The sequence below is a fragment of the Oncorhynchus mykiss genome, chromosome 2 (genome assembly GCF_013265735.2).
Source record: "Oncorhynchus mykiss isolate Arlee chromosome 2, USDA_OmykA_1.1, whole genome shotgun sequence".
NCBI classification, from domain to species: Eukaryota; Metazoa; Chordata; class Actinopteri; order Salmoniformes; family Salmonidae; genus Oncorhynchus; species Oncorhynchus mykiss.
Genome location: NC_048566.1, coordinates 69,981,037 through 70,125,215, shown reverse-complemented (window position 1 = coordinate 70,125,215; position 144,179 = coordinate 69,981,037). Strand labels below are relative to the sequence as shown.

The window sequence follows — 144,179 nt, the reverse complement described above, 5'->3', positions numbered from 1 at the left end:
TGAAAGATACCAAAAATGATTTAGTCCTACCAATGTAAGCTAAATATGATGTGGCTGTCCCTGTTAGCTACTGATTTCTGTGTGTGTGTGTGCAAGTAGAAAAAACATGTTGACTCACCCTACAGTACTTGTAGAGAATCGCCAATACCACCCTCCTCTTTCATGATGCTTAAATGTTCTATGACTCTGTCACACAGTACACGCTTTTAGTTTTTGTTGTCCTACCTGACAAAAATTCTTGCTTGCGAGCCTAACTTCCTTTCACGGGCAGTGATGCGCCAGGCAATTAGCCTCCTACATCTAGTTACATGTTGAACCTCCATACTCTCAGGCCAGGGGTACAATGTATGAACACATGGTTGGATTAGAATCACTGTTATAATCATTGGCCAATACAAAGAATTACGTTTTTAAAAGTCCTAATCCTTATCTCCATCCATGACTGATTTAGAGATGCAACAATTTTTTAAAAATTCTGTCAATGACGCTTAGCTTCAGATGTGATGTGATTGGTGTGAAACCACCAGGACCATTCACAGCTGTGCTCACTCAGTTCAGCTCAAAGTTGATTGGCTATTGTTTTATACTTTTTTGTCAAGGGAGGCCAAATGCTCGCCGTCTTCCTTTGCATTTGCACAGGGCGACAACAGTGTCCTACTCTTTTGGACCAGACTGCATCAGATAGATTGTCTAAACATACTGAGACAGGGGGTGCGCTGTTTCGTTTGTTCGGATGCTTTCTCCAGTGAGATACATTTAGCCTCTTGCGAATTGAAGGACATTTATGAAACACAGAAAGACAGAATACATAATGATTAACGACCCATGGTGTAATTCTTGGAACTCAAGTCATTTTGTTCACCCGACTTAGAATACCTCACAATTCAATACCGACCATATTATCTCCCAAGAGAATTCTCCTCCGTCATAGCCACGGCCGTTTACAACCCACCTCAAGCTGAAACCTCGACGGCCCTCAACGAACTTCACTGGACTTTATGCAAACTGGAAACCACATATCCTGAGACTGTATGTATTGTAGCTAGGGATTTTAACAAAGCAAATCTGAGGACTAGGCAGCCAGAATTCTATCAACATATTGACTGTCCTACTCGTGCTAATAAGACTCTCGACTATTTTTATTCAAACTTCCGGGATGCTTACAGGGCCCTCCCCCGCCCACCTTTTGGCAAATCTGACCACGACACCATCTTACTCCTCAACATCCTATAGGCAGAAACTAAAACAGGAAGTACCCGTGCTTCGTACAATTCAACGCTGGTCCACGTTTCAGGATTGTTTTGATCACGTGGACTGGGATATATTTTGGGTAGCGAGCAAAAATAGTCTAGACACATACACAAATACGGTGACTGAGGTCATAAGGAAGCGTTTAGGAGATGTAGTACCCACTGTGACTATTAAAACCTACCCTAACCAGAAACCATGGATAGATAGTATGATTCACATAAAACTGAAAGCGCGAACCACCACAATAAACAATGGCAAGGGGACTGGTAAAATGGCAGAACATAAACAGTAAGGCAATCAAACAAGCTAAACATCAGTATAGCGATAAAGTGGAGTCACAATTCAACGGCTCAGACACGGGACGTATGTGGAAGGGACTACAGACAATCATGGACTACAAAAGAAAACCAGCCACATCGCCAAGACCGACGTCTTGCTTGTGGGCTGTCCTTCTCCGTGACCGACGTGAGTTTACCCTCACGTGTTTACCCTAACAAAGCTGCTGGTCCAGATGGCATCCCTAGCCGCGTCCTCAGAGCATGCGCAGGCCACCTGGTTGGTGTGTTTATAGGCATATTCAATCTCTCCCTATCCCAGAAGGCAAAGGTAACTGAACTTCATGACGATCGCCCCATAGCACTCACCTCTTTCATCATGAAGTGACTTGAGAGACTAATCAAGGATCATATCACCTCTACCTTACCTGTCACCCTAGACCCACTTCCATTTGCTTCCCACCCCAATAGATCCACAGACGATGTAAATGCCATCACTCTGCACACTGCTCTATCCATCTGGACAAGGGGAATACCTATGTAAGAATGCTGTTTATTGACTCTAGCTCAGCATTCAACACCATAGTAGCCTCCAAGCTCATCATTAAGCTTGAGGCCCTGAGTCTGAACCCTGCCCTGTGAAACTGGGCCCCCAGGTGTTAAAGGTAGGAAACATCACCTCCACTCCGCAGATCCTCAACACTGGGGTCCCATAAGGGTGCGTGCTCAGCCCCCTCCTGTACTCCCTGTTCACCAATGACTGCGTGGCCAAGCACGCCTCCAACTCAATCATCAAGTTTGCAGACGACACAGCAGTAGTAGGCTTGAGTACCAACGATGACGAGACAGCATGCAGGGAGGAGGTGAGGGCTCTGGGAGTATGGTGCCTGGAAAACAACCTCTCACTCAATGTCAACAAAACAAAGGAGATGATCTTGGAATTCAGGAAACAGCAGAGGGTGCACCCCCCTAGCTACATCGACGGGACCGCAGTGGAGGAGGTGGAAATCTTCAAGTTCCTTAGCTTACACATCACTGCAAACTGAAATGGACCACTCACACAGACAGTGTGGTGAAGAAGGCGCAACAGAGCCTATTCAACCTCAGGAGGCTAAAGAAATGTGGCTTGTTACCTAAAACCCTCACAAATTTTTACAGATGCACAATAAAAAGCATCCTGTCGGGCTGTATCACCGCCTGGTACTGCAACTGCATCGCTCGCAAATGCAAGGCTCTCCAGAGGGTGGTGCGGTCTGCCCAACGCATTACCGGGGGCAAACTACCTGCCCTCCAGGAAACATGCAGCACCCGATGTCACAGGAAGGCCAAAAATATCATCAAGGACATCAACCACCCGAGCCGCTGCCTGTTCACCCCGCTATCATCCAGAAGGCAAGGTCAGTACAGGTGCATCCAAGCTGGGACCGAGAGGCTGAAAAACAGCTTCTATCTCAAGGCCATCAGACTGTTAAACAGCCATCACTAGCACGTTAGAGGCTGCTGCCAATAGGCATAGGCTAGGAATCACTGGTCACTTTAAGGAATGGAACACTAGTCACTTTAATAATGTTTACATATCTGGTATTACTCATCTGATATGTATATACTGTATTCTATACTATTCTATGGTATCTTAGTCACTTAATAATGTTTACATATCTTGCATTACTCATCTCATCTCACTTAGTCCGTTCCGCTCTGACATTGTTCGTCCAAATGTATATAGTCTTAATTCATTCCTACTTAGATTTGTGTGTATTGGATATATGTTGTGTAATTTGTTAGATATTACTTGTTAGATATTACTGCACTGTCTGAACTAGAAGCAGAAGCATTTTGCTACATCCACAATAACATCTGCTTATCACGTATATGTGACCAACAAAATTATATTTTGATTTGATTTCATACATTATCTGAGCACTGACACTCCAGCTTTATCCTCCACTCAATAAGATGTAGTACCATGACCTAGCGTAATCAGTACCACTCTGTGTGTGTCTCTGACGAAGGAACATGGGTTTGGTATGGCATGGCCTCTACTAAATTATGTAAATCCCTCAAAGCGTTACAGATTCGGATACTAAGGATTAGATTGTTCATTTTGTGCATAGCTAATGCAATAATTAATTAAGGAGATGTTTGTGATTGAACCTTCTCTGTTTCACCCCTGTATTTTGTACCATCTATCTCTTAATTCACAGTTCAACCTGTTCAGACTGGGACAATGACAACATCCTGACTAAAAGCTGACAGGGAAACCATCAATGTGATTCACCCGACCAAATCTGTAGAAGCACACTCATATGCAATAGTGTGGAGCTCTGCCCCCCTTCACCCCCTCCACTGGTCCCACAGTATCTCAGATGATAGAGAGAGCAGGAATGCAGGAGTGAAGAGAGACAATAATCCTGCAACCTCAGTGGATGTTGCCTAACGCCTGCCAGTGCTTTGATCTTCACACCGCTGCCAAGGGGGCCAAGCAATTTCCTGAGCTCTTCTCAGAGGAAGTTTCCTGTAAATGCATGCATGCAAGCCTACCTACCCACCTGAAGACAAATATTATATTTAATATGGTACAGGCTGCAGAGAAACAGATTATCCTCATGAAAAGCCTCCATCACCCAAGAGGAAAGGGTGCATGTCAGAGAAACTCTATATGTTTGCAGTTTCACCTTCATAGCCACACCCTTGAGAGAGTCATTGGATCTGTTTCCAGGACAACTTCCATCAGACTTTCCTCTGGTTGTTGCCTAAGTATGTGAGCTATGTGAGTCAGCCATGTCAGGCTGCTGAGCAGTAATGTTGATAAGATATATAATACTCCCACGCCTGTCTCCCTGTCCTTCTGGTGATTGCCATGGAAAAACATTCTCATCTAACAGGGATGTTATTCACTCTTTAGTGACTGAAATTAACTGGTATCCTGAAATGCAAAATTCTTCCAAAACAAAGTGATATGATATTAGTTTACGTGTGATGTCTGACATCTCTAATTTGAAGAAACTACAGTAAACTACTGGGCAAATGCTACAGAGAGTTTCGAGGAGCCTATCTATCAGAAGCACGAGCACTAACAAAAACCTAGAGCCCTGTGATAGGTGGGAAACTGGTAGATGGGACAGGTGATGACATTCAGGAGATGTTTCTTTGAGATGCCTCTATTCATATCCTGCTGCCAAACAGACAATGGAGGGCGGTTCTCAGTCTCATCGTTGTGATTCCTGTTGCTGTATTCAGCAACTGCCACTCACACACTGTTGTGGTTTCTACCTGTTCACTGCCACCTCTCTGGTTATTCACATTTTCACATCCTCCTCAAAGATAATATTTATAAATTAGATTATGAACTTACTTAATTGGCAAAGTTGTCTCCACACCTTTTCTCTGATAAGATCTTATGGGGAACAGTATCTGAATATGCTCTACCTTTCCTGTAACTTACCGGAGCATATTATTACCACCACCACTACCTGAGCAAAAGTGAGTTTAGAATACTTGTAACAATAGTGCTGAAGACTCGTCAGGGTTAAAGGATTTCAGAAAGACACCAATGTTAGTGTGGCACAGCAAGCAGCAAGTGATTCATGAGATAAAACTTTTTTTCATTGAATGAAAGTGTATGTTAGTACTGTAAATAGACATAGCCAAGCCATCTCCCAGTAAAAAGACGCACGGTGGATGATGCAGGTGGATCTTGTACAGGGCTCAGAGTTCTGAAGGAAGCAATGTGGAATGCTCTAGAACAGAGGTGTCAAACTCATTCCACGGAGGGCTGAGTGTCTGTGGGTTTTTGTTTTTCCTTTCAATTAACACCTGGCGTTCCTTACTAATTAGTGACCTTAGTTCATCAATCAAGAACAAGGCAGGAGTGAAAACTCATAGAAACTTGGCCTTCTGTGGAATGAGTTTGACACTTGCTCTAGAAGGGGGGGAGTAATGTTGTCAGACCAGCCTGTCCGCTCTGGGCCCTGCATTCCCTCAGCTCTCTGACTTCCACACCTCTCAGCAGGTTACCAGGCCGACCCGCTGACTCAGAGCAGCCTGGCTACCTACCTAGCATTCCTCTGGGCTTCACTCAAACGATTCCTGTATGGTATATCTATCTATCTGTCACACTCTCTATTTGGCTAGGTCAGGGTGTGATTTGGGTGGGCATTCTATGTTTTCTTTTTCTTTGTTTTTGGCCGAGTGTGGTTCCCAATCAGAGGCAGCTGTCTATCGTTGTCTCTGATTGGGGATCAGACTTAGGCAGCCCTTTTTCCCCACATTTAGGTTGTGGGATCTTGTCTTTGTTTGTTGAAATCTGAAGCGTTACGTTCGGTGTGCTGATTTTTTTTTTTGTGGTGGCGCAACATTTAATGAAGAAAATGTACGCCACCACGCTGCACCTTGGTCCGGTCATTCTACCACTAACGATGGACGTAACAATATCGCTGTATCGAGTGCAAGGCAAGTTGCTGTTGAGGTCCCACATGTCTTTTACTGGAGGATTCAGATGTTTCTGAGTCAAGCATCAAAATAAAGAGACTTAACTCTGTGAGTAATGTTTGACAGTGATAGGTGACTCTAATATACTTTGTAGGAGGCAAACTAGGGCATAGAGACAGTGGTGAGAGAGAACTACTTATGGATGGACTAAAATCAGTCAGGTTGCCCAAAGGAGAATACAGGCTTGTACACACTCCTTCTTGTAATGTTTTTTTTTTTGTCTGGTTGAAATGCCAAGCATGCCACAGCATACAGAAGCTTGTTCAGCAGTTTAGGTCCCTTGAAGATAAAAAGTAGGTAGCTTATCTGATCGCTTCTTTGTTTTTTACTCATCCATAAATCTGCAACTTTTCAATGTGATTCATCATGACTGTGAGGAGTCAAGATTCATTTACATAACTTAAATCTTCTCCCGGGATGACCCACTGTATGTTCCATTCTGTTACAGAACTTACAGATATTCTTCATTTGCACTGACCTATTTCCTTGACCATCGACTTTAAAAAGTGCCAAACATGAATGGTGAAAACAAGTCTTATTCTTGAAATTTGAGTGCTGTAACTGGAATGTGAAATGTCACCATGGTTACCTGACTGAAAGGGCTGTTTGTTCTCCAGTTCAATCAATCAAATGTATTTATAAAGCCCTTTTTTACATCAGCCAATGTCACAAAGTGCTATACAGAAACCCAGCCTGAAACCCCAAACCGCAAGCAATGCAGGTGATAAACTCCCAAGAAAGGCAGGAACCTAGGAAGAAACCTAGAGAGAAACCAGGCTCTGGGGGGTGGCCAGTCCTCTTCTGGCTATGCCGGGTGGAGATTATAACAGTACATGTTCATAGATGACCAGCAGGGCCAAATAATAATAATCACAGTGGTTGTAGAGGGTCAGCACCTCAGGTTAAATGTCAGTTGGCTTTTCATAGCCGAGCATTCAGTTCGACAGCAGGTGCGGTAGGGAGAGAGTCAAAAACAGCAGTTCTGGGACAAAGTAGCACATCCAGTGAACTAGTCAGGGTTCCATAGCTGTAGGCAGAAACGTTTGAAACTGGAGCAGCAGCAATACCAGGTGGACTGGGGACAGCAAGGAGTCATCAGGTCAGGTAGTCCTGAGACATGGTCCCAGGGATTCAGTTAGTGCTGAACACGGCTGCTAGAATCTTGAATAGAACCAAAAAATGTGATCATATTGCTATAGTGCTAGCCTCTACACTGTCTTCCTGTTAAGGCTAGGGCTGGTTTTACTGCTAACGTACAAAGCATTACATGGGCTTGCTTCTATCCATCTCTCCGATTTGGTTCAGCAGTACATAAATACACAGACCCTACAGTCACGATGCAGGCCTACTTATTGTTGACCCTCCGGCTAGACAGTGACCTCCGACACAATCTACGATGCGGTCGAGATGCTTGCTGGATTCATCGTGCTGGCATCTTCCTGGGGTCCTGCTGCTCCATAAGTGTACTTTCTGATTTGCTGAAGTACAAAAGGCTTGCCTCCCTCATCAGTGGCTCCACTTCTGTTGAACGATGTGCCAGAGACCCACTTGGGTCAATCAGGCAAGCTGCTGCAGGGGTTAGATCAAAGGCTGCCTGAGGATTCAGTTTGCATGCAAAGTACTCACGCAGTGACTTCAGGAGGACCTGTGCCAACTGTTTTGCAACAGTAGTTGACTGCAAGTCTGCCTCAAGAATGCACGGCACCACATCAGACAGCGACTGGCTGTCAGTTTGAAGTTGGTTGGTGTGGATCGCGAATGGCTCCAGCAACTTCACAAGCTGTTCTAGCTTGGCCCAGTTAGGTTTCAAGCTCACCCTCAGATTTCTTCCCTGTTAGCTAGTGATAGTGATGCACAAGATGAGCCTATTTGAAACACTGGCATCTACTGCCAGCATTTACCTGCCAGATTCAGAAGCTTGAAAACCCCATTTTATTTTTTCCCAAAGTTTAGAAGAATTAAACTAAAACTAATTTATTTGGTTCAGTATAGTTTTAGCTGTTCAACTGTTTTTATTTTTATTTCAGTTTACAAAATTGTTTTTCAAATTGTTTTTATTTTAGTTTCAGTTTTTGTTTACTATAATAACCTTGGCGCACACACGTGCACACACACACGCAAATTAGTTGGCTGTGAACTGATAGATTTGTGAAGACATTTTGTATTGCTTATGTTTTTGCTGTTGTTGCAGCTGTTTATATTAACACTATTTGAAGGGGTTAGTCAGTGATACATGTTTAATATTACATAACATGTCAAATGTGCCATGATTTTCCCTCTCTTTCTGTCAGGTAAAGGTACTTAATTCTTCTTACAGGTACTACTATAATCAAAGAAAAGGCATTGGATTGGTGTAAACATGGGCAAGAGGGTTTTCTTCCACCATATATCTTGCACCAGTCTGTCTAGGTGCTTATTCTTTAAATCCAAGTTACATAAGGATTGATTTATAATTTAAACCTAACCATGTCCTGGCCAGTTGTATGGAGTCCTCTATTGGACAAAAACCTGTATTAGCATGGGCAGCGCCATTGAGGACTTTTACCATTTTGATTTAGTCAACTGGGCGGGACTTCCAACTTCATTGGCTAATCCCTCCTGATGACCTGGTTGGCATGACATGATGACCCGGTTGGAGTCGTGACAGAAGGGATCAGCCAATGAATTTTACTTGTGAAAACTAACATTTACTATTTCAAGATGGAGATGGCCTTAATGGCGCTGCCCATCCTCTCACAGACACCATCATGACACATATACAGAGATGTTATGTCTAGCCAAGTCTATGGTCATGGCCCGTTACCTTATGTTTTACTGCCCCCCAGTGTCAAGGAGGGACTACCCCCCCCCCCCCCCCCCAAGGAAACTACAGGGATACAACACATAAATAGCTCCTAGCTTCCCATGCATAGGCTACTTTCTATCCCAAACACCGAAACTAAATAATATAAAAACGAAATTGAAATGTTTTTTACTGAGCTACAGTTCACATAAGGAAATCAGTCAATTCAAAAAATGTGTTAGGTCCTAATCTATGGATTTCACACGACTGGGCAGGAGCACAGCCATGGGTGGGCCTGGAAGGGCATAGGCCCACCCACTTGGGAGCAAGGCCCAGCCAATCAGAATGAGGTTTTTACCCACCAAAGGGCTTTATTACAGACAGAAACCGTCCTCGGTTTTATAAGCTGTTTGGGTGGCTGGTCTCAGACGATCCAGCAGGTGAAGAAGCCGGATGTGGAGGTCCTGGTTGGTCCTGGTCTGCTATTGTGAGGCCGGTTGGACTTACTGCCAAATTCTCTAAAATGACGTTGGAGGCGGCTTATGGTAGAGAAAGGAACATTCAATTATCTGGCAACATTCCTCCAGTCAACATGCAGGGTAGCCAGGGTAGCCTAGTGGTTAGAGCGTTGAACTAGTAACCGCAAGGTTGCAAGTTCAAATCACTGAGCTGACAAGGTACAAATCGGTCGTTCTGCCCCTGAACAGGCAGTTAAGCCACTACACCGTCATTGAAAATAAGAATTTGTTCAGTTGACTTGCCTAGTTAAATAAAGGTTAAAAAAATATTTTAAAAATAAAAAAATTGCAGGCTCCCTCAACTTCCGACATCTGTGGCATTGTGTTGTGTGACACAACTGCACATTTTAGTGGCCTTTTATTGTCCCCAGCACAAGGTGCACCTGTGTAATGATCATGCTGTTTAATCAGCTTCTTGATATGCCACCTGTCAAGTGGATGGATTATCTTGGCATAGGAGAAATGGTCAATAACAGGGATGTAAACAAATTTGTGCACACAATTTGAGATGGAACATTTCTGGGATCTTATGTTTCAGCTCATGAAACATGGGACCAACACATTTTGTTTTTCTATTTTTGTTCAGTATAAGATAAATATTGTATGTATTTCACAACTACTGTTTTCCTGGTAATTGTCAATCTTTCGTTTCCTACTGGTCTTGCCCTAAAGAGTCTGTTGTCCAAATGCTTGCTGAATAGTGAGTGTGCAGGGCATTATTTGTGAAATGGGATGACGCTGGTACTAAGGTGCAGCCCATGCAGATTAAACATTAACATAGGTGAAGATTAACTATGAACTCTAAATACTGTTCCCCCCCGCACATACATTACACATAATCATAAGGACAGTGTCAGTGTGGGATAAATTAATTCAATAGGCAGACAGCGACTATGGCGGCTAGGATAGGAGGCAGTGTTCTGGTGACAGGGTCTAACCGGGGAATCGGTCTAGAGCTAGTCCGTCAGCTGGCAGAGTCCACCAGTGCTCCAGCCCAGATCTTTGCCGCGTGTCGAGATCTATATGGAGCTCAGGTAGTCCACAGCCTCTAAGGCCAGTTTACAGAAAGTAGCAAAGTATCAGAGAGCTCCAGAGCCTAATGCATGGCACAGAGTATGTAGAGGTTGGCAACAATAGAAAACTGAGCATGGTTTCTGTTTTATGTAGCAAGATATTTGAGTTAAATATAATACGTAGATTCTCTCATTAAGTACTGTACATTTGTTGTGTATTTGAATTGGAAAGATTCATTAGCACGTGACTTTGTATATGCACTTAATTCTCTATGGAAATTGTTGGAGTGAATCAAGATCCTAGAATTTAGCCTGCCCTGACCCAACACATTTGCTCCTTCTTCAAGGCACTGAAGGAGCTGGCGCAGAGGCATCCCCAACTGCTCACTATTGTGAGATTGGGTAAGGGTTTCTGTTACTTTGGCTTTATGAAAACACAAAAACAAATGTTTACCTCTATTGCAATTTCAATGAACATGTTGTAAAATAAAATGTCCAATAGCCCAAATGTCCCATGTTGAGGCTTATATTTTGCATATTGTGACCTGCCATAAAAATACAGTGTCACGACTTCCACCGAAGTCGGTTCCTTTCCTTGTTCGGGCGGCGCTCGGCGGTCTTCTAGCCATCATCGATCCACTTTTCATTTTCCTTTTGTTTTGTCTTGTCTTCCAACACACCTGGTCTCATTTCCCTCATTACATGTTGTGTATTTAACCCTCTGTTCCCCCCATGTCTTTGTGCGGAATTGTTTATTGTAAGTGCATGTGCACATTTTCTCTGGTGCGCAACGGGTTTTGTACCTATTTGTTTGTTGTTCTGGTTCCGGTGGTTTTATGAAAAAAACTGCTCCGTTGATTACCCAGTTTTGCTCTCCTGCGCCTAACTTCCTGCGCCTAACGCCAGTTACGCACTCCCTTACACACAGAGATAACACAAGAGACAACTTGGTGCAAAAAATGTATTTCTTATAGGGTGACAACAAGAGCAGAGTGAGCTATACTTCCTTCCTAAACGTCTACATTTAAAAAATGTTGTGTTGACAGACGTTGCAGACCCAGTCAGTATATCCGAGGCCTCCAGGGTAGTCGGTGATAAACTGATTGACGGCAGCCTGAATCTGATCATTAACAACGCTGCCATTAATGGCTCTGCCGTGAACAACGGGAATAACCCCCCTGGCACACTGGCAGTGACGGGCAAGAAGGAGATGGTGGATTTGTTTGTCACCAACGCAGTGGGACCCATGCTCATCGCTAAGGTCGATACTGTACATGCACTATTACATGAAGTGCTTCAGAAGACTAGGCTTTTGTTTTACTGTTTCATTGTTTGCTTACTCCCTTCTCAGGAATGTTGTTAAGTTGTACTTTGAGTTCTCTGCTCTCTATAAATCTCTCAATGAATACATGCTACACATTTTTGGGGGGGGTCAATTCCTAAAGGGCAAAGGTGTATGAAAAAGTTACAAGATCCAGATCTTTGATGTATTGACACTGAGATTAAGAAAATGACTTCTTTATCTGTCCTTTCTTGCAGGAGTTCAGGTCATACCTGCAGAAGGCAGCTGACCAATCAGGTCCTGTGACAACAGGGATGTCCTGTAGCAGGGCAGCCATCATCAACATCTCCACTCTGCTGTCCTCGGTTGAGAAGTGTCGTGAGACTTTCTCCATGGCCCCTATGTATCCTTACAGAGCCAGCAAGGTATGCCACCATCAGTAGGCCTACTTCTAATTTGATCCTTAACACTCTTCTGGCTGGTAGTGGAACATGCTGAATAAGGAAGATGTGGATAAAGTGATTTATTTTGTCCTATTCTCCACTAGGCAGCACTGAACATGCTGACATGTTGCCTGGCAGAGGACTTCCAGAGGGATGGGATTCTGGTCATGGCCATTCACCCTGGCTGGGTGAAAACTGACATGGGAGGCCCAAATGTGAGTAGAATGAGGTAGGACTAGAGGTAGGACTAGAGTCATAGCAGAATGGCACAGATCTAAAACTGTTTGTCTGTGATGGGTTTCTGTTCGACAGGCACCGGTGACGACTGAGGACAGTGCCAAAGGCATTCTGCATGTGATGTCAACCCTCACAGAGAAGCACAATGGCAGCCTTATGGACTGGGAAGGGAATGGTATCCCATGGTGATGTTCCAGGCCAATGGTCCAGTCTCTGGGACCAATAGACTTAGACTTCTGAGTTCTGTGAAAAATCTCTTACTATGACTGAATATTTTTTTGTCTTCCTAAAGGCGAGTTTGTAATCTGTAATTTCATTTTTCATTCGGATTCAATTTCTTAACTCAATAAACTGACTGCAAGACTCTCATTGATCATTTGTAATCCTCTAAAAACAGTTTATCATTATTCGGGACACAAAACAAAATGTGCCAACAGCATTTATCATATTTGTTCATACAAAATCATTATCTGGCAACATTCCTCCAGTCAGCATTCAGGGTAGCCTAGTGGTTAGAGCGTTGGACTAGTAACCAGAAGGTTGCAAGTTCAAATCACTGAGCTGACAAGGTACAAATTGGTCGTTCTGCCCCTGAACAGGCAGTTAAGCCACTACGCCGTCATTGAAAATAAGAATTTGTTCACTTGACTTGCCTAGTTAAATAAAGGTTAAAAAAATATTTAAAAAATAAAAAAATTGCAGGCTCCCTCAACTTCTGACATCTGTGGCATTGTGTTGTGTGACACAACTGCACATTTTAGAGTGGCCTTTTATTGTCCCCAGCACAAGGTGCATCTGTGTAATGATCATGCTGTTTAATCAGCTTCTTGATATGCCACACCTGTCAAGTGGATGGATTATCTTGGCATAGGAGAAATGCTCAATAACAGGGATGTAAACAAATTTGTGCACACAATTTGAGATGGAACATTTTTGGGATCTTATGTTTCAGCTCATGAAACATGGGACCAACACATTTTGTGTTTCTATTTTTGTTCAGTATAAAATAAATATTGTATGTATTTCACAACTACCGTTTTCCTGGTAATTGTCAATCTTTCGTTTCCTACTGGTCTTGCCCTAAAGAATCTGTTGTCCAAATGCTTGCTGAATAGTGAGTGTGCAGGGCATTATTTGTGAAATGGGATGACGCTGGTACTAAGGTGCAGCCCATGCAGATTAAACATTAACATAGGTGAAGATTAACTATGAACTCTAAATACTGTTCCCCCCCGCACATACATTACACATAATCATAAGGACAGTGTCAGTGTGGGATAAATTAATTCAATAGGCAGACAGCGACTATGGCGGCTAGGATAGGAGGCAGTGTTCTGGTGACAGGGTCTAACCGGGGAATCGGTCTAGAGCTAGTTCGTCAGCTGGCAGAGTCCACCAGTGCTCCAGCCCAGATCTTTGCCGGGTGTCGAGATCTATATGGAGCTCAGGTAGTCCACAGTCCCAGAAACCAGGCCAGTTTACAGAAAGTAGCAAAGTATCAGAGAGCTCCAGAGCCTAATGCATGGCACAGAGTATGTAGAGGTTGGCAACAATAGAAAACTGAGCATGGTTTCTGTTTTATGTAGCAAGATATTTGAGTTAAATATAATACGTAGATTCTCTCATTAAGTACTGTACATTTGTTGTGTATTTGAATTGGAAAGATTCATTAGCACGTGACTTTGTATATGCACTTAATTCTCTATGGAAATTGTTGGAGTGAATCAAGATCCTAGAATTTAGCCTGCTCTGACCCAACACATTTGCTCCTTCTTCAAGGCACTGAAGGAGCTGGCGCAGAGGCATCCCCAACTGCTCACTATTGTGAGATTGGGTAAGGGTTTCTGCTACTTTGGCTTTATGAAAACACTAAAACAAATGTTTACCTCTATTGCAATTTCAATGAACATGTTGTAAAATAAAATGTCCAATAGCCCAAATGTCCCATGTTGAGGCTTATATTTTGCATATTGTGACCTGCCATAAAAATACACAGTGTCACGACTTCCACCGAAGTCGGTTCCTTTCCTTGTTCGGGCGGCGCTCGGCGGTCTTCTAGCCATCATCGATCCACTTTTCATTTTCCTTTTGTTTTGTCTTGTCTTCCAACACACCTGGTCTCATTTCCCTCATTACATGTTGTGTATTTAACCCTCTGTTCCCCCCATGTCTTTGTGCGGAATTGTTTATTGTAAGTGCATGTGCACATTTTCTCTGGTGCGCAACGGGTTTTGTACCTATTTGTTTGTTGTTTTGGTTCCGGTGGTTTTATGAAAAAAACTGCTCCGTTGATTACGCCTAACTTCCCTGCCGCCAGTTACGCACTCCCTTACACACAGAGATAACACAAGAGACAACTTGGTGCAAAAAAATGTATTTCTTATAGGGTGACAACAAGAGCAGAGTGAGCTATACTTCCTTCCTAAACGTCTACATTTAAAAAATGTTGTGTTGACAGACGTTGCAGACCCAGTCAGTATATCCGAGGCCTCCAGGGTAGTCGGTGATAAACTGATTGACGGCAGCCTGAATCTGATCATTAACAACGCTGCCATTAATGGCTCTGCCGTGAACAACGGGGATAACCCCTCTGGCACACTGGCAGTGACGGGCAAGAAGGAGATGGTGGATTTGTTTGTCACCAACGCAGTGGGACCCATGCTCATCGCTAAGGTCGATACTGTACATGCACTATTACATGAAGTGCTTCAGAAGACTAGGCTTTTGTTTTACTGTTTCATTGTTTACTTACTCCCTTCTCAGGAATGTTGTTAAGTTGTACTTTGAGTTCTCTGCTCTCTATAAATCTCTCAATGAATACATGCTACACATTTTTGGGGGGGATCAATTCCTAAAGGGCAAAGGTGTATGAAAAAGTTACAAGATCCAGATCTTTGATGTATTGACACTGAGATTAAGAAAATGACTTCTTTATCTGTCCTTTCTTGCAGGAGTTCAGGTCATACCTGCAGAAGGCAGCTGACCAATCAGGTCCTGTGACAACAGGGATGTCCTGTAGCAGGGCAGCCATCATCAACATCTCCACTCTGCTGTCCTCGGTTGAGAAGTGTCGTGAGACTTTCTCCATGGCCCCTATGTATCCTTACAGAGCCAGCAAGGTATGCCACCATCAGTAGGCCTACTTCTAATTTGATCCTTAACACTCTTCTGGCTGGTAGTGGAACATGCTGAATAAGGAAGATGTGGATAAAGTGATTTATTTTGTCCTATTCTCCACTAGGCAGCACTGAACATGCTGACATGTTGCCTGGCAGAGGACTTCCAGAGGGATGGGATTCTGGTCATGGCCATTCACCCTGGCTGGGTGAAAACTGACATGGGAGGCCCAAATGTGAGTAGAATGAGGTAGGACTAGAGGTAGGACTAGAGTCATAGCAGAATGGCACAGATCTAAAACTGTTTGTCTGTGATGGGTTTCTGTTCGACAGGCACCGGTGACGACTGAGGACAGTGCCAAAGGCATTCTGCATGTGATGTCAACCCTCACAGAGAAGCACAATGGCAGCCTTATGGACTGGGAAGGGAATGGTATCCCATGGTGATGTTCCAGGCCAATGGTCCAGTCTCTGGGACCAATAGACTTAGACTTCTGAGTTCTGTGAAAAATCTCTTAGTATGACTGAATATTTTTTTGTCTTCCTAAAGGCGAGTTTGTAATCTGTAATTTCATTTTTCATTCGGATTCAATTTCTTAACTCAATAAACTGACTGCAAGACTCTCATTGATCATTTGTAATCCTCTAAAAACAGTTTATCATTATTCGGGACACAAAACAAAATGTGCCAACAGCATTTATCATATTTGTTCATACAATAACTTGTCACTTTACTTTGTAGGACTTATCCAAAAGATGCACTCGTTATGACTATATAAGAACTGTTAAACTAATGGGCAAAATGATGAGCCATCCTAAAGTTGAGCATAATGGAAATAGATGTGTGTTTTCCTGCAACTGTCCCTGTGATGGGCATCACTCTATCACATTAGATCAGTGGCAGAATGAAACGAAAAACAGAGGAAAATATGGAAGGACTAACCGCTCAATTCAACATCGATTCCACGTTGATTCAACATAATGTCATTGAAATGACGTGGAAACAACGTTGATTCAACGAGTGTGTGCCCAGTGGGGATGGGTGAAAGACAGATGATGGAAACATAAAGAGGTGATGCAGATTGACATATTTGCATTATTTTTTTTAATGTTGATTTATCGACACCCCTACTCCTCGTACAACGCTGTGTACAACACTGGGTACTACTCCCATCACAGAACAGAGCAAACTGGCTCTAACCAGAATAGAAAGAGGAGTGGGAGACCCCAGTGCACAACTGAGCAAGAGGACAAGTACATTAGTGTCTAGTTTGAGAAACAGACGCCTCAGAAGAAACAAAAGTCCTCAACTGGCAGCTTCATTAAATAGTACCCGCAAAACACCAGTCTCAACGTCAACAGTGAAGAGGCAACTCCAGGATGCTGGCCTTCTAGGTAGAGTTCCTCTGTCCAGTGTCTGTGTTCTTTTGCCCATCTTAATATTACATTTTTATTGGCCAGTCTGAGATATGGCTTTTTCTTTGCCACTCTGCCTAGAAGGCCAGTATCCCGGAGTCGCCTCTTCACTGTTGACGTTAAGACTGGTGTTTTGCAGGTACTATTTAATGAAGCTGCCAGTTGAGGACTTGTGAGGCATCTGTTTCTCAAACTAGACACTCTAATGTACTTGTCCTCTTGCTCAGTTGTGCACCAGGGCCTCCCACTCCTCTTTCTATTCTGGTTAGAGACAGTTTGCTCTGTTCTGTGAAGGGAGTAGTATACATCGTTGTACGGGATCTTCAGTTTCTTTGCAATTTCTCGTATGGAATAGCCTTCATTTCTCAGAACAAGAATAGACGGACGAGTTTCAGAAGAAAGTACGTTTCTGGCCATTTTGAGCCTGTAATCGAACCCACAAATGCTGATGCTCCAGATACTCAACTAGTCTAAAGAAGGCCAGTGTTATTGCTTCTTTAATCAGCATAACAGTTTTCAGCTGTGCTAATATAATTGCAGAAGGGTTTTCTAATGATCACGTAGCCTTTTAAAATTATACATTTGGATTAGCTAACACAACATGCCATTGAACACAGGAGTGATGGTTGCTGATAATGGGCCTCTGTACACCTATGTAGATATTCCATAAAACAATCTGCCATTTCCAGCTACAATAATAATTTACAACATTAACAATGTCTACACTGTATCAATTTGATGTTATTTTAATGGACAAAAACAAGGACATTTCTAAGTGACCCCAAACTTTTAAATGGTAGTGTGTATATATATATATATAAAGTTTATAGATCTAACTTCATTAGATGATATATAGAACTTTTTCTAAATGACAAAATATTAGATCAGTGTGCCCCAAAATCATTTTGTTGGAGTGACAAAAAAAGTTTATATGAGACAAATGACATTTTTAGTTAGACAAGTGTCATCCAGGGAAAGTATTGAAAATAAATGTCTAACATTCTAGGAGGGGAGCATTTAACCCTGGGGGTGTTTAAACCCAAGCCCTACACTTTGTTATGGCTTTCCATTTTACTGTGTTAACTAGGTGGCAACTGAAAAATGTGACTGTTTTTCTGTCCCACGGTCCTGTTGTTTAATCATTAGCTCACTGGTTTTGGGTGGTTCTGAGCCAGCCTTGGATATTCCAGTTGGAGTCGGCCAGTGGAAGAAACTGGACTGACAGTGCCCCACCTCCCCCCGACTTTCGGTCGGTGTTGCACTCTCGTTGTCCAATTGTTTTTGGCCGAGTTTCTCTATATTAGGAGGGCTTTCATGGAAGAGAAAGGGTGACCGCCTGTCTTCCAACCTCCCACATGAACAAACTAACATTCAGAAAGGAATCTCTCACCCAGGGAATCTGTGCTATGTCTAAGGGAATCTGTATTGTATCCATGAAAACTGTATCTGAAGATAGTATTATGCACCATTACTTGTAGGGTCAGCTTCCCGCCTCTACCATGTTCAAAAAAATAAATAATCCTGGATCATTCCGTGGTTCAGCTGTGGAATGTTTGTTTTAGGTTACTTACAGCCATCAACCAATCAAGACCTTGAACTTTTTCTGTTTTGCAAGCCTATTGATTCCTTGATCAAATGATAACAGTGTGTGTATAATTTGCCTGAGACCAAGAAAGTCAACTATCGCTCCTGGATAGGAAGCTAGGTTAGTGCCCTCTAAACTCGTCACCAGTGGAGTAGTTGTCACGGCTGGATAGGTGTGTAGCGAGGAATCAGGCGCAGAGAAGTCCAGGGGAAATATGCACTTTAATGCGGCACCAAAATGAAATGCGCAAACCACTGACCAACCCAAAACAACGGGTAACAAGGTCCAACGACACAACGTGAATTTTTTTTTTTTTTTTTTTTAATTAAAAAAAAAATAATCCCGCACAACAAAGGGGCGGGTTCCACACGCTAAATAGGGAAGCAAATCAAGCACACACAAAATAGGAACAGGTGTAACAAATGAGACAAAACTAACCGAAAAGGAAAAGGGATCGGTGACGACGACCGCCGAGCACCACCCGAACAGGCGGGGGAGCCAACTTCGGCGGGATTCATGACAGTAGTACTATTTTTTTTAAATGCGGGAGCGCCAAAAAAATTCTCGATCAGCCTATTGAATATTATTATATAATATGGAGTTATTATATGGAAATATTATATAAATATTTTTACCAGTTGTATTCTCAACTTGAAAATGCTACCTCACACTCCGGCAGCACAACATCCCTGCTCGTCACTAAACTCAGGGCCCTGGGTGTGATAATCTTTCCGAACATTTTTCTATAGGAAGTTAAGCCCCGGAATTTTGGGAATGTTGCTTAAATTCATTAAAAAAAAATGCTTATAACAGTGAACCTTTTTTGTGGGATACACATAAGGCAATTCTAGGTCTTGTGGCAAATTTTGGTTAAACTATCTCCAATTCAATGGAATCACGTGTACAGCTGATTCTCAAGATCTTGCACACTAATGAGATGCTATTGAGCCCACACTACTACACTGTTTGAACCAATGACTACATGCTTTCTGGTAAGTTTTGATTACAATACAGGGTGGGGTGAATATATTTTTTGTGACATACATGATTTTTTGTTAACTAGTAAATACAAACCTACAGCAAAATGTGTCACACCCTGATCTGTTTCACCTGTCCTTGTGATTGTCTCCACCCCCTCCAGGTGTTGTTTATTTTCCCCAGTGTATTTATCCCTGTGTTTCCTGTCTCTCTGTGCCAGTTTGTCTTGTATGTTTCCAAATCAACCAGAGGTTTTCCTGTTCTCCTGCTTTTGACATTCTCCTTTTTCTAGTCCTCACAGTTTTGACCCTTGCCTGTTTCTGGACTTTGTACCTGCCTGCCTGACCATTCTGCCAGCCTTGACCACGAGCCTGTCTGCCGCTCTGTACCTCCTGGACTCTGATCTGGTTTTGCCCTTTTTGCCTGTCCATGACCATTGTCTTGCCTACCCCTTTGGATTAATAAACATTGTAAGACTCCAACCATCTGCCTCCTGTGTCTGCATTTGGTTCTCGCCTTGATAAAGTGGCTAACTCTTTTCTTTTTTTTTTTTTTTTTCAATTTAAAGTTTTATTAAGTTTTCTTGTTTTTCAATCAACCAACAGAACGCATTCCACATTCACAGATGTGACAGGCTTTAAAAAAATACAAAATAAAAAAATAATACTTTTGAAAAAATAAAAATACAATTAAAATGAATGATAAAGTCAAATAAAAGCATTTATTTTAATCTATACATTTTCCTTGGTACATACATACATACATACACACGTACGTACGTACGCACATATACATACACACACACACGTACTCAAACTAAATTAAAAAATAATAATAATAATAAAAAATAAAAAAACATAACACTTGCAGCAGCACTATCAAGGTTCTTATCAGCTATTTCAAGCATTCGCTGAGACGACGGTCCAATAGTTTGTTTTTAGGTTTTACAGTACCTTACACAACATGTATCTGCGCATTTCCCTAGTCACCCCGTTCACTCTGTCCAGTTTGAAATATAGTTGAATAGTGGAGACCAGAGTCTATCAAACTTGGGCTGTCTCTTGTGGAGGTCATAAGTGAGCTTTTCAAGAGGAAGAAAGTCAACAATCTGGTCAATCCACATTTTAAATGTAGGAGGGGTATTAGAGGCCCACAATAGAAGAATACATTTCTTAGCAAAGTATGTAATAGTCATAAGCAAATTTTCTCTGTCAGGATCAAGAACAAAGTCCTGCTGGGCATTAAGAAGATAGATACACGGGGTCATATCAAACTGTACATCTAGTATTTTCTGTGCAGCAGTATGTACAGATTGCCAGAATCTGGCAATCTCCCTACAGCTCCAAAATACATGCATATAGGTTCCACTTTCAGAGGTACATCTTTTACAGTTAGGAGACATATATGTTTTCATTCTATGGAGTCTCAAAGGAGTATAATAAAATTTGTACACAAATTTGTAATTAGATTCTTTCATTTTTACACTGGTAGAGGAGCAGTATACCCTGTCGCAAACCTCCGCCCATAACTCATTACTGATAGTCAGACCAAGGTCCTTTTCCCAGATTATTTTCAAAGGAGTAAAGGAGGAGCTTCCTTTCTCAGAAAGGAGTCTATAGATGTAAGATATTTTGCCTTTAATGGATTGTGCTGTGACAAGAAGGGTTTCAACTTCATTCAACTGAGTTCTAAACCTCCTCTTGGAGGTAAATGAGGAAATTACATGTCTAATTTGAAGATATTTAAAGAAATGGGATCTTGGCACATCGAATTCACTGCAGAGCTCTTGAAAGGATTTCAGTGTAGTGGTTTTCTGATGAAATAGGTCTGAAAAGGTCCTGATTCCTAGAGTATGCCAAAGATTAAAGTTGGCATCCCTCAGGGCTTTTGGCAAGTCTGGGTTGCCTACTATAGGCGAGTGAGAACATATTTGGGAGGAAATGCCCAGGTATTTCTTACAGTCCCTCCACGCTAGTAGGGTGCTGTAAATCGCAAAGGTTTTGGCTATGTTGCCCACTTCACTAAAGTTATTAATGAATATAATTGAGCTTAAGGGCAATGAACCACAGGATTGGGCTTCTATCTGAATCCACGTTGACTCTTGTCTGTTTGTGATCCATGTTAGCATGTTGCGGATTTGGGCAGACCAGTAGTACAGTTGAAGGGAGGGAAGGGCAAGACCACCTTTAGATTCAGGTTTTGATAAAGTGGAAAACTTGATCCTAGGTTTTTTATTGCCCCATATAAATTTGGTGATGCTTTGGTTAGTTGTTTTGAAGAAGGAAACTGGGAGATAGCATGGGAGCATCTGAAATAAGTAGTTTAGTCTAGGGAGGACGTTCATACGGATTACATTAATTCTTCCTACTAAGCTAATTGGGAGGGAGATCCAGGTTTGGAGATCGTTCTTGATTCGATCCAGGAGTGGAAGATAATTTTCCTTAAAAAGGCTATTCAGATCTGGTGTTATGAAGATCCCGAGGTATTGAAACCCGTGTGTTTTCCATTGGAAAGGACAAAGTGTCTTCATAGAGCTGGTGAGTGTAATATTGAGAGGGCAGACAGTGGATTTGTTAAAATTGATCTTATAACCTGAAAACTTGCCATACTGAGCAATTGTGTCTAAAATGAGAGGGAGGGATTTCTCAGGGTTGGATATGTAGATCAAGACATCATCCGCGTAAAGCGAAATCTTGTGCTGCAGGCCACCTGCAGAAACACCCATAATACTTGGATTGCTCCTTATCAGCTCTGCCAGAGGCTCCGCCCCCAACAAGTAGAGCAGCGGGGACAGCGAGCACCCTTGTCTTGTGCCCCGTTCCAGAGGGAATCTGTCAGAGTTCAGTCCATTAGTAGTCACCATGGCATTTGGATGAGAGTATAGTGATTTGATCCATTTAATAAAATGTGGGCCCATATTGAACTTTTCTTTTTTTTAAAATTTTTTAATTTTAATTTTTTTTTTTGAATTTGACCCCTTTTTCTCCCCAATTTTCGTAGTATCCAATTGTGTAGTAGCTACTATCTTGTCTCATCGCTACAACTCCCGTACGGGCTCGGGAGAGACGAAGGTTGAAAGTCATGCGTCCTCCGATACACAACCAACCAAGCCGCTGCTTCTTTAACACAGCGCACATCCAACCCGGAAGCCAGCCGCACCAATGCGCCGGAGGAAACACCGTGCACCTGGCCACCTTGGCTAGCGTACACTGCGCCCAGCCCGCCACAGGAGTCGCTGGTGCGCGATGAGACAAGGACACCCCTACCGACCAAGCCCTCCCTAACCCGGGCGACGCTAGGCCAATTGTGCGTCGCCCCACGGACCTCCCGGTCGCGGCCGGTTACGACAGAGCCTGGGCGCGAACCCAGGACTCTGATGGCACAGCTGGCGCTGCAGTACAGCGCCTTGGCATGAAGATAGGGCTGAGCTGGGGCCAAAAAGCTTTGTAGAACTCTCTGGGGAATCCATCTGGGACTGGGGACTTATTAGGTGGCATGGAGGTAATTGCCTCCAGGATCTCCTCAGGAGTGAAGGGGGAGTTGAGATCTTCCTGGTCGGTCTCTGATAGTTTAGGTAGCGAGATTCCCTCTAGGAAAGAGTGGAGTTCTGCCTCTGTGTGTTTTCTCTCAGAGGTATATAGTTTGCAGTAAAAATCATGAAAAGTTAAATTGATCTTTTTTGGGTCATATGTGACCTCGTCCTCTGCTGTTGCAATTAGATGACCTCTTATTGTGGCTTTAGCAGCGTCCCACATTGTGGCCGGAGAAACAGGAGAGTCATTATTGTCTTGTGTGTAGTTGTCTATCCATGTAGTTACCAATGTATGGAACTCGTCATTTGATAGCATGGAGGTGTTGAATTTCCAGCTCTTTGACCTCGGGATGTTTTTGCAGAGGTCAAAGCAGAGGTGGACAAAGGCGTGATCTGAAAGTGCTATGGGTCCGATTGTACATGTGGCTGAATTTATGAAACTCTTTGGGATAAAAATGTAATCTATACGGGAGTAGGTGTTATGGACATTAGAGTAGTATGTATAGTCCATAGATGAGCTATTATTCTCTCTCCAGATATCTATCAGTCCCATCTCTTTAGTAAGAGAGTTCAACATCTTTGCAGATCTAGGATTTGTGGTGGGGACTTGAGATGATTTGTCTAGGGTTGGGTTAAGGGTACAATTAAAATCTCCGGCCACCACGCCAAAGGAGACACAATGCTCATTGAACAGGGTTATAATTTTTGACATGAAGGCAGGAGTATCTGTGTTAGGGGCGTATATGTTTAATATAGTAATTGGTTGACCATATAGTGACCCAGTTATCAAAATAAATCTCCCCTCCGGATCAGATATGTTTTTGTCAATTATGAATGGAACATTTTTATGGATAAGTATGGCTGTGCCTCTACTGTTTGATTTGAAAGATGAGAAATACACCTGTCCCACCCAAGCTCTGCGGAGTTTGGCATGTTCAGCATCACAGAGGTGTGTCTCTTGTAATAGCGCAATGTCTGCTTTTTCCTTTTTTAGAGCACATAGTATCTTTTTTTGTTTTATTGCATGCCCTAGACCATGGCAGTTCCATGTCAATAGATTTAAGGTACTAGTCATCGTCATCGAGCAGTAATCGAACTTTAGTGCAAGTCATCGCTGGGTAAAAGTGGATAGTAATTACAACTGCGTTCACATAAAAGGAAAATAAATGGTGTACATAAAATAATAGTCTCTGAACACCCCAGCCGAGTTCCCAAACAACTCGACACATCCCGTTGGATCTATTACCCCCCCCGCTCAGTCTCAATTCTGTGTTCCGAATAAAACAAAAACCGGGAACAGTTAGCAACGCACAACGTCTCCTTCTCCCCACCAAAGAAATGCCTCATCCTCTCCACCCCGCATTGAGTAAATAACACAGTTGCCCTCGTCCAGACCCCAGTAAAAGAGGGGAGAAAAATAAAATCAATAGCCCAGCCTACATATGCCTCCCCTAAGGGACATAGGGAACCCCAGGTAATAATAGCAACAACAAAAAAACAGGGAAATAAAAGTAGGCTGAAACATTAGTAGGCCTAGGTTAGGCTATACAGCCCATCCCTCCCTCTCAGTTAAAGGACAATAAATATAAATTGGACGGCTATAATGACATTTAGGGGGTGGATCTCTGGATATCGGCTATATGTCGTCTTACCTCCTTTAGTAATGGCATTAATCGCATTTAGTCATTGGTCTGTTTCTCATTGGCCAGGATTGTCTTTCAAAAAACGTTTTGCCTCTTCGGGAGTTTTGAAGTGTCGCAAGGCTCCCTGGTGAAGAATCCTGAGCTCGTTTGGGTATTTGAATCCCCTGAAGATGCCTCGGTCAATGGAGTATTTCTTCACTTCGTCAAATTCTCGGCGCTTTCGGCGTATTCCAGCTGACAGGTCCTGGTGTAAAGCGAGTTTGGCGTTTCCCACTGTGATGGTGTTGTTTTTCGCCGCCTGTAGGACTCGTTCCTTGTCGGTGAATCTCAGGAAACGTATGGTGATTGGGCGCGGTGGTTGTCTGGCTGCTGGTGGGGGCCTCAGTGCTCGGTGAGCTCTCTCGAGTTCTATGGGCCTGTCGGTGGGCAGGTGGAGCCACCCGGGAAGTTTGTCTTGCAAGTAGCGGATCAGTGGCATGTTTCCCTCTTCTTTTTCGCCCAGATTGAATAGAACACAATTATTCCTTCGCCCCCTGTTTTCCAGGTCCTCTGTTTTCTCTTCCAGATGCTCGATTTTCTTTTTAGCATATGCTATTGTTTCCATGGCATCTGTCAATAAGTTTTCCATGGATAGGATTCGCCCCTCTGCCTCGTCCAGGCGCCCCGCGTTTATGGTTATCTTGTTGTTGATGTCAGGCAAAGCGTTTTCCAGGATTGTCACCTTGCCCCCTATCGCACTGAGCTGAGAATTAATGACATCTAATTTAGTGTTTAGTTCTGTACGTTGGGATCTCAACTCAGAAAGGATGTCTTCGACAGAGTGCGAGGTTGGCATTCGTTGTGCCTCGTGGGGGAGCGGGCTCTCTTGCTCCTGGCTAATGGCGCTAGTTTTTTCTGAAGCTAGCATCTTCTTGGAGGCTTTTTCCGTCGCTAATACTCGAGTCCGGGTAAAAATGTCGCCTTTTGTAGCCGCCATGACTTTTTCTTGCTAAAGCTAAATGAGTGTGAACTTGGAGTGGAGGTAAGATTAGGAATTGGAAACTACTTGTGCGGAGCTCTTAGTTCATGCGGCCATCTCGTTCAAGGGTCACGTGATCCATCGCTAACTCATTTCTAACTTGTTAACAATTTCTGCTAGTTAGTTTTTGCTACCAGGTGGGGTTTAGCTTGCTTGAGCCTGTTACTGAGAAGTGTTAATTCATGCATGTTCCCATGCATGTTTCATTTAAAACATTTATCTTTCGAAGGAGTTGTTTAATCTAACTATTTCTGAACATTAAATAGTATCTGGGGTTTTTTACAAATGTTTTTCTCATTTTTACAGGAAAATCTGATGTGTGGAGACATTTCACTTCAGCTAATGTAGAAGGAAAAGCTGTGTACATTTGCAAATACTGTGCCAAGTCATATGTGAATAATGCAACAAAGATACAGAATCAACTGGCCAAGTGCATAAAGTTCCCTCAACGCTCACAACACGCAACGTCTGACAAAAGTCCCTCTACTTCCATTCGAAGTGAAAATGATAAATCAGAAACCTTATCGATAGCAACAGCTCATGGTCCTCCTGGAATCAGAAGTTTTTGACTCAATTGAGGAACGTAGTCAGAGAAATGCTGATGAATCTCTTCCTCGAGCTGTGTATGCAACTGGTTCACCTCTGATGCTCACAGGCAATGTGTATTGGAAGAGATTTCTGAATGTTCTTTACCCAGCATACAACCCTTCAACCAGACATGCTTTATCTACTCATTTGCTGAATGCAGAGTTCAAGTGAAGATCAAGCAAATCATAGAGAAATCAGACAGTATTGCAATCATCTCTGATGGGTGGTTTGATGGGTGGAGGCAAGGAATAATTAACTACATCTCCACCCCTCAACCAGTATTCTACAAGAGCACAGACACAAGGGACAACAGACACACCAGTCTCTACATTGCAGATGAGCTGAAGGCAGTCATCAATGACCTTGGACCACAGAAGGTATTTGCCATGGTGACAGACAATGCTGCGAACATGAAGGCTGCTTGGTCTACAGTGGAGGAGTCCTACCCTCACATTACACCTATTGGCTGTGCTGCTCATGCATTGAATCTGCTCCTCAAGGACATCATGGCACTGAAAACAATGGATAAACTCTACAAGAGAGCCAAGGAAATGGTTAGGTATGTGAAGGGTCATCAAGTTATTGCAGCAATCTACCTCACCAAGCAAAGAGAAGAATAAGAGTACCACATTGAAGCTGCCCAGCAACACCCGCTGGGGTGGTGTTGTCATCATGTTTGACAGTCTCCTGGAGGGGAAGGAGTCTCTCCAAGAAATGGCCATATCACAGTCTGCCAACATGGACAGCCCCATCGAGAGGATCCTCCTGGATGATGTATTTTGGGAGAGAGTGGTAAGCAGCTTGAAACTCCTGAAACATATAGCAGTAGCCATTGCACGGATTGAGGGAGACAATTTCATCCTGTCTGATGTTCAGACTCTCCTTGCAGATGTAAGACAAGAAATCTGTGATGCCCTGCCCACTTCACTGTTGCTCCAAGCAGAGGAAACTGCAGTTCTGGTATACATCAAAAAGTGTGAAGACTTCTGCCTGAAGCCCATACACGCCGCAGTGTACATGTTGGACCCCAAGTATGCTGGCAAGAGCATCCTGTCTGGTGCAGAGATCAACAAGGCCTATGGTGTCATCATTATTGTCTCGCCACCTTGGACTGGCTGAGGGCAAGGTTCTTGGCAGTCTGGCGAAGTACACTTCCAAGCAAGGGCTTTGGGATGGAGATGCAATATGGCAGTCGTGCAAACAAACCTGGATGGGACTTTGTGGATCTGAGGTTCTTTTCCCTGTTGCCTCCATCATCCTCCAAATCCCATCAACAACAGCCGCCTCAGAGCGCTACTGGTCCTTGTTTTGGAACACACACGCCAAAGCACGCAGCAGGCTGACCAACACAAGGATTGAAAAACTTGTGGCCATCCGGGAATATTTGAGGCTTTTTGAGCCTGACAACGAGCCATCCTCAAGGTTGGAAAGTGACAGTGAAGATGAGGCCTCAGAGTCTGATGTTCAAGAGGTGGACAATGAGGAGGTCCAGGGAGAAGACATGGAAGCCTGAGAGGAAGACAACCAAAGCTTTAGTTTCTGGACTATTATTTTACAGATGTATATTGAAAACGTTTTTGGGATGGATCATTGTGGATCATTCAATATTCCCTATCTTTTGTTGTTCAGTGAAATCATCCAATGTGAAGAGTCAACAAATTTAATTGAAGTTACATTCGTAACTAAATTGTTTTTATTTCTATTGGAAGGATTAAATTATTTGTAATTGTCTATTTATGATAAGGTAAAATGTTTGTTTCTGTCTCCGTATGGTAAATATATCCAATGCAAACAACATCTACATTTAAATTAGTTAATTAATTTACATATTTCCGTTAATTCCCATATTCCCATGGAAAGTTTCCATCTCTAAATATCCTCCAAAATGTGCAACCCTACCTGCATCTTAGACACTTTTTTGCAAACATACACTCACACAAAAACATCCACACAAGCCCACACACACACGTAGTCTCTCGCACACACACATAGGACCATGTCAGGTGCTCAAAGCCTGGTTCCTCTCTAGGTTTCTTCCTAGGTTCCTGCCTTTCTAGGGAGTTTTTCCTAGCCATTGTGCTTCTACATCTGCATTGCTTGCTCTTTGGGTTTTGAAGCTGGGTTTCTGTGTAAGCACTTTGTGACATCTGCTGTAAAAAGGGCTTTATGAATACATTTGACTGACATACACCTCCGCTCACACACACAGACTCACACACACTCTCCGTCTTCGCTGCTGTCCCATGTATGTAGAGACATTGAACACTGGTCACTTCACATTCATATACTGTATAGTGCTTAGATATAGTCAACGGAGCTCACTCTAATATCTCTATTGTTGTGCACATCATTCAAGGTAAAGTACAAGTCAAAACATTTGGACACACCTACTCATTCCAGGGTTTTTATTTAGTTGTACTATTTTTTACATTGTAGAATCAAATCAAACTTTATTTGTCACATACGCCGAATGCAACAAGTGTGGGCCTTACCGTGAAATGCTTACTTACAAGCCCTTAACCAACAGTGCAGTTCAAGAAGAGTTAAGAAAATATTTACCAAATAAACTCAAGTAAAAAATGTAATAAAAATTAACGCAATAATATATCAATAACGAGGCTATATACAGGGGGTACCGGTACCAAGTCAGTGTACAAAACAAATGGAGGGGGTGTCAATGTAAATAGCCATTTGATTAATTGTTCAGCTGTCTTATAACTTGGGGTTAGACGCTGTTAAGGAGCCTTTTGGTCCTAGACTTGGTGCTCCGGTACCGCTTGCCGTGAGGTAGCAGAGAAAACAATCTATGACTAGGGTGACTGGAGTCTCTGACAATTTTTTGGGCTTTCCTCTGACACCGCCTATTATATAGTTCCTGGATGGCAGGAAGCTTGGCCCAGTGATGTACTGGGCCGTACGCATTACCCTCTATAGCTCCTTGCGGTCAGATGCCGAGCAGGTGCCATACCAGGTGGTGATGCAACTGGTCAGGATGCTCTCAATGGTGCAGCTATATAACTTTTTGAGGATCTGGGGACCCATGCCAAATCTTTTCAGTCTCCTGAGGGGGAAAGGTTTTGTTGTGCCCTCTTCACGACTGTCTTAGTGTGTTTGGATGATGATAATTTGTTGGTGATGTGGACACCAAGGAACTTGAAACTCTCGACCTGCTCTTCTACAGCCCCGTTTATGTTAATGGCCTGTTCGGCCCGCCTTTTCCTGTAGTCCACGATCAGCTCATTTGTCTTGTTCACATTGAGGGAGAGGTTGTCCTGGCACCACACTGCCAGTTCTCTGATCTCCTCCCTATAGGCTGTCTCATCGTCGTCCGTGATCAGGCCTACCACTGTTGTGTCGTCAGCAAACTTAATGATAGTGTTGGAGTCATGTTTGGCCACGCAGTCGTGGGTGAACAGGGAGTACAGGAAGGGACTAAGTACACACCACTGAGGGTCCCCAGTGTTGAGGATCAGCGTGGCAGATGTGTTGTTGCCTACCCTTACAGTTTTTCTCAATTGCTAAAACACTAAAACCCATTGGCTGAACAAAGTTCTCAGTTGCCTGGACTCATTTAGCTAATTGTGCAGTCTGTTGTCAATACCTTAAACCATTTCACATGGTAAAACACAATTTGCAGATCTCACTTAGACTTTTCAGCAAAACTCTAAACACATTCTCATTCTCAAAACACATTCTGCACTCTAATGCACATGTCATCCATACTGGTAAACACAAGTGACAACAATCAAATACAAATAGAGAAGACATGTCATTGATTGAACACAACCACTCAAAATTGATTTAGCCTGTTTCAAATGACGCGACACAACCAATACACGCCAGTTCAGAGAGCAAATAGGTTGTTGAAGGTGGGAAGGAGAAAGTCTGAGAATGGATAGAAGAAACAATGTGAGAGGACAAGTGCGTATGCGAGGTGGGTGACGAGGAGGAAGAGGAGGGCAAGAAAGAGGAAGAGGAGGACGAAGAGGAAGACAAAGTGGAAATATCTGATGAAATTCAAGCAACAGTAATAGACCATGTTCTTGTCCATGGACTGACAATGAGGGAAGCAGGACTTAGAGTGCAACCCAATTTGAGACGATTTTCTGTGTCCATCATAGTAAGGACATTCAGAGAAGAGAACAGGTACAGGATACTACTGTATTTTTGTAATTGCACATTTACTGTACTTCACTATATGCAGCTGTTTCAATAGACATTTGTAAAGTTAATCACTGTATGTATTGTACTGCATGAATATGTTTTGTAACTGCACAACTACTTTTTGTAGAATTGCAAGGCTGCCACATGCAGGTGGAAGGACAGCTATATTCACTCGGGAGCAAGAGGCCGTTATAGTTGGCATGGTCCTTCAAGATAATGCAATACGACTCAGAGAAATCCAGGAACGAGTGATACAAGACAACACACACTTCCAGGGAATCGAAAGTGTGAGCATTTCCACAATGGACCGTGTCCTCCATCGTAACAGGATGCGACTGAAACAAGTATACAGAGTACCTTTTGAGCACAACTCACCAAGGGTGAAAGAACTGCGAGCCCAGTATGTGCAAGTAAGTGTACATTCAGAAACATTTACTGTAATCCAGATTGTCTACAGTACTAACACATGCTATGTGAATTACATTACTCTTCAGTACATACAATGTACTCTACAGTATATGTACTGTCTCTGTACGACTTACAAAATCCTACATAGGGTATATTGTATTTCTACACAGACAATATTTGACTTGGAATCCTTGGACAGACCCCATGAGTTCATCTTTGTCGATGAAGCAGGTTTCAAGCTAACAAAGAGGAGAAGGAGAGGCCGAAACATGATTGGACAGCGGGCCATTGTTGAAGTCCCTGGTCAACGAGGTGGCAATGTCACAATCTGTGCTGCTATCAGCAACCATGGTGTTCTACATCACCATGTTACACTCGGGCCATATAACACCCAGCACCTTCTAAGATTTATTGTCAATCTAAGAGATATTTTATTTGAGCAGCGGGTTCAAGAGCAGCAGGGTCAAGAGCTAAATGAGAATCCCATTCCCACCTATGTGATAGTGTGGGACAATGTCAGTTTTCACCGAGCTGCTCAGGTAAGGGAATGGTTTAACATCAATTGGGCAGTTTATGAACTTGTACTTCCCTCCATACTCGCCTTTCCTGAATCTGATTGAGGAGTTTTTCTCCTCTTGGAGATGGAAAGTGTATGATAGACAACCCTACACCAGAGTAAATCTGCTGCAAGCCATGGATTTAGCCTGTGGTGATATAGGTGAGGAATCACACAAGAGGCTTCTTCCTTCGTTGCCTCAGGAGGGACAATATTGCTTGTGATGTCGACGAAGTGCTCTGGCCTGACCCAGCCCAAAGACAAGAAGAAGCACATTGATCACATGTTTACTCCTTTGATTTTTGTCCCTTTTAGTTTTGTATACTGTAGTACAGTACATTGTAGGATGTATACTGTACAATGGACAAATTGTATGGCCCTGAACATTGTGCTTTCCATTTATTAACAGTACTGACTGCTCAATAGATTTTGACTGGTTTCAGGTTCATATCAACAAAGAACAAGAATTACAGTATCACAGAGACAAAGGACAAGTTTGTGAGATGCAGGGTACAGTACTGTAAAAATAGGGGTACAAGGAGGAGGAAGAACAAAAAACAAAATTGTAAAGAGCAAAGCAGAGTAGTAATTTCTGATCAATTTTGAGCTACTATGATAGAACATGTTTTTGTTCATCAAAAGACAATGACGGAAAAATATGAATATTTCTCTAGATTAAAAATGTACTTCTCCCTGAGAATTGTATGTTTTGAACAATGTGTTTTCTATTTTTCGGTGTATTGTTAACTGACTGCTTGAGAGTATATATTTTTGATCACTTTGATTTTGTGTTTGATTTTGAACACAGGTAAAACTGTTTTACCTGTGTTCAGGTAAGGCGAATGTTTCATTTTGCGAGAGGAGTCAGAGGTTATGTAAATAGTTCTTGAAGATGAGGTTTGTGTTTAATGTTTTCAGGAAATGGAGCAAGGTTTCAGAAATTGTGTTTTAGCAATTGAGAAAAACTGTAATAATGAAGACATCAAAATGATGAAATAACACATATGGAATCATGTAATATCCCCTCCCAAAATTAATATATATTGTTTTTATGTTTTTTTAACTTGTCTTCACTATTATTCCACAATGTAGAAAATAGTGAAAATAAAGAAAAATCCTTGAATGAGTAGGTGTGTCCAAACTTTTGACTGGTACTGTATATCTTCATGTACATTCATCCCCTTCACACGCGCACAGACTGTTATTTGGATTATTATTATTTGGACTGTAATTTGGATTCATTCTGATAATTCCTGGATTTATTTTCCTTTTCTCTTGACTTTTTGTTTGACATTCTACTGCATTTTTAAGGAGCTGGCTACTCAAGCATTTCAATGCACCCGCTATAACATCTGTTTAAGTGTATGTGTCTAAGAGGTAATATGTATGGTTGGAGTGTGGATAGTTGGTGACCAGCGTTTGACACCAGTCAGTTACACACTGGTGGTTGATTGTTTTACTTAGCTGTGTCCTGTATGAATCGACCCCTGACGACATGCCAACCTCGTGATGGAGGAATGTTTATGACTCTATACCTCCCCCTCTGTAGTGTTTGCCCTGGGCCCCCCAAGGCTAAAGTGTTTTTGTTTTTCTTTATCAGTTTTTTTTTATATAGAGAGAAAAGTAATTAATTTAGAATCATTGCTTTCAAAGCGCACACAAACACTGAACTTACAGCATATGTTTTCATGGGTCTTAAATTGAAAAAAAAACAAAGACCTTCGTCAATCTGGTACAAAACTAACTTATTAGAGAACTAGTGGACCGGGACCCAGTGCACCAGTTTAACTATTAAGTACTCGGGTCAGCAGAGTACTTTTTGCTAACAGCGGAGTTGATTATGTTACAAATTATTCACCCATCTTGTTAAAAACACTGAGCCATTACAGTTTTGAACCTGCATTGATCTCTGTGTGGCCTCTGTCTCTCAGGCCCAACCCTTTTCTCACACAGTTACTCTGCCCTCTTTTAACCATTTCTAATCTTCAGTCAGTCTCACTAACATCTAGAAACAAACACAAGAAATAGTCTCAAGGAAAGTTGGTAGGAAAACCTACATTGTCTGCAACGTAAGAGATACATAGATGGTTATGAATGGGGAAAGGGAAAGTGTTTAATAGTACAGATGTGCTGGGTGCAGATGTACTGGGTCTGAAATGGAGACAGAGAGAAAGTTGTGTCAGGGATGCTTCTCTTCCTGATTGAGGTTGTCAAGTGGCAAGAATGAGGTACAGGGAATTGAATGTGTCTCATAATCAGAAAAATCAGAATGTGTGTGTGTGCGTGCTTGCGTACATGTGTGTGTGTGCACGAGTGTGTGTTTGTGTGACAGATTTCTGCTATTTAAGAAATGCAAATTCTTTATCTTGTGATCAAATCATACAATACTGAGTTAAGTGTTGAGTGCTACACATGAAGCCATAGCATCCATGTAGACTACAGGAAGACTATGAATCATGCATTCCAATGAGTTTCACCCCTTGTTGGGTAAGGTGCCTTACCAGGGTCATAAATACTACCGAGTGGACACTCACCACAGTAAAGGAGGGTGTGTGTTATATTAAATAGGTCCTTTGTAGTGGTTAGTCTTTACGAGTGGTCCTCTCAACTGTTTCCTGCTCAATTCATATTAAAAAGTTCCTGACTGCAAATTCATGACATGTACTGCATCACAAGCACTGCATATAGAAATCCTGTACAGAAATCTTAAATCTTAGAGGAGAACTGCACCTGCTGATTTGGCCTAATTTTTTGGCTTGCTCCTCAAAAAAATGCATGGCATGACAGAAGCCAAATGTGAGTTGGCTTGGGGGTGTGGTTTGATGTGGGTGTTTCTTGGTTGTGTCCTTGCCACCATCAAGACTCACCCATCTGTCAGAACATTGACCGCAGCTGTTTCCCCCCACTCAATCACCACAAACAAACCTCCTGCAGGTTGAGTTCAATAACTACAGGCAGATGTATGGTGAGATGCCGGAGGAAGCTTTGAATAGGTCAGTAGCCTACAGAGTAATATGAGAAGAATGCAATTGCGGAATTTATGTAGATATTCTAAACTAAGTGTTTTGATAACTTTCAAATGTAGTAAAATGTCCATGTAGAATTAACAACACTTTATGGGGCGGCAGGTAGCCTAGCGGTTAGAGCATTGGGCCAGTAACCGAAAGGTTGCTAGATCGAATCACAGAGCTGACGAGGTAAAAATCTGTCGTTCTGCCCCTGAACAAGGTACTGTTCCCAGGCCGTCATTGTAATGTTCTTAACTGACTTGCCTAGTTAAATAAAACAAACAAATAGATATAACACCATAGAAACACTGCCAATATAACAATGTGCTCCTTTCATTGTCATTCCCAGCCAATACAGATACTGTGCCTATCGGCATGTTGTCTGGTGGTAATGGGGCTACCTTGGAAAACATGTCAGGGTGGTCATACCTTCCTGTGCAGTGTCCTGTATACAACAGGAGTGTATGTACCTAATTCTGTCCTCCCCATCGAAAACCGTTGGTGAGCAGGCAAGAGGCGAGGCTGGAGGTGAGGTCTTTGCCAGATCCCTATTGATGGGCATAGCAGCGTTGCCCCTCATCAAAGATACTGGTTGGTCACACACACACACAGAGCATTGACTACATTAGCAGTAGTGGTTATGATCAACCTGATCACCTTTCTTTTCACTTCAGATATCATAACATGTGAAGTGAAATAGAATGGTGAACACAGTGATCAGGCTGGACATTATATGCATCTAATAAGTAGAAAATAAGCAACAAATAATTACAGTTTACTTAAATTATGTTTCATGTAATCAATTAACATTAAAAGAGAGAGCAATATTGCCATTACTGTGACAAGCAAAGTTCGTCAAAAATAGCTAGCAATGCTAATGTTAGCTTGCTAAAATACAGTGCCCCTCTCAATCTTTTGAAATCGTGTTTCCAAGCCAAATGTATTGAGGTAGGCTAACATTAGCCAGCTAGCTAGGTAGCTAGCTAGTTAGGGTAGGTAGCTAGCTAGTTAGGGTAGGTAGCTAGCTAGCGAACGTCAGCTATGATAGCAATGATAGTGATACCTATGGTTTCAAAGGGTTGGAAATGTTCCATGGAAAGTTAAGCCCCGGAACTTTGGGAATTTTGTTTAAATTCATCAAAAAAGTCAGCTTATTGGAAGAAATTTCTGAATGTCCTTCACCCAGCATACACCCCTCCAGCCAGACATGCTTTATCTACTCATTTGCTGGATGTAGAGTTCAACAGAGTTCAAGTGAAGATCAAGAAAATCATAGAGAAAGCAGACAGTATTGCAATCATCTCTGATGGGTGGTTTGATGGGTGGAGGCAAGGAATAATTAACCACATCATCTCCATCCCTCAATCAGTATTCGACAAGAGCACAGACACCAGGGACAACAGACACACCATTCCCTACATTGCAGATGAGCTGAAGGCAGTCATCAATGACCTTGGACCACAGAAGATATTTTCACAGGTGACAGACAATGCTGCGAACATGAAGGTTGCTTGGTCTACAGTGGAGGAGTCCTACCCTCACATCACACCCATTGGCTGTGCTGCTCATGCATTGAATCTGCTCCTCAAGGACATCATGGCACTGAAAACAATGGATACACTCTACAAGAGAGCCAAGGAAATGGTTAGGTATGTGAAGGGTCATCAAGTTATCGAAGCAATCTACCTCATCAAGCAAAGTGAGAAGAATAAGAGCACCACATTGAAGCTGCCCAGCAACACTCGTTGGGGTGGTGTTGTCATCATGTTTGACAGTCTCCTGGAGGGGAAAGAGTCTCTCCAAGAAATAGCCATATCACAGTCTGCCAATATGGACAGCCTCATCGAGAGGATCCAGCAGCTTGAAACTCCTGAAACATATAGCAGTAGCCATTGCACGGATTGAGGGAGACAATGCCATCCTGTCTGATGTTCAGGCTCTGCTTGCAGATGTAAGATAAGAAATCCGTACTGCCCTGCCCACTTCACTGTTGATCCATGCAGAGGAAACTGCAGTTCTGAAATACATCAAAAAGCATGAAGACTTCTGCCTGAAGCCCATACACACCACAGCGTACATGTTGCACCCCAAGTATGCTGACAAGAACATCCTGTCTGGTGCAGAGATCAACTAGGCCTATGGTGTCATCACTACTGTGTCTCGCCACCTTGGCCTGGATGAGGGCAAGGTTCTTGGCAGTCTGGCAAAGTACACCTCCAAGCAAGAGCTTTGGGATGGAGATGCAATATGGCAGTCGTTCCAACATATCTCATCAGCCACCTGGTGGAAGGGACTTTGTGGATCTGAGGCTCTTTCCCCTATTGCCTCCATCATCCTGCAAATCCCACCAACATCAGCCGCCTCAGAGCGCTAATGGTCCTTGTTTGGGAACACACACCCCAAAGCACGCAACAGCCTGACCAATAGAAAGGTTGAAGAACTGGTGGCCATCTGGGCAAATGTGGTTTTCTTTGAGCCTGACAATGAGCCATCCTCAACAAGGTTGGAAAGTGACAGTGAAAAAAAAATATACATAAACAGATACATAACCAGCAGTCTATGGTATGCCTAACTAGTTATACTCACCACCACTGGGGACCAACGAACTCCAACCACCAATTTTGCATGATAGGGTCATTGGCTTTGCATCCTGCTGCATGGTCAATCCGTATAGGGCGCTTCAGTCTCAAACGGCCGTGATCCTTTGAACGTGGTGGAGGCGATGAAACAATTTCATGAAGGGATGCGAAGTGGGTGGAAGCAAAAAGGGGCATAATTGAGATAATTGTTATCCAAACCGAACCTACATTTACTCATTGTGACTGAGGTTCCAAACTCCCTTTTAGATGAGACTGACTTCATGACCAATATTATATATTTTTTACACTGTAGTCAATTTTGACACTAGTATAAGTGTTCCTGACTCATTGATGCCACATAGGCTGTTTTCAAAGGGATTAGTTGTTTTTTAGAAATATTAAATTGAAAATGTTAACCTATTGACTTGACTGTGAGAATTAGAAGCTGTTGTATTCTGATCTGTTAGTACTTATCTCACCCCTCGTTTAGGATGGGGCTTTGGGTTACAGCATGACCTCACAATCACAGGAAAATAATGGTCACATGTTACTGTACACATGTGAACAAATGTTGCCCTTTAAATCCATAGAATTTACATCTTAATATTTTTTTAGAGAGCTAAATATAACCATGTTACTGATGCTCCGGAAAAAAACTGGCATTTTGGGGTGAATTTGCGTACACGTTTTGTATTTGATAATCTAGAAATACATGTATGATGTTAATAAAGTGCATGTTCTGAGTGTGGGCTGTGATGACAGTATAGTCACAGGAAAAGACTGACCAGTGTTTCCGCTCATCGAACTGCTTTTGAATGTCAGTGTGGGTCTGGCTGACTAGTGCTTCCTGATGAAAGGGCAATTGTGCCAAAGAGGGAGGTATAGCACACACACACTTTACACTTCCTTTATGTTTGTCTTACTACATAGCCTTGAGAGTAAGATATTTAATACTCTTATCATAAACATTGTATGATTTTTCATTTGAGTGTTTGATTGACATGTGTGATGTGTGAGTCTCTGTGTGGGAAGTTCAGATATCCATTCAGAGCTGGTGTCCCAGACACCGCCCCAACTCCCCCCACTTCTTACCCAAGCAATGCTTGGTTAAGTTGGATCCTTTAACAGATTGAGCTCAAATAAATACTATACAATTCTATCCTTGGACAACATTTCTAGTTTGGGAGGCCTTTCTTTCTATCCCTAAAGCACTCTGAGTCTACCCAGAGAGAGACTCGGGCAGAAGTGGAGCCCATTTTAACATCTCTTTATTAATTTACAAGGCAGATGCCCATGTCCAGGCTCAGTTGATCTGACGGATGTACAGTATTTTGCTCAGTAACAGGGTGTAGTAGGCTAGTTTACTATACAAACCAATCAGTGCAAATTATAACAGCTGCCTCACTCAGATCACCAAAATATATGAACATTGAAAAAGAATATTAAAAACTAACATATGTTGATATATTATCAACATGTTTTCAGTACCTCTTTTATAACAGGGTTGCATAAGATTAACTCCACTAACCTCACTAAAAGTGGATCATGTCAGAGTTCGTTCTTGTGTGTCCATCCACAATTAACATAGATGTATATGTAACTAGTGATTGACGATGTTGTGGAAATAGGTTAGTTAATAACCTATGGGAATCTGGTTTAGTTGCCTGTGTGTCTCTGTTACCCTCAGTTTCATTCTTGTGTTATTTTATCTCCACTGTTTCTGTCAACAGAAAGGTTGCTCTACTCTGGGAATGAGAAGGGAGGGAGAGGGGCAGAGGACAGCCACACGTCCTCCTCTCCTCAGAGAATAGTAGATATTATTCCTACCGATCCAGTTTCAAGGCTGCAGTTAACTGTGGTAACTTTTGATGTTCTTTTATAAGCAAACTCAATTGGACATTCACTGTCAGAACAGAGTGTATGAAGCTCATTGACATGACATAATCATATGAATGTAGATCAATGATAAAAGGTCAGCAAAGTTTCAAGTTTCATGGCTTACATATGTTCTGTGCTCAAAGAGAGACCCCCAGTGTCCTGTAAATCCAGTGAAGCCACACTATCAACGTCACGGCATCCTCCACATGGTGTCACTCTCTATCCAAAGGAGGGCAGTGTTTAACAAGAGTTTCAGTTAATCTGTTTTGGTGAGAATGATTGACACATTCATTTTCAGGAAACAATCAAAATTATGTTGACATGTTTTTTCTCTTTAAATATAAAAATGTGATAAAGTAACATGTCTAGATACTTTATGGTTAATCATGTATACCCCTTCAAACAATTATCAATTCATCAGTAGCCTAGCCTAAATCACATCACAACAAATATTTAAGCACATTAATTTGAATGTATGAGCTCCAGCTGTGGTTAATATTTGTTAGTTGCCTCTACTCCTCTCTGTCCTCTTTCCTCCGTCCTCCTCTAGTCCTACATCAGAGAGTATGGATTGTAATTATCAGGTCTCATCATCAGAGCTTTGTGTGGGCGCCACTCCAGCCCTCTCAGTAGGTCAAAGATCACTCACATTGTTTATATGTTTGAGGTGAGAGAGGAAAGAGGTGAGAGGGTTGTTATGTTTGTACCTAAAACAAATACACGAGTTAGATTAAGAAACAAATTAACAGCAACAAATTTGACACAAACAGATGGTTGGATGAAGCTTAGCCATACAGCGCCTTGCAAAATTATTCAGGCCCCTTGGATTTCTTCACGTTTTATTGTTTTACAAAGAGGGATTCAAATGTATTTAATTTTCATTTTTTGTTAGCAGTATACACAAAATAGTTTGCAATGTCAAACGGGAAGAACATTTGTATTTTTAAAGATGAAAAAAAATCTAAGAACTAAAATATAGTCTTTGCTTAAGAAGTAATCTCATTTGTTAAGGCAAGCCTAAATCAGTTCAGGAGTAAAATTTGGCTCATCAAATCACATAACAAGTTACATGGACTCACTCTGTGTGAAATAATGGGGGTTGACATGATTTTTAAATGACTAACCCTTCCTCTGTCCACATACACACAACATATGTAAGGCCCCCAAGTCAAGTACTGAATTTCAAGCACAGATTAATCTACAAAGACCAGGGAGCTTTTCAGAAGCCTCATTAAAAAGGGCAGTGATTGGTAGATGGGTAACAATAACAAATCAGACTTTGAATATTTCCTTAAGCATAGTCTAATTAATTATGATGTGCATTCTGTATTAAACCACCCAGTCACCTCAAAGTTACAGTCATCCTGAACTGAGCTGGAGGACAAGAACGAAACTGCTCAGGGATGTTACCATGAGGCCATTGGCAATTTTAAAACAGCTACAGAATTCAATGGCTATGATGGAAGAGAACTGAGGATGGATCAACAACATTGTAGTGGCTCCAAAATAATGACCTAAATGACAGTGTGAAATGAAAAACACAAATTTACAAAATACAAATATTCCAAAACATGCAACAAGGCACTAAAGTAATACTGGCCTAAACGCAAAGCCCTATGTTTGGGGCAAATCCAACACCACACATCACTGAATAACTACCTCCTTATTCTCAAGTATGGTGGTGGCTGCATCATGTTATGGGTATACTTGACATCAGTTAACGCTGGGGAGTTTTTCAGGATAAAAATAAATGTTAAAGGGCTAAGCACAGGCAAAATCCTAGAGCAAAACCTGCTTCAGTCTGTTTTACATTTGAAGGGCTCCCGAGTGGCGCAGCGGTCTAAGGCATTGCATCTCAGTGCTAGAGGTGTCACTACAGACCCTGGTTCAATTCCAGGCTGTATCACAACTGGCCGTGATTGGGAGTCCCATAGGGCGGAGCACAATTGGCTAAGCGTTGTTAGGGTAGGCTGTCATTGTAAATAAGAATTTGTTCTTAACCGACTTGCCTGGTTAAGTAAATAAATACACTGGGAGAAGACAATAGCCTAAAATACAAGGCCAAATCTACACTGGAGTTGCTTACCAAGAAGACAGTGAATGTTATTAAGTGGCCAAGTTAAAGTTTGACTTAAACCTGCTTGAAATAATATGGCAAGACATCTTGGCAGAGCTTGAAGTATTTTGAAAAGAATAATAGGAAAATATTGCACAATCCAGGTGTGGAAAGAAGTTAGAAACTTATCCAAGAAGATTCACAGCTGTAATTGTGTGTTTCTAACATGTAGGGAGCTGAATAATTATGCAGCAACTCTATTTTACGTAATTTCTATTAATACACAAAAATACATAAAAACATTTCTTCTGCTTTGACATTAGAATATTTTGTGTAGATTGTTGACAAAAAATGTCAATTAAATCCATTTTAATCCCACTTTGTAACACAATTTTTTTTAAAGAAATCCAATGGGTCTGAATACTTTTGTAAGGCACTGTATATACAGTATAACCTACAGCTACAGTGTGCATAAATGTTGTCCCTGAAAAGTGTCCCACTCCAAACCCTGCCTAGTATATCTAAGAAATGTGGGAGTGGTAAGGCTGTTCAGTCAGAAATAGAAATTCAGGAATTGCACTGTATCTATAACTTGCTTGGACTGTTCCTTTCTTTAAATGGCTGCTGTTGTCTGGTTCAACATGAGCAGGAAGTGTAGCGCTCCAAGTCAGCTCCAGGAAACGAGAAAAAACACCAAAAGCCCCTTTGTGTTGCCTTCCTTATTTACAATTGTTTACTGGCCACAACTACATTATCAGCATATATTTCTGACCCTGTCACAGGGTCATGTGCTGCGTAGGGATTCCAAACACAAAAAATACATAGAAATAACAGATTCTCTGTGCAAATTTACTAGCCAGGCAGGCATTGGATGAGTTTTTCAAGGGAGGGAGGTAGAATTTAATTTGCTGCTTTTTATACGAGTGCAAGAAGGTGTCTTTGTCTCCACTGAATGGTTTGTGTTTTGATTAAATCTTCAGCTGAAGTAAAAGAAACACTGAGCAATGATCTCATCGCTGGTGCTGTTTTCTGGAATGGAAACCAGGAGCATGTTTAGCTTTTCTCTGTCTACTTCTCTCTTCTTTCTCAATTTCTCGTCAGTGTAACGGACACTCAGCACTCTTTAGTGGCTTGAATGGGATCTTTAATGGGAACTCCAGTGAGAGGCCCTTAGCTAATATTTAATTACCTCAGGGCTCTGGAGCGGCTCCATACTTTTCTTCTCAGGCCCATTATGCGCTTAGCTGAGATGAGTGAGGAGGTCAGACCGGACTGGACTGGACCCAGGCCCAGCACAACTGACCAGGCCCACAAACGTGGAACACTGACAAAACCTCACTCAGAAAGGCAAGGTCCACACAGGAGTACATCATTATCATTTTACCCTAAAATACATAGGAGGTAAACATCCACAAGGACATAGAGACATACATTAATGGATTGATGTGACCATATGCTCAGAGAGTGAATATGTGCACCTCCCCCTCCATCAAGGCCAGCTTAGATGAGATGCCATCTCTTCCACTTCCTCCCACAGAGCTGTGGAGATGGGGGGGTAGTGGTAATCAGAAGATCAGGCCTGAGCCGACATGGTCCCACCCAGCTCTAATGGGTTCAGAAGAGGGTCGGAATTTGGGGAGGGGAGAGAGATTATCCAGGGCCGAGGGGCAGGCAGGGCGTTTCTTTCCCTCAGGCTCCCATCTAGCATTGTCCGGAAGTGTAAAGGGCGACTAGTGTCATCATGAGGAGGTTCTCCAGAACACGACTAGCTACTGTCAGCCAGCCGCCCTGGAGCAACTGTCAAATCAGGGACAAAGCCCCAACCCCCATGTCTCCCCCTGCTGTATCTCAATGTAAAGTGACAGATTTTTACAATGTTACAAAACATTCAGTCATTTGTAACAAAGTGGTTGTCCGTTATTTAACAGGCCCAGATACTGTATATAGGTTGAGCAGTTGGCCTCAGGAGGATCAAGAGGGAAAAGAAAAGGGAGGGTTGATGTTCTGGGTTGGCAGAGGAACCCATTCCGTCCTCTCTACCAATCATACTCCTTTCCTTTTGCTAAAGTGTTTCTCAAATTCAGTGTAGTAAAAATACATTTGGAGTTTTCAAGTCTTTGATAATGCACGTTTTAGATGCCTACTGGCGAGAAGTGATCTCCTAGGAACTGGAGCCTGCAGCTCCTGCAGTTTAGTGAGGGCTTTCTGAGGTAAAATATCTAAAGAGAGGCCCTTCGAAAGAGAAAATCAAACTACACTATAAAAAAACATGTAAACACTGTCTCTCAGTGTTTCTTTAAATGTTTTTGCATTCCTGCATTCCACCCCCCTGTTCTACAAAGTGTCATACAGAGCCTTTGATTTGATGTTCTTATAAGTTGATAAATGTCTTCAGGCTCTACAGCTCAGGAACAGCTAATTCTCTCCATATGTGTGTTTGTCTGTGTTTGTGTGCTGCATTAAGAGTTGTTAAACCCATTGGCTCATATACTCCTAAATGATTATCATGAAAAAACTGCTTATTGGATCAACTTCTTTTAATAAGGTTGTTTATTAACCTACGTAAAAAACTGAGTTAAATTGCCTATTAATCATATTACTGTAGTCATTCACAATTGAGAGAGAGCCTACATCAGCATAAAATAGATGAAAAGCCCATAATCTGTAACCACAGCAGCCATTTATCACAAACACCGGCTTCTCTGACATTATCACTTAAGGTGATAGCTGGAAATATTCTTCAAATAATCTAAGGAACTATTGTCATTCTCAATTGATTCTAAAAACCGACTTTGTTTACTTGCTGTTTGAGGTGAAGAAAAATGACTTTGAGAAGCTCCACAGCTCATTAGTGGTGGTGAATGAAGACAATAAGAAATACTATCCCCAAATGGACACATTCATAGGCCTATATTTGCACGCAGGCCAGGTAGATTAGTCCTACTTATTCGTGCTTAATCGGGTGCACGTCCTTACTCCACATTGACAGGAGCATTTTAAACAAAAGTTTTTGTTTGACATGTTTTGTGTCATCAGGAAAAACCTCTATTAACCTTTGATACAGTCTGGAAATGACGTTTGTCGACTGCCTTAAAATAGTTTCAATCTTTGAAGCTTCTTGCTTGTCCAGTGTTTTCTGCACAGAGAGAATAAAGTGTTGTATCTGCAAATGTTCACCTCAGCGCCCTCACAGACTGGACTTCCCTGGTTGCCTGACCCTGCTGAGACCCCTGTCACTATCTGCTCCTGCTCAGATCAGGCATAATAATAATTCAGATGACCATTATTCCCAGATCCCAAACAGTAGCCCACCCATCAACTCAAGATGGAACTTTGTATCCATTCACTGATTGTTACAATATACTCAAAATTCACCTGAGCTTCGTAGACTGGTCTTCCCTGGCTGTCTGACCATGCTGGGATAATTGTCACTATCTGATCCTGCTAAGACATGATGAGCATGGTATTGTGTACTGACTGTGCACCATGACAGTGTAGCCTGAAGAGCTGTTTATACCATGTCAATGTGAAAAGTAGGGAATTAGCTAGGGAAACTGACAGATCAACAACGTTACTTTGCTATACTGACTAATAAAAACTCACATTGAGCTGTCAAAGAAAACGCTGGCCGCTGGTTTCATCGTTTGATTCAGGTCTAGTGGGATTGAGGAAAAACGATTAGCTAAAGTTAGTGAGATAGCAAACGTTAGCCAACTTTTGGCTTGCTCTAATGGTACATCAACTAATGAAAACTTGCCAAGTTAATTTACTTCTGTTGAAATGGGACAAAAAGGCTACTAAAAATGTCCTACACACAACAGGTGTTAGAAACAGCTACAGTTGAAGTCGGAAGTTTACATACACCTTAGCCAAATACATTTAAACTCTGTTTTTCACAATTCCTGACATTTAATCGTAGTAAAAATTCAATTTTAGATCAGTTAGGATAACCACTTTATTTTAAGAATGTGAAATGCCAGAATAATAGTAGAGAGTGATTTATTTCGGCTTTTATTTCTTACATCACATTCCCACTGGGTCAGAAATGTACATACACTCTATTAGTATTTGGTAGCATTGACTTTCAATTGTTTAACTTGGGTTAAACATTTTGGGTAGCCTTCCACAAGCTTCCCACAATAAGTTGGGTGAATTTCGACCCATTCCTCCTGACAGAGCTGGTGTAACTGAGTTAGGTTTGTAGGCCTCCTTGCTCGCACACACTTTTTCAGTTCTGCTAACACATTTTCTATGGGATTGAGGTCAGGGCTTTGTGATGGCTACAACAATACCTTGACTTTGTTGTCCTTAAGCCATTTTGCCACAACTTTGGAAGTATGCTTGGGGTCATTGTCCATTTGGAAGACCCATTTGCGACCAAGCTTTAACTGACTGATGTCTTGGGATGTTGCTTTAGCATATCCACATAATTTTCTTTCCTCATGATGCCATCTATTTTGTGAAGTGCACCAGTCCTTCCTGCAGCATGGCGGTTTTGGAGCAGTGGCTTCTTCCTTGCTGAGTGGCCTTCAGGTTATGTCGATATTGGACTCGTTTTACTGTGGATATAGATACTTTTGTACCTGTTTCCTCCAGCATCTTCACAATGTCCTTGCTGTTGTTCTGGGATTGATTTGCACTTTTCGCACCAAAGTGCGTTCATCTCTAGGGGACAGAACGTGTCTCCTTCCTGAGCTGTGTGACGGCTGCGTGGTCCCATGGTGTTTATACTTGCGTGCTATTGTTTGTACAGATGAACGTGGTACCTTCAGGCATTTGGAAATTGCTCCCAAGGATGAACCAGACTTGTGGAGGTCTACAATTTATTTTCCTGAGGTCTTGGCTGATTTCTTTTGATTTCCCATGATGTCAAGCAAACAGGCACTGAGTTTGAAGGTAGGCCTTGAAATACATCCACAGGTACACCACCAATTGACTCAAATTATGTCAATTAGCCTATCAGAAGGTTTGAAAGCCATGAAACAATTTCTGGAATTTTCCAAGCTGTTGGAACTCCCTCTCCCGGATCCAGGAGAATTGTCATCAACTGACACTAATTAGCATAACGCAACGGACAAAAAATATTACTAGAAAATATTCATATTCATGAAATCACAAGTGAAATATGTTGAAACACAGCTTAGCCTTTTGTTAATCACCCTGTCATCTCAGATTTTGAAATCACGCTTTACAGCCAAAGCAAGACAAGCATTTGTGTAAGTTTATCGATAGCCTAGCATAGCATTATGCCTAGCTAACAGCAGGCAGCTTGGTCACGAAAATCTGAAAAGCAATCAAATTAAATTGTTTACCTTTGATGAGCTTTGGATGTTTTCACTCAGGAGACTCCCAGTTAGACAGCAAATGTTCATTTTGTCCCATAAAGCTTATTTTTTATAGCCGAAATACCTCCGTTTGTACTTCACGTTTGATTGAGAAATCCACCGGAAACTGCGGTCACGACAACGCCGAAAAATATTCAAAATTAGATCCATAATATCGACAGAAACATGGCAAACGTTTTTTATAAACAATCCTCAAGGTGTTTTTCAAATATCTATTTGATAATATATCAACCGGGACAGGTGGCTTCTTAGTAGGAAAGAGAGAAACAATGGTCACATTTGTTTATTACGCACAAATCACTCTTAGAGCCTCCAGCTGACCACTGACGCAATGTTGTCGTTCAGGCTCATTTTTCAAAATAAAAGCCTGAAACTATGTATTGTGACACTAGACATATTATGGAAGCCATAGAAAAAGGAATCTGGTTGATATCCCATTCACTGCTCAATAGGGACGCATAGGAACGCAGAGCTTTCTAAATAAGAGTCCCTTCTTGATTGGATTTTTCTCAAGCTTTCGCCTGCAATATCAGTTCTGTTATACTCACAGACAATATTTTTACAGTTTTGGAAATTTTAGAGTGTTTTCTATCCTAAGCTGTCAATTATATGCATATTCTAGCATCTTGTCCTGACAAAATAGCCTGTTTACTTTGGGAACGTTGTTTTTCAACTTAGTGTATGTTAACTTCTGACCAACTGGAATTGTGATACAGTGAAATAGGTGAAATAATCTGTTTGTAAACAATTGTTGGAAAACTGACTTGTGTCATGCACCAACTTGAATGTCCTAACCAACTTGCCAAAACTATAGTTTGTTAACAAGAAATTTGTGGAGTGGTTGAAAAACGAGTTTTAATGACTTCAACCTAAGTGTATGTAAACTTCCGACTTCAACTGTACCTGACAGATAGCTAGAGACTAACATTAGAGCCGAACTGGCTGTGGTAGCTACTAGCTAGCTAGCTAGTTCATTATCTTCAGACATAACTTCAGCCGAGAGGTAATATAACATTACTGTAGCTAATGTTATATGTCAATTACACTACTTGCTCAGCACTGGGAATAAATACTTTTTTTCTGTTATGTCAAACAGCAGTTCAAATCAAATCAAATCAAATGTATTTATATAGCCCTTCGTACATCAGCTGATATCTCAAAGTGCTGTACAGAAACCCAGCCTAAAACCCCAAACAGCAAGCAATGCAGGTGTAGAAGCACGGTGGCTAGGAAAAACTCCCTAGAAAGGCCAAAACCTAGGAAGAAACCTAGAGAGGAACCAGGCTATGTGGGGTGGCCAGTCCTCTTCTGGCTGTGCCGGGTGGAGATTATAACAGAACATGGCCAAGATGTTCAAATGTTCATAAATGACCAGCATGGTCGAATAATAATAAGGCAGAACAGTTGAAACTGGAGCAGCAGCACGGTCAGGTGGACTGGGGACAGCAAGGAGTCATCATGTCAGGTATTCCTGGGGCATGGTCCTAGGGCTCAGGTCCTCCGAGAGAGAGAAAGAAAGAGAGAATTAGAGAGAGCATATGTGGGGTGGCCAGTCCTCTTCTGGCTGTGCCGGGTGGGGATTATAACAGAACATGGCCAAGATGTTCAAATGTTCATAAATGACCAGCATGGTCGAATAATAATAAGGCAGAACAGTTGAAACTGGAGCAGCAGCACGGCCAGGTGGACTGGGGACAGGAAGGAGTTATCATGTCAGGTAGTCCTGGGGCATGGTCCTAGGGCTCAGGTCCTCCGAGAGAGAGAAAGAAAGAGAGAAGGAGAGAATTAGAGAACGCACACTTAGATTCACACAGGACACCGAATAGGACAGGAGAAGTACTCCAGATATAACAAACTGCCCCTAGCCCCCCGACACAAACTACTGCAGCATAAATACTGGAGGCTGAGACATGTACTTGCCTTCAGAAAGTATTCATACCCCTTGACTTATTTCATATTTTGTTTTGTTACAGTTACAGCCTGAATTCCAAATGGATTAAATATATTTTTTTCATTCAGCCACAATAGCATTAGTTAGGTCAGGCACTGATGTTGGGCCATTAGCCCTGGCTCTCAGCATTCCAATTCATCCCAAAGGTTTTCAATTGGGTTGAGGTCAGGGCTCTGTGCAGGCCAGTCAAGTTCAGTCAAACATTTCTGTATGGACCTCGCTTTGTGCACAGGGGCATTGTCATGCTGAAACAGGACCTTCCCCAAACTGTTGCCCCAAAGTTGGAAGCAAAGAATTGTCTAGAATGTCATTGTATGCTGTAGCTTTAAGATTTCCCTTCACTGGAACTAAGGGGCCAAGCCCGAACCATGGACTAAAAACAGCCCAAGGCCATTATTCCTCCTCCACCAAACTTTACAGTTTGCACGATGCATTGGGGTAGGAAGCCTTCTCCTGGGATCCGCCAAACACAGATTTGTCCATCGGACTGCCAGATGGTGAAGCTGGACTCATCACTCCAGAGTTTCCATTGCTCCAGAGTCCAAAGGCGATGAGCTTTACACCACTCCAGCCAACACTAGGCATTGCACATGTTGATCTTAGCCTTGTCTCAGCCATGGAGACACATTTCATGAAGCTCCCGATGTACAGTTATTGTGCTGATGATGCTTCCAGAAGCAGTTTGGAACTCGGTAGTGAGTGTTGCAGAGGACAGATTATTTTTACGTGCTACGCGCTTCAGCACTCAGCGGTCCCGTTCTGTGAGTTTATGTGGTCTACCACTTCGCTGCTGAGACGTTTTTGCTCCTGGACGTTTCCAGCTCGAGCAGGGCAGAGGTTTTACAAATGGACTTGTTGGAAAGGTGGCATCCTACGACGGTGCCATGTTGAAAGTCAATGAAATTACATGGCTGTGTGCTCGATTTTATGCACCTGTCAGCAACGGGTGTTGCTGAAATAGCCAAATCCACTAATTGTATATATAGTGTATCATATGCCCCAGTCCATAGGAAGGATCACCTTAGTGAAGTAATCATGTGGATGTCACATAGGCCTACTCTCTCTCCCTGCTAACTTCAACTCAGAGAACTGTGCAGTGTCATCACTATAATTAAACCTGTTTTTGTGACAATAATTGTGAGAAATAAACTAACAAGAAAATGTGGGCAATACATCTACCCACCTTACATCATGCCTCCTGTGGCATCTGTTTCTGCAACGTTAGTTTGAGCATAGGACTACACATTCCCTGTCAATAACGTTACAATAACTGTTTGTACTTCCAAGTACAGCTTGCATGCCAAAGCCCATTTGGGTATTGAGGAGGGGGTGAATGGGAGACATTTCTATTCCAACTCTCAAGACGTGAGAGGCGCACACAGCTGAAAATCCCCCTTCTCCCTCCACCCACCCGTCCCCCGTTGCTCTTTGAAGCCCAAACAGCACATTGCTCCCTGCTGCCATAGCAGCTCCTAGTTGAGTGTGTGTCGGTCTGTGTGTTTGCACCCGCGGATAAACTCTCGAAGAGTGCTCAACAGGAGTTAGTAGGCTACAAAGCTGTGGCGCATGGTATCGTTGCCTGTTTTCGCCACTTCTCCAAAAAGTCCTTAAGAAGTCACGGCCCCGGGTGGGGTGGAAGTCTTCTTCATCCTCATTGGTTTGTCCACACCCCTCCAGAGATAAGGAAGCAAGCCTTCCGCTTCTCTCGCAGCAGAGGGAGAAAGTGACACTCGTGAAACTGGAGGGCAAATGACAAAGGAGCTGCATTGCGTGAACAAGTCTCTTGGATATTCATTGTGTCATTTGCCTATTTCTGAACTAATTTCCTTTTTTATTGAATTGACATTTTCATTTGAAATTCGGATTCAAAGATTTGGAGCGACTTCGGCTGATAGACCTACCCTGGCGGCAGACATGTATGTTGATTTTGTGTTTACCTTGTGGTTTGTCCTAAGTAGCATATGGCATTTAGGTGTGAATTTAAGAAGTGTGTGTATATTTATTTTCACGATATTTGATATAGTATTCTGCATAGCCCGGCTACTGCAATACAGTAAGTCACGTGAAGCACAATTTTGCAACCATTCAATCACACAACGGACTGCATGTAGACTAGAGACTATAGATAGGCCTGGCTATTTAATCAGATGTTTCCTTTTAAAATAAATTGTGGTCTACTTTGTGTTGGTGGATTCCTCCAGCAGATTGTCATGGGTGACGAGGCAGTGACCCATGATGAGTGCAGGGTAGACGGAGAGGGCTCATTGTTGGTCAGCGTTATGATGACAAAGAGCGTATTGTCTGTAAACTGGGGTTTGTTTGATATTTGAAATGAATGCGATAGAGATGCTTGGTAGCCACGGGTATTTAGTAACACAAGCCGCGGGAAAGAATCCGTATTTTTATGAAACAGAGGGCGACACACTATATAGCCTGTCAGTGCACCATATGATAATCTGTTTATAGAATCCAATATATTGTAAGTGTTAGTGTATCAGCTGTCTGTCAGAATCACTTGACGCTACACTAACATTTTGTTTCGTGAATCATGTCCTTATCTCCATTGCTGTTGCTTGCCGATTTCCCTTAGCTAATCTCCTACAATCTAATCCATCTGTTGATTTTTTTTTTTCTATGTCGATGCAAGGGAATGTCTCCATCTGCAAATGATGAAACCTTGTTTACATTGGCCGCAGATTTTAAGTTTTAATAGCCAGAATAAGCATCTGGATAAAATGGACAAGCACATCCCATATTTGGAGTGAAGCCATTGCTAGATAATGTCCTGCATGTAAGCCGAAACAGTTACAACTTTCCAGAAACCGTCTTAAATTCCGTGTAATAGAAGCCTAACACGAATTATCATGATGTCATTGATGCTGCTGACTAACTACACGTAACTGCCAAAATACAGGAAACCCCAACATAAAGCGTCTTAAAAGGGCAATGCACGTTGGCATAGATTATACATGTCTGGAATTCCATCATTTGGTGTTTTGTTGGTGGTCGAAAACGCAGTCTCAGGCGTCGCTCCAGAATATCCCAGATGTGTTAAATTGGGTTGAGATCTGGTGACTGAGACACACACCCTATGCTCCTTTGAGACTCCTCTTTCAAAGTCACTGAGATCTCTTCTAGCCATGATAGCCACAATATTGGGCAACTGGGCATTTTTATACATGACCCTAAGCATGAGGATGTTAATTGCTTAATTATCTCAGGAATCGCACCTGCTTTCAATATACTTTGTCCCTCATTTAATATATTTTGGCAGTTACCTGTATGTTAATAGATTTGAGAGAGTTATATTCCTATTGTTACAGTTATGGCCTATGAACAAAATGTCCTTTCTCGATATGATCTTGTTGGCTATGACAATGTTTTATCCAATGGCCAGCTCAGCCCCGTGCCTCTTCTGGAAGTAGTAGCCCCAGTCTGAACAGAATGTGGGAAACTCTGCCTTCTGGGTAGTACCAAGCCAGGGCCACACAATCTGCCCTTTGTGCAAGGGCTTGACTGCCGTCAGGGGGCTTAATTTAGCCAATGATTCGATCAACAAAAACAATTATGATAAAAGGGATATAGACAGGGAAGTAGGATAGGAGTCTTTTTCTCTCAGTGGGCTGTACACACACAAGAGGCTGGCCAGGCTGTCATGGCAGTGAAAAATCCCTCTGCCTTCTGAAATAGGTTTGTTGTTAACGTGATAGCGTGAAGTGGTTTTGTAGAGACTGGTCATGGGAGGAATGAGTGGTGTTATGTTTGGGATATGAGGATGGCAGTGTAACCCATGTGTAAGACCAACACTGACCTACACGTGTCCCTCTGTGCCCACAGTAGAGCTGGATGATATGGTCAAAAATCCATAGCGTGATAAATTTACCCTTTTTTTTTCTTTTCTTTTTTTTTTGCAATAATTATACATTTATTTTTTGGGGAGGTGTTCAGTTACTCTCCGTTAGTGCCCTTTTTACACCATGTACAGGAATTGCCACAATATATTAGCCTAAGTTATTTGGCTACCAGGTGATCCAGAATATGATTAATAAGATGATGAAACACTTCTACAGAAAGAGACCTGTATTTTAAACATGCATTTATTTCTTCAGATTTAAATGCAATAGTATTTCATCCAAGTTCAAGTATAATGGTGTTTGGTAATTGCAGCATATTATTTGCTCCAAATGCAATCAAAATGTAGGCATAACTTTTTGCTAAATTTATATTTAACTTTATTACAATTACACACCAATGGTGAGGTGAAGTCGATGTCCAAGACACTGCAACCTCATCCACCTGTTTAGGTTGGTGGCTTTAAAGATCTTTGCCCCACTGTCCATTGTGATGCACACCTGCTTCTCCTCTGGCGGATTCCAGGCTGCTAACGAGTCCCACAGCCCCTGGGATATTATCTCTGCAGTGTGGTCCTCTGGAAAGTGGGCGGTCTGCAAGCACCTGCTGCGCAGCTTCCAGTCGGCATCGATGTAGTACAGTGTCAATGACATATAGGGCTCCACTTGTTCTCGCGAAATGGTACACCTGTTTTGGCATGACATTTCCTGTACATGGCATTTTGTAATTCTTGTCCAGAGTGTAAACCATCTACTTGAATCTACTTTGTTGAATTTGGGGCCATGTCTTTTGGGATGTGGTACATTATGGCATCTTATTTCATTCCCTCAGTACGTGTTTTGCATAGGGAGTTGTGTTTGCAAAATATTCCATAATGGGTTGTTGCCTGGGCTTTGCTCTTGTTATGATGCTTGTTAGCCTCTGCCCAATTTGTTTTGTTTTCATGCTGTATTAATAACATGGCTGTGTTTCAAATGGTGGAATAAGTTGCTTGTGACCCGTGTTGTTGCTATAGTATTTTGTGTCATTTCAATAAGCCCAAACAACTGATCCTTTTGCGGTAATTATTTCTGGGACTGCATTTTCTTCGTCTCTGTTCATATCTCCCCCTAACGAACGAGGCTACTCACAACATCACTTGGGAGAATTGCCAACAACAGGTGTGGGAAGCATGGGATAGAACACGGCTCTGATTGGCTGCTGTAGTCTTGGTTCAAATGAAACGTCACAGATGGACGTGTTAAGCTCCAGGAGTGCAATGCTTTTTTTCTATGCCATTTTGAGGTAATGGCAGCAGATGAATGGCATGACAATGGGCCTCAGGATCTCAAATCCAATTGTATTAGTCACGTGCCGAGTACAACAGGTGTAGACCTTACAGTGAAATGCTTACGTACGAGCACCAAACCAACAATGCAGTTTCAAATTATTTTTTTTGTAAGAATAACAAGTAAAATAACAAGTAATTAAAGAGCTGCAGTAAAATAACAATAGTGAGACTATACACGGTGGTACCAGTACAGAGTCTGTGCGGGGGCACCGGTTAGTTGAGGTAGTATGTACATGTAGGTAGAGTTATTAAAGTGACTATGCATAGATGATATCAACCGAGAGTAGTAGCGGTGTGGGGGGTGCAATGCAAATAGTCTGGGTAGCCATTTGATTAGATGTTCAGGAGTCTTATGGTTGAGGGGTAGAAGCTGTTTAGAAACTTCTTTGACCTAGAATTGGCGTTCCGGTACCGCTTGCCGTGTGGTAGCAGAGAGAACAGGGTGGCTGGAGTCTGACAATTTTAAGGCCTTCCTCTGACACCGCCTGGTATAGAGGTCCTGGATGGCAGGAAGCTTGGCCCCAGTGATGTACTGGGCCGTTCGCACTACCCTCTGTAGTGCCTTGCGGTCAGAGGCCGAGCAGTTGCCATACCAGGCAGTGATATAACCTTCTTGCGGATCTGAGGACCCATGCCAAATCTTTTCAGTCTCTTGAGGGGGAATAGGTTTTGTCGTGCCCACTTCACGACTGTCTTGGTGTGCTTGGAACATGTTAGATTGTTGGACACTAAGGAACTTGAAGCTCTCAACCTGCTCCTTTACTGCCCCATTGATGAGAATGGGCGTGTGCTCGGTCCTCTTTTTCCTGTAGTCCACAATCATCTCCTTTAGTCTTCATCACGTTGAGGTTGTTGTCCTGGCACCACACGGCCAGGTCTCTGACCTCCCTATAGGCTGTCTTGTCGGTGATCAGACCTAACACTGTTGTGTCATCGGCAAACTTAAAGATGGCGTTGGTGTCGTGCTTGGCCGCGCAGTCATGAGTGAACAGGGAGTACAAGAGGGGTCTGAGCACACACCCCTGAGGGGCCCCTTGGGTTGAGGATCAGCATGGCAGATATGTTTTTACCTACCCTTACCACCTGGGGGTGGCCTGTCAGGAAGTCCAGGATCCACTTGCAGAGAGAGGTGTTTAGTCCCAGGGTCCTTAACTTATTGATGAGCTTTGAGGATACTATGGTGTTGAACGCTGAGCTGTAGTCAATTAATAGCATTCTCACATAGGTGTTCCTTTTGTCCAGGTGTGAAAGGGCAGTGTGGAGTAGATCTGTGGATCTGTTGGGGCGGTATCCAAATTGGAGCAGGTCTAGGGTTTCTGTGATAATGGTGATATGAGCCATGACCATCCTTTCAAAGCACTTCATGGCTACAGACGTGAGTGCTACGGGTCGGTAGTCATTTTGGCAGGTTACCTTAGTGTTCTTGGGCACAGGGACAATGGTGGTCTGCTTAAAACATGTTGGTATTACAGACTCAGACAGGGAGAAGTTGAAAATGTCAGTGAAGACTTGCCAGTTGGTCAGCGCATCCTCACAGTACACGTCCTTGTAATCCGTCTGGCCCTGCGGCCTTGTGAATGTTGACCTGTTTAAAGGTCTTACTCACATCGGCTGTGGAGAGTATGATCACAGTTTTCCGGAACAGCTGGTGCTCTCATGTGTTCCGGGATTCCTCAGATGGCATTGAGGAATACACCACATCAGTCATTGGCTTCATCAATAAGTGCATCAATGACGTCGTCCCCACAGTGACCGTACATACATACCAGAAGCCATGGATTACAGGCAACATCCGCACTGAGCTAAAGGCTTGAGCTGCCACTTTCAAGAGCGGGACTCTAATCCGGAAGCTTTTAAGAAATCAGTTTCTTGATATGCCACATCTGTCAGGTGGCTGGATCATCTCGGCAAAGGAGAAATGCTCACTAACAGGAATGTATACAACTTTGTACACAACATTTGAGAGAAATATGCTTTTTGTGCACATGTAACATTTCTGAGATTTTTTATTTTATTTCAGCTCATAAAACATGAGACCATACTACATGTTGCGTTTTATATTTTTGTTCAGTGTATGCACTCCAGACCATGTGTTTTGTTTGATTTATTCACAATACATCTCAAACTACAAACTGTCTTCAGCAATACTGTTGTATACACTGGTTATACCCAAACATTAGGAACATATTCCATACCCCGCTTCCTTTTGCCCTCAGAATGGACTCAATTTGTCTGGGCATTTACTCTACAAGTTGTAGAAGGTGTTCCACAGGGATACCAGTGCTTCCCACAGTTGTTTTACGTTAGCTGGATGTGCTTTTGGTGGTGGAACATTCTTGATCTACACGGGAAACTGTTGAGTGTAAAAAAAAAACATAAAAAAAAAACGGCAGTGTTGCAATGCTTTACACAAACCGGTGTGCCTAGCACCTACTACCAAACCCTGTTCAAAGGCACTTAAATGTTGTCATGCCCATTCACCCTCTGAATGGCACACATACACAATCAATGTCTCAACTGTCTTGGGATTAAAAATCCTTCTTTAACCTGTCTCCTCCCCTTAATCTACACCGATTTGAAGTGGATTTAACAAGGGACATCAATAAGGATCATAGCTTTCACCTGGATTCACCTGGTCAGGTGTTCATAATGTTTTCTATACTCGGGGTACACATTTCTTTTGATACTAGGGTCAAGGAGAAACAGAACTGAGATGAATCTTTGATTTTATGATGATTCAATTTTATGCACCTGGTTTCAGACCAGAGCACTTTTTAGGGTTCTTGAATGACCATCCGCGTACATAAAATACACGGCCTGACTGTCAACCTAGTAGGGTACAATTGGCCTCTCCCAGCATGCCCTCTGCTCCTCAACACCAGGGCCCTCGGCAGTTGATGACTTCCTCTGGGTGGCTGTGTTCGGAAGTTGGAATGCCAATTAAATGTCCCCTTTCTCTCTCTCTCACATGCACATCACACATGCACCCAAACTCACCCGCAGGGTAATTGCTTGTGTACACAGTCATATCTACCACTTAAAAAAATAATTATGGATGCAATTAGTGTTTGGCTCTTGTTGAGTGTTGTTGGTTCACTGTCAATCATTACTTGACAATACTAATCTCTTTATCATTTCATTGGCACAAACCCTCAAGAGACTCTGCTACATTGGGAGAACAATGAATGCTCTAATCAGAACAACTTAGAAGCCACAGAGTGCAGGGTAGACCAGCCCAGTCTACTTCAGAACACTGTGCTACGAGGCAGCCGAACTCACAGAGAAAAGAAGAGACCACAGTGTAGTTGTCAAGCTCCTTGAGCTTTTTCAAGCTGCAGGATTTACAGTTATGTGGTGGTGATTAGAGGTTGACCGATTCTGATTTTTCAACGCCGATACCGATTATTGGAGGACCAAAAAAATCCGCTACAGATTAATCGGCCTATTTATTTTATTTATTTATATTTTTAAAACTTGTAATTTTTTTTAATTTTAATTTATTTATTTGATTATTTTTGAATTATTTTTATTGTAATAATGACAATTACAGCAATACTGAATGAACACTTATTTTAACTTAATATAATACATCAATAAAATCAATTTAGCGTCAAATAAATAATGAAACATGTTCAATTTGGTTTAAATAATGCAAAAACAAAGTGTTGGAGAAGAAAGTAAAAGTGCAATATGTGCCATGTAAGAAAGCTAATGTTTAAGTTCCTTGCTCAGAACATGAGAACATATGAAAGCTGGAGGTTCCTTTTAACATGAGTCTTCAATATTCCCAGGTAAGAAGTTGTAGTTATTATAGGACTATTTCTCTCTATACGATTTGTATTTCATATACTTTTGACTACCTCTTTGAAAGTGATGCAGAAAGTTACAATTGGTGGAATCATGCCATATTTAGACTAGATAGTGTTCGAAAAGGTTGGAATGTGAAGCAATGAAATGGGGCATCAGTCTACTCGGTGACACCCACAGAACACATGTGAAGTGTTTAGGCAAATATTAGCGTTGTAGCTCTTATTGTGGGACTGTGACTGTGAATTTTTATTTATTTTTTATTTCACCTTTATTTAACCAGGTAGGCCAGTTGAGAACAAGTTCTCATTTGCAACTGCAACCTGGCCAAGATGAAGCAAATCAGTGCGACAAAAACATCAGCGTTACACATGGGATAAACAAACGTACAGTCAATAACACAATAGAAAAATCTGTTTACATTGTGTGCAAATGAAGTAAGGAGGTAAGGCATTAAATAGTCCATAGTGGCGAAATAATTACAGTTTAGCAATTAACACTGGAGTGATAGATGTGCAGATGATGATGTGCATGTAGAGATACTGGTGTGCAAAAGAGCAGAAAAACAAATCTGGGGATGAGGTAGGTAGTTGGTTGGATGGGCTGTGTACTGTACAGTTGCAGCGATCAGTAAGCAGCTCTGATAGCTGATGCTTAAAGTTAGTGAGATATAAGTCTCCAACGTCAGTGATTTAAAAAAAAAATGTTGTAGTTCATTCCAGTCATTGGCAGCAGAGAACTGGAAGGACAGGCGGCCAAAGTAGGTGTTGGCTTTGGGGATGACCAGTGAAATATACCTGCTGGAGTGCGTGCTACAGGTGGGTGTTTCTATGGTGACCAGTGAGCTGAGATAAGGCGGAGCTTTACCTGGCAAAGACTTAGATGACCTGGAGCCAGTGGGTTTGGCGACGAATATGAAGCGAGGACCAGCCAACGAGAGCATACCGGTTGCAGTGGTGGGTAGTATATAGGGCTTTGGTGACAAAACGGATGGCACTGTGATAGACTGCATCCAATTTGCTCAGTAGAGTGTTGGAGGCTATTTTTTAAATGAGCTCGCCGAAGTCATTGATCGGTAGGATAGTCAGTTTTACGAGGGTATGTTTTGTCAGCATGAGTGAAGGAGGCTTTGTTGTGAAATATTTAATTTTGGATTGGAGATGCTTAATGAGTCTGGAAGGAGAGTTTCCAGTCTAGCCAGACACCTAGGTATTTATAGTTGTCCACATATTCTAAGTCAGAACCGTCCAGAGTAGTGGATGCTAGTCGGGCGGGCGGGTGCGGGCATCGATCGGTTGAAGAGCATGCTTTTCGTTTTACTAGCATTTAAGAGCAGTTGGAGGCCACGGAAGGAGTGTTGTATGGAAAATAACATCCCTAGTTAGCCTATTGTGTGTATTGAAATTCATATTGCACTGTACAGCTTTACCTAACACCCTCACTACACTGCTCGCGTTGTGTGCTTTGCAAAGTAAATTTAGAAATCTATATTATTCAATTATTGTACCCACACTGCTCGCTCGCGTCAACGTTGCCAAGCGCTAAAATAGAAGTAATTTCTATTTGTGACGCAGATTGCACTGCAAGTCCTGCCTCTCCCATCTCCTCAGCAGATACCCACATGCCATCTCCTCATTGGTTATACCCACGTGGGGGATTGAAAGATGAACTGTGTTTTGGTCGTCGTGGTAATACTGAAAGTTTAGATGCCAATCACCATATACAGTGGGGAGAACCAGTATTTGATACACTGTTGATTTTGCAGGTTTTCCTACTTACAAAGCATGTAGAGGTCTGTAATTTGTATCATAGGTACACTTCAACTGTGAGAGACGGAATCTAAAACAAATCCAGAAAATCACATTGTATGATTTTTAAGTAATTCATTTGCATTTTATTGGTCAAGAATTTGCAAATTCATAAAAAAATCCTACAATGTGATTTTCTGGGGTTTTTTTTCTTCTCATTTTGTCTGTCATAGTTGATGTGTACCTATGATGATACATTTACAGGCCTCATCTTTTTAAGTGGGAGAACTTGCACAATTGGTGGCTGACTAAATATTTTTTTGCCCCACTGTACCTTAAAAGTAAAGAGCCTCAGGATCTCGTCACGAGATGGATAAAATGCAATTGTGTTCGTTGTCTGTAGCTTATGCCTGCACATACCATAACCCCACCACCACCATGGGGCACTCTGTTCACAACGTTGATATTAGCAAACCACTCACCCACACAAAGCCATACACGTGGTCTACAGTTGTGAGGCCGGGTTGGATGTGCTGGCAAATTCTCTAAATTTATGTTGGGAGGTGGCTTGTGGTAGAGTGCTGAACATTAAATTCTCTGGCAACAGCTCTGGTGGGCATTCTTGCAGTCAGCATGCCAATTGCACGCTCCCACAACTTGGGACATCTGTGGCATTGTGTTGTGTGACAAACTTGCACATTTTAGTGGCTTTTTATTTTCCCTAACACAAGGGGCACCTGTGTAATGATTGTGCTGTTTAATCAGCTTCTTGATATGCCACACCTGGATTATCTTGGCAAAGGAGAAATGCTCACGAACAGGGATGTAAACAAATTTCTCCTCAATTTTAGAAGTAAGCTTTTTGTGCGTATGGAGAATTGCTGGGATCTTTAATTTCAGCTCATGACACATGGGACCAACACTTTACATGTTGCGTTCATATTTTTAATCCGTGTATATTAGAGCAATATCTAAAACAACACACTGCATATATGATGCGATTCAGCTGGACGCAAGTGGTAGAAATGCAAAACGTTTCCATTTTATTTTTCAGGTAAACGTTGCTCTCAAGATATTTGGGACTACAAAAAAATAAATTGATCCAGAATGAATTATGATTTCAGTGAAGTTCTATATACTGAGTCCATTTAGGAAGTAAAACACAGTAAATGAGTTATTTTGAGTAGTTGGAACTGACTCGGAATCACAGCTCCTTAAAGCACGCACCGTGGGGGCCAATGACAGGCTACGTAATATGGCTTAACCACAAGGTATCTCGTTGATGAGTATCATTAGGTGTGTAGTGATTGGTGTGTGATTCAGCAGTCGCTATTTCTGCAGTGTCTTTCTCCAGTGTTTTTAATTACTGTGTGGTTACGACATGCTATTATAGAGCAGCAGTACTGAGTTGGTGACTCACTCTCTGACCGGGCACAGCTATTATGCAGGCATAAACCACAAGCAAAATATCGAAGGAAAATAATATATACATTACATTACATACATACTGACAGATGCATGAAATGCTTTGTACACCCATGGTTTTGCTGCCCATATAAAGGCTACACGTGTTCCTGTAAAAATGCTAATGCAAAAACAAGTACAACAGAACAAGCGTAAGCTTATAAACTCAGTACACTTGCAGCTGTCTGTTCTTTGATGCCTATGTGTTAGTGATAAGCACATTTGGGGTTTCAGGTATAATCAAATATAGAGGGTTTAGACTTCAGAAATGAAAAGGACATGCCAGAGATTCCCAAAGATGAAATGGTACCCACACAGGTACCTCTGGCAATGCAGTCCTTGCCAATCACAGACATGCCTGTTGTTACCACAGCCTCCTTTTTTTTTGTCACTCTCTCTTTACCTATTTCTGATTCAGAGGGGTTGGGTTAAATGCCTAAAACACAATTCTGTTGAATGCATTCAGTTGTGCATCTGACTACGTATCCAATTTCCCTTTCCCTCTCTATTCCTCTAACGGACTCCCTCTGTCTTCCCTGTACCTGTGTGGATGCTCTTGGCTTTGACTGGGCTGTTAGGGCAAAACAGAAACCTGCCTGCATGTCTTGGCAAGTTCTCTGTGTCGCAGCAGGCACGGTTGTGTAATCAGTTTAGTCTCTGTGCAGCGAATGGCCTGGCTGTTGAATGGAGAGAGATGTTCGTAAAGTCAGCTTTGCGTCTGACTCTGAAATTGTAAGTCAGGCAGCGCCTCACTGACTGAAATACCCACTTGCTGCCGTAATGTTTCTCCGCTGTGTTTCTACCACAGGGACAACAGTGTCTTGTGATCCTGTTGCAATATTGTGAACCTTGTGTCAGTGATCCATTGCAAATGGCGTGTGTTTCTTCCTGAGGGCTTTTTGTACCTTTTCTGTTTCTTCCTCTCTCATAGCAATTAGGTTGATAATGGTCGCACTTCTGGGCGAAACTACTTGATGTATAACTTGCTTATGACATGGCTCAAGTGATTTTTTTTTTCTGGGGAGGAAGACTTAACTGAAAATTTAATGTGTAAAAATACAAACAGTGTCACTGCAATAAGTTCACCATTTGTAGTGAAATCTGTTTTGGTGGTCTGCAAGGTCGCTGTCCTTTACAGGTCCTGTGAACTGCACTTGAGTGTTGTTTAGATCTAAGGCTTGTGACTCTTGTTCAAAATCTTGTGCGTGGGTGGGCTCACACTGACACAACCTCATGTTTTGTTTATTATTTTTTTAAATGTAACCTTTATTTAACTAGGCAAGTCAGTTAAGAACAAACTATTATTTACAATGACGGCCTGCCCCGGCCAAACCCAGACGACGCTGGGCCAATTGTGCGCAGCCCTATGGGACTCACAATCAAATCAAACTGTATTCATCACATGCGCCGAATACAAGTGTAGACTTTACCATGAAATGTTTACTTACAAGCCCTTAACCAACAATTCGGTGTATATATACACTGCTCAAAAAAATAAAGGGAACACTAAAATAACACATCCTAGATCTGAATGAATGAAATATTCTTATTAAATACTTTTTTCTTTACATAGTTGAATGTGCTGACAACAAAATCATACAAAAATTATCAATGGAAATCAAATTTATCAACCCCCATGGAGGTCTGGATTTGGAGTCTCACTCAAAATTTAAAGTGGAAAACCACACTACAGGCTGATCCAACTTTGATGTAATGTCCTTAAAACAAGTCAAAATGAGGCTCAGTAGTGTGTGTGTGTGTGTGTGGCCTCCACGTGCCTGTATGACCTCCCTACAACGCCTGGGCATGCTCCTGATGAGGTGGCGGATGGTCTCCTGAGGGATCTCCTCCCAGACCTGGACTAATGTCCCAGATGTGCTCAATTGGATTCAGGTCTGGGGAATGGGCGGGCCAGTCCATAGCATCAATGCCTTCCTCTTGCAGGAACTGCTGACACACTCCAGCCACATGAGGTCTAGCATTGTCTTGCGGAGGTAGCGGTCCTGCTGCTGGGTTGTTGCCCTCCTACGGCCTCCAAGTCTCCTGATGTACTGGCCTGTCTCCTGGTAGCACCTCCACACTCTGGACACTACGCTGACAGACACAGCAAACCTTCTTGCCACAGCTCGCATTGATGTGCCATCCTGGATGAACTGCACTACCTGAGCCACTTGTGTGGGTTGTAGACTCCGTCTCATGCTACCACTAGAGTGAAAGCACCGCCAGCATTCAAAAGTGACCAAAACATCAGCCAGGAAGCATAGGAACTGAGAAGTGGTCTGTGGTCACCTCCTGCAGAACCACTCCTTTATTGGGGTGTCTTGCTAATTGCCTATAATTTCCACCTGTTGTCTATTCCATTTGCACAACAGCATGTGACATTTATTGTCAATCAGTGTTGCTTTCTAAGTGGACAGTTTGATTTCACAGAAGTGTGATTGGCTTGGAGTTACATAAAGTGTTCCCTTTATTTTTTTGAGCAGTGTAGTTCAGAAAATATTTACTAAATAAACTAATTTAAAAAGTAACACAATAATAATCGCAGGAGGTACCGGTACCGAGCCAGTCTGCAGGGGTACAGGTAATTTGGCCTAGAGGTCGACCATTTATGATTTTTTTTCAACTCCGATACCGATTTATTGGAGGACCAAAAAAGCCGATACCGATTAATCGGACCATTTTGTGTGTGTGTGTGTGTGTGTGTGTGTGTGTTAATGACAATTACAACAATACTGAATTAACACTTATTTTAACTTAATATAATGTATCAATAAAATCAATTTAGCCTCAAATAAATAATGAAACATGTTCAATTTGGTTTTAAATAATGCAAAAACAAAGTGTTGGAGAAGAAAGTAAAAGTGCAATATGTGCCATGTAAGAAAGCTAACGTTTAAGTTCCTTGCTTAGAACATGAGAACAAGCTGGAGGTTCCTTTTAACGAGTCTTCAATATTCCCAGGTAAGAAGTTTTAGGTTATAGTTAGTTATTATAGGACTATTTCCCTCTATACCATTTGTATTTCATTAACCTTTGACTATTGGATGTTCTTATAGGCACTTTAGTATTGCCAGTGTAAGAGTATAACTTCCGTCCCTCTCCTCGCTCCTCACTGGGCTCGAACCAGGAACACAATGACAACAGCCACCCTCGAAGCAGCGTTACCCATGCAGAGCAAGGGGAACAACCACTCCAAGTCTCAGAGCGAGTGACGTTTGAAACTCTATTAGCGCGCACCCCGCTAACTAGCTAGCCATTTCACATCGGTTACACCAGCCTCATCTCGGGAGTTGATAGGCTTGAAGTCATAAACAGCGCAATGCTTGACGCACAACGAATAGCTGCTGGCAAAATGCACAAAAGTGCTGTTTGAATGAATGCTTACTAGCCTGCTGCTGCCTACCACCGCTCAGTCAGATACTTGTATGCTTGTATGCTCAGTCAGATTATATGCAATGCAGGACACGCTAGATAAATTAGTAATATCATCAACCATGTGTAGTTAACTAGTGATTATGATTGATTGTTTTTTATAAGATAAATTTAATGCTAGCTAGCAACTTACCTTGGCTTACTGCATTCGCGTAACAGGCAGTCTCCTCGTGGAGTGCAACGAGAGGCAGATGGTTATAGCATTGGACTAGTTAACTGTAAGGTTGCAAGATTGGGTCCCCCGAGCTGACAAGGTGAAAAGGTGTAGTTCTGCCCCTGAACGAGGCAGTTAACCCACCGTTCCTAGGCCGTAATTGAAAATAAGAATGTGTTCTTAACTGACTTGCCTAGTGGTGTAAAGAGGTGTAAAAAAATAAATATTGGCCAAATCGGTGTCCAAAAATGGAATGGGTGAAGTGACCGCATAGATGATTAACAGCAGCAGTGTACAAAACAAATGGCCATTTGATTAATTGTTCAGCAGTCTTATGTCTTGGGGGTAGAAAGTGTTAAGGAGCCTTTTGGTACTAGACTTGACGTTTCGGTACCGCTTGCTGTCCAGTGGCCATTTGATTAATTGTTCAGCAGTCTTATGTCTTGGGGGTAGAAAGTGTTAAGGAGCCTTTTGGTACTAGACTTGACGTTTCGGTACCGCTTGCCGTGCAGTAGCAGAGAGAACAGTCACTTGGGTGACTGGAGTCGCTTGACGATTTTATGGGCTTTCCTCTGACACCGCCTAGTATATAGGTCCTAGATGGCAGGAAGCTTGGCCCCACTTGACGTTTCGGTACCGCTTGCCGTGCAGTAGCAGAGAGAACAGTCACTTGGGTGACTGGAGTCGCTTGACGATTTTATGGGCTTTCCTCTGACACCGCCTAGTATATAGGTCCTGGATGGCAGGAAGCTTGGCCCCATCACATCACTATATACTAGGCGGTGTCAGAGGAAAGCCCATAAAACCGTACGCACTACCCTCTCACGGCCGGATGTGACACAGCCTGGATTCGAACCAGGGACTCCTCTTGCACTGAGATGCGATGCCTTAGACCGCTGCGCCATTCGAGAGCCCAATGTGACACACTGAATGACTCGGGACAAGAAATCACTGCTGTCATGTGGTAAAGACACTGGGGAAACATTGAGCATGTACTTGGAAGCCAGAAGAAAGACGGACGTCATCGCTACAATGTGCCTAGACCACAGAGCTACAAAACCATAACACACATGGATATGGTTACTATCTGTACTGAATGTATACAATGGAGGACTATCCCAGTGCTTGGTTATCAGCTGTAGTAACCCTGTTGTTCTCTGGCAGTACAGACAGCACTGTGGACAAGGCCCTCTGCAGGAGACGAGACTCCCCGTCAGATGTTTATCAGATTTTGCTCAATGGCTGTTGATGTCCTGGTTCAAAACAGGAAGTTAACATTTCTGTTAGACGTTATCTTTTCAGAGCTCCTGTCATGGCCGTAAGACCCAAATTAAATCAACCTATTTATGGAGTAGTTAAGGAAGTTCGGAAATTAGACTAGTTCATTTCTCGCTCACATTTGCTTGTAGAGATCTTATGTCATGGTAATTTGAGCCTCACTTCAACATGTTCACTAAATGTTTAAAGTATGAAGGCATATAGAAGTCTGTAATATGACCACCCATAAGGCTATCCAGGGTTTGACCAGATCATTGATTTAGTTAATTAATTCCCTAAAACATGAACAGCTATGTCTTTCTTTTTTACAGTTTTTTTCCCCCATTTCTTTTTTTTTAAAAAACCTTTTATTTAATTAGGCAAGTCAGTTAAGAACCAATTCTTATTTACAATGACGGCCTACTGCGGCCAAACCCGGACAACACTGGGCCAATTGAGCACCGCCCTATGGGACTCCCAATTATGCTCTGATGTATTGTGTTTTCCTTAACCTCTATCCCAATTATTGCGCTACACACACTGTTTTGGAGTAATAAGGTCAGTATTTCAGGTCACTTGTCGGGGTCAAAAAATTAAGGGATATTATGCTGCGTTCATAACCCAGTGGGAAAGTGGTAATTACTAGTTGTGAAGTCGTAAATACCAGTTGGATGCATTCACGTGCTTTGAACTCACTGACTGGCAAATGGCCAAGAAGCTGCGTCAACAATAAACTAAAAGTACAGCTATCATGTTTGTAAACAAATTATAGTGTACAAAAACCATAATTGCTTTTTATAAATGTTTTGTTGCATTAAATTCCCGAAAATGCTGTTATCAAGGTAATTTCCTTAGTAGGTGATGCCAGAGGGCTGTGTGTGAAAGAAGTCGGAGCTCAGGGATGATAAAGTTTCCCAGGGGAAATTACTAGTTGGAGGGGTGTTCAATTGAATTTTTCTCAGTCATATGTGGTAAATACCATCTTCCCACTTGGTTATGAACTCCGCATTAGGCTACAGCATTCTGCATTGTTGTTGGAACTTCACTGTCATCACAGTCATAAGGCAAATTTCCTCCAACTCTGCTGCCATGTTTTAGCTATATAATTTTAGATTCAAAATGTTGCTGCTGAAAGTGTGAATTTACTGGTGCAGAAATGCCATCACCCTCCACCAGAACCTTCTGGCCTAAACCTTTACTAAAGTAATGCGTAGTGATGTACAGGCTTATTTGCATGGATCAAAGCCTAAGGCATGACAACCCTATATGATCAAATATTGTAACAAAGTGTTTAGTTAGTAACAGTATACATGTCTCTGTCCTGGGATTTGCAGATAGGCAGTGATTTAAAAAAAAAAAATAAAAAAATCAATTTTGAAATTTCCAACATGTCAACATTTAAAATAGTAAAGAGTTGAAGAAGAGAACGTAAATGGGTATGAAATGAGAGAATGCTGTGTTGATGTACTTAGTAATTGGCCAATGAGTTTCTCTTGGTTCTGTGTCTCCAAGCTGCACGTAGAGTAGCAGGACTGTAGTGCTACAGCATCTAGTGACACATAAGCCTCTTAGTGGCCAGCTGGGGATTAAACAGGAAGTCTTGGGTTCAGGGGGGTCCAGGTCCCTTGCTGTGCTGCTCTACCACGGTCACTAGATGATGGAACTAACCACAGGGTTAAACTTTACATTCTACAGTCCCACTGGTCCCGTACAGTTCAATCCCCCTTTCATGGACATTTCTGTCGATATGTGAGGCCAGTAATTTCAGCTATCAGCCTAATTTAGAAGTGATGAAGACCTGTGGCGAGTGCCGTCAGATGTTAAAGCAACTAACAGGACCTGGAATTTAGTTGAGTGAGCTTATACAAATAAGACACTTATGTCTTTGGATTTGGGTGGATTTTGTTGTTGGGCCATGAAATGCTTACACAGTGATCCCAACTTAGCTCAGCAGTAACAGTGGGGAAGATGCCCTAATATGGAGTGATTTTAGTGGCAACATTAATTTATATTTGAATTCCATTTTGAATTTGGATTGAATTTGGATTTTCTAATGCAAAAATGGAATAATTGAATTCATAAATAGAACTTGTATTCATGATTTGAAACAGAATTGAATTGCATTCAGTTTGAAAATGTAATTCCAATTTAAGTGAAAAATTTGAAATTCAATATTTATATATTCAGTTTCCATATGACGGATATTTCATTCATTGTCTAGTCTATCAAAGTTTCATATATTCAACTTCTCAGATGCATTCAGATTTTGTTTTCAAATTCAGTTCTCTAAATTCAGATTCAAAACCAGAGACGACATCCTGGTACTTTGCCAGCCAGGAAAGGTAGAAGCGAACAGAATCAAACGCTCTCTGTGGTAAATGGAAGCCTCTAGTGGTTTCTGAACCTAATGTGGCATGTTGAATTGATCCTTCCTATGAATTTAGCTCTAGCGTTTGAACCGGTTTTGCCTATAAGCTACTATGACCCCATTCCTGAAAGCTAAGACTCTCTGGAACATGGATGTGCCTTCTGTTCCCCTCTGATTACAGGCCACGCATGACACGTTAGCAGAGTGTCACAAATTGCAAATTGGCCCCCATAAGAATATAGTTGAATAACCCCATCATAGCCCTTCTAAGGATAGCCTTTCCACTTCCTATTTAATCTTGCTCTTGTGACTGACTGGGTTCGATCCAGGTCTCCTGCAAGTCACAATACTGTGTTAGCCCACTTAGCTAAGGCCTACAATTGTGATTTGATTATAGGATAAGTTCATGTAAAGGACAACATGCTACTTGCTTAAAGGAAAACTCCACTCAAACTATCTTTTTGTTACTTTTTTTATATTAGTCCACTGTTGAAACCGTTCCAAAATGTTTTGCATGTCATCAATCAAGTTATCAAGATCTGATTTTCAAAAGGCAAAATGTCACATGCATTTTGCATCGTCATGATGATGTGGCAAGTGACACAGTCACAAACGAGTCCTGTGAAGCTGAGTTTAAATGTCTTTGGCTAAGGTGTATGTAAACTTCAGACTTCAACTGTATGTATACACCTCGGAAGTTTACATACACCTTAGCCAAATACATTTGAACAAAGTGTTTCACAATTCCTGATATTTAATTCCCTGTTTTAGGTCAGTTAGGATCACCACTTTATTTTAAGAATGTGAAATGTCAGAATAATAGTTGAGAAAATGATTTATTTCAGCTTTTCTTTCATCACATTCCCAGTGGGAATGTCTCCCTCAATCTGTGCAATGGCTACTGCTATAGGTTTCAGGCTACTTACTACTCTCTTCCAAAATACATCATCCAGGAGGATCCTCTTAATGGGGCTGTCCATATCGGCAGACTATGATATGGCCATTTCTTGGAGAGACTCCTTCCCCTCCAGGAGACTGTCAAAGATGACGACAACACCACCCCAACAGGTGTTGCTGGGCAGCTTCAATGTGGTGCTCTTATTCTTCTCTTTGCTTGGTGAGGTAGATTGCTGCTGTAACTTGATGACCCTTCACATACCTAACCATTTCCTTGGCTCTCTTGTAGAGTGTATCTATTGTTTTCAGTGCCAGGATGTCCTTGAGGAGCAGATTCAATGCATGAGCAGCACAGCCAATGGGTGTAATGTGGGGGTAGGACTCCTCCACTGTAGACCAAGCAACCTTCATGTTCGCAGCATTGTCTGTTACCGGTGCAAATACCTTCTGTGGTCCAAGGTCATAAATGACTGCCTTCAGCTCATTTGCAATGTAGAGACCGGTGTGGCTGTTGTCCCTTGTGTCTGTGCTCTTGTAGAATACTGGTTGAGGGGTGGAGATGTAGTTAATTATTCCTTGCCCACAAACATTCGACCACCATCAGAGGATTGCAATGTTCTGCTTTCTCTGATTTGCTTGACCTTCACTTGAACTCTGCATCCAGCAAATGAGTAGATAAAGCATGTCTGGTTGAAGGGTTGTATGCTGGGTAAAGAACATTCAGAAATCTCTTCCAATACACATTGCCTGTGAGCATCAGAGGTGAACCATTTGCATACACAGCTCGAGCAAGACATTCATCAGCATTTGTCGGACTACATTCCTCCACTGAGTAAAAAAATAAACTTCTGATTCCAGGAGGACGATGAGCTGTTGCTATCAATAAGATGTCGGAGTCATCATTTTCACCTTGAATAGAAGTAGAGGGACTTTTGTTGCTTGTTGGCACAGTATTTGCAAATGTACACAGCTTTTCCTTCTACTTGAGCTGCAGTGTAATGTCTCCACACATCAGATAGTGCCCGTGGCATTTTACTGTAAAGATTAGGAAAACATTTAGTAAAAATAAATACATACAAATCCATTTACAGATAAATAGTTAAGCAGTTAGATTAAACAATTCCTTTGTAAGATAGATGTTTAAACATGTATGGAAACAGGTGAATTAACACTCCAGTTAGCAGGCTCAAGCAAGCTAAAACTCATCTGATAGCAAAACCTAACTAGCAAAAATAGTTAACAAGTTAGAAATTATTTAAACTCACTTTGCTGTAGGCTACAATTTACTAGTTAACAAACATTTTTTTGTTATAAAATATATTCACCCCACCTGGTATTGTAATCAAATTTTACCAGAAAGCATGTTAGTCCTTGGCTCAGACAGTTTAGTAGTGTGGGCTCAATAGCATCTCATTAGTGTGCAAGATCTTGAGAATCAACTGTACTGCACATGTGATGGAAGAATGCACTGTGCATGCAGAGGGTTGCAATTCCATTGAATTGAGAATAGTTTAACCAAAATATGCCACAAGACCTAGAATTGCCTCATGTGTTCCCCACAAAAAAAAGGTTCACTGTTAGCTTATAACTTTAAAAAAATGAATTTAAACAAATTTACCGAAATTAACTTCCCATGGAAAATTTCCGGAAATGTCTCAGTTTGACCCTTTGCAACCCTAAGTTAATTTTTCCTTTAACGCAGTCCAGGTCAAGACCTCTAGTGGGGTCGCCGAATCGGTGCAAATGCTACAGCCAAATTCATGGGAAGAAAGGAAATTCATTATGCCACGTTGTCTTCAGAAATCTCCAGAAGCTTTGGATTACCGAAGAACATCTCTTTCTACTCTATCTCTCATACTACCCCTATACATACAGTGCCTTGCGAAAGTATTCGGCCCCCTTGAACTTTGCGACCTTTTGCCACATTTCAGGCTTCAAACATAAATATATAAAACTGTATTTTTTTGTGAAGAATCAACAACAAGTGGGACACAATCATGAAGTGGAACGACATTTATTGGATATTTCAAACTTTTTTAACAAATCAAAAACTGAAAAATTGGGCGTGCAAAATTATTCAGCCCCCTTAAGTTAATACTTTGTAGCGCCACCTTTTGCTGCGATTACAGCTGTAAGTCGCTTGGGGTATGTCTCTCTCAGTTTTGCACATCGAGAGACTGACATTTCTTCCCATTCCTCCTTGCAAAACAGCTCGAGCTCAGTTAGGTTGGATGGAGAGCATTTGTGAACAGCAGTTTTCAGTTCTTTCCACAGATTCTCGATTGGATTCAGATCTGGACTTTGACTTGGCCATTCTAACACCTGGATATGTTTATTTTTGAACCATTCCATTGTAGATTTTGCTTTATGTTTTAGATCATTGTCTTGTTGGAAGAAAAATCTCCGTCCCAGTCTCAGGTCTTTTGCAGACTCCATCAGGTTTTCTTCCAGAATGGTCCTGTATTTGGCTCCATCCATCTTCCCATCAATTTTAACCATCTTCCCTGTCCCTGCTGAAGAAAAGCAGGCCCAAACCATGATGCTGCCACCACCATGTTTGACAGTGGGGATGGTGTGTTCAGGGTGATGAGCTGTGTTGCTTTTACGCCAAACATAACGTTTTGCATTGTTGCCAAAAAGTTCAATTTTGGTTTCATCTGACCAGAGCAACTTCTTCCACATGTTTGGTGGGTCTCCCAGGTGGCTTGTTGCAAACTTTAAACAACACTTTTTATGGATATCTTTAAGAAATGGCTTTCTTCTTGCCACTCTTCCATAAAGGCCAGATTTGTGCAATATACGACTGATTGTTGTCCTATGGACAGAGTCTCCCACCTCAGCTGTAGATCTCTGCAGTTCATCCAGAGTGATCATGGGCCTCTTGGCTGCATCTCTGATCAGTCTTCTCCTTGTATGAGCTGAAAGTTTAGAGGGACGGCCAGGTCTTGGTAGATTTGCAGTGGTCTGATACTCCTTCCATTTCAATATTATCGCTTGCACAGTGCTCCTTGGGATGTTTAAAGCTTGGGAAATATTTTTGTATCCAAATCCGGCTTTAAACTTCCTCACAACAGTATCTCGGACCTGCCTGGTGTGTTCCTTGTTCTTCATGATGCTCTCTGCGCTTTTAACGGACCTCTGAGACTATCACAGTGCAGGTGCATTTATACGGAGACTTGATTACACACAGGTGGATTGTATTTATCATCATTAGTCATTTAGGTCAACATTGGATCATTCAGAGATCCTCACTGAACTTCTGGAGAGAGTTTGCTGCACTGAAAGTAAAGGGGCTGAATAATTTTGCACGCCCAATTTTTCAGTTTTTGATTTGTTAAAAAAGTTTGAAATATCCAATAAATGTCGTTCCACTTCATGATTGTGTTCCACTTGTTGTTAATTCTTCACAAAAAAATACAGTTTTATATCTTTATGTTTGAAGCCTGAAATGTGGCAAAAGGTCGCAAAGTTCAAGGGGGCCGAATACTTTCGCAAGGCACTGTATACACATTAAAATACAAAAACACAGTCATGGGAAGCACAAATAAAACGTCACATCACCCAGAAAAATGTACATCCCTCCACAAATAAGTCCCCAATCATGACTTTAAATTGCCCAGATGGTACCAGACCATCCAGATTAAATATAATTCAATATCCTAATACAAATTCAAAGTTATGGAATTCAAATACAATTTCTGTTAGCACTGCAATCACTCCATAAGCTCTGCACATGAAATGATTACAATTGCAAAGCACGGTAACCCTTTGCCACTCAGTAACTTTTAAAAGGGTCTAAATTAGAGCAGTATTTGTTGGCCCCACTCTCCTGCTCAGTCTTGGTGCAGGCATCGGGGAAACAAGGGCCTGTTGGCAGATCGTTAATCAGTGACTTTAATGGCCTCATTAAGAGAGGAGATCAGTTGAATGGCTGGATCCTAAATCTCAAAGCGAGAGATACTGTATCTTCAACAAAATATTACATTTGTTTGTGTATTTAGCTACATACCATAAATGCATAGGATGACTTGTGTTCAAGCCACGGTTGGAGAAATGGAATTTGCAACTCCTCAGCCAGCAGCCCTACAATAGCTGGTGTGTATATATATAAATGGATGAACCCATCAATGATGTCACACCATTCATTTCTATGTGAAGACTCAATGGCACATTTGAGTCAAGGAAGTAGATTTTTAGCAACTAAGATGACGTCATGGTGGAGATTGTCAAGATATAACATGCACAGTTTGAGCTAGTCCAGGAAGTGACATTGCAGGCTAGCTCAGTGCTGCTCCCTCTCATTGACGGTCTTAAGTTGAAGCCCAAACGGGGTAATGCAGGCTGCCGGTAGCAGGCTGCCGGTAGCAACTACAGTGCATTCAGAAAGTATTCAGAACCCTTAACTATTTCCACATTTTGTTATCACATTTACTTAACTACTCAGTACTTTGTTGAAGCACCTTTGGCAGCGATTACATCCTTGAGTCTTCTTGGGTATGATGCTTCATACTTGGCACACCTGTATTTGGGGAGTTTCTCCCATTCTTCTCTGCAGATCCTCTCAAGCTCTGTCAGGTTGGATGGGGAGCGTCGCTGCACAGCTATTTTCAAATCTCTCCAGAGACGTTCAACCGGGGTTCAAGTCCGGGCTCTGGCTGGGCCACTCAAAGACATTCAGAGACTTGTCCTGAAGCCACTCCTACATTGTCTTGGCTGTGTGTGTAGGGTCGTAGTACTGTCAGAAGGTGAACCTTCACATCAGACTGAGAACCTACTCCAGAGCTCAGAGGACTTCATCAAGGATCTCTCTGTACTTTGCACCATTCATCTGTCACTCGATCCTGACTAGTCTCCCAGACCCTGCTGCTGAAAACATTCACACAGCATGATGCTGCCACCACCATGCTTCACCGTAGGGATGGTGCCAGGTTTCCTGCAGATGTGAAGCTTGGCATTTAGGCCAAAGAGTTCATCATCTTTGTTTCATCAGACCAAAGAATCTTCATGTGCCTTTTGTCAAACTCCAAGCTGGCTGTCATGTGCCTTTTACGGAGGAGGGGCCCACGTCTGGACACTCTACCATAAAGGTCTGATTGGTGGAGTGCTGCAGAGATGGTTCTCTTTCTGGAAGGTTCTGCCATCTCCACAGAGGAACTCTGGAGCTCTTTCAGATGGACCATCATATTCTTGGTCACCTCCCTGACACAAGGCCCTTCTCCCCCGATTGCACAGGCGGCCAGCGGCCACTGTCAACTGTGAGACCTTAATGATTAATGGAAACAGGATGAACTGGAGCTCAATTTCGAGTCTCATAGCAACGCCTCTGAATACTATAAACAAGGTATTTCTGTTTTTTATTTTTAATACATTTGCAAACATTTTATTAACCTGTTTTTGCTTTGTCATTATAGGGTAGTGTGTGTAGATGAGGACTTGTTTTATTTAATCTATTTTAGAATATGGCTGTGACGTAACAAAATGTGGAAAAATGGAAGGGGTCTGAATTCATTGTCCGGCTGCACTGAAATATAAAATATCCTTAACTTCTGTGTGTGTGTGTGTGTGTGTGTGTGTGTGTGTGTGTGTGTGTGTGTGTGATTTAAAAAAAAAATATATCTATATATAAATTGGTTCAAGAGCATACATCTGGTGTAATATAAGCAAGTGTTGGTACCATGATTGTCTTAGAAAAAAACTAATATTTACACAAAGATTGTACATGAAGATTGCCGTTTTCCCATTGACTATAATGGAGACCCTTCTTTGTGAAAACAGCAGCCTGCAGTACCCCGGTCGGCCTTGAACTTCATGGTTCAATGAGAGGGGGAAGTCATTCTCCACTGAGCCCTACATACTTGCTAGCTTACTGCTGAAGAAAAGCTGGGTTGGGCCTGGTCAGGGTATGGTCATCTTGGATGACTATTGCACTTTCAGTGTTTACCTCAGTTGACTCTGGGTAAGTAGAAAAAGCACTTCATTGCCAAAATCTTGCGCTGTCCCTTTAAGATCAGAGTGACAAGTGATGCAAATGAGAGCCACGAGTGCACAGCCACTGCTTGCTCCTCATCTCTCTACAGTGCAGTGGCACGCATCGTTTCTATTTGGTGTCAACATAATTACAGTTTTGTGCATTTAGGAGTAGAATATGTGGACTGGATCGGGACACAGAATGACAGACAGTAGAATGTCCTCTGGGCTGTGCAGGGCAACTCCACATATGAAGTCTTATACATGTAGATTTAGCTGTGTCTATCAAATTCCTTGCCACCTGCTCAAACAGCACAGTTTTAATAGGTAAACCTCATTTTGGACTTAAAAATCAGAGGGTGAGTGGAAAACAAACACACCTGCTGTATTTGAGACAAAGGGCTAGTGGCACGTTAATAATGGAAAGAATGTGTTCTCTGCACTGTGGGGTGGTTTTGGGGAATAGAGTGCTTGGTGTTGAGTGAGGCTATGGGGAAGTGGGGGCGGGTCTACCTTGGCTTGAACGGCACCAAGGTGCAACAGCAGGGAAGTACTGATTTTTGCCGTAATGATTAATTGTAGACCAAATAAATCCAGACGGTTAGGTAAATCCCCTTCAGATATGCTCCCAGATCCAGGTGTCAGGGCTTTTTGTGATTACCTTGTGTAGCTATCGCTATCTCTTCCTGCTTTGTGATAGGCAATGATACAGTAGCAGGCGGTGTCACTCCAATCATCTGCCATTATGGCTGTCACAAAAGTGTATGCATCTTTAATGTTAAACCTAAACCTAATGTTTGAAGTTTCAGAGAGCGTTTCAGGCCTTTCTCTGGTCAAGACAGAACCCCAAGCTGATCTAGGACTGCGCAAAGAAGACTTTGTATGAGATGAGAGCAGTGAAGGAAATTGACATTCCGTACTTCGTGGTGAAACCTGCGAAGGTGGTACAAGAGAGAAACTGTGATAAGAAGGAATGCACTCTTTACTGTGCATGTGCACGACTACTGTATGTGTTCTCTTTCGTTCTCGCTCCTCTCTGTGCGAGGCACAGGTGCAGTGACTGTGTAGCTCTGAAGAGTAGTTTTCCCAGTTTGGTGGGGACAGCTGCCTCCCAGGAGATAAGAGCTCAACTGAGAACTAAATCCCCAGCCCACTTCTCACTCTGGGCGGCCGCTCCTTTCCCGATTTCCCCCTGCTTATCCTCCATCACACTATCAGCACTCTGAGGTCAAGGGGTACTGAGCCCCTTTTCACACCTCCCTTTCACAAAGTAGGCTACTCTATACTAGTCTCCCATGGAATGCTGCAGGTACAATGAACAGCAGGCATCATCCACTAGATTTTGCCATGGGCCGATTTCTTCTTGAGATGATCTTTTTTACAGTATTTGGTCTTTTGACCAATCAGATAAGATCTGATGTATAAAGATATTTTCACATTGGCTCTTTTTCAGTGCTGGTCAAAAGAAGAATCAGTGAAAAAAAGATTGGCGGCTGCGACAGTCTGCGTTTAGACTGGCAGCCCAATTCTGATATTTTTCACATCGGCTCTGAAAAAGACGTGGTTAACAGACCACATTGATTTAAATCACCTTGACTCCCTTTCTTACTAAGTTCAGCAAAAAAAGAAACCTTCCTTTTTCAGGACCCTGTCTTTCAAAGATAATTCGTAAAAATCCAAATAACTTCACAGATCTTCATTGTAAAGTGTTTAAACACTGTTTCCCATGCTTGTTCAATGAACCATAAACAATTAATGAACATGCACCTGTGGAACGGTCGTTAAGACACTAAGGGCACAGTTATAAAAACTTAGGACACTAAAGAGGCCTTACTACTGACTCTAACACCAAACGGAAGATGTCCAGGGTCCCTGCTCATCTGCGTGAATGTGCATTAGGCATGCTGCAAGGAGGCATGAGGACTGCAGATGTGGACAGGGCAATAAATTGCAATGTCCGTACTGTGAGACACCGAAGACAGCGCTACAGGGAGACAGGACAGACAGCTGATCGTCCTCGCAGTGGCAGACCACGTGTAACACCTGAACAGGATTGGTACACCCGAACATCACACCTGCGGGGCAGGTACAGGATGGCAACAACAACTGCCCGAGTTACACCAGGAACACACAATCCCTCCATCAGTGCTCAGACTGTCTGCAATAGGCTGAGAGAGGCTGGACTGAGGGCTTGTAGTCCTGTTGTCTGGTGAGGACCTGCCTTACATCTCCCCCCAGAAATGTCAGGGAACTTGCAGGTGCCTTGGTCGAAGAGTGTGGTAACATCCCACAGCAAGAACTGGCAAATCTGATGGAGTCCATGAGGAGGAGATGCACTGCAGTACTTAATGCAGCTGGTGGCCACACCAGATACTGACTGTTACCCCCCCCCCCCCCCCCCCCCCTTTATTCAGAGACACATTATTCCATTTATGTTTGTCACATGTCTGTGGAACTTGTTCAGTTTGTCTGTTGTTGAATCTTATGTTCATACAAGTATTTACACATGTTAAGTTTGCTGAAAATAAACACGCTCGTGAGAGGACTTATTTTTTTTGCTGAGTTTCCATTTGACTGGTTCTGACAGACTACTATTTTCCAAAGAAACTGCCCAGCCAATCACTGTCCTAGTTCAATGTCAGCTAGTTCTCCTGTATGTCCGAGTGTGCAAAATGTAATTCTGCTGATGGTTGGTAATGTCTGGACTTGTTAGAATCCCTCAGTGACTGTTGTGGCATGGTTTTTTTTTTATTTTTTTTTTTATTTTTACCTTTATTTAACCAGGCAAGTCAGTTAAGAACAAATTCTTATTTTCAATGACGGCCTGGGAACAGTGGGTTAACTGCCTGTTCAGGGGCAGAACGACAGATTTGTACCTTGTCAGCTCGGGGGTTTGAACTCACAACCTTCCGGTTACTAGTCCAACGCTCTAACCACTAGGCTACCCTGCCGCCCCATTTGGATATATGGGTAAACACCATATATATTGTCTTGTTTACTTGGTTCTTTGTGTGGTTGTGGGTGTGTTTAATGAAAACTGGGTTTGTGTGCATAATATTCACCGATTGTGCACATTTTTCTATTTTGATGTAAACACCTCACCATGTGGGTGATGGAGTGATGCATTTGGATCTGGGGGGATAGGGATGCACAATTAATAGAATTCTGATCGAAATCGCAATATTGACATGTGCAATATCCATATCGCAAGAGTTCCATATCGCATGGAATACTTTAAACAGCCACTCAGCAGCGTATGTAATTCTTCTTTTTTTTAATAGTTACTCAGTTTTTATCTCCTATTGCAGCTGCTTCCCACACTAAGTTTGCATGCTGTTCTGTTAGGTCAAATGCGGTCAACAGATTGTTCCAAACAAGAATAACTCTGCCTTCCACCTCATTTTATATACAGTGGGGCAAAAAAGTATTTAGTCAGCCACCAATTGTGCAAGTTCTCCCACTTAAAAAGATGAGAGGCCTGTAATGTTCATCATAGGTACACTTCAACTATGACAGACAAATGAGAAAAACAAATCCAGAAAATCACATTGTAGGATTTTTAATTTATTTATTTGCAAATTATGGTGGAAAATCAGTATTTGGTCACCTACAAACAAGCAAGATTTCTGGCTCTCACAGACCTGTAACTTCTTCTTTAAGAGGCTCCTCTGTCCTCCACTTGTTACCTGTATTAATGGCACCTGTTTGAACTTGTTATCAGTATAAAAGACACCTGTCCACAAGCTCAAACAGTCACACTCCAAACTCCACTATGGCCAAGACCAAAGAGCTGTCAAAGGACACCAGAAACAAAATTGTAGACCTGCACCAGGCTGGGAAGAGTGAATCTGCAATAGGTAAGCAGCTTGGTTTGAAGAAATCAACTGTGGGAGCAATTATTAGGAAATGGAAGACATACAAGACCACTGATAATCTCCCTCGATCTGGGGCTCCATGCAAGATCTCACCCCGTGGGGTCAAAATGATCACAAGAACGGTGAGCAAAAATCCCAGAACCACACGGTGGGGCCTAGTGAATAACCTGCAGAGAGCTGGGACCAAAGTAACAAAGCCTACCATCAGTAACACACTACGCCGCCAGGGACTCAAATCCTGCAGTGCCAGATGTGTCCCCCTGCTTAAGCCAGTACATATCCAGGCCCGTCTGAAGTTTGCTAGAGAGCATTTGGATGCTCCAGAAGAAGATTGGGAGAATGTCATATGGTCAGATGAAACCAAAATATAACTTTTTGGTAAAAACTCAACTCGTCGTGTTTGGAGGACAAAGAATGCTGAGTTGCATCCAAAGAATACTGTGAAGCATGGGGGTGGAAACATCATGCTTTGGGGCTGTTTTTCTGCAAAGGGACCAGGACGACTGATTCGTGTAAATGAAAGAATGAATGGGGCCATGTATCGTGAGATTTTGAGTGACAACCTCTTTCCATCAGCAAGGGCATTGAAGATGAAACGTGGCTGGGTCTTTCAGCGTGACAATGATCCCAAACACACCGCCCGGGCAACGAAGGAGTGGCTTCGTAAGAAGCATTTCAAGGTCCTGGAGTGGCCTAGCCAGATCTCAACCCCATAGAAAATCTTTGGAGGGAGTTGATAGTCCGTGTTGCCCAGAAACAGCCCCAAAACATCACTGCTCTAGAGGAGATCTGCATGGAGGAATGGGCCAAAATACCAGCAACCGTGTGTGAAAACCTTGTGAAGACTTACAGAAAACGTTTGACCTCTGTCATTGCCAACAAAGGGTATATAACAAAGTATTGAGAAACTTTTGTTATTGACCAAATACTTATTTTCCACCATAATTTGCAAATAAATTCATTAAAAATCATACAATGTGATTTTCTGGATTTTTTTTTCATTTTGTCTGTCATAGTTGAAGTGTACCTATGATGAAAATTACAGGCCTCTCATCTTTTTAAGTGGGAGAACTTGCACAATTGGTGGCTGTCTAAATACTTTTTTGCCCCACTGTATATGCTTTCAACAGTTCAAGTGTTTTGATATATATCGTGAGTTAAATTGCAAATGTATTTGGTTAAAAAAAAAATCACATTGTTTTGCCTATATCGTGCAGCCCTAATGGCTGTCATTAAAATGTAATCTGAGTGAATGCTGAATGTGCAGCAAGAGAGGCTTGGGCTGAAATAATAGCCAAATATGTAGTTTAAAGCTTCCCTCTCTCTGGAAATTTGTAGATAATACAGAGCACTGTGTGTCTCATGTTGAAGACATTAAAACCAGGTCTTTGCCTCCAGGAGAAGGGCAGTGGCCTGAGTTATGGGGGGAAAAGTCCAATGAGAAACGGTATTTCATAAACCAGTCTGTTTTGTATTTGCAGATACCCATCTATTCTCACTCCACTTTCGTCAGACTGTGCTCTGCTGATTTTATAGTCATTGTAGTTTTTGGCATGTTGCAACAGTTGACTAATAACTGTTATTCTGATGGCATACTGCTGACAGTGACTGATGTGCCTTTTAGGTTATTGTTACCATTACTTTCATTCCTCAGCGTAAAGCGCAGCCATATACCTAATCCGGTTAAGAACCTGAACTAGAGCTGTGTCACCTTCAGTGTGATCATAAGCTTGCAGTCAGGTTCTCAAGTTTATTTTGCCTGTCTTGTCTTTAACTAAACACTATTCAAGGTGTGCTGTTGAGAATTAGACTTGGTCATCACACAAGTTACTGATCACACAAGATTTAAGGAGTCTGTCATCTCTGGAATTTTTGTTGGACAACATGCAGTTCCACTTGAAGTATGCAATCTTGTAAGATGGGGGAAGACCAGCTGTGTTTCTGAGGGAGATGTGAGCTTTAATTTCCTATTTGGTGCATCATGCTCTGGGGTGTCTGGGTATTTATTGTAAACCCTTTACAACATCGATAGACAGTCTGGCAGGCCAAGACAAGTAGGGATTTGTCAAGGCTAAATGACTCAAGGCTGATAAGGATCACCTCATTGTGTTCTGTTATCACAGTCTTGAGTTGCGCTTATGAGTCAAGGAAAAATTCTAAGGGCTGAGTTAAGTTTCAAGATGAACACTTTTCTTGGGGTCCCTTTTAGTTGTCAATCTTTTACACAAAGCTATTTGGGGTACTATTTATGGTATATAATTGCAGTCGAGAACACAAATGTATAATTACATGTAATTTATGATTTGGAAACAATGTGCTGGTCTTGCTGGGAGAGGCAGGAAGAGTGTGATGTCAGCCAGGGAAGAATAGAGGAAGCCGGAGGAGGAGAGGGCTGCTGGGAGGGTGACCGCCTTCCCATTTCCTGGCAGCGCCTCTGCTCTGCGCTCCCTTTCTTCTGGGCCAGAGATTAAACTTCAGATGAGTAGATGTTGCTGGATCTCTGTTGCTGGATCGCTGTCTGTGGATCTCTTTACTTGATTAGACCCAAGGAAACCTCTCCTGGTCTGGGTGGTCAACACTGAGAGGAAGCCACAACACTAGCAAAGATGTACAGTGGATATGGAGGTACCCTTTCCCCCTGTTAACCAGCAGGGCTTGTAGACTTGATATAGTTCTATTGTGTTCTAGGGTACAATGGAGTTTTGAAGTGGTGGTATGTTAGTTTTGTCTGTAGTGTTACTCTTGTTTTGGAATGGTGGTGTTGGTAGACTGTAAGTGTGAGGTGATTTTGGTGTAGTTCCTTGTTTTGAAGTATTTCTCACAGTATCAGGCAATGGAGGCATGTTGTAAAAATGTTACCTCGCGCTTAACCCATACCAATTTGTGTATACATATTTTTTTCAGTCTGTTTTACCATTGATTGTGGATGTTTAGTTTTTCTTGCTGTCTCTCTGTTCCCTCACCATCTCTCTCTGTTTAAGGCTGTATTCCTCTTCTCCAGCTTTGCATAGTCCTGTTTGTCAGATCTGAAGTTTGGTCTGCCTGGCACTGCCCTGAAAGCAGGGGGAAGAAACCCCTCTTCCATTCTTGTTCTTCCTGCTAACAACTCTGGCTATACTATCTCAGTCTCAGTCGGTCCCCAGTGTTCTGTAGGTTTGTGGTCGAGGGGGGTGACTGTAGTTGTGTGGTAACTCCCAGGTGGTCTCCCACTGGATGTTTAAATTAATGTGGTTTAATTTGGTCTGTAGGGAGGAAACAAATGGGTCTTTGAAGGTCGTCGGCCCCACAGATCTGTGTTAGGGGGCGTTGAGGTAGACCAGCTTTTTCGAGGGGCAGTGTGTCAACACCTGTGTTCATGCAGTGCTGTGGCTGTCTGTGACTTACTAACATACCCTAGGGTTGGTCCTTCAATATGTGGGTTATGCTTATGATTTGGTCACACTCTGGTCAGGTCCTGTTGTTGTGGAGATTTGAGGAACAGTATTTCAAACCTGTCCCTCATGGCCTGTGTTTTAAACATACCCATGGACTTTGAGACAATGGACAGTGACTAGGGGGCTTGACTGAAATCAGAGCACTGCGATGAGTCTGGTAAACAGTATTAAATTTGAATCATATCTGATCTCTTAATTCAGTGGAGGTGTTAGATAACTGTAGAACAGGAGTGGAGGACTGGTGAGAAGAATTGAGAAGGGGGTGGATGGAGAGGGGCTTTTTTAAGGCTCTGGTTGAGAGAAGGGAAGGAAAGGGACACACGTGTTTTAGGGGCTTTCTCATAGAGAGCGGACACATGACTCCTAGCCGGGGGCCATTAGGATCAGGAACCAACCTGCTGATCATATCCTGGATCTGTCGAGGGAGGGAGCACCAAGCATAAACCCAATAATTTCAATATAAACAGTGACTCATTTAGTTTCCTCATTAGCTTGTTTTGATTTCCTTTTTTTTCTTATTTAAGCTCACCAAAAGGTTGATGGTTAGAGAGATGATGCTTAGCCCTACTGCTTGGAAATTTGATCATTCTTTATTTAGGCAATAAGACCCGTGGGGGTGTGGTATATGGCCAATATACTGCAGCTAAGGGCTGTTCTAATGCACAGCGCGAGTGCTAGGATACAGGCCTTAGCTGTGGTATATTGGTCATGTATCACAAACCCCCAAAGTGCCTTTTTGCTATTATAAAACTGGTTACCAATGTAATTAGAGCAGTAAAAATACATGTTTTGTCATACCCATGGTATACGGTCTGATATACCACAGCTTTCAGCCAGTCAGCATTTCAGGGCTCGAACCATCCAGTCAGTGTGTTATAGGGTTCCAGTTTATTTCCCATAATCCAGAGCTTTAATGGTTATATAAGGTCAGTAAAGGATGTTTATACTGCACGTGGGGTTACTGGGTGACCCAGAAATGTCTACTTGCTGTATTTTGTGGTGCTAAGTGCCTCTCTACTCTTGTACTTTTGTGTTTTTTTTTTAAAGCTTGTTGAACCATTTTGTCTGTCCCCAGTGTTGTTTTTGGAGCCGGCTAGCCCTTCCCCTGTCCCTCAGCTCAGTGTTGTATTAGGGAACTGGTATGCCCTACCACCCCTTCACCCTACCCCCACTGCTGATCATTCCTGGGACCCTGGCCCAGTCCTGTGACCATCTGTTCTGAGTGGTCTACTGTGCCTGTGTTTTTCAGGGCCTGTGTGCCCCAGGGGACAGTAGACCCTGCGTATCTCTGCTGTGTTTGGAATGTTAGAGGGAGACCGGCTGGTTGATAAGGGGTGAAGCCTGTATCTGAGGCCATGTCCGTCCCCATTGGCTGTCCCTTGGCCATGTCAATAGTGCTTTTGTTACTCCAGCTGCACCTCTCTCTGTGGCTGATCACAAAACAGACGGTGTGTTTTCTAACACACTCATTCACAGACTCAACACAAGACAGAGACCACATAAACAACTCCCTTGCTTATAAACACCCAAGATACTCATTTGACCTGCAGGTGTGATATACACATTAAGATGAGAAGGGTGATGCTTTGATGTGCATCATGATGCAGAGGGTGGATCAGAGTGGGTATGATGGAGTGGGTGACGCCTGTGTGCTTTTTTTCCCCCTTCTAGAACTGTTCAGGAACGGGGCCAGCCAGGCAGCAGAACAATGGGTGTAACCATGTCTATGGGCTTCACACCCTGTCCAGCAACACCACACTCATCATGGAACCCGATGGAAGCCTGTAGTTATGTGGCGTACGACTCTCCTGGTTTTATGTTTGTTACGCTCAATAGATTTCCCCATCGTGTGATCTCCCTGTTTATTCCCAGGCTGACCTATCCTCTTCTGGGACAGGTAGGAACCAGGCAGGACAGGCAGGGTGTATTGTTGGGATGGTTGACTCGGTGCACTGCGTGTGGGTGGCGGTGCAGCAAGGTATTCATCCAAGGCTGAGTGAAGAAAGGATAATGTGTCGCTTACCTGTGTCCTGTTTACTACGTGATGCCCATGATGAGAAGGATCCTCTTGAAGATGTGCAGTAAGTGCCGTGTACTACCAGCTGCAAAGGCGTATACTTAAATATGTTTTGGCACAGTATATGATTTGTGTGTAAAGAAATACTAGTGGTTCCTCAAATGTACTGCATATGGCACAGAAACTATCATATGCCAAATATAATTTCCAGTTTATAGTGAAGAGGTGCAACTATGTATTAGTCTCTCCATCCCTCACGCTCCATGATCCCCTTTTTGCATTTGATTTAGCTTGTTTTGCCTCTTTCGGTCTCTGTCCGTATTGAAGGAAAAGAAAATGGGTTCAGTCAATATTCCAGGCAGAGAGCTTTATCTCAGTATCTGGCCTGTTCTAGAGTTTTGTTTTCCTCAACCATCTTCCTTTCTAGAGTTTCCGACTTCAGACTTCCTGTAGAATGTCACCATTTCCTCTGCCTTGGGTTTGGCAGCTGGGTGTCTCTGGGTTTGTTTGTGAGTCTGAGCTGTTTGCAGTAGCACAGTTGACTGATTGATTGTAAAAGGCCTCTAATTGACTTATCAGGGAAATCATCTTACCAGGGATCAGTATGTGATTAAATATACATTTTTCACCAGGCAGACTTTAGATTTCACTGAATTGAGTGAAATATTAATTTTACATATGATATTTACTGTAGTTCTGTTTCGAGCTGTATGACCTCTCCCTCGTCTCTCTATAGGTTTCACGCTCACAGACCCTTCTTCTTGGCTGGGTTTTGCTGAGTGATATGGACATAGATGAAATGCTACTGTAGGGAATGAGTGTTGGGCTATGGGGACTCAATTGGATGTAGTGAATTGTATTGAGCGTAGATGGCCAGCTCAGTTCTGTGTTTTATGACGTGAGGCATTTGTAGCTGTGACTGCTGTTTCCTGTCTACCACAAGTTCAAAATAAACCTTGACTTCCTTCCTAAGGGCCTGAATGCATCTCTGTATCTAAGGAACTCATATCACTGCTGCTGACCAAACAAGACAACACCGATCAAACTAACAGGGCTTGACAAAATCACAATGCTCAGTAGAACTGTGGTTACCATTGACAATAATAATTACACTTCCTCCTGGGGAGAACAGTTGAAATGTATATTTGATTTGTGTGTAATAGGACTGAGTCTGTGTATTGAAGCTAAAATCTTTGTGCTTGAGGTTGCCTCACCTGAGGCTTCCTAACGTCACAGGGCCTGTCTCTCTCTGTGTGGGGCTGTTGTCCCGGTCGGGAGTCCCCAGCGATTTGGTGTGTGTGTAATCTCGTCTCAATCACTCCCTCTTCTTCTCCCATCTAAAAGATCCTTGTTTGGGGCCTGTGTGATGATGTTACTAATGCTGTGACAAAATCCCCAGTGTCAGGGCCTGGTACACCAATGCTCATTTACTCACAATGAACTCTGAGACGCACAGTTTATCTAGATGGGGAAATCTCTCTATTCCTCTTTCTCTCTCATCCCTGCACTACTATCTTCCTTGATACAAGTGCAACATGGTTGTAATGTTGTGCTGTGGCCAGGCACCTCTAGAGGAAGAGCGTGGGTGGTAGAGCACAGAGATAGTGGCCAGGCACCTCTAGAGGAAGAGCGTGGGTGGTAGAGCACAGAGATAGTGGCCAGGCACCTCTAGAGGAAGAGCGTGGGTGGTAGAGCACAGAGATAGTGGGCAGGCAGCTCTAGAGGAAGAGCGTGGGTGGTAGAGAACAGAGATAGTGGGCAGGCAGCTCTAGAGGAAGAGCGTGGGTGGTAGAGCACAGAGATAGTGGGCAGGCAGCTCTAGAGGAAGAGCGTGGGTGGTAGAACACAGAGATAGTGGGCAGGCAGCTCTAGAGGAAGAGCGTGGGTGGTAGAGCACAGAGATAGTGGGCAGGCAGCAGTAATGTGTTTGCAGTCTGCACTGTGTCTCTGTTATCCCTTGATCTTCACTGGTCTTTTGTTTCCAGTGTGGAAATGGTGACACACAGTACCCTCGCTGCTTGACCTTGCACCACAGGAAGAGCGAGGGAATATGGAGGCATACAGAGGATGTGGGGGGGGGGAGACAGGCCTAAAATACAGAAATAGTCTGACTGCCTTTTGACATGTAACATTTTGAGTTGCTGAATGCATTATGGCAGATGCATTATGACAAATTATGGCTTGTTGAAAGTTGGATAACCAAATGAATGTTGACATGTCAGAACATTTGAACCTGTATATTTGCCACACCCTAAAACTAACTGATCTGTCAGATAATTAGACAACTTGCTGGTACTTTTAAACCAAAAACAACAAACTATCTGCATATCACTGTTCATGCAAAAGAGATACCGATAAACATCTCTCCAAGGCACGAGATTAAATGTTTTCTTACATAATCTCTCCAAGAGCTCTCAGGGCTGCATTTACAGTATAATAAGATGCTTTGATGTGAAGAACTGGTATTTGTCCCAGGAGTGTTGTCACGACTCCTACCAAAGGTGGCTCCCCTTCCTGTTCGGGTGGCGGTCGTCGTCACCGACCTACTAGCTGCCACTGATCCCTTTTCCCCCCTTTCTGTTTATTAGTTGCACCTGTGTTTAGTTTAGGCTAATTGGTTGGGCTTTATTTACCAGCCGGCCCGCCTGCTGGTTGTGCGGGATTATTTCAGTGTACGCGTGTACACGGCTGTAGGTCACAGTTGTCTGTGTGTTTGTATTTTGCTGGACTGTTTAAGTTCCCCGTGTTTGGGGCATTTGTTTGGGTTGGCGTTGTTTCACCGTTGTGGTGCATTAAAAGTAGTGCTACCCTGAACTCTCTGCTTCCTGCGCCTGACTTCTTCCTCCACTACACCCCGGGCGTTACAAGTGTGGAGCCCCTGCAGCTTATTAGGGAACACAGTTTGAAAAATGTCCATTTTGATTCATAAGGATAAAGTGCATAGACCTATCAAGATTTCAAGAAATGTGTATTTGAGAATAAACTCATGGCATAATTGAGTTCCTGTGAAAGAACAATGCCAATGGAAGCCGGATTCAATTGTAAAAAAAATTCTGCTCTTCTCATTTTGACATTTTCCTGCAGTGCCTGAGGACAAATTCCAAACTGGCCCCATTTTGTCTGTCACTGTGTAACTTCTAAAGCCTTCCCCCTCTTGTCTCTGCAGGGAGTCCCTCCAGAGCTGTGTCCTCCATGTCCCTTTCCATGCGCCCGTCGCGCCGAGTCCTTTCCAGATCCATCACTAGGAGCCAGTCCTTTGCTGGGGTCAACTCCTACGATAAGCCCTACAGGTGAGGACACTCCCTCTGAGGTCTAGTGTACATTACTGTTAAAAAGCATTCGGAAAGTATTCAGACCCCTTGAATTTTTCCACATTATGTTAAGTTACAGCCTTAGTAACAGTAATGTAACAGTAATTATTTTTCCTCATCAATCTACACACACTACCCCATAATGATGAAGCAAAAAACGTAAATATTATATTTACATAAGTTTTCAGACCCTTTACTTTGAAGCACCTTTGGCAGCGATTACTGCCTTGAGTCTTCTTGGGTATGACACTACAAGCTGGGCACACCTGTATTTGGGGAGTTTCTCCCATTCTTCTCTACAGAGCCTCTCAAGCTCTGTCAGTTTGGATGGGGAGTGTCGCTGCACAGCTATTTTCAGGTCTCTCCAACGATGTTAGTTTGGGTTCAAGTCCGGGCTCTGGCTGGGCCACTCAAGGACATTTAGACACTTGTCCCGACTCCACCCCTGCGTTGGCTGTGTGCTAGGGTCGGTGGATGGTGAACCTTCGCCCCAGTCTGAGGTCCAGAGCGCTCTGGAGCAGGTTTTCATCAAGGATGTCTCTATACTTTTCTCCGTTCATCTTTCCCTCGATCATGACTAGTCTCCCAGTCCCTGCCGCTGAAAAACATCCCCACAACATGATGCTGCCACCACCATGCTTCATCGTAGGGATGGTGCCAGATTTCCTGCAGACGTGCCACTTGGCATTCAGGCCAAATAGTTCAATCTTGGTTTCATCAGTCCAGAGAATCTTGTTTCTCATGGTCTGAGAGTCCTTAAGGTGCTTTTTGGCAAACTCCAAGCAGGCTGTCGTGTGCCTTTAACTGAGGAGTGTCTTCTGTCTGGCACTCTACCATAAAGCCCTGATTGGGGGTGTGCTTCGGAGATGGTTGTCCTTCTGGACGGTTCGCCCAGCTCCACAGAGGAACTCTGGAGCTCTGTCAGAGTGAGCATCGGGTTATTGGTCACCTCTCTGACCAAGGCCCTTCTCCCCCATTGCTCAGTTTGGCCGGGCGGCCAGCTCTAAGAAGAGTCTTGGTGGTTCCAAACTTCTTCCATTTAAGAATGATGGAGGCCATGTTCATGTGGGCCTTAAATGCTGCAGACATTTTTTGTACCCTTCCTCAGAAGGGTGATCAATGGGAACAGGATGCACCTGAGCTCAATTTCGAGTCTCATAGCAAAGGTTCTGAATATTTCTGTAAATAAGGGATTTCTGTTTTTTATTTGTAATAAATTTGCACACACAAAAAAATCATATTTTCCCCCTGTCATTATGGGGTATTGTGTGTAGATTGAGGAAAAAAATGTATTAAATCCATTTTAGAATAAGTCTAACGTAACAAAATGTTGAAAAATAGAAGGGGTCTGAATACTTTCTGAATTCTGTGTATGTATGTATGTGTGTATATACAGTGCCTTGCGAAAGTATTCGGCCCCCTTGAACTTTGCGACCTTTTGCCACATTTCAGGCTTCAAACATAAAGATATAAAACTGTATTTTTTTGTGAAGAATCAACAACAAGTGGGACACAATCATGAAGTGGAACGACATTTATTGGATATTTCAAACTTTTTTAACAAATCAAAAACTGAAAAATTGGGCGTGCAAAATTATTCAGCCCCTTTACTTTCAGTGCAGCAAACTCTCTCCAGAAGTTCAGTGAGGATCTCTGAATGATCCAATGTTGACCTAAATGACTAATGATGATAAATACAATCCACCTGTGTGTAATCAAGTCTCCGTATAAATGCACCTGCACTGTGATAGTCTCAGAGGTCCGTTAAAAGCGCAGAGAGCATCATGAAGAACAAGGAACACACCAGGCAGGTCCGAGATACTGTTGTGAAGAAGTTTAAAGCCGGATTTGGATACAAAAAGATTTCCCAAGCTTTAAACATCCCAAGGAGCACTGTGCAAGCGATAATATTGAAATGGAAGGAGTATCAGACCACTGCAAATCTACCAAGACCTGGCCGTCCCTCTAAACTTTCAGCTCATACAAGGAGAAGACTGATCAGAGATGCAGCCAAGAGGCCCATGATCACTCTGGATGAACTGCAGAGATCTACAGCTGAGGTGGGAGACTCTGTCCATAGGACAACAATCAGTCGTATATTGCACAAATCTGGACTTTATGGAAGAGTGGCAAGAAGAAAGCCATTTCTTAAAGATATCCATAAAAAGTGTTGTTTAAAGTTTGCCACAAGCCACCTGGGAGACACACCAAACATGTGGAAGAAGGTGCTCTGGTCAGATGAAACCAAAATTGAACTTTTTGGCAACAATGCAAAACGTTATGTTTGGCCTAAAAGCAACACAGCTCATCACCCTGAACACACCATCCCCACTGTCAAATATGGTGGTGGCAGCATCATGGTTTGGGTCTGCTTTTCTTCAGCAGGGACAGGGAAGATGGTTAAAATTGATGGGAAGATGGATGGAGCCAAATACAGGACCATTCTGGAAGAAAACCTGATGGAGTCTGCAAAAGACCTGAGACTGGGACGGAGATTTGTCTTCCAACAAGACAATGATCCAAAACATAAAGCAAAATCTACAATGGAATGGTTCAAAAATAAACATATCCAGGTGTTAGAATGGCCAAGTCAAAGTCCAGACCTGAATCCAATCGAGAATCTGTGGAAAGAACTGAAAACTGCTGTTCACAAATGCTCTCCATCCAACCTCACTGAGCTCGAGCTGTTTTGCAAGGAGGAATGGGAAAAAATTTCAGTCTCTCGATGTGCAAAACTGATAGAGACATACCCCAAGCGACTTACAGCTGTAATCGCAGCAAAAGGTGGCGCTACAAAGTATTAACTTAAGGGGGCTGAATAATTTTGCACGCCCAATTTTTCAGTTTTTGATTTGTTAAAAAAGTTTGAAATATCCAATAAATGTCGTTCCACTTCATGATTGTGTCCCACTTGTTGTTGATTCGTCACAAAAAAATACAGTTTTATATCTTTATGTTTGAAGCCTGAAATGTGGCAAAAGGTCGCAAAGTTCAAGGGGGCCGAATACTTTCGCAAGGCACTGTATATATATTACATTACATTACATTACACACGGAGTATACAAAACATTGAGAGCATTTGCTCTTTCCATGACAAATCACATTTTATTCGTCACATGCACATATTTAGCAGATGTTATGTTATGTTATTGTGGGTGTAGCAAAATCCTAGCTCCAACAGTGCAGTAGTATCGAACAAGCAAAGCTTTGGTCTATCCAAAGGGATTTTCTTTATTCCCTGTCAGGTAGAATGGAGGAAAATCAAGGGCACTAGTTATTTATTAATGAAGGTCCATCTACTAGAAACCAGGTCAGAATATGAAAGGAGGAACAGAGAGGAGAATGGAGTGGGTATGCTTGAGTAACATGCACACAAGTTTGTGTTAGAGACCGAGAGCCTCAGGAGATGGAGGAAGAGGAAATTTAGCCGTCTCTTGAAGTTAGAATTTAGCTGAAAAAATAGAGATATTAATTATGCTGTCTACAGTTGTAAGGAATGCATTAACATGAAGCAGTAGTTATGATTCACTTCATGGTTATTAGTTTTATGTCTGGATGAGGGAGTGAAAGGTGTGTTGAGTCTTATAAGATAATATCTTGCGTGAGTTTTTTCAAAGTTGAAGAGATTATGAGCAGGCTAGACAGACTAATGCATTTCTCTTCCGTAGCCCATTGACTGGCCTGTCATCTGTGAAAGAGAAGTCTTGACTCACATTGATTACCTGTTTGATTTTATAAAGTGTAACTTATTATTTTAACTCAGAATGTTATCATTACCCCTGACTGTGCAAATCTTTGCTTAACACAAGTTGCAATAAAATATGCTTTGGAAGGGTGTGTTGGAGATGGGATACTCCATCAGTGTCCTTGCTAGTGAGGAGACATCAACATGTCTTTGGCCTGTTCTGTATGAATGAGACTTATCTCCATGTCATGTTTAAATGACATTGATTCCATTAATTCACCAACAGTCAGTGATTGCAGTGCTGCATTTTTAGTCTTGCCATTAGTAAAAAGTATTGTGTTTATGTTTTAGAAAGCTATCAGCGTTCAGCACCCTGGGGGTCACCAGGAAGCCCTCCAGAGTCAGCAGGATGTTCACCCTCTCTGCTAAATCACCACCGCCCAAGGTGCCCCAGCCTGAGAGGCTAGACGAAGTCTATGAGGCTCTGAAGAGAGGCCTGCAGTGAGCGCGCACACACACACACACACACACACACACACACACAGAGAGACACAGAGAGAGACAGAAAGCACTTTTTCACAATACGTTACTGTCATGCATGCCTGCTCAGACATACAGGAAATTGACATGCCATGTACGTCTCAGGTCTTACCTGCAGGTGCACCAGATGGAGCTGGACAGCCTGAGCCAACAGATGAGGGAGTCCAAGAGGAACTCTCGCCTGGTAGGTACCACCAGGGCTTGAATCTGCCTTAAAATTATGTATGCTCACTTGATCTGGCAATGGATTTTACTGGACAGTATAATAATGTGATCTTGTTCCTCTTCAGGGGTTTCTCTATGAGCTGGATAAGGTGAGTTTGACCCTGTCTTTTATTTTTCACCCACTCCATTGCACAGTAGCACACAGTAATCATATGAGCTTTCACCAAAACAATCAGACAGCTATCCATTGGTCCCAAATTACATTCTATCCATTTATTTTACTTTGAGAATGAAGGCTAGCATCATTTTGAGTCCTTCTTGTGTTTCTTCCAACAGCAAGTAAAAGTGAATGAGAGGTTCATGCGACGGCTTGAGTTCCATCTAAGCAAGGTGAGTCGTGTGTGTGTGTGTGTGTGTGAGAGAAAGAAAATGGGGAAACAATAGTGTGACTGGTAAATACACTGTGTGCTTGTAGAAGTTATTTTTCTTGGGTGTGTCAGATAGGAATAGATGTGAAAAGGTGTGTTAAAGTTATGTAAGCTACATACTGTATGTGAAATGAAACAAGTAATGTTAGGTTTTCATTTGATTACAACTGACCACTCAGAGTATGTCTGTAGCCACCCACACACTACAGCAGGCCTTGCAGACAGACAGGGCCTCTAACAGTGATTATGTGGGTGAGTACCTGACAGGTCGCAGTCCAGGGGTAAGGTCCAGCAGCTTTTGGCTTAGTCACTGTACTTATGAGTGAGTGCTGCTTTCTAGTTTTCAAAACCAACCCTGTGTTTGCGTTGGTGCAACTGACCTTCATCACACATGCACACACAGTATGGCTGGGCGTGGTTAACTGGCAGGGGGTGGCCTCAGGCTAATCTCACATTCCTGGATTGTTTTCTGAGCGTTTCAACCCTCCTGAGAGAGCAGGACACTGGCAAGGCTGCTAACCCGACACAGCTGCCGCAGCACAGGAACACCTCCGTCTTCTTCCTCCTCCTTATTTTCTTCCTCCTACCTGTTTGATGTTTGACTAGTTTGTGTTTTACAAGCGGGGTTTGCCTTTGGGAGCCTCTGACCTCCTAGCAGTCAAATGTCACAGCCCATCACCTGGATAAGGAGAGCAGAGGTTTTTTAAATGTATTTATTTGAACGTAAACTTAACAAGTTGTTGACCTGCCCTTCCTCTTCCTGGCGACTGAGTTAGGCTGATTGCCCCTCCAGAAGGAAACGCCATTGATTCGTTTTTATTCTGAAGGTTCCTTGAGCTGTCTGTTGCCGTTATAATCATTGGCCAGTACAGAGAATTAAGTAAAACCACAAGTCCAATTCCCTTTCTCCATCCATGTCTAATTTAGGAAAGGGGCAATTTTAGCTAGTTAGCCACCGGAGGACAATGACACAATGAGTTATAACAATTCAAGTTGATTCTGTCATTGACGTATGCTGTCAATGCGATTTGATAGGAGTGACTCAACTGGCTTCCCTTGACACTTCTTTGGTGCGCCAGGATTTGGTTTCTTCCCCCACCACACCCAGTCAGCTACGCAGGGGAGCACTTCTGCTTTCATCATCACATCAATGGAGAAGAATTTAGGGAATGGGAAAACCAACCCTGCTGGGTGTCTGCAGTCATATCTTGTTAAATATGGGAATTTTCCGATAGCCGTTTCACCTACAGTGCATTCGTAAAGTATTCAGACCCTTTGACTTTTTCCACATTTTGTAACGTTACAGCCTTATTCTAAAATGTGTTAAATTATTTTTTCCTCATCAATCTACACACAATACCCCATAATGACTCTGGTTTCTCTTCATTACGCACAAGCTTTTTGCCTTTTTTTTTTGCCTTCAAAGAAAAACATGTTAGAGAAAAAGCAGGTCCACACCACATTGGGTGAGGCGGGTTGCAGGAGAGCATTTTGAAGTAAGGGTTTAGAAAAATATATGCAAAGAAAAATATATATACATGGGACACGACAAGACGAAGGACAAATACGTCTGACTGCTACGCCATCATGTTAATGAGAGGATAGTCTTCAAACCAACATGTTGAGACCGTGTTCAGAGAGGGTCATCAGGAAGGCAGGTATAGAGTACTGTTGTGTTAAGTGGACCACGTCAGGTGCACTACAGGCCTCTGTGATCGTCACCAAATGGAGGGAATGTGACCGAAGAATATAGAAGATGGCGATGCACCCTCTCACTCATAAAACATTTCCCAAGGAGTCTACTCTACTCTAGTGAATGGAGCTCTCATGGTGTTTGTTTACTAATTCATTCAGGCTTGCGGGTTGGCAGCAGCTCAGTGGATCCACACAGTCAGTGGGCCTGACATGCTGGGTCACTCACTTTGGTGAATCAGGGTGTCTGAAAGTGGGCATCTTTTAGTGAATGAGGCACCGAGCTGAAAGCGATGTGCACTGATTCAGAAAACCAGGACAAAGTCAAAACACACAATACCACACTTCTCCTGTGACCTGAAAATAATGTGTGATGTTTTTGACAAGGTGAATGCAAGTTTAATCTATGAGAGTCTGCTACAATGTTATTTGATGGGACATGCAGACAGTGTTTGTTTTTTGTGTGTCGGTGGTTGTACTGTATCTTTCTGAGATTGTCAGCATTTGTCACAGGGAGTGAGTATGAATGTGTGTATTGTATTGCCTAAGTGCTTTAACTGTTTCCTGTCTCCCGTAACAGCTAACAGTTCAACAGCTGCCTCCCCAAATCTCCTGGCGGATCAATAAAATGTTGATATATATACAGTACATATGAGATGTGTGAGGAAGTCGTAGAGCAATAAGGTGGCCAACAGGACGCATAGTTTCTAACTTGTGTTTATATTTGTGTTTGTGAGGCCAGTGGAATGTCCCCATCTGGACTCCCACTGCATTGCAGTTGCGTCTTCATTTTACAGACACTTTTTTCAGAGGTCGTGAAATTGTCAAGAACCAAGGGAAGGATTATGGTGCAATTACATGCATACGGGTTCCATGATGATGGAAATGGACCGTAGAACTAAATGGATTACTATTATTGAAAATGATTTATGAAGAGAGCTTTAGGGTGTATTTTTGAATGGTTGGTGAATAAAATAAACAACAAAACTATAATATACAGTGGATATACAGTAATTGAATAACCACTGTAAGGGACAAATTAAATGAACCATCCATAACTGTGTTTTGTCCTCCTCAGGTTGACGAGCTGTATGAGGCCTACTGTATGCAGCGCCGGCTGAGGGATGGTGCCAATAAAATGGTGAAGGCCTACACAGACTCCCAGGGCAGCCGCGAGGCTAGAGAGAGCCTGTCTGAGGCCAACAAGGGCTACAAAGAGTACACAGAGGTGAGGGGTGTGAGAGGGGACTGTGGTCAATGATGGAAGGAAGGGATGGGGAACAGGGTAAGATGGGCAGGGAGCTGTGGATAGTCAGTGTCCTAAAATGGATTTCAAAGACTGCAGGGTAACCTGACTAAGAATAGGTGTTCTGATATTAGTACTATGTTTGTAGTTTTGACTGCCTGATGTCTTTGCTTAACGTTCACTCTTTGCAGAACATGTGCATGTTGGAGAGCGAGCTGGAAAACCAGCTGGGAGAGTTCCATGTGAAAATGAAGGGTACGTTTTAGCCAACTCCTTCCTCTTCCCTGTCTGTTGTGACTCCAGACTGTGTTGGTCTATTTCAATCACACTGTTGCGTTGTTAGTGTTTGTATGAGGCCTTGAACCTTTTTGTTTGTGTTGCAGGTCTAGCAGGGTTCGCACGGCTGTGTGCTGGAGACACATATGAGGTGAGTTTCTCTCTCTCTCCACTCTAGCATGGCTGCCCCAGCATCATCATTCCTCTAAGGCTAAGCCTTAGACAATAAATTGCTGTTGGAGGGAGTGGATATGCTACCAGTGGCGACTGCTGAATGGCTGAATACCAGGGGCGTGAGGAGCTTGGTGTTAGCTTTATAAATTGTCTAAAAGACATCTGTGCATTTGAACAACCTTGTAAATGCACGTATTTCACATTTGCATGTCAAAAACCGAACAACCTCTGCTGCATAAGCTGCCACTGTTTTGAACAGATTATATTATTTAGAACTAGTACACCAGGGAGAACGCAACGAGCTTTTTTAAATTGAACCTTTATTTAACTAGGCATGTCAGTTAAGAACAAATTCTTATTTACAACGACGGCCGACCCTGGCCAAACCCTTACCCGAACAATGCTGGGCAAATTGTGCAAATTGTGATACAGCCTGGAATTGAACAAGGGTCTGTAGTGACTCCTCTAGCACTGAGATGCAGTGCCTTAGACCACTGTGCCACTCAGAAGACCAGTTAACCCACTGTTCCTAGGCCGTCATTGATAATAAGAATTTGTTCTTAACTGACTTGCCTAGTTAAATAAAGGTAAAAAATAATAAGAATTTTAAAAAGCATGCCGACACATTAAGTGTAAACACATTATCTAACTGGGGTAGCTAGCTCACATAATGTCACAAAGTATGATGCGCTAGCCAGTTAACTTTCATTCTGAAATAACCTCATATTTCCGAGTTACACATATTAGTTTAGAAAAATGTGAAATTGGCATGGGAGCTACAGTGGCAAAAAAAAGTATGTGAACCCTTTGGAATTTCCTGGATTTCTGCATAAATTGGTATCAGATTTGATCTGGTCTTCATCTGTCACAACAATAACAAATAACACACAAATTATTGTATTTTTCTTGTCTATATTGAATACAGAATTTAAACATTCACAGTGTAGGTTGAAAAAGTAGGTGAACCCCTAGGCTAATGACTTCTCCAAAAGATAATTGGAGTCAGGAGTCAGCTAACCTGGAGTCCAATCAATGAGACGAGATTGGAGATGTTGGTTAGAGCTGCCTTGCCCTATAATAAAACACTCACAAAATTTGAGTTTGCTATTCACAAGAAGCATTGCCTGATGTGAACCATGCCTCAAACAAAATAGTTCTTAATTTTAGGTCTTCTGAGATTTGTTACTTTTGTAACCCTTGTACTTTTGAATCTCTAAAAACCTTGATATTCACCAGTCCACGGTAAGACAATTTGTCTATAAATAGAGAAAGTTCAGCACTGTTGCTACTCTCCCTATGAGTGCTTGTCCTGCAAAGATGACTGCAAGAGCACAGCACAGAATGCTCAATGACGTTAAGAAGAATCCTAGAGTGTCAGCTAAGGACTTACAGAAATATCTGGAACATGCTAATATCTCTGTTGATTAGTCTACGAAATGAGAAACACGAGAACAAGAATGATGTTCATGGGAGGACACCATGGAAGAAGCCACTGCTGTCCAAAAAAACATTGCTGCACGTCTGCAGTTTGCAAAAGCTCACCTGGATGTTCCATAGCGCTACGGGCAAAATATTCTATGGACAGATGAAGTTACAATTGGGTTGTTTGGAAGGAACACACAACACTATGTGTGGGGGGGGGGGGGGGGGGGAGAGAAACATCCCAACTGTAAAATATGGTGGAGGGAGTATCGTGATTTGGGGCTGCTTTGCTGCCTCAGGGCCTGGACAGCTTGCTATCATTGATGGAAAAATCAATTCCCAAGTTTATCAAGACATTTTGCAGGAGAATGTTAGGCTACCTTCTGGAGTGGCCCAGTCAGAGTCCTGACCTCAACCTGATTGAGATGCTGTGGCATGACCTCGAGAGCAGTTCACACCAGACATCCCAATAATATTGCTGAACTGAAACAGTTTTGTAAAGAGGAATGTTCCAAAATTCCTCCTGACCATTGTGCAGGTCTGATCCACAACTACAGGAAACATTTGGTTGAGGTTATTGCAGCCAAAGGAGGGTCAATATGTTATTAAATCCAAGTGTTCACATACTTTTCCCACCCTGCACTTTGAATGTTTATATGGTGTTCAATAAGGACATGAAAATGTATAATTGTTTGTGTGTTATTAGTTTAAGCAGACTGTGTTTGTCTTGTTGTGACCTAGATGGGGGGGGGGGGGGGGGGGGGGGGGTAGAATTGACCAGGCTTTTTTGACCTACCAGATCCGTGATGACAAGGTTTTAGCTAGTGTATCCCTCTGTCCTTCTCTTCTTGTTGGATGTAGTTGACCGGTTAATCAGGTCCCAGGCTCCCATGACTGATGGGATTGATTGATTTATTTTGAAGTTCATTTTAATTTGCTTTAGCGCCACCTGTACCTGAGAGCAGATTTAGTCTCATGTGCGGAAGTAAGCCGTCTGGCACGAGAGACTCATTGGACTAGAGCAGACCCAGGGGTTCTGACTCAACGGATGCAAATTTGAGCGTCCCAGGACGGTTCATTTACTCATTTATTAATGTGGGGCAGTAAGTAACTGAACAGCTTGTATTGAACAATATATATTTTTGAAACAAGAAAATGTAGACATTTCCACACTTTTGAGCGTTTAAAATATAATCCATGAATTATATAATATATTTTTTAAATAAAAAATACTAACTTTGACCAACAACAATCACAAGCGGGGTGCCACCCCTAACGCCCTAATGGGCGGGCTGCCGCTGTATGCTACAGTAGCATGGCCTCTTAGCTGGGCTGTCTGGGGGGATTAGCAGGAGGAACAGGATAATTGGAAAAGGAAACGCTTTAATGTGTCAGCACTGCCTCTGTCTAACATGCATAGATTTAGTGATGATGGACAGCATAATCGATGGAGTGAGTCAGTGGAGCGCTGCGTTTCCTCCCTGGGGTGAAGGCAACTATAAACAGAACCTCCAGAGTTTGGCTCAACTTCAGCAAAAACACAAATGACTCAGCAATGACTTGAGAAAAGGGAAATGTGTGACGAGCAAAATGTGAGTGTCTGGCTCATTTTTGTATCTGTCTGCTATGCCTCCTAGAACCTAAACCTGACCTCTGACCTTTTAGATCTTAATGAAGTATGGGCGGCAGCGCTGGAAGCTGAGGGGAAGGATTGAGATCAACTGCAAGCAGGTGTGGGACAGCGAGGACATGGTCTTCCTGCCTCTCATCACAGAGTTCCTATCAATAAAGGTACAAAGCAGAAATTCTTGCCTAAAACATGCACGCACATGTGCATATAGGCACATGAAGACACACACACCCACAGACTGTCAATCACGTTCAGAGAGTCACATCTGCGTGTGAAGCAAAGACACTTGAGGTAATGGACATAACAGCTCAGTGAAAGGAGAGCAGCTGGATATCGACTTGTTTTTCTCCCTGAATGATTCCATTACTTTGCCCAATGTCACAGGATAGGAAAGTTAAACTGAGGGGGTCAGGAGACATGGATCTGTCTGAATTTCCATACAGGATTTACCCCAGTGTTTTACCCAAAACAGTGGGGTAAATATTTCTGTTTCCATCTATGCGGGCTGGCACCCATGTCTCACTGGGCCATGGCTCCGACGGACCTGCTCTCACTTGGGGCCAAAGCCAGGCCACTGGTACTGTTCAGCTAGCATTTACAGTTGTCCGAAGTTAACATACACTTAGGTTGGAGTCATTAAAACTCGTTTTTCAACCACTCTACAAATTTCTTGTTAACAAACTATAGTTTTGGCAAGTCGGTTAGGACATCTACTTTGTGCATAACACAAGTAATTTTTTCCAACAATTGTTGACAGATTATTTCACTTATAATTCACTGCATCACAATTCCAGTGGGTCAGAAGTTTACATACGCTAAGTTGACTATGCCTTTAAACAGATTGGAAAATGCCAGAATATGTCATGGCTTTAGAAGCTTCTGAAAGGCTAATTGACGTCAATTGGAGGTGTACCTGTGGATGTATTTCAAACTCTGTGCCTCTTTGCTTGACATCATGGGAAAATAAAAAGAAATCGGCCAAGACCTCCACAAGTCTGGTTCATCCTTGGGAGCAATTTCCAAATGCCTGAAGGTACCACGTTCATCTGTACGAACAACAGTACGCAAGTATGAACACCATGGGACCACGCAGCCATCATACCGCTCAGGAAGGAGATGCGTTCTGTCTCCTAGAGATGAACGTACTTTGGTGTGAAAAGTGCAAATCAATCCCAGAACAACAGCAAAGGATTGGTTTAAATATTAAGTTCTGCTTTTCTGATGTATCAAATACTTATGTCATGCAATAAAATGCAAATGAATTACTTAAAAATCATACAATGTGATTTTCTGGATTTTTGTTTTAGATTCTGTCTCTCACAGTTGAAGTGTACCCATGATAAAAATTACAGACCTCTACATGCTTTGTAAGTGGGAAAACCTGCAAAATCGGCAGTGTATCAAATACTTGTTCTCCCCACTGTATGCAAATAATGAATTAATAGTTTTCTTGTTTTTGTTTTTTTTCAAATTCCGTTTGGTTCATTTTAGGGATGTCCATGATAGCAATGACAAGTTTCAAGTTGATAGGCCACTGTGGAGTGGATTTACAGTGATTTAAATTAAGATGGAAAATCTGATTTTAGATTCGTCAATAACTCGGCCATCTTTAAACCAATTCCTTTTCTCAAGCTGAGACATGTACCATGGGCCTACATTCCAAATGTGGTGTCATTTGGTCCTATGGTTCATTAGAATAAAAAAATGTAAAAAGTATATATTAGCATATGTGCTAATATGCATCTACTGGTATAGTGTGGCCGTCTTTGAATGCAGCAGTGCTATTTTCTGAAACTCTTTGGGATTTTTTAAAATATTTTTTTTACTCTGCTGCTACTCACTGTTTATTGTCTTTGCATAGTCACTTTACCCCTACTTACATTTGCAAATAACCTTGACTAACCTGTACCCCTGCACATTGACCCGGTACCCCCTGTTTATAGCCTGGTTATTGTTACTTTTTTATTATATTTTTTACTGTAGTTTATTTAGTAAATCATTTCTTGAACTGCATTGTTGGTTAAGGGCTTGTAAGTAAGCATTTCACGGTAAGGTCTTCAGCTCTTGTATTCGGCGCATGTGACAGACCAAATTTGGAGTAAATCAGACTTTTATTCTGAGAAGAATAATGAATTATTATTTTACGCATTAGCGTTATATAGTCAGTGAATTGTTCATATGTTCCTTATTGTTTAAGATGTCAATGCCAAACTCAACATGGTTCATCATGGTTATGTCTTTGATGACCCAAAAAGTAAAGTCATTAGGCCTTTGTGAAGTGGATTTACGAAGGATTTAAATGGACACGTAAAATCCTCAGCCATCTCCTGGCTTTTCGCGAACTAAGTTAAGAGATATGCCATGGGCCTCCTAACTAATAACTCATTTGGTGTTATTTGGACTTCATTATTGGGTTCATGCAAAGTTTTCCCAAGTTTCCAAGATGGAGGAAAATCTATCCTGATGGACCTTCATGGGTCCTTGAGGCAAATTTGTTCAGCATAATGAAAGAGACCTACATACAAAGTTTCAAATCCCTGGGTGAAATGGAAATGAGAGTTTAAGTGAGACTAATTAAAACAGTGCCACCCAAATGCCAATCGGCATCAGTCTTCTTGACCAAGTTACCCATGGCCTCTAGTTTCTGTGGAAATTTGTGGAATCTGTGGAAATGTCTAATTTGACAATCTATGCTTGAGTTATTTGACCAAGTCAAGGAACATTTTAATAATAAGAATTCAGACAATAACAATAGGTTTCATCCCATACTAATATAATAACCCTGAGAGAGAAATAATTTACAATGGATAATAATGTGAAATATCAGTGAATTTGTATAACAGTATAATTTTGATAGCCAATAGCTAGGTTTCCATCCAATTGGTTATAGATTTGCATATGAATATTCTAAAATCTGGATTTTCCCAACAGAGATGTCTTTCTATCAATTTGACTTGTTGCAGATAAAAAGCTGTGCGTGAGGACCTAGTGCACATAGAACAAACTTTTGCGGTCAAATTCCCATCTACTGAATAAAACAATTCAAGTAATTGGGTTTCCATCGCATTTTCAACTCTACTGATAATTATTATTATTTTAAAAAAAAGGTTTTTTTTTTCTGTATAGCGAATGTGCCCACTCTGGTCTTTGCATGTGTGCTCTAGCCAACAGCGCACATATACAGTCTGGGTAGGCTACATGATGAGAAAACTATTATGGACAAAATAGTGAGATTGTTTTTATTTGTCAAACGGCAGCCAAGCATTGATCATCATGTCACCAGAATAAGACTGTTGATATTTATTGGAAAGCAGCATCAAGCTCATCACTGTGCACTTTCACCAAACTCTGAAGTTCATAACTTATTTCTTCTGTAGCCTAATAAACTGCCTGCTTTCCCGAGTCCTATTGGGAAGACCACACAACATTATCCCGTGACTCTCAAGTTTACTTTAATGGTTATATCAATCTTTGTGCTTAAAAATATTTTCACCAATATTTCTCACATAATTAATTTTACAGGCACAAAAAAAATATAACCTTGTCTAGCGTGTTTTGTTAACATTTGGGAAGTTTACTGACAAATTTGTTGTTCAATCAGGGCTGTCGTGACATTTTCTATCCAACTTGTGCTTTACTCGCATAAAAAAGTTGGAACGGAAACCTGGGTAATGCTTATCAAAATCAGCTATTGGTGTGGTTTTTGGAGAGATTTAGATCATAACTGAATCACTCATTTTTGATTGGTCTTACTCTGGTTCCCTAGGTGACAGAGCTGAAGAGCCTGGCCAATCACGTGGTGGTGGGAAACGTGTCGTGTGAGACCAAGGACCTGTTTGCTGCTCTACCCCAGACGGTGGCAGTGGACATCAATGACCTGGGTACCATCAAACTGAGCTTGGAGGTCACCTGGAAGTGAGTGGCCCAATGTGGCTTCTGCTTTGAAGTGATAAGGATATTAAGGTTGTATAGAAAGAGGGACTGCGTGTGTGCATACATTTGTGTGTGGATCTAGTAATACGTTTCTGTGCCCTTTTTTTCATGGACAGCCCCTTCGACAAGGATGACCAAGCCTCGACCGCCAGCACGGTCAACAAACCCCCCACGGTGAACAAACGCTTCTCCACCTACAACCAGAGTCCTCCTGATACCCCCTCCCTACGGGAACAGGCCTTCTATGTGAGTACCCTAAACCTCTAACTGTCCTCTAATCAGTGTTCTTTTTCATAATGTGTCCCATAATCCACATAATAATGAACTGTACTCTGGGCTCAAGTATTTTGTTGTGTGACCTGGAGTTTTATTTTGTGAGCACCAGTGCGACTAAAAGAAAATCCCCAAAAATGTCTCTACACTGCTCCAACAAGACAGGCTGCCTCCCGCTGCTGCTTGCTTCCAGTTCCCGGGCCACACACACACACACACACCAAGCCCTGTCACTATAGCAGGCATAATACAGTAACTCCATGTTGTTTCTAAAGCCGGATGCGCAACATTCTGAGACTTCCGGGAATGCTTGCAAAGCATGAGGCAAGGTTCTTAGCAGTCTGGGAAAGTACACTTCCGAGCAAGAGCTTTGGGATGGAGATGTAATGTGGCAGTCGTGCCAACATATCTCATCAGCCACCTGGTGGAAGGGATTTTGTGGATCTGAGGCTCTTTCCCCTATTGCCTCCATCATCCTCCAAATCCCACCAACATCAGCCGCCTCAGAGAGCAACTGGTCCTTGTTTGGGGGGACACACACCAAAGCACGCAACAGGCTGACCAATACAAATGTTGAAGAATTGGTGGCCATCCGGGCAGATTTGAGGTTTTTTAAGCCTGACAACAAGCCATCCTCAAGGTTGGAAAGTGACAGTGAAGATGAGGCCTCAGAGTCTGATGTTCAAGAGGTGGACAATGAGGAGGTCCAGGGAGAAGACATGGAAGCCTGAGAGGAAGACAACCAAAGCTTTAGTATCTAGACTATCATTTTACAGATCTATGTTGAAACCGTTTTTGGGAGATGCGATGGATCATTGGGGATCATTCAATATTCCCTATCTTTTGTTATTCAGTGAAATCGTCCCATGTGAAGAGGCAGCTCAATTAAGGTTAAATTTGTAACAAAATAGTTTTTTAATTTTTATTGGAAGGATTTAATCATGTCTACTTATGATAAGGTAAAAGGTTTCTGTCTCCGTATGATACTGTATGGTAAATATATCCAATGCAAAAAACATACACATTTAAATGGTATTAATATTAGTTTGCATATACAGTGGGGCAAAAAAGTATTTAGTCAGCCACCAATTGTGCAAGTTCTCCCACTTAAAAAGATGAGAGGCCTGTAATTTATCATAGGTACACTTCAACTATGACAGACAAAATTATTTTAAAAAATCCAGAAAATCACATTGTAGGATTTTTAATGTATTTATTTGCAAATTATGGTGGAAAACTTTTGTTATTGACTTATTTATCTCAATACTTTGTTATCTACCCTTTGTTGGCAATGACAGAGGTGAAGACTTACAGAAAACGTTTGACAAGGTTTTCACACACTGTTGCTGGTATTTTGGCCCATTCCTCCATGCAGATCTCTAGAGCAGTGATGTTTTGGGGCTGTTGCTGGGCAACACGGACTTTCAACTCCCTCCAAAGATTTTCTATGGGGTTGAGATCTGGAGACTGGCTAGGCCACTCCAGGACCTTGAAATGCTTCTTACGAAGCCACTCCTTCGTTGCCCGGGTGGTGTGTTTGGGATCATTGTCATGCTGAAAGACCCAGCCACATTTGATCTTCAATGCCCTTGCTGATGGAAGGACGTTTTCACTGGCCCCATTCATTCTTTCCTTTACACAGATCAGTCGTCCTGGTCCCTTTGCAGAAAAACAGCCCCATAGCATGATGTTTTCACCTCCATGCTTCACAGTAGGAATGGTGTTCTTTGGATGCAACTCAGCATTCTTTGTCCTCCAAACACGACGAGTTGAGTTTTTACCAAAAACTTCTATTTAGGTTTCATCTGACCATATGACATTCTCCCAATCTTCTTCTGGATCATCCAAATGCTCTCTAGCAAACTTCAGACGGGCCTGGACATGTACTGGCTTAAGCAGGGGGACACGTCTGGCACTGCAGGATTTGAGTCGCTGGCGGCGTAGTGTGTTACTGATGGTAGGCTTTGTTACTTTGGTCCCAGCTCTCTGCAGGTCATTCACTAGGTCCCCCCGTGTGGTTCTGGGATTTTTGCTCACCGTTCTTGTGATCATTTTGACCCCACGGGGTGAGATCTTGCGTGGAGCCCCAGATCGAGGAAGATTATCAGTGGTCTTGTATGTCTTCCATTTCCTAATAATTGCTCCCACAGTTGATTTCTTCAAACCAAGCTGCTTACCTATTGCAGATTCAGTCTTCCCAGCCTGGTGCAGGTCTACAATTTAGCTTCTGGTGTCCTTTGACAGCTCTTTGGTCTTGGCCATAGTGGAGATTGGAGTGTGACTGTTTGATGTTGTGGACAGGTGTCTTTTATACTGATAACAAGTTCAAACAGGTGCCATTAATACAGGTAACGAGTGGAGGACAGAGGAGCCTCTTAAAGAAGAAGTTACAGGTCTGTGAGAGCCAGAAATCTTGCTTGTTTGTAGGTGACCAAATACTTTTTTTCCACCATAATTTGCAAATAAATTAATAAAAAATCCTACAATGTGATGTTTCTGGTGTACCTATGATGAAAATTACAGGCCTCTCATCTTTTTAAGTGGGAGAACTTGCACAATTGGTGGCTGACTAAATACTTTTTTGCCCCAATGTATTTCTATTAATTCCCACTGAAAGTTTCCACCTATGAATATTTCCCAAGATTTGCAACCCTCAACACACCCGTGCTTAATTTCAGCTCTTGGACTGCTTTTTTACGGAACTTATTTGGCCAGATCTGGTACCTCTCCTGGCATGCAAAATAATTGTCACTTTTTAATGTAAAAATTCAAATAAAAGCGGTCAAAGTTCATTCGATTTGCCTCTTAGTTAATTCTCCTGCCCCCACACAAAAACAGGTATGTGGAAAAAGTTGATTTGAAGCCCAGGGCTAGTATTCTAAGAGTTGATTTGGGTTGGCCCAGGTTTATGGTTTTGCAACATTGTATCTAACCTATGTTTGAGACCAATGCTTGGTGCTGGCTGTGTGAGAACTGTGTCATTATGTCTCACATAGCTGGAATGATAATCACTTTCTATGATCTCTCTCCCTATCTCTCATGTCCTAACTCTGATGGACATGAGCTTCTCATCATTCCTTAAAGAATTATAGCCACGCAAAAGATTCTGAACAAACTGTAGCACCCCTGATGAATTTCTACATTTGCCAAAGTTATAGAATTACTGTTGTCTGTTCAGAAATAAATGAAATCATTCAGAATAGCCTACTACACCATGAGAAGGCCTATCATTTAGCCACAGAGGATCAATAGCTGTGGATTGTAGCTGAAGAACAAGGAATAGCTTAGTCAGGAATGAGCGGTAAATCTGTCAGCTGAAGAACAAGGAATAGCTTAGTCAGGAATGAGCGGTAAATCTGTCAGTGAAAAAAACAGCACCCAGGCAAAACAAATACAATCGAGGGAAAACACTGGTTGGAAAGCAAATGGCGCCTGCTGAAAAGAGAAGAGTCTATGCTGTAGGCTGCCAAAATATTTGATGAAATTCCAAATATTGTTTTACAGAGCATATCGGCCATATCGGCTGCGCATCATTGGGTGAAACTGGAAATCATTTTTGGGACTATAGTTTCCTCCTCATATAGCCTACAATATTTCTCTACACACCTAGGCCTAGTCTATTGATGGATTCAAGACAATATTGTTTTTATTGATCTCAGATCAATTTGTCTGTGTCAAAGTAGCCTGCCATTTCGATAATTTGTGTGGTATTAAAAAAGATTCTGCTTAAGTCTCCAGTCATGTAAAAGTATGTAGAATTGTTTGAAATGTGTTTATGAAGGCCAACATTTTCCCGGAACCCAGGCTACTAAAAATGTTCCCTATGTGTGCAACTTCAATAAGTGCCTCTACTCTACTGCTCTGTGCCACTATGCAAATACAATGATATGCATGTAATGCTTTATTATAATTCCACTTGGACATTATGGGATATTGTGTGTAGGTTAGTGACCAAACATTGATATTTCATCAATTTTAAATTCAGGCTGTAACACAACAAAATGTGGAAAGTCTAGGGACATTTTGTGTCACAGAAATAGAGGAAAAGTGATATGTTCTTCAAGAGTTGTGCTTAAATGCTTAAGAAATAAGTAGCTTTCATATATCTCAATCAATTAAAACATTTCTTTTTCTGGTGCTTCTACATTTTGTGGTGCTACTAACTTAGAAAATTTAGGATCACCAGAATGTTTTTCATTTAGAGCCCTGGCTATAATAGAAAAATGGTTCTAGAATGAATCTGAATTATACCTATCCAGGACATGTTCTGTTCTGTCACGCAGCATGTTTTCTGTTAACAGCAGTCGAACCGAGGATTTTTGTTGTAGTTTTTAAAATAAATACACGTCTGCTGGGTTACAACGCTAACAGGATGTTAACAGGATGTATTGGTCTGTTTTGTCAATGGGCAAGCTAAATACTTCTAGCACCTATTTCTCTTAATTCAGTGACTTTATTGAGTTAGAAGAAAGAGCTGCCACATTGCAGTGGAGTGTTTAGTCTAGCTGTGATTTGTAGTAGAGGTGGACCTTTTCTCACGGTCCTCTCCTAATTTACCTGGTGTTGTGAAGACTGCTCAGAGGAGCCTGTCAAGCAGCATGATGCCCCCCAAACAGCGCTGGTCCCTTCTGGATGTGTTTCGTGACACGCTGGTTGAGAGACTGTCTCAGAGCTGCTCCTGCAGTGACGTCTCCTCAGTCCACCTGGCCTCTGCTAACATGCAGATTGACGTAAGTGCTGCTAGCCACTACAGAGAGAACCCACTATATCCCCTCTAATCTCTAGTTAAATATGTGGTAGAGCATGGTAGAGCGTGGTAGTAGAACCTCAGTAGAAGAACTCTAGTAGAAATCTTTATAGATTGTGTTGTGCTATCATGTAGATCCTCTCATGTTGGCCATTGTAGAATTTGTGTTTATAGTCAGCTGTTGTGTCCCTCCTCTTTGGGTCTTAAAATAGTCTTTAGTAGTCTTTGCAATGACCGACGCAGCCTTCTACTCTCCATATGAAGCCTGTATTTGTTATTGTTCCAGAGAGGTAAGCCTGGATGCTCAGCAAAGCAGAGGCCTGATAAATGAGAAGTTAATTAAAGGGAGCAGGGAGTCTGTTTGCTCTTTTGGCCAGAGGCCAGGCTGCTCTGGTTTATAATAGAGGCTTGGCTGGCATGGGCTCTCAGGGCCCCTTGGCTCACTTTCTCTCTGTCTGACACTCAATTATCATACTGTATGTTAGCTTCAGAATGTGATGGTACTGTCTCCATTTTACTTTATCATCCTTGTGTTCTTCCTCCCCTCCTTTCTTTCTCTCTCTCTGTCTCTGTCTCTCTCGGTCTCTGTCTCTCTCGGCCTCTGTCTCTCTCGGCCTCTGTCTCTCTCTCGGCCTCTGTCTCTCTCTCGGCCTCTGTCTCTCTCTCGGCCTCTGTCTCTCTCTCGGCCTCTGTCTCTCTCTCGGCCTCTGTCTCTCTCTCGGCCTCTGTCTCTCTCTCGGCCGCTGTCTCTCTCTCGGTCGCTGTCTCTTTCTCTCTCTGTCTCTCACTCTCTAGAACATGCTGAGGAGGCAGGAAGATATGGAGAATGGCACAGCATGGTCTAACTCCTCTGAGTCATCAGATGACTCATCCAGCCCTCAACTCTCCCTGGGGCTGCGTCACGCCAACAAGAACCTGGTCAAGCCAGAGGTCAACGCCTCCACACCCTCCATTGAAATCTCCTTTGCCCGCCGAGACACTGCCACCTCCACCCCTACCCGCTTAGCCAAACAGGAAGATGTGCAGGAGGAGACGCAGAAGGAGGAGTCAGACATTGGGGCAGCGGGGAAAGATGAGGCTTCTGGGAAACAGGCAGTGCCTAACGGCCACGCCCGCTACTCACGCTCACTCAGTCATATCAGTGAGAACAGTGCCGATGGCGTACTGATAGACCGGTCAACCAGCGAATTTGTGGAGCCCTCTGAGGTCACCTCCCTGCAGTGTGGGATCTGTATAAACGATATTGAGATGGTGATGCCTGCCAGGGCAGAGTGGGCCCTTATCCCAGGAGAGACTGTGGTGGTCAGAGACACCCCTGAGCAACCCGCCCCAGCTACTGTGACCATGGAGGAGAGCAGGCCGGAGAGCAGGTATTCTGCAGTGTCTATAGAGTCAGACACAGGGTTAGAGGTTGTTTCAGGGGCTGTTTCAGAAGTAGAGCCAGAACTTCAGAGCGCTGCACCCACTAGGACTGATGCAATGTATCAGCAAGGTGCCTCTCTGAATCACAGACCAGACTCACAAGCACAGACCAAGAGCACAGAGGGCATATCATACAGTGCCTACAGGACAGTGGTGGTGGAGGCCAAGAAGCCTGAGGCTGTAGTAGAGGCCAAGCCCACAGAGGGTGAGAAGCAGCAGGCTGTGGACAGTGGAATTGAGGAAGCCCTGAGTGCAGTCATCTCCTCTCTGGATGACTACAGGGGACAGTTTCCTGAGTTACAGGTCCTGGAGCAGGAGTTACAACTACTGGAGGAGACGTTAACAGTGAGTTACAGCTGTGTGTGTGTGTGTGTGTGTGTGTGTGTGTGTGTGTGTGCACATGGCTCTGTTTCGTGTTGCACCTCACAATGGAAATGGCCACTTCATAAGAGTGAGGGGGGCATTGGTGGGAGCTGAGTAGATTTCAGCTTCCCAGAATAGCACAGTTTGTTCCCTGTGGGACTGCGATCAGGGTGTGGAACTTCCTGCCCCTCAGCTCAGTCTGAATATTTCCATCCCACAATGCTGCAGCAGGAGATGTGTGTACTGTCGCTGGGAGGCCATCTGCCTGTTACACATACGCACAACTGACACAGATACACATCAGAGCTCACTCTGAGCCAAATCCGCTGACAAGGTGATAGGAAACAGAAAAATAATGCTTTTATTTTAATCTTCATGTCATAATTTTAGGAACACACTGTTTTGATCAGACACTTTCCTCAGATTATCCATTTCCAAATAGGGGGTGTATTCTCACAATCAGGACTTAGTGCTTTCAGAAAGTATTCATACCCCTTGACTTATTCCACATTTTGATGTGTTTCAGCCTGAATTCAAAATGTATTCAAATATTTTCTCACCCATCTATGAATAATAGCCCAAAATGACTGTGAAAACATGTTTTTAGATAATTTGTGCAACTTAATTGAAAAAGAAATACAGAAATCTAATTTACATAAGTATTCAAAACCATTTTCAATGACACTCCAAATTGAGTTTGGGTGCATCCAGTTTCCTTTTGATCATCCTCGAATGTCACTAAAACTTGATTGGAGTCCAACTGTGGCCAATTCAATTGTTTGGATGTGATTTAGATAGACGCACACCTGTCTATATAAGGTCCCACAGTTGACAGTGTTTGTCAGAGCAGAAACTATTCCATGAAGTCCAAGGAACTGTCTGTCTGTAGATCTCAGAAAGAATTGTGATGAGGCATATCTGGGGAAGGGTAGAAAACAGGTTCTAGAGTGTTAAATGTTTCCAAGAGCACAGTGGTCTCCATCATTGGGAAATTGAAAAAAATATATGGAAATACACAGGCTCTGCCTAGAGCTGAAGGTCCTTGTTCAGGGAGATGACCAAGAACTCAATGACCACTCTGACAGAACTACAGAGTTCCTTGGCTGAGATGGGAAAACCTTCTAGAAGGACAACAGTCTCCACAGCACTTCACTAATCTGGGCTTTAGGGAGAATAGCCAGACGGATGCCACTCCTGAGAAAAAGGCAGATGAAGGCATGCCTGGAGTTTGCAAAAAGACATGAAAGACGGAGCATAAGGTGAAAGATTCTGTGGTCTGATGAGACAAATGGAACTCTTTGGCCTGAATGCAAAGCGCTATTTCTGGAGAAAACCAGGCACAGCTCATCACCCATCTAACACCATCCCTACTGTGAAGCATGGTGGTGGCAGCATCATGCTATGGGTATGCTTTTCAGTGGCAGGGACTGGGAGACTGGTAAGGATAGAGGGAACAATGAATGGTGCCAAATGCAGGCAATTCCTTGTTGAGAACCGGCTTCAAAATGCAAACAACCTTGGACTGGGGCAAATTTGCGTTCCAACAAGACAATGACCCCAAACATACAGCCAAAGCAATGCTGGAATGGCTTCAGAAAAATGTGAAAGTCCTTGAGTAGGCCAGCCAAAGCCCAGATTTGAATCCCATTCAATATTTATGGAAAGACTTGAAGATAGCTGGAGGAGCAGTGGTAAACAGCAAACTTAAGAGCTTGAGAGAATCTGCAAGGAAGAACTGGAGAAAATCTAAAAATCCAGATGTGCAAAGCTGAAGGACATACCCAAGATGACTCCAAGATCAAATCAAATCAAAGCTGTAATTGCTGCCAAAGGTTATTCTACAAAGTATTGACTCAGCGCTGTGAATACTTTAATTTTCAATAAATGTGCAAAAATGTCTAAAAACATGTTTTCACTTTGCCATTATGGGGTATTTTGTGTAGATGAGTGAGGGGGGGGGGGAAATGTGTGTTTTAATACATTTTGAATTCAGTCTAACTCAGCAAAATGTGGAATCTGTCAAGGGGTATAAATACTTTCTTACGGCACTCTAAATGGCATTAAAGTGGATTGGTGAAAAATAAATAGTTTTTGTGTGTGTTCTGTATGTGCGAGTACATGTGTGCATGTCTCTCCATAACAAGTGTGTTCTGAAGGGCCGCACCTGCAGTCGTTCGTCCAGTGTCCAGAGTCTGACGGTGGAGACAGCCCTGGGCAGCTTTGACTTTCTCAACACCTCAGACCTGGAGGATGAAGATGAGGAGAACTGGGAGAAGAGGAGTGTAATGGACAGGTCAGGTTCCATAACATGGCTTCCCTCCCTAAATTCCATCACAGTTATACAGATTACAAGTTTTGCTCGTAAAGGAGTTATATTTCCCTGTGTTCACTTACTGCCATCTAGTGATCCCACAACACAGCTTTAAATATGCTGGATGTGAGAAGTTCATTGGTATTCTGAATGATAATGCCTTCACCTGGTCTAAATGTGACATGACATGTACAGACAGGCCATGGCTCTTGTTGTTGCCACTCTTTGACAACAACTCTCCTGATGTATTCAGTGTTTCCCCTAGGATTTTATTCAGCAGCAGTGGCAAAGTTAGTGTGGGGGGGGGGGGGGGGGGGGGCTACTCTTGTGGCTAAAGGCAATGTCACAACCAACCATTTTAAATGCCCTCTTGCCCTCAGAGACCATTTTTCTGCTTAATTAGGGATAAGCGGGACGCAAATGTCTCAACTGGCCAGGAAAAATGGCAATAAAATACTAAAATACTATAAAATTCAAACTTTCATTAAATCACACATGTAAGATACTCAATTAAAGCTACACTCGTTGTGAATCCAGCCAACATGTCAGATTTTAAAAATGCTTTTCGGCGAAAGCATAAGAAGCTATTATCTGATAGCCTGCACCATCTGCACCAGCAGTAAACAAAGGAGTTAGCATATTTCAACCCTGCAGGCGCTACACAAAACGCTAATATAAAACATGCATTACCTTTGACGAACTTCTTTTGTTGGCACTCCAATATGTCCCATAAACATCACAATTGGTCCTTTTGTTTGATTAATTCTGTCCATATATATCCAAAATGTCCATTTATAAAGCGCGTTTGATCCAGAAAAAAACTGCTTACAAAAAACGCACCGTCACTACAAAATATTTCAAAAGTTGTCTATAAACTTTGCCAAAATAGTTCAAACTACTTTTGTAATACAACTTTAGGTATTTTTAAACGTTAATAATCGATCAAATTGTAGACGGGGCAATCTGTGTTCAATACAGGAAAGAAAACAAACCAGCGCTGTTTTTCACGTCTTGCGCAACTCACAAAAGTGTCCCCAGTTCCTAGTTGGCCTACTTCGTCATTGCACAAATGAATAACCTCAACCAAATTCCAAAGACTGGTGACATTCGGTGGAAGCGGTAGTAACTGAAAACAGATTCCTATGAAATATCCCTTGGCAAAGACAACTCAGGAAACAGAGAGGGGGGGGGGGGGGGGGGGAAATCTGAACAGTTAGTCCTCTGGGTTTTGCCTGCTACATAAGTTCTGTTATACTCAGACATGATTCAAACAGTTTTAGAAACGTCAGAGCAATTCTATACATTTTGCCATGGATTATGCCATGTTCTTATGCTATCTGAGTGACTCAAACATAACAAAATAAATGGGGGCCCATGCCATGACATTTTGGGAATTTTAGATTCTCCCTGACTGTCTAGTTTTTATTTTGGTGTTCGTTCTCAAATATGATCTTATTTATAAATCTATAGCTCTATTGTCTTCTCTACATACTTTATCTGGTTTCAGCTATTTAAATTAACACTGAAATGTTTTACCATCCCCAAAATTATTTTCAACAATAAATAAATATACACTATCGTTCAAAAGTTTGGGGTCACTTCGAAATGTAATTTATTTTCATTTAAAATAACATCAAATTGATCAGAAGTACAGTGTAGACATTCTTAATGTTGTAAATGCTTATTGTAGCTGGAAACAGCAGTTTTTAAGGAATATCTACATAGGCCTACAGAGGCCCATTATCAGCAACCATCACTCCTGTGTTCCAATGGCACGTTGTGTTAGCTAATCCAAGTTCATCATTTTAAAAGGCTAATTGATCATTAGAAAACCCTTTTGCAGTTATGTTAGCACAGCTGAAAACTGTTCTGATTTAAAGAAGCAATAAAACTGGCCTTCTTTAGACTAGTTGAGTATCTGGAGCATAAGCATTTGTGGTTTTGATTACAGGGTCAAAATGGCCAGAAACAAAATACTTTATTCTAAAACTCGTCAGTCTATTCTTGTTCTGAGAAATGAAGGCTATTCCATGCAATAATACTACTTCCTTCACAGAACAGCGCAAACTGTTTCCAACCAGAATAGAAAGAGGGGTGGGAGGCCCCTGTGCACAAGAGGACAAGTACATGTGTGTCTAGTTTGAGAAACCGACGCCTCACAAGTCCTTAACTGGCAGCTTCATTGAATAGTACCCGCAAAACACCAGTCTCAACGTCAACAGTGAAGAGGCGACTCCGGGATACTGGCCTTCTAGGTAGAGTTGCAAAGAAAACACCTTCTCAGACTGGCCAATAAAAAGAAAAGATTAAGATGGGGGAAAAGAACACAAACACCTGGACAGCTCTGACTCGAAGGCCAGCATCCCGGAGTCGCTTCTTCACTGTTGATATTGAGATATTTTTGCTACCAAAACAAATGATCTGATGATTGTCTCTTCGCAGAAAAATCTGCAGAGCTGGGAGGATTGTATCCCACACATACATACATACATACATACATACATACATACATACATTTCTTGTTAACAAATTATAGTTTTGGCAAGTCGGTTAGGACATCTACTTAGGCTTGACACAAAGGCAGAGTTTCTACCTTCAAACACATGAAATGGTTAAAAATGGGAATACTTTGCTTACCCGGTGCGTAGGGCAGCTGAATCAAGTGCACCTACCGCCAGCAACGCAAGATGGATAAAAAAATAAAATAGGAACGCAAGGCTTTATATTGTTTTTTTTACATTGATTGACTAGGAATGCCTCGGTTGGTGACCTGATCTATGCATAGTCACTTTCCCCTACCTACAAGTACATATTACCTAGACTAACCCGTACCCCTGCACATTGACTCGGTACCAGCACCCCCTGTACAGTATATAGCCTTGCTATTTCATGTTACTATTTTCTTTGTTTATTTAGCACACACTTTTTTTTAAACTACATTGTTGGTTAAGTAAGTTAGCATTTCACAGTAAGGTCTACTACATGTGTTGTATTTGGGACATTTGACAAATAAAATGTGATTTTATTTGAAGTCAATGGACAAAGTAGACTAGATCCAGTTGCTATTGCATTAGTGTCTAAAAAAAAAAGAAGATACCTTTTTATTAATGGTAAACTGACAGATTTGAACTGGTAAACTGCTGGATTTGAACTGGTAAACTGCTGGATTTGAACTGGTAAACTGCCGGATTTGAACTGGTAAACTGCCGGATTTGAACTGGTAAACTGCCGGATTTGAACTGGTAAACTGCCGGATTTGAACTGGTAAACTGCCGGATTTGAACTGGTAAACTGCCGGATTTGAACTGGTAAACTGCCGGATTTGAACTGGTAAACTGCCGGATTTGAACTATCTTAATTTATCCACCCTCTTTGGGCTCCCGAGTGGCGCAGTAGTCTAAGGCACTGCATCTCAGTGCAAGAGGCGTCACTGCCTGCCGTGATTGTGAGTCCCATAGGGCGGCGCACAATTGGCCCAGCGTCATCCAGGTTTGGCCGTGGTAGGCCGTCATTGTAAATAAAAATTTGTTCTTAACTGATTTGCTTAGTTAAATAAAAATAAAAATGCTCATACTCTATCTGTGCTCCTGTGTGGATGTTGTGTTTAGTGAGCACCACAGTGCCCCCGGCAGGCCATCAGAGGTGAGTGCAGGGGGAGATGAAGACTGTGAGAAGAGATGCTGGGAGTCCCCTTCCTTTGGACCTGTGAGCACTGGCTGCCAGGCTCTAGACCACGCCCTACTGGTTCACCTGAAGAATTGCAGCGCCCAACTTCTGGTGAGGATCATGATATGAGTAACAAACACCAGTGATGTAAAGTACTTAAGTAGTTTTTTGGAGTATCTGTACTTTAATATTTTTGACAACTTGTAGTCTTATTTCACAACATTCCTCAAGAAAATAATGTACTTTTTACTCCGTACATTTTCTCTGACACCCAAAGGTACTGTTTTGAACGCTTAGCAAGTCAGGAAAATGGTCCAATTCACGCACTTATTAAGATGTCATCCCTACTGCCTCTGATCTGGTGGACTCACTAATCACGAATGCTTTGTTTGTTAATTGTGCCCCTGGCTATCTGTAAATTTAAAAAATATATATATAATTCTGCCGTCTGGTTTGCCTAATATAATAATTTTTAATGATTTATACTTTAACTTTTGATACTTGCTCATTATTAATAGAAAAAATATCCATACAATTAACTTTGGTTAGTGGAGATGGAGACTGAAACAAAAACATGATTAAGGTACTTTGCTTCCTCTTTCAAACTAGTGTTTAGTGAATCATAGGTGACTCTGTCATTATTTTAGACATTTACTCAAGTAGTATTATACTGGGTGACTTTTACTTGAGTCATTTTCTATTAAGTTATCTTTACTTTTACGCACGTATGACAATTGGGTACTTTTCCCACCACTGCAAACACACCATGGCATTTCATAGTGGATAATTGGGTAATATTTGGTTGAGCAATAACATTACAACCTACAGAATATTCACCCACTCAAAAAGACAGCCAAAGTTAGTTGAATTACTAATGAATTGTCACTATGCTTTCAACCAACTGAAAGCACAACATTTCTAGGGATTGTTTTTCAGATTTTTGGTTTAGTGTCTATCATTGCGTTTTCAATCAAAAACACAGCAAAGTTCGACTTGGAATACAATGTCAGATATTAAGTTTATTTATACAGCAGATTAATGTGATATCACTGCTTCATCTAATAGCACGACCAAATGACCTGGGCCCAGTTTCCCAATAGCCCTGGAATTTAAAGGCTTACGAGGGTTTTAACAATGCATTGTTCCTACAATTCCCAAAACACCATGCAGAGAGAACGCTCACTATGTGACGCGTATTGATACTAGGAGGATCAAAAAGAAAAGCAGCGCTGCTCTTGGATCAGCTTTCTCCATTCAAATCTTACCTTAACATTAGAATTATTCCATAATACTGACAACGGATCAGCTTCTAGAGAGATATTATAACTATGGCTGCAAATATTGAGGCGCACATAATTGCGAACATGTTACACATCATTTTAAATATATTGAGTCAAATTATAGACCGTAGTCAATATGATTTGAAATATACAGACATGTAGTCTATAGGCCTACCATATTGAGCTTTTAATGTAGTCATCTCTGTTTTCATTTGAGGCATTATCCTCTGTAACAATTGCAAAAACATTGGCAACTTTAGTCTGTTTGTAATCAACTTCGTTTTGGAGTTATTAGTGGTCACAGAGAGTCTGTTTACCGGAGATCTTCTGTGTATAAAGACACACTTAGCTGTCCTACGAGTGGTCTGAGGCAATCCGTAAATAACAAGCGTTTATTGCAACTTCAACAATAGTTTTGGGGAAACAGATCAGAGATTTAACGATGCTCCTACGAAGGTTCCAACAATGAACTTCGCCTTAAGATGCTTTTGGGAAACCGGGACCTGGATTGCAGTTTAATTAAATTAAAAATACATGGTGCAAGTGATTGATAAATGCCATTCGAGATGCTCTATTGATTATTACAGAAAATGTGAAGACATACTATACATACAATTATCTGTAAGGTCCCTCAGTCAAGCAGTGAATTTCAAACACCGATTCAACCACAAAAAGGGAGGTTTTCCAATGCCTCGCAAAGAAGCGCACCTATTGGTAGATGGGTAAAAATAATAAAAGCAGACATTGAATATCCCTTTGAGCATGGTGAAGTTAAATTCACATTGAATGGTATACTCAGTTGCGGAGAGGAAGGAACTGCTCAGTGATTTCAACACTTTTTAAAACGGTGTACATTTGGTACAGAGTTGAATGGCTATGATAGGAGAGAACTGAGGCTGGATCAACAACATTTGAGTTACTCCACAATACTAACTTAAATGACACAGTGAAAAGAAGGAAGCCTGTACAGAATACAATTATTATAAAACATGCATCCTGTTTGCAAAAAGGCACTAAAGTAAATATGCAAAAATGAGGCAAAGAAATTAACTTTGGGACAAACACAACACGTCACGGAGTACCACTCTTTTTAACCACATATTTTTAAGCATGGTAGTGGCTAAATCATGCTATGGCTAAGCTATGTCATCAACAAGGACTAGGGAGTTTTTTAGGATAAAAATAAACTGAATAGAGCTAAGCACAGGAAATCTGGTTGTTTGCTTTCCAACAGACTCTGGGAGACAGGACAGTAACCCAAAGGCCAAATATACACTGGAGTTGCTTATCAGGACGACATTGAATGGCCTAGTTACAGTTTGAACTTAAATCGTCTTGAAAATCTCTATGGCAAGACTTGAAAATGGCTGTCTAGCAATAATCAACAACCAACTTGACAGAGCTAGAAGGATTTTGAAAAGAATAATGTGCAAATATTATGCAATCCAGGTGTGCAAATCTCAGAAGGACTCACAGCTGTGATCGCTGCCAAAGATGATTCTAACATGTATGATTTTGCAAACATTTCTAAAAACATGTTTTCGCTTGGTCATTATAGGGTATTGTGTTGGTGTGTATTATATGGGTGTGGAAAAAAAACATATATTTAATCGATTTTGAATTCGGGCTGTAACACAAGTCAAGGGGTATGAATGCTTTCTGAAGACACTGCACAATTACATGAAGAAATGTATAGTTACAGTAACCTCAATGTGGCCATGGATGTTATTCATACAAGCATTTTGCTACACCCGCAATGACGTGTATGTGGCCAATAAGATTTGATTTGATTTTAAGGCTGAAAGTTATATTAGTTTGTAAGATGGCCTTAACTTTAGGCTATTTATTGTATTATATTATAAGTTATATTGAAATAAATGTGACAACACAACCACATATCAACATTTAAAGGAGATGAACGTAGCTGCTGCTTGGATAGTTCCATCTGAGCCACTTGCTTAATCCCATTCTTACATTTTTATTTTTGGTTGAGTTGGAGACATGAATCCAACATGTAATTTGTTAACTTGTCAAAGTTAATAGATTAGTTATTGTATTTCAAAAGTGATATTTAATTGTGTTTGGTTGTCAATGCAACCAAATATCAACATTTGAAGGAGATGGAACTATCCAAGCAGAAGATGGTGCATTCAAAAATGATTCAGACCCCTACGCTTATTCCAGATTTAGTTACGTTACAGCCTTATTCTAAAATTGTTGAAATATATACATTTTTTACTCCTCAATCTACACACAATACCCCATAATGACAAAGCGAAAAACTGTTTTGTAGAAATTTTGCAGATGTATTACAAATAAAAAATATATCTTATTCAGACCCTTTGCTATGAGACTCGAAATTGAGCTCAAGTGCGTCCTGTTTCCATTGATCATCCTTGATCTTTCTACAACTTGATTGGAGTCCATTTGTGGTAAATTCAATTGATTAGACATGATTTGGAAAGGCACACACACCTGTCTATATAAGGTTCCACCATTGACAGTGCATGTCAGAGCAAAAACCAAGCCATGCGGTCGAAGGAATTTTCCGTAGAGCTCCGAGACAGGATTGTGTCAAGGCACAGATCTGGGGAAGGGTACCAAAACATTTCTGCAGCATTGTAGGTCCCCAAAAACACAGTGCCCTCCATCATTCTTAAATGGAAGAAGTTTGGAACCAACAGGAGTCTTCCTTGAGCTGGCCACCAGGCCAAACTAAGCAATCTTGGGAGAAGGGCCTTGGACAGGGAGGTGACCAAGAACCCGATGGTTACTCTGACAGAGCTCCAGAGTTTCTCTGCGGATGGGAGAACCTTCCCGAAGTACAACCATCTCCGCAGCACTCCACCAATCATGCCTTTGTGGTAGAGTGGCCAGACGGAAGCCACTCTTCAGTCAAAGGCACATGACAGCCCGATTGGAGTTTGCCAAAAGGCACTCTCAGACCATGAGAAACAAGATTCTCTGGTCTGATGAAACCAAGATTGAACTCTTTGGCCTGAAAGCCAAGCATCACGTCTGGAGGAAACCCGGCACCATTCCTACGGTGAAGCATGGTGGCGGTGGCATGATCATGCTGTGTGAATGTTTTTCAGTGGTGGGGACTGGGAGACTAGTCAGGATTGAGGAAAAGATGAATGGCGCAAAGTACAGAGTCCTTGACGAAAACCTGCTCCAGAGTGCTCAGCACCTCTGACTGGGGCTAAGGTTCACCTTCCAACAGAACAACGACCCTAAGCACACAGCCAAGACATCGCAGGAGTGGCTTCTGGACAAGTCTCTGAATGTCCTTGAATGGCCCAGCCAGAGCCCGGACTTGAACACGATCAAACATCTCTGGAGAGAATTGAAAATAGCTGGGTAGTGATGCTCCCCATCCAACCTGACAGAGCTTGGGAGGATCTGCAGAGAAGAATGGGAGAAACTCCCCAAATACAGGTGTGCCAAGCTTGTAGCGTCATACCCAAGAAGACTCGAGGCTATAGTCGTTGCCAAAGGTGCTTCAACAAAGTACTGAGTAAAAGGTCTGAATACTTATGTAAAGTTAATTTTTCATTTTTTTATTTGTTATAAATTCGCAAAAGTGTTTTAACTTGTTTTGCTTTGACATTTATTGGGTATTGTGTGTAGATTGAGAGAAAAAATCTATTTTAATCCATTTTATCAAAGTGTAAAAGTCAAGGGGTCTGAATATTTTCTGAAAAGCACTGTACATCTGTGCCACTGACTTAGTCTGGCTTTAATTCCAGTTTGTCTACAAAAATATAATTCATATGTTTGATTCACATCCCCATCTAAACCATCTGAACAAAGTTATGGAATAAGACTAAATCAAATCAAGCTTTAAATATATTTTGGATTGATGTAGTCATTCTTCAACTTACATTTTTGGTTGAGATGTGAATCCTATTTATTCCGTTTTAATTTTTAGACAAACTGGAATTAAATTACCCAGCGTTTGAAACCCAAGCCTAATTTGTCTATTTTTAGTTAAATTCTGGGTTTGAATTAAAACAATTGCTGCTGATGACATTGCAAATGCTATGTAGACCTAATTGGCATGATTGATAGATAAAGTATGGTCACATTTCATTTGCTCTGTTAAACATACCCTTTTGGAATGACTTTGATGCCCTTTGGAATTACTTAGATAAAATCTATTTAAGTGGAGATCTCTCAACAATCATGATCACGATAGCATATTGGTAATAGTCAGTGACAAATAACCAGGCAGGGCTTAATTAAACCTTGGATGGGAGACCAAATGGTAGCTGTTGATAGATCAATTCTCCAGTAGGAGGTGCTGCCCAGCCTATATATTTTTTTTCTGATAAAGGATATAATGTTGAAAATCTGTTTTTGAAGGTACAAATTCAACCGTTACTATAATGACATAATCCTGTGGTTGAAATTTCAACCTCAAAACAATTTATGTAGACTTTTTTGAAATCCAATGTATTTTTCATGTAGATTCCACATCGCAATACGTTGACAAGTTACACTGAAACAACGTTGATTTAACCAGTTTGCACCCAGTGGGGTCCTCTTATGTATGAGGCTCTAAACCAAATTAGTTGAAGAATTAAAATCTCATACATAGGTGATCTGATCTTGCGTTTGTGTTGTGCTGCCAAAATGATTGATCAAATGTATTTATATAGCCCTTTTGTACATCAGCTGATATCTCAAAGTGCTGTACAGAAACCCAGCCTAAAACCCCAAACAGCAAGCAATGCAGGTGTAGAAGCACGGTGGCAAAGAAAAACTCCCTAGAAAGGCCAAAACCTAGAGAGGAACCAGGCTATGAGGGGTGGCCAGTCCTCTTCTGGCTGTGCCGGGTGGAGATTATAACAGAACATGGCCAAGATGTTCAAATGTTCATAAATGACCAGCATGGTCAAATAATAATAATCACAGTAGTTGTCAAGGGTGCACCAAGTCAGCACCTCAGGAGTAAATGTCAGTTGGCTTTTCATAGCCGATCATTAAGAGTATCTCTATCGCTACTGCTGTCTCTAGAGAGTTGAAAACAACAGGTCTGGGACAGGTAGCACGTCCGGTGAACAGGTCAGGATTCCATAGCCGCAGGCAGAACAGTTGAACCTGGAGAAGTAGCACGGCCAGGTGGACTGGGGACAGTAAGGAGTCATCATGCCAGGTAGTCCTGAGGCATGGTCCTAGGGATCAGGTCCTCCGAGAGAGAGAATTAGAGAGAGCATACTTAAATTCACACAGGACACCGGATAAGACAGGAGGAATACTCCAGATATAACGAACTGACCGTAGCCCCCCGACACATAAACTACTGCAGCATAAATACTGGAGGCTGAGACAGGAGGGGTCAGGAGACACTGTGGCTCCATCCAATGATACCCCCGGACAGAGCCAAACAGGAAGGATATAAACCCACCCACTTTGCCAAAGCACAGCCCCCATACCACTAGAGGGATATCTCCAACCACCAACTTACCATCCTGAGACAAGGGGACAAAGAGTATAGCCCACAAAGATCTCCGCCACGGCACAATCCAAAGGGGGGCGCCAACCCAGACAGGAAGATCACGTCAGTGACTCAACCCACTCAAGTGACACACCCCTCCTAGGGACGGCATGAAAAAGCACCAGTAAGCCAGTGACTCAGCCCCTGTAATAGGGTCATAGGCAGAGAATCCTAGTGGAAAGAGGGGAACCGGCCAGGCAGAGACAGCAAGGGCGGTTCGTTGCTCCAGAGCCTTTCCGTTCACCTTCACACTCCTGGGCCAGACTACACTCAATCATATGACCCACTGAAGAGATGAGTCTTCAGTAAAGACTTAAAGGTTGAGACAGAGTTTGCGTCTCTCACATGGGTAGGCAGACCATTCCATAAAAATGGAGCTCTATAGGAGATAGCCCTGCCTCCAGCTGTTTGCTTAGAAATTCTAGGGACAATTAGGAGGCCTGCGTCTTGTGACTGTAGCGTATGTGTAGGTATGTACGGCAGGACCAAATCAGAAAGATGGGTAGGAGCAAGCCCATGTAATGCTTTGTAGGTTAGCAGTAAAACCTTGAAATCAGCCCTTGCCTTGACAGGAAACCAGTGTAGTGAGGCTAGCACTGGAGTAATATGAACACATTTTTTGGTTCTAGTTAGGATTCTAGCAGCAGTATTTTATTTAGCGCTTTATCCGGGTTGCCGGAAAGTTGAACATTGCAGTAGTCTAACCTAGAAGTAACAAAAGCTTGGATTCATTTTTCTGCATTTTTGGACAGAAAGTTTCTGATTTTTGCAATGATAAGTAGATGGAAAAAAGCTGTCCTTGAAACAGTCTTGATATGTTCGTCAAAAGAGAGATCAGAGTCCAGATTGATAAGCAGAGCAACAGCTCCCAGTTCTAATGTAATAATGATATATTTTTTTTAAAGTGTCACCTGTGGTCTTACCAAATGTTCTGATTTGTTGTATCAATTTTGGCTATGTGACGCCCAATGGTTTGTGCTGTGCAGAGGCTGGGGACCTTTGGGCCTCTGCGGTGTGGGGAGATGTATGCTCTGGACCGCCTACTCAGGGAGGCCCGCGTCCTCGAGCTTATCAGACACGTTGCCAAGGAGACCCCTGGAGGAGCCACTCAGGCAGATGAGGGTGAGTTCATTATAACTGAGAGGACAATAAAACAGCATACTAGTTTACTCACTGACACAGCTAAGGATATAATGAATAAGGTTAACTACTCTAATTGTAGATTCAATTACTATCATCTCTAACTTGTTTTCTTTTCCTTCTGTCTCTCTCTTGGAGTAGTTGTTCCCCAGTTAGAACAGTGCCAAGGGGCAACATTGCTATGGCAACAGTGTACAGACAATGGCAGTGTGTACAGCACCTCCACAGAGGCTTTTCTCACAACACTGGCCGCTGCTTACACCAACAGACTGCCCGAGAGAGGAGCCAGCCTGGCAGACACAGGTGTGATACTGTTGTTGTCTCGATCATGGATAATATTGCGTATAACAACACATTTCTCTGCACCTATCTGGTGTATATGACAATAAAACATATTTAAAAATATGCAGTTGAAGTCGGAAGTTTACATACACCTTAGCCAAGTACATTTCAACTCTGTTTTTCACAATTCCTGACATTTAATCCTAGTAAAAATTCACTGTCTTAGGTCAGTTAGGATCACCACTTTATTTTAAGAATGTGAAATGTCAGAATAATAGTAGAGAGAATGATTTATTTCAGCTTTCATTTCTTTCTTCACATTCCCAGTGGGTCAGAAGTTTACATACACTCAATTAGTATTTGCTAGCATTGCCTTTAGATTGTTTAACTTGGATCAAATGTTTTGGGTAGCCTTCCACAAGCTTCCCTCAATAAGTTGGGTGAATTTTGGCCCATTCCTCCTGACAGAGCGGGTGTAACTGGGTCAGGTTTGTAGGCCTCCTTGCTCTCACACACTTAAGCTCTGCCAACAAGTTTTCTATGGGATTGAGGTCAGGGCTTTGTGATGGACACTCCAATACCTTGACTTTGTTGTCCTTAAGCCATTTTGCCACAACTTTGGAAGTATGCTTGGGGTCATTGTCCATTTGGAAGACCCATTTGCGACCAAGCTTCAACTTCCTGACTGATGTCTTGAGATGTTGCTTCAATATATCCACATATTTTTTTCCCTCTTGATTCCATCTATTTTGTGAAGTGCACCAGGCCCTCCTGCAGCAAAGCACCCCACAACATGATGCTGCCACCCCCGTGCTTCACGGTTGGGATGGTGTTCTTCGGCTTGCAAGCCTCCCCCTTTTTCCTCCAAACATAATGATGGTCATTATGGCCAAATAGTTATATTTTTGTTTCAACAAAACAATCTTTGTCCCCATGTGCAGTTGAAAACCGTAGTCTGGCTTTTTTTATGGCGTGTTGGTAGCAGTGGCTTCTTCCTTGCTGGGCGGTCTTTCAGGTTATGTCGATATAGGGCTCCTTTTTACTGTGGATATAGATACTTTTGTACCTGTTTCCTCCAGCATCTTCACAAGGTACTTTGCTGTTGTTCTGGGATTGATTTGCACTTTTCGCACCAAAGGAGTGCAGAATGCATCTCCTTCCTGAGCGGTATGATGGCTGCATGGTCCCATGGTGTTTATACTTTGTACAGATGAACGTGGTACCTTCAGGCGTTTGGAAATTTCTCCCAAGGATGAACCAGACTTGTGGTCTACCATTTTTTTTTTTTTTTGAGGTCTTGGCTGATTTCTTTTTATTTTCCCATGATGTCAAGCAAAGAGGCACTGAGTTTGAAGGTAGGCCCTGAAATACATCCCCAGGTACACCTCCAATTAACTCAACTGATGTCAATTAGCCTATTAGAAGCTTCTAAAGCCATGACATCATTTTCTGGAATTTTCCAAGCTGTTTAAAGGCACAGTCAACTTAGTGTATGTAAACTTCTGACCCACTGGAATTGAGATACAGTGAAATAATCTGTCTGTAAAAAATTGTTGGAAAAATTACAAAGTAGATGTCTTAACTGACTTGCCAAAACTATAGTTTGTAAACAATACATTTGTGGAGTGGTTGAAATCAAGTTTTACTGACTCCAACCTAAGTGTATGTCAACTTCCGTCTTCAACTGTGTGTATATATATTTATTTATTCCTTCATTCATTCATGTATTTATTTATTTATTTATTTACTTAGTGGCCTGTTCATTAGGTACACCACCCGTTCACTAAAATGGTTCTCTCCTACAGGTAGTGAGTCACATGGCTGTAACTTGCTATATAAAGCAGCAGACAGGCATTGAACATTATGATGGGCAAAACGAGTGGCTAAGCGATTTTGAGCGTGGCATGGTCATCATTGCATAGTCAGAATTTTGGCGTAAGCAACATCAGTTCATGGTCCCATCCTGCCTGGTATCAACGGTACAGGCTGGTGGTGTAATGGTGTGGGGAATGTTTTTCTGGCACATGTTAGCTCCCTTGATACCAATTGGGCAATGTTTCCATGCCCTTAAGAATTCAGGCTGTTCTAGAGGCAAAGCTGGGTCCGACCCAGTACGAGATTGGTGTACCTAATAAACTGTATTTTAACATAGTGATACATAGTTTAAAACACTCTCCCTCAGGAAGAGTTTGTGATAAGCAATGCAATGCTCTTAGCATATTAGAGAAGAGCTGTTAAAGTGATATCCTGTCACGTCGGACCCATGTCTCTCTGTGCTGTGTCTAGTGTTCTTGCGTCTGGTGGAGAGGATTCTGGAGAGGAGGCTGCCCAAGCGTGGGGGCCAGGCAGCCAGAGAGATGCTGACTCTCTTCCAGTTCTGGAGCTACCTGGAGGCAGAGGGAGTGAGCGAGCTGGACACACACATCACTGAACTGGCAGAGGAGGGTGAGTGTCTGGGAGACTGACTATGGTAGTGACTGGACCTCCGTAATTGCTTGGAGTTGGTGTTCATGAATTTGTTAATGTGTCTTACCAGGTTACAGACAGCCACATGGCTCTATGATCAGTCATGATGAATGTACAGCATTTAAATGGATGATTCCTCTCATTGTTGTTCTTTCACCACACCCACTATAACATAATCTCATCCTATTGTCTTTTCCTATTTTCTTTTCCAAACCCCATCCTTATTCTCTCTCTCGGTTTCCTTTTCCTCCCCCAACACACACCCTGTCCTGTCTCTTTCTCTTCTTCTCTGTATACCCCCTCTCAGTCTGGCTGGTTCAGAGCTTGCAGTCAGGAGACCAGGAGGTGCTGGTGAAGGCCCTGAAGAGGCCTCCAGAGAGCAGCCTGAAGAGGGAGGGGATGCATGCTGTCAGCCTGCTGCTCAGGGACCCCCGGGGGAAGGTGTCTGCCTCTGCCAGCTCCCTGCTCCGGAGCCTAGCCAACCAACCACGCCATCGAGAGAGGGTGAGACCAAGAGACACATTCATTTAAGGCAGGGGTATTCAACAGGGGGCACTGCAGGGGGACCGCAGAATTATTTTTTTTTTTAACTAATGGAAATGATGTTTTTATGAATATTGCTGCACTAACAGACTTCACAAATTTCAAATGACATACCTAAAATAGAGAAGAGTATATCTGCTATATATTCTATATATATTTATATTCTAATGATGTCAACTTTATTTATCATCTCCTAATATTGTGTTGTCAATAATTAAGCAAATTACACTCACTGGAGTATCTGACATGGGCTTTGAAAAAGCGCCTGTGAATAGGCTACCAAGAGCCACTGGCTGCTGTTAAGCTTTCTTGACTTGGACTTTAAGTTTTGCCAATACTTGGCTAACCTTTTTGTTTAATCAGCTGCTCTTAGCGAAAATGTGTTTGGAGTTACATTTCTAGCTATGTTAGAGTGAACACTTCCTCTTCCAATTGTTATGTAGGGAGGTCAAAATAATGAAAAACAATCTATTAATTTTAAAATGTTGATTACTTCTCCTTTCCATTATCATTCAGCTAATAAGACAAGAATTGCTAACGTATGATTGGGGTCCCTGAATCGACAGTCTGCCTGGGAGGGGATCCCTGGGCAAGAATATTTTTAAAACCCTAATTTAAGGCCATACTCACTGTAGAACTTTTGAAATACACCTCTTAAGTGTACTCTATGAAGATAACAGGATCACCCATGTGGATTCACACTACATGATCAAAAGTATCTTGTCGAACATCTCATTCCACAATTATGGGCATTAATATGGAGTTGGTCCCCCCTGTGCTGCTATAACAGCGTCCACTTTTCTGAAATGACTTTCCACTAGATGTTGGAACATTTCTGCGGGGACTTGCTTCCATTCAGCCACGGCCATTAGTGAGGTTGGGCGATTAGGCCTGGCTCGCAGTCGGCGTTCCAATTCATCCCAATGGTGTTCGAATGGGTTGCGTTCAGGGCTCTGTGCAGGCCAGAAAAGCTATTCCACACCAATCCCAACAAACCATTTCTGTATGGACCTTGCTTTGTGCATGGGGGCATGCTGAAACAGGAAAAGGCCTTCCCCAAACTGTTGCCCCAAAGTTGAAAGCCATGAATCGTCTAGAATGTCATTTGTATGCTGTAGCGTTAAGATTTCCCTTCACTGGAACTAAGGGGCCTGAACCACGAAAAACAGCCCCAGACCATTATTCCTCCTCCACCAAACTTTACAGTTGGCACTATGCATTGGGGCAGGCAGTGTTCTCCTGACATCAGCCAAACCCAGATTTGTCCGTCGGACTGGCAGATGGTGAAGCGTGATTCATCACTCCAGAGAATGCATTTCCACTGCTCCAGTCCAATTGTAGTGAGCTTTACACCACTCCAGCCAACGCTTGGCATTGCGCATGGTGATATTAGGCTTGTGTGCTGCTGCTCGACCATGGGAGCCCACTTCATGAAGCTCCTGACTAACCGTTCTTGTGCTGATGTTGCTTCCAGAGGCAGTTTGGAACTCTGTAGTGAGTGTTGCAACCGAGGACAGATTATTTTTACACTCTACGCACTTCAACACTCGGCAGCCTCGTTCTGTGAGCTTGTGTGGCCTCCCACTTTGTGGGTGAGCCGTTGTTGATCCTAGACGTTTCCACTTCACGATAACAGCACTTGCAGTTGACCGGGGCAGGTCTAGCTTGTTGGACAGATGGAGTCCTATGACGGTGCCACGTTGAAAGACATTGAGCTTTTCAGTAAGGCCATTCTACTGCCAATGTTTGTCTATGGAGATTGCATGGCTGTGTGCTTGAATTTATAACCCTGCCAGCAACGGGTGTGGCTGAAATCGCAGAATCCACTAATTTGAAGGGTTCTCCACATACTTTTGTGTATATATAGTGTGTGTGTGTTTGTGAAAATTATAGTGTATTTTACCCCAGGCCCTGGTAAGCTGTCTGGAGCTTCTGGAGAATGAAAGCATGGAGACGAGAGTGTGTGGCTGTAAAGCACTTGCATGTCTGAAGGTCAGTCTTACCACTTAGTCACACCTCTTCAACAATCTCCATCTACAATCTGTTTCTTTTTACTGTGCGTACCCTAGTGTCTGGAGTCAGTCTGTTTTTTTTAATGTTCTGCAGGCCAAAGAGAGCATCGACCAGCTGGTCTATCTCTGTCGATCGGACAAGGAGGACGTGAGGGATGCTGCCAAACAAGCTTTGTTGGTGCTTGGTTAGTAGAAGGATAAGAAGTATACGTTTGATAGGGGACTGAGTGAGATCAAGGGATACAGGGGCACAGAGAGTGGGGTTTCTGTGGGTGGGAAAGAGTGTATGAGGGAATAATGTGTGTGTGTGTGTGTTCCATCCAGGTGAGGACGGGAAGTTGGCCCACAGACACGTTGAGACATCTCTGCAGGAAGGAGTGCCACGTCTCTTCTCCCCTGGCAGCATGACCAGCACCTCCTTCTAACGCCACCACAACGGAATACTGATACCTTCATGCTAATGTCAACACACTATTACAGAGCCATTATCATGCCACACACACACACATCAAAATATACACTGTAAAAGAGGGTGCAATACACCGATGCAAAAAGGTTGCGGACTGTCACATGCGCTCACTAACAATGGGATGACATCTACAGCTTGACATAAAGTCAGTGAACTAAACTCAAATATTACCAACCTGTGTGTAAATAAGTGACAACTACTCATGGATTTGTAGACGTGATGAAGAGGGGTGGAAAGTATTTTACTGCCTTACAGTACATTTAGGCCTGGTGGCGTTGCCTTCTGAATCATGTAAGCACAGCTAGGATGATGAATGGATAGGACACAACAATCATTGCATGGATATGACAAAGTATGAAAGTAACATGTTGAATTTTCAGGGGAAATCCACTTTTGATCTTCTATATTTGTAATGAAGCTGGTTGTTGATGGTCTGTGGAGAATGTCAGCGTGTGGAAGGAGTAATGAAGTAAATCATGGGGGTGGAAGGGATTTGGTTGTTCCTCGGGAGATGATGGTGGTGCAGTTCCACACTCTAGGACCACAGTCTGATGAGGAGCTGGTTGCCATGCCGGCCAGGAAGAAGTCGTCTGGAAAAACATTTATTACAGTGCCATCGTTCCATACTATCATTCTATGCTTTATGTAAATATATTCCACTGGAAGTGTACATGTTATATAATTGTGTTGTAATTCACTTGCTATTGTTGAAACAATCTACTGTAGGTAAATTCATTGTGCACTGCCTGAGACTTGTGCCACTGGTGATATAACTGAAGATTATTTCAGCTGTATGGGTGGTGAAGTACTTATTCTTATCATTATTATTGAAAACTTAAAACTGTGGTGGACTTTGCCTTTTTGGAGCAGAAAACATCTCACTGAAACAGACAACCAAACTGCTTGTACTGTGTGGAATGTATAGGGTGGAATCAGGGTAGGATGAGAACCTGCATTCATTCTATATTATTTACTTTGTAGAGTTATCAGTTATTCAGAGGAGGCTGGTGTAAGGAGTTGTCGGAGGACAGGCTCATTGGAATGGCATAAATGGAACCAAGTCAAACGTGGTTTCCATATGTGTGATACCGTTCCAGTTATTACAGCCATCCCAATGAACCCGTCCCCCTATAGCTCCTCCCACCAGCCTCCTCTGGTTATATTGTATTGGAGTTATTAACAATGGACAACTTAAAAAGCTTCTTCAGTGTATAAGTGCCTCAAGTCATGAGACATGAGATGAAATACTTTAATGAAGAGATGCAGTGCTAATACAAACAATGCAGCAAAGTATATTTTCCTTATGACTCAAACTGTGCAGCAAAATAAGTGATATTCTTTAGATTTTTTCTATAAAAGTATATTGACTGGCAAATAAATATCTTGCCTTGCATCAAATGTAAACAAGTTAATAAAATTGTGATCAAAAAATGTTTCCTTTTGTGAGAGGATGTGATCATGTATAATTTCCCTATGTTTATTAAAATAAACAGGGGGGACATAAAGAATAGTTTTTTTCAGTTTGAACAATCTGGAAAATCTTGATGAATTTTGGTACAACTATACAAGAGGCATACAGAAAGAGGGTCTATTACAGGTCTGTTGAATAAATATATAATACTGCATGTGCCTAGGGCTGATACATGACCATATTACTGCCACACTGGTGGTGACTGACCGTATTACCACCACACTGGCGGTCACGAGTCAAAATCCACGTGACCATTTAGTCACGGTAATTAGGCTTCTCCAAGCTCTGATGCTGCTGATGGTCATTAGTAGCCTCCCAAACTTGCTAACTGTCTGGTACTCAGCACTCTATTGTCCCTCTAATCACTCTGACATCAACACAAATGTAATCAAACACTTCATGAGAGCCAATGAGCTCATGTTGCACATTTCTATAGGCTATACAATAGCATAAGAAAACAGAGTGATGGGATCCTCTTTTTAATAGAGGCCATCAGCTTTATATAGGCTAGGCCTACCACAGGAGGTTGGTGTCACCTTAATTGGGGAGGACAGGCTCGTGGAATGGTATCAAACACATAGTTTCAATGTGTTTGATGCCATTCCATTTGCTCAGTTCCAGCCATTATTATGAGCCATCCACCCCTCAGCAACCTCCACTTGCATTTTTTATTTATTTAATCTTTATTTAACTAGGCAAGTCAGTTAAGAACAAATTCTTATTTACAATGACAGCCTACACCGGCCAACCCCAGACGATGCTGGGCCAATTGCGCACCACGCTATGGGACTCCCAATCACAGCCGGTTGTGATACAGCCTGGAATCAAACCAGGATGTCTGTAGGGACGCCTCAAGCACTGAGATGCAGTGCCTTAGACCACTGCGCCACTCGGGATCCTACTATAATTATTTCTCAACTCTCCTAATTTTAAGCACATTGCTTCGCTTTACAACATTGCTTCGTTTTATAGCTACCTGGCTGGCATGAAAATGAACCAAGGGAAAAGTGTCCTCCATTTGCTATTTAAGTGCATAGATTACATGTATTTTTCCCCCCTGCCCCTATTTCGAGACAGGTGAATCATAATAGTCCATTCTAAATGAAAACACATTTCACACATATATTATTTAGTATACAGTGCAGTCGGAAAGTATTCGGACCCATTGACTTTATCCACATTTTGTTACGTAACAGTCTGATTCTAAATTGATTAAATAAAACGTTCCTCATCAATCTACACACAATACCCCATAATGACAAAGTGAAAAAATTTATTAAATGTATTAAAAATAAAAATTCCTTATTTACATAAGTATTCAGACCCTCTGCTATGAGACACGAAATTGAGTTCAGGTGCATCCTGTTTCCATTGGCCATCCTTAAGATGTTTCTACAACTTGATTGGAGTCCACCTGTGGTAAATTAAATTGATTGGACATCGTTTGGATAAGCATACACCTGTCCATATAAGGTCCCACAGTTGACAGTGCATGTCAGAGCAAAAACCAAGCCATGACGGTACCCCAAAAAAATCTGCAGTATTGAAGGACCCCAAGAACAAAGTGGCCTCCATTCTTAAATGGAAAAGTTTGGAACCACCAAGACTCTTCCTAGAGCTGGCCGCCTGGCCAAACTGAGCAATCGAGGGAGAAGGGCGTTGATCAAGGAGACCAAGGTGACCAAGAACTCGATGGTCACTCTGAAAGAGCTCCAGAGTTCTTTTGTGGAGATGTGTCGCGGAAATTTCCTGTATTTACCAAATCATGAGAGCAAACCACACACAAGTCAGAGTTATCATAAAGTCCATCTTTAATTATATGAGCTCCATCACAAGCCTGTGACTCTCAGATCAATTCAGTGTCTATCAATGAATTCTCTGAGAGTCCTTACACATTGCAACTGAGATCCTTTATAGCAAAGACACATAGCCAGACAGCATTGGCTATAAATTATCATTCAGCTTTGTCTCCTAAACTATGTTCTTTTCTCGCTCTCAGAACCATAAAACAAAACCTCATATCAACAGGCATATATCAAATTTACCCCTCCTTGACAAGATCACAGATACACATTGACTGGCACACAGACATTGTGGAGCCAAGAGATACACGCTTGACCTCTCCCCTCTCTGCGGCCCAAGCAACTTAGTCCTGACAGAGAACAGATGACTGCAAATGGCGAACAGTATTATACAAAAATAAACATTCTGATGAGAAGTAACTCACAAGCATATAATGAATATAAAACATCTTATCTATGTTACCCAACTAATTCGGATTATTCCCCAACAGATGGGAGAACCTTCCACAAGGACAGCCATCTCTGCAGCACTCCACCAATCTGAATGCCAAACCTGAATGCCATGTGTCACGTCTGGTGGAAACCTGGCACAATCCCTACGGTGAAGCGTGGTGGCAGCATCATGCTGTGGGCAGGGACTGGGAGACTAGTCAGGATCGAGAGAAAGATAAATGGAGAAAAGTACAGAGAGATCCATGATGACAACCTGCTCCATAGTGCTCAGGACCTCAGACTGGGGAGAAGGTTCACCTTCCAACAGGACAACGACCCTAAGCAAACAACCAAGACCATGCAGGAGTGGCTTCGGGCAGTGGTGTAAAGTTCTTAAGTAAAAATACTTTAAAGTACCACTGTCATGGAAATTCTCATATTGAACACTCAAAGTCAATAGTAAGAATTTCCATAACAATTTGGCGTCAACCAACCGGATCAGTGATTCCACCTGTGGAGCATCCCAGTGAGGGAGACACTGGTGCCGCTCTCGGAAATTCTCGTCTGTCCAAAGACGACATGGATCCGCCCAGACCAGACCTTTACTGAGAGCTGCCCGGGGGAGGATACCTGATCCGTGAACCTCTGCGGATAAGTCTTCTGAATATCTGTAAGTCAATTTTAAATGAATCTCTATTTAATGTTGTTTTTTAAATGCATGATAAAAAATAAAAAATTCAAGCAAGTAACGCATAAAAAGGTACCCACAGTCTTATAGAGAGAAGACTGTTCACTAGTTTTATGAGAAAGCGAGGATGTATCGGTACCATGCTGGCAGCTGTCTGTAGGCATTTAGAAGAAATGTCTCTGTGGGCTGCAGCCACTAAAAAATAACACATGGTATTTTTGAGTACGTGGTGTTATTTATGTGCATAGCAAGTAATGACAGAGAGAGAATCGTTAACATGCATGTGGTAATGAGGAGATTGCCGAGTGTATTTGGGAATTGTACTAAGTGGCTGTGAATTGTGGGATTGAGCTATGTTGTATGAGAGAGAGCTGTCAGGTAACCAGCTCATGTGTGAAAGAGGTGAATGGATGCCGCAACCAGTTCTGTGAGCTGAGTTTTTCGATCTGTAATGTTATCTAGGGTCTTTCCAACACCGCCATTGGTTCTACAGTACAGGATAGCATGTCTCAGTAATCAGAAGGCCAGCATGTCTAGTGTAGATATCTAAATACCACTCAAATAGAACACTAGCATGTCTAGTGTAGATATCTAAATACCACTCAAATAGAACACTAGCATGTCTAGTGTAGATATCTAAATAGAACACTAGCGTATGAGAGAAATTTGTTGAAGCAAAGTCTGCTTGACTAACTTACTAAACAGGATATTAGCTCCAGCGTGAAAGCTGTGTGTTTGTGACAGTTGACTGTAATGTGTGCTTGACTAACTTACTAAACAGGATATTAGCTCCAGCGTGAAAGCTGTGGCTTGTGACAGTTAAAGCAAGGTATGAGAGTTTTGTATGCTTGACTAATTTACTGAACAGGAGATTAGCTCCAACATGAAAGCTGTGTGGCTGTGAGAGAAAGTGTTAATTTGAGAATGTATTTTTTTATTTCTTAGAAGCTTTCAGAAGTGTTATTTTTTCCCCCTCCCAAACGCTTTAAATATGGGTAATAAAAATAGTAAAGCAGGGGGGGATGATCCGAACTGGGAACCAAGGAGGCCATGTAAAATAATGGCTAAGAAATTTGGTAGGGGGGTACTGAACCAGACAGAGGCTTGGACAGATGGAGATTTCCCAGCTGACGGACACTGAGCATTGCTAAACTGGAGTCTGTGAGAAGCCAACTTCAGAAAAGAGACAACAATAGGGTAAAGTGGGACGACTTCAGAAAATGGGAGAGGGAAGCAAGTGGAACTATCAGAGAAGAAAGGATGAACAAAAGGGGGGGGGGGGAGAAGCCTGACTGGCCCTTCTCCGAGGGGAACCTTTTCATGGCCCAGCCTGGTATCCACCACTGCCAACTCCTCCATCAGCGGACGGAGTTGGCGGCCTCCCACCCCTTCACAACCCATTTGGGATGGCCAGATGGAGGAGCGGGAGATTTAGGAGCTGTCAGAGCTGCAGAGGGTGCTGGAACGTAAGATGGACAAGTACCAGCAAAAACAAGAACCAGAGCAAACGAGCGGAACGGGAGAGAGAGTAAAGAAGAAGCACTGGAGGACCTCCAAAGACTACTGGAGGAATGTAAGAGACAAAAAGAGAAGAGAGAATGTAAGCAGCAGGAATGATGTCAGTAAAGGAAGTAGCCAAGATGAAGGAGATGAAACCAGTAACAATGAGGAAAAGAACTGAAGATACGAGAAAGCAGAAAAAGTCTCCCCTGGGAATGTATCCAATAATACGCTACCCCAACCAAAATGGTGGTGGCATGTTGGAAATGGAGAGACCATGGGATGTTGATGAAATTAAAGTGATAGTGGGTGATGTTACTGACAGGAAAAGATGCCATAAAGTTTGAAGAAGCTGAGACAAGGTTTAAAGACAGTTATAACAACAACTTGTATAGCATGGGAAATAAAAACACTGCCGTAAAGCCATACATCACCCATGCGGAAAGACGGTTTCATTTTCATTCAACTAAGGACGGAAAGACACTGAAGGCACAGCTGATGTACTACTCTGAAAGAGGGAGAGAACGTCAACGAAATGGTGCAAACTGTGTAAACCTTGGGGCAGAGAAAGAAGTAGAGGCAGAGGGGCCCCTGCAGGAGCTGATGGGGAGAGACTGGAGCTGCCACAACTGTGGGAAGATTGTACTGAAGGAGGACAACAAAACGATTGGCCTTCCCCACGTGTTGGCGTACAGGTGGACAACCCATTTGGAAGAGGTTGAGGGGGCTACCAAACATAAGATGTGGTGGAAACAGAAGGAACTAATGAAGAAAATAACAATGAAGAACCAGAAGAAACAGGGGGAGTGCAATGCAAATAGTCTGGGTAGCCATTTGATTAGATATTCAGGAGTCTCATGGCTTGGAGTAGAAACTGTTTAGAAGCCTCTTGAACCTAGACTTGGCGCTCCGGTACCGCTTGCCGTGCGGTAGCAGAGAGAATAGTCTATGACTAGGGTGACTGGAGTCTTAAACAATGTCCTCTGACACTGCCTGGGATAGAGGTCCTGGATGGCAGGAAGCTTGGCCCCAGTGATGTACTGGGCCGTTCGCACTACCTTCTGTAGAGCCTTGCGGTCGGAGGCCGAGCAGTTGCCATACCAGGCAGTGATGGTGCCGCTGTAGAACCTTTTTGAGGATCTGAGGAGCCATGCCAAATATTTTCAGTCTCTTGAGGGGGAATAGGTTTTGTTGTGCCCAATTCATGACTGTTTTGGTGTGCTTGGAACATGTTAGTTTTTTGGTGATGTGGACACCAAGGAACTTGACGCTCTCAACCTGCTCCCCTGCAGCCCCGTTGATGAGAATGGGGGCGTGCTCGGTCCTCTTTTTCCTGTAGTCCGCAATCATCTCCTTTGTCTTGGTCACGTTGAGGGAGAGGTTGTTGTCCTGGCACCACACGGCCAGGTCTCTGACCTCCTCCCTATAGGCTGTCTCGTCTGTGATCAGGCCTACCTACCACTGTTGTGTTGTCGGAAAATGTAATGGTGTTGGCTGTGCAGTCATGAGTGAACAGGGAGTACAGGAGGGGACTGAGCATTCACCCCTGAGGGGACTCTGTGTTGAGGATCAGTGTGGCGGATATGTTGTTACCTACCCTTACCACCTGGTGAGATGTAGTCAACGAATAGTATTCTCACATAGGTGTTCCTTTTGTCCAGGTGGGAAAGGGCAGTGTGCAATCATCAGATTGCATCATCTGTTGGGGCGGTATGCAAATTGGAGCGGTTCTAGTGTTTTCTGGGATAATGGTGTTGATGTGAGGTATGACCAGCCTTTCAAAGAACTTTGTGGCTACAGATGTGAGTGCTATGGTCAGCATTCATTTAGGCAGGTTACCTTAATATTATTGGACACAGGCACTATGGTGGTCTGCTTAAAACATGTTGGTATTACAGACTCGGACAGGAAGAGGTTGAAAATGTCAGTGAAGACACTTGCCAGTTTGTCAGCGCATGCTCACAGTACACATCCTGGTAATCCGTTGGGCCCTGCAGCCTTGTGAATGTTGACCTTTTTAAAGGTCTTACTCACTTCTGGAACAGCTGGTGCTCTCATGCATGTGTCAGTGTTATTTGCCTCGCAGCAAGCCAAGAAGTAGTTTAGCTCATCTGGTAGGCTCGTGTCACTGGGCAGCTCACGCTTATGCTTCCCTTTGTAGTCTGTAATGGTTTGCAAACCCTGCCACATCCGATGAGCATCAGAGGCAGTGTAGTATGATTCGATCTTAGTCCGGTATTGACGCTTTTCCTGTTTGATGGTTCATCGGAGGGCATAGAGGGATTTATTATAAGCTTCTGGGTTAGCGTCCCGCTCCTTGAAAGTGGCAGCTTTAGCTCAGTGCGGATTCTGCCTGCACTCCATGGCTTTTGGTTGGGGTATGTACGTACGGTCACAGTGGGACGACGTCATCGCTGCACTTATTGATGATACCAATGACTGATGTGGTGTACTTCTCAATGCCATCGTAGGAAACCCAGAACGTATTCCAGTCTGTGTTAGCAAAACAGTCCTGTAGCTCAGCACTTTTTTTTTTTTTGTTCTAGTCACTGGTGCTTCCTGCTTTAATTTTTTCTTGTAAGCAAAAATCGGGAGGATAGAATTATGGTCAGATTTGCCAAATGGAGGGAGAGCTTTGTATGCGTCTCTGTGTGTGGAGTATAGGTGGTCCAGTTTTTTGTGTGTGTTTTTTCCCCTCTGGTTGCAAATTTAACATGCTGATTTAAATTAGGTAAAATGGATTTAAGTGTCCCTGCATTAAAGTCCCCGACTACTATGAGTGCTGCCTCCTGTTTGCTTATGGTGGAATAAAGCTCATTCAAATAGATCTTAGTGCCAGCCTTTGACTGTGGTATGTAAACAGCTACAAAGTATACAGATGCAACATTAGCTAGATAGTGTGGTCTACAGTTTATCATTAGATGCTGTACCTCCAGGCGAGCGATAGCTCAAGACTTCATTAGACATAGTGCACGAGCTGTTATTTAGAAAAACACATAGTCATCTGGCCCTTGTCTAACCAGACGCCACTGTTCTATCCCGCCGGTATAGCAGGTAACCAGCCAGCTGTATGTTGATAGTGTCATCAGTTCAGCCACAACTCGGTGAAGCATAAGATGTTAGTTTTTAATGTTCCGTTGGTAGTTCAATCTTACACGTTGCTCGTCGCTTTTATTCTGTAGATTGCACTTTTGCTAGCAGAATGGAGGGAAGTGGGGGGTTTATTTTCGATCGCCTACGAATTCAAAGAAGGCAGCCCACCCTTTGGTGGTATGGTCGACATTGGGGCCGCGGTCTCAGTGTTGAAAACGTCTGCGCTATATGAACTCTCATCAAAGAAAACAATGCCCACGGTTGGAGCGTATGGAATTCCCTCTGAAGAAAGTTTGACCATTTCCCCTAGAAGTGATGTGGGGAGAGGGAAAATGGAACCGTGAAGCATGGGAGTGGCAGCATCATATTGTGAGGTGCTTTGCTGCAGGAGGGCCTGGTGCACTTCACAAAATAGATGGCATCATGAGGGAAGAAAATTGTGGATATATTGAAGCAACATCTCAAGACATCAGTTAAAGCTTGGTCGCAAATGGGTCTTCCAAATGGACAATGACCCCAAGCATACTTCCAAAGTTGTGGCAAAATGGCTTAAGGACAACAAAGTCAAGGTATTGGAGTGGCCATCACAAAGCCCTGACCTCAATCCTGCAGAAAATTTGTGGGCAGAACTTAAAAAGTGTGTGCGAGAAGGAGGCCTACAAACCTGACTCAGTTACACCAGCTCTGTCCGGATGAATGGGCCAAAATTCACCCATTTTATTGTGGAAGGCTACCCAAAATGTTTGACCCAAGTTAAACAATTTAAAGGCAATGCGACTAAATAGTAATTAAGAGTATGTCAACTTCTGAACCACTGGGAATGTGATGTAAGAAATAAAAGCTGAAATAAATCCTTCTCTTTATTATTATTCTGACATTTCACATTCTTAAAATAAAGTGGTGATGCTAAAACAGGGAATATTTACTAGGATTAAATGTCAAGAATTGTGAAACGGAGTATAAATGTATTTGGCAAAGGTGTATGTAAACTTCCGACTTCAACTATAGCTCTGTTAACATATAAACTCAGCAAAAAAAGCAACATCCCTTTTTCAGGACTCGGTCTTTCAAAGATAATTTGTAAAAATCCAAGTAACTTCACTGATCCTCAATGTAAAGGGTTTAAACACTGTTTCCCATGCTTGTTCAAATAACCATACACAATGAATTTCCTTTACAATTAATTTCCTTTACATGGATCAGTCAAAAACAGCCCCAAAGCATGATGTTTCCACCCCCATGCTTCACAGTAGGTATGGTGTTCTCTGGATGCAACTCAGCCTTCTTTGTCCTCTAAACACGACAAGTTTAGTTTTTACCAAAAATTTATATTTTGGTTTCATCTGACCATATGACATTCTCCCAATCTTCTTCTGGATCATCCAAATGCTCTCTAGCAAACTTCAGACGGGCCTGGACATGTACTGGCTTAAGCAGGGGGACACGTCTGGCACTGCAGGATTTGAGTCCCTGGCGGCGTAGTGTGTTACTGATGGTAGGCTTTGTTACTTTGGTCCCAGCTCTCTGCAGGTCATTCACTTGGTCCCCCCGTGTGGTTCTGGGATTTTTGCTCACCGTTGTTGTGATCATTTTGACCCCACGGGGTGAGATCTTGCGTGGAGCCCCAGATCGAGGGAGATTATCAGTGGTCTTGTATGTCTTCCATTTCCTAATAATTGCTCCCACAGTTGATTTCTTCAAACCAAGCTGCTTACCTATTGCAGATTCAGTCTTCCCAGCCTGGTGCAGGTCTACAATTTAGTTTCTGGTGTCCTTTGACAGCTATGGTCTTGCCCATAGTGGAGTTTGGAGTGTGACTGTTTGAGGTTGTGGACAGGTGTCTTTTATACTGATAACAAGTTCAAACAGGTGCCATTAATACAGGTAACGAGTGGAGGACAAAGGAGCCTCTTAGGTCTGTGAGAGCCAGAAATCTTGCTTTTTTTTTTGTAGGTGACCAAATACTTATTTTCCACCATAATTTGCAAATAAATTCATTAAAAATCCTACAATGTGATTTTCTGGAATTATCTTTTTTTCTCATTTTGTCTGTCATAGTTGAAGTGTACCTATGATGAAAATTACAGGCCTCTCTCATCTTTTTAAGTGGGAGAACTTTCACAATTGGTGGCTGACTAAATACTTTTTTGCACCACTGTGTATGTATATTAAAATTTTAAAAAATGCTTAATTGTGTTTTTTTTCTTTTTTGTTTCAACACAAATGATTCAACACAAAAAATAATAATAATAATATATTATTGAAGAAAGTAGTAATGAGGCAGCTAAGGTGACTGCTGAAAGTCCCCCCCAGACATCAGTAAATTCAAAGGGTTTATTACATAAATTGTACGTTATTTTTTCAGATGGAATATAGGAAGATAGTTCTTTTAGCCACATCTGCTTGCTTGGCTGAGTGTCACACTTCCATATAATAGCTGTGCATTGACTGCCAATTTGAATGAATCTGGTTTTGCTACAAATATTAACTGGTAGAACAGAATCATCTCCAAGAAGTATAAGGGAAGAATCTAGTGGTACCGTCATATTAGTGACCTGTGATAAGATCTGAATAATGTCTTTCCAATAATTGCTTAGTTCAGGGCAGGACAAAAACATAAGTGTGCCCACTTCTGTCTTATACCTTGGGCAAAATGTTGAATATTTAGAATTGATCTTATACAGTCTCTCTGGTGTAAAGTAGACCCAACGTAAAATATTGAATTGCATCAACTTGTGCCTTGTGTTAAATGAAGGACGCTGAGCATCTAAAAAGAGCTTTCCCCATTTCTCACCCTCAAAAATGAGACCAAGGTCATCATGCCACTTCATGCAAGCTTTCAGAGGTTCATCATTCCTCAACAGAACTTGAAGACCAGAGTACATGTAGGAAATGCAACCTTTTACCCCATAACCAGGCTATGAGGGGTGGCCAGTCCTCTTCTGGCTGTGCCGGGTGGAGATTATAACAGAACATGGCCAAGATGTTCAAATGTTCATAAATGACCAGCATGGTCAAATAATAGGTCTGGGACAGGTAGCACGTCCGGTGAACAGGTCAGGATTCCATAGTGCACGGTACTAACTGCTGATCGATCATCCTATTTTTCCAACTTAATTGAGGAAAATAAGAACAATCCAAAATTTATTTTTGATACTGTCGCAAAGCTAACTAAAAAGCAGCATTCCCCAAGTGAGGATGGATTTCACTTCAGCAGTAATAAATTCATGAACTTCTTTGAGGAAAAGATCATGATTATTAGAAAGCAAATGAAGGACTCTGCACAACTCTGCCAGGACCTAGGATCAAGAGACACTCAAGTGTTTTAGTACTATATCTCTTGACGCAACGATGAAAATAATCATGGCCTCTAAACATTCAAGCTGGATAATGGACCCTATTCCAACTAAAAAAGAGCTACTGAAAGAGCTGCCTCCTGTGCTTGGCCCTCCTATGTTGAACATAATAAACGGCTCTCTATCCACCGGATGTGTACCAAACTCACTAAAAGTGGCAGTAATAAAGCCTCTCTTGAAAAAGCCAAACCTTGTCCCAGAAAATATAAACTATCGGCCTAAATTGAAGTTAGGTAGCCATATACCTTGAGTATTTTGTGGGTTGTTATTCTATGTTTAGTTGTCTTTTCTACACTAGCCATATTAGCTTCACGGTTCTTTTTGTATAGTTTGTTCAGTGTTCATTCTTTCATTAAATAAGTACGTACGCTTACCACGCTGCGCCTTGGTCTCCTCCATATGACGACCGTGACAGTTATACATCTTGGTAAGTACTTACACCCAATAGTTAAGCTTCCCTTGGCTGCAGGAATAAGAAATATGTCAATTCTAGAGTAACTGTCATGGACAGGGGTGTAAAATGACTATTCTTTAACATTTTGGTTGTGAAATCTCCATAAGTCTACAAGTCCAAAGTGTTTCATTTCTGCTTTTAACATTTTAGCGGCCTGTGTGAGGTTGATACTATTAGAGGAAGATCTATCACTGGAAGGGTCCAGTACCAAGTTAAAATCCCCTGCCATTATTATCTCTGATGATGGGCACCTTAATTGTGTTATTAACATGCTGTAAGGCAACATGTGCCTCTCTGGCTGTTAAGATTTCAGACGTTATTATGTTTTCTTCTCCTACAGAGAATGGTGAAACTAATGAGCTGCCAACTCTGGATGAGCTCCCACTTCCCCTTGTAGATGCAGACGATGAGTAATGTTTTTTTATTTAACCTTTAACCAGGCAAGTCCGTTAAGAACAAATTCTTATTTACAATGACGGCCTACCAAAAGGCCTCCTGCAGGGACTGGGATTAAACATAAATAAAAATCTAGGACAAAACACACATCACGACAAAAGCGACAACACCACATAAAGAGAGACTTAAGACAACAGGTTGTTTTCAAGTTGAGGGGGAGGTCATCTAAACCCTCAATCTGGTTTACATTATGTGGAACACTGAGCTGATGAGCAAGCACCAACCTTTTGAAGGTCTTTGCAAAATTGTTAAACAACAGGGTTTTATATTTTGACTAGGTGGAAAAACATGGGTCAATTCAACACGATGGTGGAAAGAAGTATGGAAACAATGGATAACATTGAGTTATTCACCTGAATCTACAGATCATGTGTGTGTGTGTGTGTGTGTGTGGTATTATTTTTTAATATACTCATTCACCACTGGTTATAACTTTTTGATTGTGTCACGCCTGCTCCAGCTCCCCCTCCCCCCAGTGCTTGAGGGCGCTTGGCTCTCCAGCATTACTCACTCCTGCCACTATTACGCACACCTGCCTTCCCCCGTCACGCGCATTCACCTGGACTCAATCACCTCTATCATTGCCTCCCCTATATATGTCTGTTCCCTGCTTCAGCGTTGATTGTCTTATGTCCTTGTATACCCGTGTGCTGATGCTGTTTCATGTCTGTTCCTGATTAAATGTTTGACTCCCCGTACCTGCTTCTATACTCCAGCATCGGTCCTTACAGATTGTAGGTTTTAGCTTTATGATTTATTATAGTGATATCATTTTCTAGAACCTCCTTTTGGATAAAGCTAAAATCTAAATGTTTACTTTAAAATGTAATTATTGTTATTGCACGAGTGATAAAAGGATGAAATTGACTTTGCATCTTATCTTTGTCATTACCGATCCTAGGTTCCTGTCTGTCTGGTCTAGAGGGGAGGGCCCCCTCCGAAGGAACAGCTGGCAGAACGTCCAGATAAACGGAGCCAGTCACGTGTGAACCCATCCAATAAAGCATGTTTAGATAGACCCTAATATACTGCTATGTAAGGAGCTCACTTCAGACCGGTACTTATGCATCTAAGTTTGACTGTGACCTCTCCAGCTTGCTGACAATAGAGTGACTCATTTAATATTGACGGAGTGTCCTATATAAGAATTTCCATAACACCACTAATGTCGTTTTTTGGGGTATCTTTTACTTCACTACGTTCCTAAAGAAAATGTTTTTTTTTACTCCATACATTTTCCCTGACGCCCAAAGGTACTCATTACATTTTCACAGTAAAATGATCATCATTCATGATCATCACTGCCTCTGATCTGGTGGACTCATTAAACAAATGCTTGATTTGTAAATTATGTTGGAGTGTGCCCCTGGCTATCCACCAATAAAATTGTGAAGTCTGGTTTGATTAATATAAGGAATTTGAAATGGTTTATTATTTTACTTTTGACACTTAAGCACATTTAATACCAAATACTTTTTTCGCAAGTAGTATTTTACTTGGTGACTTTCACTTTTACTTGAGTCCTTTTCTATTAAGGTAGCTTTACTTTTACTCTGACAATTGAATACTTTTTCTGCCACTGGCTTCGGGACAAGTCTCTGAATGTCCTTGAGTGGCCCAGTCAGAGCCCAGACTTGAACCCGAACTAACCTCTCTGGAGAGACCTGACAATAGCTGTGCAGCGACACTCCCCATCCAACCTGACAGCGCTTGAGAGGATCTGCAGAGAATGGGGAGAAACTCCCCAAACAGGTGTGCCAGGCTTGTAACGGCATACCCAAGAAGACTCGAGGCTGTAATCGTTGCCAAAGTAAAGTGTCTGAATACTTATGTAAATGTAATATTTCTGTTTTTGTTTTTTTTAAATATACATTTGCAAACATTTCTAAAAAACAGTTTTTGCTTTGTCCTTTATGGGGAATTGTGTGTAGATTGAAGGGGGGAAAAAACAACAGTAAATTAGAAATTGGTCAGCTATTAATTGACAAAGTCTTACATTGAATGCTAGGCCTACCTTCCTACCCTGAGCTCAAAATAAACAAATAGGCTACCAGACCAGTCTGCTTATCAAGAAACATTAATTCATGCCCTACGCAAAAGGAGGTATGCAAATTAATGTATAAGATTGTGTAAACAGATAGCAGGCCTATATCTGAGGACTGATCATGAGTAGTAGCCTTGGCTAATAGTGACAGACCAGGAAGGAAGCAAGCACAAGATCCACCCACACATTGGG

General features: G+C 42.3%; 3 protein-coding genes across 8 annotated transcripts; all 3 read left to right on the top strand.

Annotated features, from left to right (window-relative positions):
* Positions 1–10,115: 10,115 nt before the first annotated feature.
* Positions 10,116–12,661, top strand: zgc:158868 (SDR family oxidoreductase). 2 transcript variants are annotated; one of them, XM_021570364.2, is made up of 6 exons: positions 10,116–10,351; positions 10,678–10,732; positions 11,377–11,591; positions 11,870–12,037; positions 12,160–12,270; positions 12,368–12,661. In XM_021570364.2, exons 1-6 carry the CDS (start codon positions 10,211–10,213, stop codon positions 12,479–12,481), a joined length of 804 nt encoding a protein of 267 aa, XP_021426039.1. In that variant the 5' UTR covers positions 10,116–10,210; the 3' UTR covers positions 12,482–12,661. The 2 variants fall into 2 exon arrangements, with proteins under 2 accessions (XP_021426039.1, XP_036810547.1); XM_036954652.1 differs by lacking the exon at positions 10,116–10,351 and adding an exon at positions 10,412–10,430.
* Positions 12,662–13,510: 849 nt separating this feature from the next.
* On the top strand, positions 13,511–16,039 carry LOC118941470 (C-factor-like). The gene is made up of 6 exons (XM_036954645.1): positions 13,511–13,740; positions 14,072–14,126; positions 14,751–14,965; positions 15,244–15,411; positions 15,534–15,644; positions 15,742–16,039. The coding sequence occupies exons 1-6, from the start codon at positions 13,600–13,602 to the stop codon at positions 15,853–15,855; spliced, it is 804 nt and encodes a 267-aa protein (XP_036810540.1). The 5' UTR covers positions 13,511–13,599; the 3' UTR covers positions 15,856–16,039.
* Positions 16,040–49,590: 33,551 nt separating this feature from the next.
* Positions 49,591–130,126, top strand: LOC110494967 (rho family-interacting cell polarization regulator 1). Of its 5 annotated transcripts, none has more exons than XM_021570339.2 (23): positions 49,591–50,029; positions 86,882–87,005; positions 91,063–91,212; positions 91,357–91,435; positions 91,542–91,565; positions 91,753–91,806; positions 94,615–94,764; positions 94,974–95,037; positions 95,166–95,209; positions 98,320–98,445; positions 102,051–102,199; positions 102,334–102,463; positions 107,062–107,220; positions 108,033–109,004; positions 111,167–111,315; positions 114,942–115,110; positions 122,766–122,901; positions 123,061–123,222; positions 125,488–125,646; positions 125,975–126,171; positions 128,119–128,202; positions 128,317–128,407; positions 128,547–130,126. In XM_021570339.2, exons 2-23 carry the CDS (start codon positions 86,908–86,910, stop codon positions 128,645–128,647), a joined length of 3,447 nt encoding a protein of 1,148 aa, XP_021426014.2. In that variant the 5' UTR covers positions 49,591–50,029; positions 86,882–86,907; the 3' UTR covers positions 128,648–130,126. The 5 variants fall into 5 exon arrangements, with proteins under 5 accessions (XP_021426014.2, XP_021426006.2, XP_021426020.2 ...); XM_021570331.2 differs by lacking the exon at positions 49,591–50,029 and adding an exon at positions 80,730–80,889; XM_021570345.2 differs by lacking the exon at positions 49,591–50,029 and adding an exon at positions 80,731–80,889 and having other exon boundaries at positions 91,063–91,156.
* The last annotated feature ends 14,053 nt before the right edge of the window (positions 130,127–144,179 follow it).

Bases quoted from the DNA above. Each gene is read 5' to 3' on its own strand.
- zgc:158868 (XM_021570364.2), top strand. From the start codon at position 10,211: ATGGCGGCTAGGATAGGAGGCAGTGTTCTGGTGACAGGGTCTAACCGG. The intron at 10,352-10,677 runs GTAGTCCACAGC...TCCTTCTTCAAG, and splicing joins GAGATCTATATGGAGCTCAG to GCACTGAAGGAGCTGGCGCA. The intron at 12,038-12,159 runs GTATGCCACCAT...ATTCTCCACTAG, and splicing joins ATCCTTACAGAGCCAGCAAG to GCAGCACTGAACATGCTGAC.
- LOC118941470 (XM_036954645.1), top strand. From the start codon at position 13,600: ATGGCGGCTAGGATAGGAGGCAGTGTTCTGGTGACAGGGTCTAACCGG. The intron at 13,741-14,071 runs GTAGTCCACAGT...TCCTTCTTCAAG, and splicing joins GAGATCTATATGGAGCTCAG to GCACTGAAGGAGCTGGCGCA. The intron at 14,966-15,243 runs GTCGATACTGTA...CCTTTCTTGCAG, and splicing joins GACCCATGCTCATCGCTAAG to GAGTTCAGGTCATACCTGCA.
- LOC110494967 (XM_021570331.2), top strand. The intron at 98,446-102,050 runs GTACAAAGCAGA...CTGGTTCCCTAG, and splicing joins CAGAGTTCCTATCAATAAAG to GTGACAGAGCTGAAGAGCCT. The intron at 109,005-111,166 runs GTGAGTTACAGC...CTCCATAACAAG, and splicing joins TACTGGAGGAGACGTTAACA to TGTGTTCTGAAGGGCCGCAC.